The 144179-nt window shown below is 46.1% G+C and overlaps 2 protein-coding genes across 8 annotated transcripts; one reads left to right on the plus strand and one right to left on the minus strand.

Annotated features, from left to right (window-relative positions):
- Positions 1-37505: 37505 nt before the first annotated feature.
- SLC44A3 (solute carrier family 44 member 3) lies at positions 37506-109694 on the plus strand. Of its 5 annotated transcripts, none has more exons than XM_040998694.1 (15): positions 37506-37532; positions 37957-38064; positions 42234-42376; positions 44384-44520; positions 45379-45472; positions 53622-53782; positions 55433-55522; positions 56638-56762; positions 58986-59172; positions 71100-71265; positions 79428-79584; positions 82136-82222; positions 104310-104447; positions 108160-108396; positions 109333-109694. In XM_040998694.1, exons 1-15 carry the CDS (start codon positions 37506-37508, stop codon positions 109453-109455), a joined length of 1980 nt encoding a protein of 659 aa, XP_040854628.1. In that variant the 3' UTR covers positions 109456-109694. The 5 variants fall into 5 exon arrangements, with proteins under 5 accessions (XP_040854628.1, XP_040854627.1, XP_040854630.1 ...); XM_040998693.1 differs by having other exon boundaries at positions 82139-82222; XM_040998696.1 differs by having other exon boundaries at positions 44384-44422; positions 45377-45472; positions 82139-82222.
- Positions 109695-111903: 2209 nt separating this feature from the next.
- Positions 111904-142615, minus strand: CNN3 (calponin 3). Of its 3 annotated transcripts, XM_040998897.1 has the most exons (7): positions 142303-142581; positions 118633-118754; positions 118366-118432; positions 116599-116736; positions 116149-116265; positions 114418-114564; positions 111904-112778 (listed from the first exon to the last, which is right to left on the minus strand). In XM_040998897.1, exons 1-7 carry the CDS (start codon positions 142357-142359, stop codon positions 112437-112439), a joined length of 990 nt encoding a protein of 329 aa, XP_040854831.1. In that variant the 5' UTR covers positions 142360-142581; the 3' UTR covers positions 111904-112436. The 3 variants fall into 3 exon arrangements, with proteins under 3 accessions (XP_040854831.1, XP_040854833.1, XP_040854832.1); XM_040998899.1 differs by lacking the exon at positions 116599-116736 and having other exon boundaries at positions 142303-142615; XM_040998898.1 differs by lacking the exon at positions 116149-116265 and having other exon boundaries at positions 142303-142554.
- Between the last annotated feature and the right edge of the window lie 1564 nt (positions 142616-144179).

Raw genomic sequence — 144179 nt, forward strand, 5'->3', positions numbered from 1 at the left:
TAAGAGAAACAAAGAATTGCCATCCTGTAGCTAACACCCCAAATGCCCACCAAGGCTAGGGCTTGACTCAGGTGTAAACTGGGAGCTAGGAACTCCATTCAGGACTTCCACTTGGGTGGCAGGGACCCAATCACTTGCACTCTCCCTGCTGCTTCCTGGAGATCACATTAGCAGGAAGCTGGATTCAGGAGCCAAAGCTGGGCATCAAATCCAGGCACCCTTCAGTGTTAGATGCAGGTATCCCAACTATCAGCTTAATTCCAAGGTCAAACAACCACCCCTACTAATCTACAAAGGAATAGATGAGTGAATTTTGAATCCCAAGTCAATAAGACCAACATACAGAAATTCTTATCTCAAAGTGTTGAACTCAAGTTTTCTGAACAGTCCCCAAAGTCAAGATCTTTGGGTTTTCTTAAAAAAAAAAATTATCAAAGGGCCAGCACTGTGGCTTAGCAAGTTAAGCTACATCCTGCAACTCTGGCACCCCACAGGAAGACCAGCTCCACTCCTGGCTACCTCACTTCCAGTCCAGCACTCTGCTAAGCCTCCTGAAAAAGCAGCACAAGACTGCCTGATGGTTTTGATTGTTTGGGCCTGGCCACCCACATGGGAGACCTGGATGGAGTTGCAGGTTCCTGGATTCTGTCTGACCCAGCCCTGACTGCTGCAGGCACCTTGAGAGCGAATGAACGGAGGGAAGAGCTATTTCTCCCTCTCTCTGTAACTCCGTTTTTCAAACAAATAAACAAGCTTTTAAGAAAAAAAAGTTATCAAGAGCTTGTTTCAATTAGTTCTTGGCTATTTTTGTCTGTGGACACAGACTTTGAATATGATAAATGAATTAAAGAGCAAATGTTTGAACACATTCTGAGATTTAATAAGTCTCATAATTTTATTTTATAAGAATTAAGTGTTGCTCATCTAAAGTAACACTCTACAGACTTTTCAAGAAATCTCTTTATATCAACAAATATTTAGGTCTATAATATTTGATTCTTTCTTTTGCAATTTTATGTCCTTTGGAGTCCTTATGTTGCCTATTTGGTTGTTTTCACTAAGTAATAAAATATTAGTTAAAATGTATTTAATCACAAGATCTTACATTTAAGAGGGCCATTAGTGACCACTTAGTACAGCATCCTGCTCAACTCAGGAACCTGCTTTTGTTTTCTCTTCAATAACTTATGCTATGGGAAACTCACTGACTCCAGTGGATAGTGACTGGTTGTTTGCCTGTTTGAAAGACAGAGTTAGAGAGAGGGGGGTAAACAGAGAAAAGAGAGAGAGACACAAAGATAAAAGAGGTCTTCCATTCACCGATTTACTCCCCAGATGGTCTCAACTGCCAGGACTGGGGGCCAGACTGAAGCCAGGAATCTGGGACTCAATTCAGGTCTCCCATGCACATGGCAGAGACACAAGCACTAGGATGATCACTGCAGTTTTACAATAACAGGGAGCTGGATCAGCAGCAGAGCAGGTGGAACTTGCACTAGCTCCTGTATGCTGTGCCACCATCTCAGGCCTAACTTACTATGCCACAGTACTGACACTCCCTGGCTTACTGTTTTTTTTACATTTATTTATTTAGTTATTAAGTTATTTATTTTTTTTCTTTGTTTTTAAAAGGCATAGTTACAGAGAGGACGAGAGACACAAAGAAGGAGAAAGAGATTCTCCGTCCATTAATTCACTTCCCAAATGGCCACAACAGCCAGAGCTGAGCAGTCTGAAGCCAGGAAATTCTGCCAGGGCTCCATGTGAGTGCAGGATCCCAAGGACCTGAGCATTCTTTGCTTCTTTGCCCAGGACATAAACAGAGAGCTGCATCAGAAGTAGAGCAGCTATGAGAGAAATTGGTGCCCATAAGGTTTGCTGGAGATAAAAGTGAGGTTTTAGTCTACTATGCCACAATGCTGCCCCAACACCTTGATTTACCCCTACAAAATGTTATCTAAATCATATCCAAAATATATGATGATTTCATTTTGCTTACATTTGTGCTCCTAATCCCCAGTTCAGAAACAATGTTCTGTGAACAGGGAAGTTTGAATTTACTCATACATTCGATATATAGCTTGACTCTCTACATGGAGGGGAGGGAAGCCCTGAAGATACAGCAGGGGGAAAGAAAACTAAGGACTCTGGCCCTGGAAGCATTTTCATTCTAGCTGGAATGAATCGTCAGTTTCCCTTTCCTATTTTAATCTTAGACACATCATCAGTGGGCAGAAGGGGAGCAGCCGGTGGAGCAGGTTGAGAAATATATAGGGATTTCTTACACATTCCTGGAAATTTCTCAGCATAAGACTAGACTTCCTGACAGGCTTGGCTAACGAATGTTTTGCGTCAGTATTGTCTGAATAATAAATAAATGTAGGGACCAACACTGTGGCAAAGCAAGCTAAGCCATTGCTTATGATATTGGGGTCCCACACTGGGGTGCCAGTTCCTATCCAGGTTCCTGTTAACGCCCCTGGGAGGACCAAAGATGGCACTGGTACTTGAACCCCTGGGAATGCAGGATGGAATTCCGGGCTCCTGGCTTCAGCCTGGCTCAGACCTGGCTGCTGCAAGCATTTGGGAAGTAAACTAGCAGACGGAAGATCAATATCTTACTTCCTGTTGCCCCTGTACATTGCTCTGCCTTTCAGATAAACAGAGAGTATTTTTAAAAATAGAAGAAAAGTAACACTATTTAATTTATAAAGCTGTTGGTGAAAGACATCTAATATAAAGTATTTACATATATTTGTCACTATAAATTTAGAAATACATAGGAGCATGTACACAGGCATATATTATACAAGGATTCTTCAAAAAGCTCATGAAAAACATATTACATGAAAAATAATCACGGGGGCAGATGCATCAATTCAGTGGCCAAATCCTCGCCTAGCACATGCCGGGATCCCATTGGCCACTGGTTCGTGTCCTGACTGCTCCCCTTCCCATCCAGCTCCCTGCTGTGGACTAGAAAGCAGTAGAGGAGAGCCTAAAGCCTTGGGATCCTGACCTTAGTGGGAGATGTAGAAGAATCTCCTAGCTCCTAGCTTCAAATCAGTGCAGTTCTGGCAGTTGCAGCCACTTGAACCAGTGGAAGGAAAACCTTTTTCTGTCTCTCCTTCTCTCTGCATATCTGACTTTCCAATACAATAAATAAAATCTTTTTTAAAAGACACATGGATTTTATGTTTTGCATCTCCCATCCACTGATTCATTTCCCAAATGCCTGCAAAAGTTGGGGTTGGACCAGGGCTGGAGCTAGGAATCAGGAAGTTGATCCTGGTCTCCCATGTGACTGGCAGGAGCCTTCACACCTGTCACCAGGGTCTGCATTAGCAAAACGTTGGAGCCCTAGGCAGAAATTTTAAAAAGGCATTCCCAAAAGGGACATGGATGGACATTTTAACTGCTCAGCCATACCATTGCTCCCAAACTTATCTTTTAATTTCATTTTCTCATTAACCTTATGTATACACATATTTATAACATACAAATACACCCACCTAATTAAAAATGAAAGGATAGTTTTTTAAAGATTTCTTTTATCTTTGTTTGATAGGTCAAGTCAGACAGAAGGAGAAACAGAAAGAACGAGAAAGACCTTCCATCCATTGGTTCACTCCACAAAAAGGCTACAAATACTGGAGCTAAACAGATATGAAATCAGGAGCCAGGAAATTCTTCTGGGTCTCCCAAGAGAGTGCAGAGGCCCAACAACTTGAACCATCCTTTGCTGCTTTCCCAGGCCATAACCACGGAGCTGGGTCAGATGGGTGACAGCCAGGATTCAAACTACGCCATGTGGTTAGCCTCAAGAACTGCGACCCTTAGCTGTGGTGAATAGCACTGTTAGCACTGTGCCTTGCACCAGGTAAGGACAAAATGAATAATCGTTACCACATTCAACAACCTTATTGATATGACAGATCTTAAGGTTGCAGAGGTTTTTATCAGGAAAAAAAAAGTTCTTGTTGTGAGGCAGGTTCCCAACCCGCCAGAACACAATGTACTAAGTGTTACAAATGAGCTAGAAACAAAGTTATGCAAACAAAGGACTGGGAAGAATGGTTGTGGCCTCCCAGAAGAAATGGTGCTTTCATTTGTGCGTTGAATAAGAAGTGTTTTTACCAACAGCGATGGGGAGAATAAGGTAAGGCGTTCCAAGCAGAGGCGATATCAAAACAAAGGTGTGGGAGGACAAAGGAGCAAGGCGAGTGAGACAGCTGTGCGTGGCATAGCCCCATCTTCTCCAGCACACTGCAGAGGCTCCACTATCTTCTGCCTTCTGCTGCTCGGAGAACACAAACAGAGCTGCTGAGCTGCTACAGAGATCCCCAAGGTAAGCCTGCACAGGACCCTAGTCACCCGGGAGTGGGAGGAGGAGGCTGGGGGTGCACGCCCTCAGCCACCCAAGATGCCTCATCCTCAGAGGGACAGGCAGAGCTGCCAAGGAGATAAGAAGGGAGCGATAAGAGAAGCCATCACTCCCCCAAAACCTGGACCAGCCTTCCAGCAGAGCCTTTGGGAATCCACCCAGGGCTCTGAGACAGAAACAGTGCAGCCAGCCAAGCAAGCTGAAGCAAGTCCTCCCACCCGCCTTCACCACAGCCGATGCTATTGATTTTGGATGTGGGCCGAACCCACAACGCACATGCAGGATGTATCACCAGATGATTAGTCAAAAAGCTTGCAATGCTAACCAACTTCCAAAAGACCAGCCAGTGGCAAGGACGTGAGCAGAGGAATAGTATCTAGACCTGGAGAAATTCTACTATGCTTTCTACAGGAGGTGGTCCAAGATGGTCTGGAGAAATACGTGCATCTTGTGATCCCATCTTTCTACAACCTTTTTTTTTTTTAGCAGATTTATTTATTGGAATTGAAAAGGTAGATTTGTAAAGAGGAGATTCTGAGATTTCATTCACTGGTTCACCCCGAAACAGTCACAACAGCCAAAGCTAAGACAATCTGAAGCCAGGAGCCTCCTCCAGGTTTCCCACATAGGTTCAGGCTCCCAAGGCTTTGGACCATTCTTGACTGCTTTCCCAGGTCTTAAGCAGAGAGCTGGTTGAGAAGTGCAGCAGCTGGAACCTGAACTGGCACCCATATGGGAATCCCAGCACATCAGCCCCTCCACAATCTTTTTGATGTTTCCTTACATTTAGAGAAAGTGAGTGTCCTGGAAATGCAGAAAAATCTTTTCCTCTAACTTCAGCAACTTGGGTAGCTCATCACCTCTACAGAGTCATATCCTGAAATTCTTTTTTTTAAGATTTATATATTTTTATTGGAAAGTCAGATATACAGAGAGGAAGATCTCCTGTGTATTGATTCACTCCCCAAGTGGCCACAATGACTTAGAGCTGAGCCGATCCAAAGTCAGGAACCTGGAGCTTTTCTAGTTTCCCACGCGGGTGCAGGGTCCCAAGGCCTTGGGCCGTCCTTGACTGCTTTCCCAGGCCACAGGCAGGGAGCTGGATGGGAAGCAGGGCTGCCCGGAGACAAACTTGTGCCCATATGGGATCCTGGGACGTGCAAGGCAAGGACTTTAGCCACTGTGCTACCATGCTAGGCCCATATCCTGATATTCTAAACCATGTTAATTATCCTTGAATTTCTCTCAAACCTTTATTCAAACCCAAACTTCCAAAAGTTCATGTGAAGGGATTTGTGCCAGGCATCCATGCTAGATTCATGAGGTCGGAAGCAAGGGAACAGTATATTTAAGGAATGCCAAGGTAGGAAATAGAGATTCTTAGGAGCTGGGAAGGAGGTGGCAAGATGTTGGAGAAGAATTCTTCAGGGGTTACAGTCTCACTAGAGATCCCGAGAAGGACTCAGTTCTGAGGGGAACATCGAGAATTATCACTCGGCCACCTGGGCCAGCAGGTACCTAGAAGGTAATTAAAGACCATCTACAACTGGAGAGATGCTCTTAAGGCCTTGGCAAATAAAACCCTGAGACAAGACAGAATTCTCAAAATAACTGGACTAGAATTTCTTACAATTTTCCAATAAAACAGGGATTTGCAGGAGCCTTCTTCAGCAGAAGAACGAATCTTTCAATCCCCCAGTAAGGAGATTAACCTTGCATTGCCTAAGGATGCTGGAACAGACTGCCCGGGTGGGTGTCAAAGACACCTGTGCTACCTCTCAGCAGGACACAAACCTGCCACCTCTCTTTGTTTCTATGTCCACAAGACTCAAGTCTGAGAAAGACCCAAAAAATGAAAAGTGTGACTCAAAGGAAATAAATAACTTCTCCAAATTCTACAGAGACCTGAAAAGTGTATGTAGGAATAGACATCAGGGTGTGGAGTGATGGTGGTGGAAGGAACATTAAGTTGAGCCAAGCCCAATCTGTTGCTACAGCCCCATCTAAGTGGAGATTTGGGAGTTCACGTATCATCCCGTGTTCATGCTCTGACTGGTGGAGTGAGGCCTGTTCTGGTAGGAAGACTAAAAAGAAGGTGCTAGAACAGCTTCTACCCAGGAAAACAGACAGTTAAAAGCAGTGTTCCACTCCTGGAGGGCTGCCAGAGAATAGCACCACCACCAAGGACTGGAAGAATGGGGAGGGATGGTTCCTATAATATTCGGTTTACCTATTTGGCCTGTGTAGAAAACAGATCTTAGAGAATGACTGGATTATGTAGTAAATATAACCAGGTGCTCACTCCATTGCAGCCATTCGGGGAGTGAACCAGCACATGGAAGACCACTATCTGTCTTTCTCTCTCTGTGTGTGTTACTCTTTCAAGTAAATAAATCTGAGTTTTAAAAAATAGAGAAATTCATAGTTCAAATTATACCTAATGGTTACAAACTAAAATTTTCTCACTAAGAATAGACAAGAACATTTCCTCTGGCTGCCCCTTTTGACATTGTACTAGAAGTCCAACCTAATAATTATGACAAAAATATCAAACAAAATATCTACTGACTGGAAAGGAAAAATTGAAACTGACTTTGTTAATGACATGATTATCTATGTAGAAAATCAACAATCAATTAAAAATATAGAGCTAATACAGAATTTTAAGGAACAATCACACTGCACCCAGACACAGGTAGGAAAAAAAAATAACTTAAATATTTGTCCCTCCTACCTTCCTCCATGTTTCAACCCTCCCCACCCTAACTGGAGGCACACATGGCTGTGCATTCATCTCAACTATGGAAACAGTATTTAAAACAAAAAAAAATCAAAACAGAATTTTTTTTTAAAATTAGCAATAATAAAATTAAGAATGCAGTTTACAAATGGGCCAAAGACTTGAACAGATACCTCAACAGGGAAGATATGCAGATAGCAGGTAAGTACATAGAAATAGACTCACATTTTATGTCATTAGAGACTTGCTAATTAAAAGCTACATCTCTATTAAAATACCCAAAAGCTAAAACACAAATAACAGTAAATCTGATGATTATGTCAAGCAAGAAGTCCACTTCGCTACAGACAGAAGCACAAGGCAGCAGGGCCACTTTGGAAGATGAGCTGACTGTTTTAGTTTCTTTGGGTTTTTTTTTCTTTAAACAAAACCTGAGCAGCTGTTATCATATGATCCAGCAACCACATTCCTTTGTATTTACCCAAAGAAAATGAGAACTTGTGTTCACACAAAAGCCTGCACAGTGTTATTCATAATTGCCAAAACTTGGATGCACCCAAGATGACCTTCCATAAATGACTGAATAAATAAACTCTGCTACTGCCAGACGATGGAATCCGATCTAGAATTAAAAGGACATGGCCTAACAAGTCATAAAACGATCCAGAGAAACTTCAGACGTACATATTACTAAGGGAAAGAAGCCAATTTGAAACAGCAATATATTCCAATTAAGTGATAATCTGGAAAACATAAAACTATGAAAAAAGATGAAAATACTATGAAAAGATAAAAACCAGACTTGGGTGGCATGAGGGGAGGAGGAATTAATACAGTGTTCAGAACAGCTGGAACTATTTTGCATGATCCTTCAGTGATGGCTGTTGCATGCATTTGTCAAGACCCACAGGCAGAAGCACAGCAGGTGAACCTAACGTATCATATGGATTCAAGGTGAGGAGTAGACACACTGAGTGCCACACATTCATCACTTTGGTACTGGATGTTGATGGTAGAGGAAGCTGTGCATAGATGGGGCAGGGGACATGTGCAAATTCTCTATTTTCTGCTCAATTCTGCTGTGAACCTAAAACTTCCCTAAATAAGTGAAGTTGACTAAGTTTTTTATAAAATAAGTTCAGGGCCCCTTCCATTTTAGTAAAATTTATGGTGTAAAATGGCATGGGGTCTGTTGAGATACCCTCTCTAGGATGAAGGCGGAGTTGTATGTGGCCTCTTGTGCAGTATAATGCCTGGTGAGCCTCTTTGGATGCTTCAGGTAGCATGTCCTATGGGCCTGCTACCATGGCCCGTTTAACAAGGTACCTGAAAAGCTGCCAGTTTTGAATAGGGCTCAAAATGAGAAGCCTGTGTGACAGATTCAGGTCACCATGCAGGCTTCTCTGTTCCTTGATCATATGATCCAGCAGATGCAGTGGTACTGTGTCAGTGAAAGAGGAAATGTTATTTGCATCCTTTAGAAGCCCTTAGAGGTGAATCACAGCACAGGCTCAGAATTCCAGAGCACTGCTCCACCATCATCAACTGGGTGCTGCTTAAACCAAAAAGTTATAAAGTTGATGAAGCACAGTAGCACTGTACCATCAAATGGAAGAGGCATCTATGTGCTGAACCTGGAGGCACAGTAAGTGGGTCAAGTGCCCACGGACCCTAATTGTGCTGTGGTACTTTCTCTGCCAGTTCATACCTACGACTCAGAGGTACCATCTATGATCAAATGTCTAAGGTTAAGAAAACTCAGGTCTGGTTTAAAGATGGTTGTATATGGCATGCCGGTACCACCCCAAACTAAGCAACGATAGCGCTAGAACACCTTACTGGGGCATCCCCAAGGGACAGTGTGGTAAAGACATATCCTCTCGCTGGCAGAAACTCAAGCACATTTGATCATTTGTGTATTTGAAAGCGTGGCCAGACTACAATTATAAGCTAATTTATGGGTTACAGTTCACAAATGGCTATAGAGGATAAAAATGGCTGGAGGGGACAATATTTTGTTCTTATAAATTAGACAATGTAGATAAAATTTGCCAGTGTAGCAGACAATACTTCTGCCATCTGCAAACTTAGGGAACACGTAATGTTCTGTTGTGACATTCTACACAGCCATGTTTCTGATCAAACAACTAAATGAGCAAATGAGATAAAAAGATGAATCCAAGTTCATTAATGTTACTAGTCTTCTCCACCATGTTGAAGCAGCTGTGGTAGGATGGTGGAATGATATTAAAATTCACAGTGGCAGCTAGGTGATAATATCTTGCAAGAACCACTTTCTGTGAAATATGAAGAAATTACTACATTTGTACAGATTTATTTATTTTTATTGGAAAGTCAAATACATAGAAAGAGGAGGAGAGATAGAGAGGAAGATCTTCTGTCTGATGGTTCACTCCCCAAGTGGCCGCAATGGCTAGTGCTGAGCCGATCCCAAGCCAGGAGCCAGGAGTTCTTCTGGATCTCCCACATGAGTTACAAGGTACCAAGGCCTTGAGCTGTCCTTGATTGCTTTCCCAGGCCACAAGTAGGGAGCTAGATGGGAAGCGGGTCTGCTGGGATTAGAACCAGAGCCCATATGGAATGCAGCACATTTAAGGGAAGGACTTTTGCTGCTAGGCCACTATGCCAATCCCAGAAATTACTGTATTTTAAAAGATTTATCTATTATGATTGGGAAGTCAGATTTACAGAGAGAAGGGAGACAAAGAGAAAGATCTTCCATCTACTGGTTCACTCCCCAAGAGGCTGCAACAGCTGGAGCTGAGCTGATCTGAAGCCAGGAACCAGGAGCTGCTTCTAGGTCTTCCGTGCAGGTGCAGGATCGCAAGGCTTTGGGCCATCCTCCACTGGTTTCCCAGGCCAAAGGCAGGGAGTTGGATGGGAAGTGGAGTAGCTGGAAAATGAACTGGCACCCGTATGGGATCCTGGGGCATGTGCAAAGCAAGAATTTTAGGCACTGAGCCATCACACCTGGCTCAGAAATAATTCCATTTAACTGGAATCATTGGACTCTTCATGTCTCTGAATCAGCAGGCTTTGGTAATCAATACTAATATCAACAGGAGATTGGACTACTGCTACAAAATGATGTCTCTAGAATATAGAATATCCTTTTCTATATTTTTAATTAACAAAAAGAGATTTCATGTGGTTCCCAGATGCAATCTAAGTATATAATGACACTTTCATTGTTTCCTCCATCCTTTATTTCCATTCCTTAAGGCATCTCTTAGAGCTACTATACCCTGTAATTAAAGTTGTTAACTAACTATAGCAACCCAATTCAAGCAGAACTGTCCTGTAGAAGTTTTTTTAAAAGGTGAGTATGAAAACTTTATGCAAACAAATAGACAACCTAAGTGAAGTGGACAATATTCTTCTAAAAGTTTTTCTGAAACACTCAAGAAAAAGAAGAAAATCTGAGGAAAGCTGTATCAAATGAGAATATTAAATTCATAATTTAAAATAATCTCACCCAAAAAAAGCAAACATACTGATAACTTTACTGTTGAATTCTACTTTACTGTTGAATGCTACTAAGAATTTAATGAAGAAGCAAAACCATTCCCGTACAAAGTATTTCACTAAATGAAGGGGGAAGGGTCCATTTCAAACTCAGTAACCCAGTATTAGCCTGGTAATGAAATCTAAACATGAAAAAAAAATCTATGAATCAATACCTATTGCGAGTACAACAAATGCAAAACTTAAAACAAGAAAACAAAGCAAACCCAAAAACAAATATTTTAAATAATAATAATAATAACCATCATCAAGTGGGATTTAATCCCAGAAATGTAATATTGGATTAATGTTCAAAATTCAATATATGTAATACACTATACATGAAAGCCTATTGTAATCATCTCACAGATGAAAAACTGACAAAATGTAGTATTTATTCATGCTCCTTAAAAACTTGCAAACTAAGAATACAAGAAGCCACTCCCTCCTCCTAACATGCAGCATCTATGAAAACTCTTGACTGACATTATATTTAGTGGTGAAAGATGCATTACTTTCCTCCTAAAACTGGGACTAACACAAGATGCTTGATTTCCCCATTTCTATTCAACATTGTACAGGAGCTTCTAGCCAATACCATAGGTGATCTTAAGAAACTAACGGCACACATAGCAGGGAGAAAAGGGCAAAACATTAATTGGACAACCACACCAGCCAAGTGACAACAGCAAATGTCTGGACAAATGGAGACTCTGAGGTGAACTATGTCAGCCAATAGATCTTGGAAGGATCTCCTTATCGTTGGATCAGCGAGATCGACAGCATCTCAGAAGCATCAAAATCACTTACACAGATTCCCCGGAGCATGCTCCACATCGGGGACCCTGGGTTAACACCGGGTGGCCATTCTCCATCCCTGGCCCTGGGGCCGTTGGGAAGCTGGGTGCAGCTTCTCCTCCTCTCCCCTCTTCCCCGATACAGGAAGAAGGAAAAGAAAATTTGAAAACAATGGTCTCACCCACTTTCCCCTAACCCTTCATCCTTCCCACCCTGATTAACTATGTAAACATTATCAAAAATTATAATAAAAAAAAAGACATCAAAGACACAAACTTGGGGAAAAAGTTAAACTATCCTTTTGTGTGGATAACATACTCTTACAGATAAAAAATTTTGCAAAATCTGCAAAAACTCACAAGCTCTAATAAGCAAAATTGAGAGGATCACAGGACAAAAGTGTCTCTTTTAGTAGCAACTTGTTCTTAAGTTTATATGAAAATTCACAGGAGAGAAAATAATAACAACAAAAAGAAAACAAGAAGAAAAACTAAACAAAAAGAAGAAAACTGCAGCACTTATATAAAACTATAAAACTATTTCAATCAACATAGGGTGCTGACATATACATTGAAAAAACAGACTAGAATCCAGAAATAAATTTTCAAACTTACAGGAAATTGCTTTGGAGTAAAATAACAAAGCAATCAGAGGAGAAATAATAGTCTTCAACAAATTGGATGGGAAAAATTACATATTCGTATGCAAAAATTAATAGATGCTTTCCTCACATCATACACAGCTCAACATGAATCATAAACTAAAATGCAAATCCTAAATAGGAAGTCTTTGAGTAAACAAAACATTGCTCTATATGACACCAAAAATAAGAGTCATAAAAGAAAAAAAGCATGAAAAAGGACTTTATCAAAATGATACTTCATTTTTCAAAAGACACCATAAGAAAAATTTTAAAACAAATCACACAGTAGCAAAAAATATTTGAAATTACATATCTGACAAAAGGACTTGTACTAAAAACTCTTACAAATAAATAACCAATGAAGGTAACCAATCCAATAAGAATAGTCAAAACAACATAAATAAATATTTAACAGAAAAGATACACATATGACTAATAGGCAAAGGAAAAAACTTCTCAACAATAATGATTACTAGGGAAATGCAAACTAGTATTACAGTAAAATACCTCATCCGTTAGAATGACCATAACGAAAAGGCCTATCTCTACCAAGTCAAGGATTTCTGCCGAGAAAGTAAAATAGCATGGAGACTTTGAAAAAAAAAAAATTTTTTTTGCAGTTTTTCAAAATGTTGAGAGCAATTCCAATCCTAGATATCTATCCGTAAGAAATGAAAATATAAAGTCCACGCAAAAGCTCATATGCAAATGTTCACAGCAGTCTTGTTGGCCCCAAACTGGAAACAACATTAAATGTCCATCAGCCAGAGATTAAATAAATATACTGTGATTTAGTTATATAATTGGAATGACTACTCAGCAACCGAAAGGAACAAACTGCTGGTATACACAACATGAAAAACCCAGAACATTTCAGAAGTAAAAGATGTCATACACCAAGGGTGCAGATTGCTTGATTAGACTTACATGAAATTTCTAGAAAAGGCTGACATGACAGGGCTTGAGGTGGGGCTGAAAACACACTGCGAAGACACCAAGGAGATTCCAGAAGGCGATAGAAGGACACTACATCTGGACTATAGCCATAAATTCACTAAAAACTGTCAAACTACACAGCTAAAACAGATGAGCCGGATGGCATGTTAATTACACCTCTATAAAGTTGCTTCTTAAAAATGGAGCTAACGCTTGGCCTGCTTGAGTTTCCAGTCTTACATTTACTTCTGTTTCTATGGGAATTAGTTTGAACAAAAGGTGGCGACCTGCCTTCATCATTCTATAACTCATCTGAAAGCACAGAAGGTCTGGGGTTGCTCTGGATTCCCTGCTTTGAAGCCTTGGCCGTCTTGCTTTTACTCCTTCACCCAGGGAGGGGCTCAGTTGTGGGTCAGAACTCCAGAGGCCACAACTTCAACGCTGCTCACTGCTCTGTCCCTCAAGCACCAGTTTTCTTTCAAATCCGCAGCAATGACTATTTGGGGCTAAACTCACTGCATTAGAAAGACGGAAACCCCATTTCAAGGCTTCTAGTTTTTGACTAAGTTTATTCTCATGAACATATAGATATGAAATGATTTCTCTACAAGGTCATTTTCCAAACTTATGCTGTGACTTTTCTAGATCCCAAGCTGTCCAAATCTGAGTTCTGGAATCTTATAACCCCAGGTAAGCCTAACTGGCCCACTTGGCCACACTTTGGAAACTTTATCTTTCTTTATACCTGAAAGTTTTGTGAATGTTTTTTTTTAAAAAAGATTTATTTTTATTATTTTTTCATTGGAAAGGCGGATATACAGAGAGGAGAGACAGAGAGGAAGATCTTCCGTCCCATGATTCACTCCCCAAGTGAGCGCAACGGGCCGATACTATGCCAATCCGAAGCCAGGAGCCTCTTCCGGGTCTCCCACGCGGGTGCAGGATCCCAAAGCTTTGGGCTGTCCTCGACTGCTTTCCCAGGCCACAGGCAGGGAGCTGGAAGGGAAGCGGGGCTGCCGGGATTAGAACCGGCGCCCATATGGGATCCCGGGCGTGCAAGGTGAGGACCTTTAACCACTTGCGCCACCGCGCCGGGCCCAAGTTTTGTGAATGTTTTAAAAGACACTAGTTTTTTATTTTTGTAAAACATATAACCCAAATCAAATTATACATTTGATCTGTAAGTCTATACATTTCAACTTGTTTCAGTTGTTAATGAAATTATCACTCCAAATAATAGGTAAAATATGAAGCAAACTGAACCTACAAGCTCATGTAATGAAATTCAGGCTAACAGCCACACACAAGTGTGAGAAGTGTTAGTTGGCCCTATTTTGGAATAGGGGATCCATGCTTCTATTTACAACTGGCAGGCAGCGTATGTCAGAACGATGGTCATTTCTCCAATGGAAATCATTATGATAATTTCTTTAAAACTTGTCATCCTTTTTTTCCCCCAATTTGTTTCAGACACTACACGACTTTTCCCAACTCCAATCAGCTGTGTTCCCAATAAAGAAGTTTTCACCACGAAGTTTATTTTAAAGTGTCTCTCTGAGATTCTGGGTAGCTAGAAAATTGTCTTGCAGGAAAAACTTATCAGACCTGGCGGAGCACAAAGTCCTAGAATGAGAGCGGCAGCCAGCAGCTCACCCAGCAGTCAGCTCTGCGGTGTTCCTGGTGCTCACCTAACAAAGTGTAGGATGCCTTGGTGCAGTCCAGAATGCTGTAATTTAGTTCTCTTGTCTATTTCATTTAGCCATGTTAATAATACAGAGCAGAGAATACATTCTGGCTGTTTTTAAGCCAGATTATTATATGTCTAAATCTGGAGAAAAACACCCCAAAAAGAAAGTGTAAATGTCATGAAACCAAGCAGCATAAAGAGAAAGCTCTAGGCTCCCTCCAGGGTCCTGAGTTCACTGCTCCCTGACCCCTCATTTCATTTCAGGGACTTCAATGCCACAGCAGAGGTCACCTCTCCCCCAAGGAGGCCGCCCGAGCACGCCAGGTCTGCTCTTTCTGTTCCTGATTTAGTCATTATTTTTCTAAGACCATGAAAGGCTCTTCCTCTCCCAGACCTGGTGCATTTAAATTGGAAGTCATGACACAGGATATAAAGGAATTCCCAAGGCCCTGTACATGCTACCTTCCCAAGGCCCTATTCATGCAACCTTCCCAAGGCCCTGATGCCACCTTCCCAAGGCCCTGATGCCACCTTCCCAAGGTCCTGTACATGCCACCTTCCCAAGGCCCTGATGCCACCTTCCCAAGGCCCTGATGCCACCTCCCCAAGACCCTGTACATGCCACCTCCCCAAGGCCCTGTACATGCCACCTTCAGGTCTTCTATTCAGCAGTTTCACGTATCACAGAACAGCACGTACAAATTACGTAATAAAGCAATTCACAAACCTTCCAAACAAAGAACTTCACATGGTTATCTGCTGTAAGCATCGATCTTGCCAAACAGTTCTTACTCACCAGCAGCGGGGGCCTTGCTTTCTTTCTAAAAATAGATCTTTCCATAAAAAAAAATCATGTAGTGTTTCAATCTGAGGTAAAACTACAAAAGAAGCTATTTTTAATCCTCCAGTTAGTCACCTTTTTATTCCAGTGAAGCCAACCATGTAGTTTATAAAAGGGGAGGGGGGGAAGAGGAACCCAGACAAATATCCGGCAGTTCGATGTTCCTTTTCCTTTGGTTTACATTTCTGAAATGCCTTTTCCTATTGCATTAAACCGTTTTCTGTAACCAATCACATCCAACTGTTGTTGTCGGCTTGTAGAAGGCAGTGACAATGAATTCGTGCCTCAAAACTGAAAGCAAATTCCATTTTTAAAGCAATCCTATTACTTAAATACTGAGCACTCTGCTCTGAGACCTTTTCTCTCCAGCGCTTCTGTCCCAGGCTCCACATTGAAAGACAGTGCTGTGCGCAAAAGAGGGTTTATCTGTCATGAGAAAGATTCAACTGCTGAGATCTGTAGTGGTCAGGCTCCCCATCTGTCAAAGTGGGGACAATGGCATCTCCCTCATCAGGTGAGGGATTAAGTCAGATGAGACTCAGATGTTTAGCATCTCACCTGTTATGCAAGGTACTTACAGTATGAGATTAGCACAGAGTATCCTCCCTGCTAAATGAACACAGGTTGAGAAAGGAGTGGCTGGGAACAGAACAAGAAGGAGGAATGTAAGGACACTAGCAGGAGCAGGTGGTTGCCTCTGGCAGCCCGTCTGCCTGTGGGGATCCCAGACAAGTATGACAGCATTTGATGGCACATCTGTTCACTCTGATGACTGAATTCAGTCACTTGGAAGGTCAGTATTGGGACCTTATTTTCCCATGGTGAGATGAAGTACTAAGATGTCGAAGTGTCCCAAGGTAAAGTCAGATAGGAAAGGCTAGTCCATCAGCACCAAACAAGGAATCCAAATGGCAATTTCTTTTTATTCCCATTATATATTTTTCTTCATTTTCTTTAAAAGGGAGAGAAGCAGTGAGAGATTGAGATCTCCTCTCTGATGGTTTACTCCCCAGATGGCTACAATTGCTGGGGCTGAACCAGGCTGAGGTCAGGAAGTAGGAACTCCATCTGGGTCTCCATACAGGCTTCAGGGACCCAACTACTGGGACTACCTGCTCTTTTCCAGGGTGCACTTTAGCAGGAAGTTGCAATTACGAGTGAAGCCAGAACTCAAACCTGGACACTCTGATACGATATGCAGCTGTCCTAAGCAGGAATGTTACTGCTCTGTTAAGTACCCACCCCATCAATTTCTTAAAAAAGAAGAAGAAGAAAGAAAAGGCTTACCCATGAGTTTAGGGAAAATATAAAATACTTATGCTAATACTATAAGTAGTTAAAAATTACATAAGATCTGGGAAGCGAGATGAACCAGTGAAAACAAAACGTTTTTACATAAAATAACTTAAATTTCAACTACAAACTTTTAAACTAAGACTGCTCTAGAGCTTATCAGCCAGTATTATCACTTTGCTTCCCTTACTGTATCTTTTTCTAAATAATGAAATCAAAAATTACTGCATTTCTGGGGAAGCTGTTAGCAGACCTAGCTAGCGAGAGGACTCCCTCTACCCAGTCCCAACAGAGTTCCCTGGCACGATGACTTGACACAGACTAAAAGAAACCCAAGAAGGAGGTCAGCAAACCATTGAGTACAAGTTGCAAAGCACCCAGCGTTTCACTCTTTTGTGATTTGGAGTGGGGGGATGGACAATCCAAAAGTTTGAGGACCCTCGCCCTGGAGTTCCAGACCAGAGAGGGTGCCACAGTCAGCTTCCTGGAGCACAATGGTTATCAACCTAATGCTGCAGAGCAGGCATTCGCTGTCTCCTTCAACCCCATGAAAAGCATCATGGAATCATGCTGCAACCGTCATCCAGGAGAGAAAGGAAGGATGGACGATGAGCAGGAACAGACAAAGGAAGGATGAAGAGGATTTGTGCCGTTCCTAAGTGCCAGAAGCTCTTTTCTCAGACGAAGCAGAGAAGCAGTGCCTGGACCTGGGAGCTTTGCCTGCCCGCTATTCCAGCCTAACCTGATGACCCTCACTCAGGCAATGCACTGCGGGGCGGCTGTGGCTGGAACAAGCTATCCCTTCCCTTCGAGATACGCGGTCAATGTTTCCATTTCTGAACACACTCACAGTCCCATTTGTGGTAGGACTGTCATTGGGAGTTTCTTCATTACATTTCCATTCCTGGAAGCCACTCTCGGTTCCCTTGTGATTGGTTCCCACATGACGAATAGGATGTTTTTCAGGGTGATTGTAAATCTAGCACAATTGGACGAGAAGCTTGAGGATTTCCAAAGCATGACAGATGGGCTTTGATTCACAGCTGTCCTCAAAAATGATGCCCTGACACACATCACATGTAGCATGTATGTAGCGTGCAAACACCTCATCGACGTCATGTTTTTCTGACCATACTGTGCCGCTGCCTCACTTCCTGCCATCACGAACAGGATGTGACCCAACCGGGTGAAGTGGTCCCTTGTTTTCCCGCTTTCCTGCTCTCAAAACCCGACGACTTCATCATTGACCTCCGATGAGTATGGACAACCGGAGGAAAATCCACACTCCAACAATCAGAGCCTCTGAGCCCCCGCTGGTTGTAGTTTGTCGGAAATGACAGGTAGTCAGTCTCTTCTGGAGGAGATAAGCAAAGGTGAAGGGCCGATGAAAGCTGAACAGCTGCTCCCTCTTCTGGCTGGATCCATAACTGTTTGCCTCCATCTCCACCCAAACAACGATGCTGTAGGGTGAGCACCTGACCCTGGAGGAGAAGCTAACGGGGGGCCTGGGCTGCTGACAGCCCACCCAGCACACTCCTGCCCCCTTACCAGACACTCAGCTGCACCACCTGAGACGCGGCGTGTTAACAGAAGCATGACAGGTTAGGTTACTGGTTCAAGATCAAAACTTTTCCTATTCCAGTACTAATCTAAGGCTGTCAGGGAACAGTAAACCGGAGACAATTACCAGCAATAGCCAATTAGCAGAATAAAGGATATGCCCAATCATCTCCAACTGTTCCCTCAGCCCCTCCTACAATTTCTTGAGCCCTTTTGGGAATTAATTCACATCTCTCACTTGGCCAAGGCTGAAGGCAGACCACACTGCCCTCTTTGCTGCTCCAGGGTGGTGCTGAGCCCTCACACTGACAGATACATGGCAAAGGAGTGAAAGCAGAAGAGGAAAGGCAGGGAGGAATGGGCTGGTCCAGGCTTAGGACCGAAGTCTTAGCAGCCAGTGCACAGGCTGGTGACTTACTATCCAAACCACCCATCTGACCCCAAACTGGCTTGAGCCAATAAGAGGTGTATTTTTCTGGAAAAACAAACAAACAAACAAAAAACAGCTTCCAGCCATTCAAGAAAGCTCTGGCTTACCACAAAGCACACTGTTGTTCATTGTGTCCAGGCAGAAGAGGCGTGGCAGAGTTGGGAAAAGGTAGGAGGCAGCTAGGAGCCGAACTGAGCCATACCTGAAATTGTAGGTCCTGAGCACCAGTAAGGATTCAGCAGGCAGAGGAGGCCCACCTGCCAGCAGCTGAACAGCCCTCTGATTCTACTCATGAAAATCTAAACTATGCTCTGTGTGTCTTTAGCCACAAAAATAAGACCCAAATAAACATTGGATTTTAGAACATGTGAAATCAAACTTAAAACCCTGTTTGATCTCCATACTCAGCCATGATGTTTTATCAGGTGAATCTGCTAATTTTTTTTTTGCGAGATGTTCAAGAGGAAAACAAAATCTGGATAAAAGAGCTTCCAACTTTTCTTGCTGTTTTTATATTAAATATAGTACAACTTGTTAGAAATGAACCATGCAGGGACTGGAATTGCATTGCAACGGGTTACACTGCTGCCTGCGACACCAACATCCTGTGTGAGCGATAATTAGAGTCCCAGCTTCTCCACTTCCAACCCAGCTCCCTGCTTATGACCTGGGAAAGCAGCAGAGGTGGACAGCCCCTGGGATCTCGCACCCACGTGGAAGACTCGAAAGAAGCTCCTGGCTTTGGATTGGCTCAGCTCCGGCTGTGCAGCCATTTGGGGAGTGAACCAGCAGATGGGGGATTCTCTCCCTCTTTTTCTCTGTAAATCTGCCTCTAAAATAAGAAGTATATATTAAGGAACTTAATTTTAATTAGAGCGATCCTTAGAAGTAACAGGTGCTTAATAATCAGAACTCTTACGGTAGAATAGGATGTTTTAGAAAGATCATCATAATCTGTTTAATTAAATGCCTTTCAATAAGTGTTTAAATAAATCTTAAAGATGTGTCAAACTAACCATATTCACTTCTAAATAAATGTTGATCTATTTACTTTCAGTACTTGAAAGGCACAGCAACAAAAAGGGAGAAAGAGACCTTTTATTCACTAGTTTATTTTCCAAATTCCTGCACCAGCCAGGCCAAAACTAGGAGTCTAGACCTCCCAGGTGGCTAGCAGGGAACCAAGCAGTCGAGTTGTCCTCTGCCATGTCCCAGAATGCATTAGCAGGAAGCAAGCTCAGAAGCACAGCAGAGGGGTGTCAGACCAGGTACTCCTAGGGCCAGCACTGCAGCACAGTGGATTAAAGCCCCCTCTGCAATGTCAATACAGCATTCGGAGCACCCACCCCAGTTCTAAACATTGTGCTTCCCCCCCAGCTTCCCGTGAATGCACCTAGAAAAGCAGCAGAAGACTCCTGCACCCACATGGGAGACCCAGATGGACGTCCTGGCTCCTGTCTTCAGCCTGGCCCGGACCTGGTTGTTCTAGCCACTTGGGGAATGAAGCAGCAGATGCAAGATGCTATTTCTCTCTTACTCTCCCACTCAAATAAATAAAAATTTAAAGCCAGGAAAAAAAAAAAACAGGGAATTTCAAGAAGCAGCTGAAATCACTGTGCCACAATGCTTACTGCAAAGTATTTTTTTAAAGATTTATTTTTTATTGAAAAGTCAAATATGCAAAGAGAAGGAGAGACAGAGAGGAAGATCTCCTGTCCATTGATTCACTTCCCAAGCACCCACAATGGCTGGAGCTGTGCCAGTCCAAAGCCAGGAGCCAGGAGCCTCTTCCAGGTCTCCCACGTAGGTACAGGGTCCCAAGGCTTTGGGCCATCCTCGACTGCTTTGCTAGACCACAGGCAGGGAGTTGGATGAGAAGCAGGGCCACAGGGAAACAAACTGGCACCCATATGGGATCTTAGCATGTTCGTTTGAGTCAAGGACTTTCGCTTCTAGGCTACTGTATTATTTTTTTTAAATAAAATAACAATTTAGAAGTGTCATGAAGAACAGTATCATGGAAATCTCCAAGTTACTACAGCCATCAACAGCATCTGGTCAACGTTCATCATAAAGTTTGAGACCTGGACCCATCTCTTGGAGTTATTTAGTTCAGCAATTAATGAAAGAATTTTTTTTTTTAATTCTCATTCACACTGAAGTTCTGGAAATCATAAACTTCAGCCTATATTCTACAAAAATAAAAATTTCCAAAATACCCAGGCTCTCCAGTGATTAAAGAAGGGTGAAGCAGTAACTTCTCATTAACAAGTACTAAAATTAACAAGTACTAAAATACAAGCTAAAAATATGACAAGTGCTAAAAAATATGCTAATATCCAAACATTAACATAATGTTTGTTTTCAGTGAGTTATTGCTTATTCACGGACCATGAATTTAACTTGAAATCTATATGGTATTAAAGAAAGTTGGAAAAGGGAAAGGAAGGAAGAAGACAATAAAGAGCTCACTGACTAGCCAGGAAAATGCTCAACTGGATTTCTGTTGTGTGTGTACGTGTGGAGTGGATCACTACACAGAATGTGTGTCTTGCAGAGGGTCAAAGTGCAAAGCATTTGAGAAACATTCTAGAATGTGCAAAAAGAAAAAAAAGCAACATCAGGAAAGCACTTTCCTCCTGCTCCTGATGGGAATATAGTTGGTCACACAGGCATATCTTTTCTGAGAATTTAAAGAAATAATCTCTCAAGTGCACCGAGACATATAAAAATGTTCATTTCTTTGCTGTTTACAGTAGTGAAAAATTTTTAAAAAGTACAGCCGTGTGACTTACAGTTAATGTCTAGGCATCAATGCAATGCAATAATGAAAAACACTGTGGAGTTGCCTCTGTTGATTGCAATGAGATTCATACACATTAAAAAGCAAAGTCCCACTTTGGTAGCGATTGATGTATACCTATATATAAATCTGTTGTTGTGGAGAAGAAAGGTTCAAATTCACAGCCCTGGGATCCATTGCCCTGGGCTCCCAGGCCCTGGCTCAGCCACACCCAGCAGCACAATGTTGGTCAAGAAATGGAACTTCACCACGTAGTCATTATTCCTACTGCAGCAGACTGTTCCAGAACTGAGCTGGCTTAACAACATTCCCCGGTCAGTGCCTCACTTAGAAGGCCTCCGGAAGCATTATCTCTACCCATGTCAGAGACAGAATCAGAGATTTTGCCTGATAAATCTTATCAATGGCCATTCCCCAGGTACTGGGATTACTGCGGCATCTCATCGCTCCCTCTTCCCACTCTTTTGCATGTTAAAAAATTTGTAATCAGAAAATGAAAAGACAGCATAAACATTGAAAACATACCATAGGGTTCTAAGATATCTCTAATGATTTTAGGTTTAAAAATGAATAAGTAACACAGAAATGGCAGTGAACGTGTTATTGGCTATTTTTTAGTTCCTGAAAGACTCAAGGTGGGAGGGTTCTCTGCCCTATCAGGCAGTGAGCTGCATGCTGGCATTCCACTTGTGTGATTTGGGAATTTCTGTGACTTCTGCGACTGGTACAGACCCCCCTTCTCCCCCAGCTGCTTTCTCTCACTTTATCAGTCCAAGTGAGCCCACTGACACAAGCCTGCATTAAGCACTCCTATTGTACCCACCACAGAGCTACCCTCTAGTCCGACATCACATGGTTGTCTTTCCCACCAAGTGATAATGACATCTGTCCACAGGAAACAAACCAGAGTGAGCTGTGTGTTTATCCTTGAGTTACCGACAGGCACCTTAAATAGCCCTGTGTGTGAGTGGGGAAATTCATTATGAAGGACAATGGGGAATTACAGAAATGCATGGAAAAAGGATTTCAAAATATCCATTGTTCCTGTTCCTCCACTCAAACACATTATTAGCATGTTCATATATTTCCTCAGCCTTCTTCTTTCTGAAGTTATGTTGGGTAGCAGGGATCCACGTGTTTGAGCCATCATTTCTTGCCTCCCAGAGTGCTCATTAACAGGGTAGCCCGGTGTCAAACCAGGCACTCCGATGTTGTGGAATGCACGCTTACCAAGCAGTGGCTGAATCCAATGCACCACAATATTGGCCACAGGTGAATAACCATTCAGATTGCTTGAAAGTTTTATCTTTTATAAATAGAACTATAAAAATTATGCACATAGATTTGTTTCAGCTTTTTGCATATGTAAAATTTCACAACAGGGGCCAGTACCAGACCGAGGCTCCATCTACAGCACCAGCATCCCACATGAGTGCTGGTCCGTGTCCCAGAGGCTCCACTTCCAATTCGGCTCCCTGCTCATGACTTGGGAAAGCAGTGGAGGACGGTCCCAGGCCTTAGGACCCTGTACCCACTTGGGAGACCTGGAAGAAGCTCCTAATTCCTGGTTTAGGATTAGTTCAGCCACAGATATTGTGGCCGTTCAGGAAGTGAACCAGTGGATGGAAGATTTTCCTTTCCCTCTCTTCACATAAAAATAAAAATATTTACAAAATTTTTTACAATGGAATTTCTGTGTTAAAAGTCAAGAATAGTCCAAGTCTCAAGACAAGATTAGGATTGACCCCCATTATACAATTACCTCCTCTGCTGGAGTTGTTACGATAAATTAGCATAACTCTTTCAGAAAGCACTGGAAATATGGAATTATTTATATGCAGTCTCATTCCTAAAAGATTTGAAGCTATTTATGAAAACAAACATGGCTAAATCATTTTTAAGTCCAAAAATTAGGAAGAAAGGGGAAAATAAGAGAAGTAATTTCCATTTCTTGCGTACAGTTTATCACTACTGTGTGGGTCCTCACCATAGCTGAATTCCACTCCCACAGCTCAGAGATATGTATTATCATGGACATTGGATAAATTAAAAAGGAACTGAGGTGTGGAAAGTTAGTGATTTAACCAATTAAAAAAAAAGCAAAGGGCAGAGCAGATATTTAAAAATCCAGCATTTCTGTTGCTACTATATAATAACGTGGGACTTCACAGCCGAGTACATGCCCTGCAGACATTAACAGGCTGAGTGAATAAGCTGGCCTTGTTTGCCACAGTCCGTGAAGAAGAACACAGGAAAATGTGAATATTCACGGTGCCCATGAGACAAATGTATATCAATTTCTTTTTTTCTAAGATGCATTCATTTTTATTGGAAAGGCAAATTTACAGAGGGAAGGAGAGCCAGAGAGAAAGATCCTCCACCTGCTGGTTCACTCCCCAAATAGTCACAATGATCCAGGGGGAGGTTCCTGGCTGTCCCACTTGGGGACTGGGTCCTGAGGCTTTGGGTCATCATCTGCTGCTTTCCCAGGCCATAAGCAAAAAGCTGGATGGGGAGTGGAGCAACCAGAATATGACTGGGCACCCATATGGGATACAGTGCTTGCAGATGGAGGGAGGATTAGCCAATTGAGCCATTGCACCAGCCCCAGCAATTTCTTCTAAGTATGAACATACTTATTACACAGAATCTCTCCAATGTTGGGATAGTTTTATTTTCAAAGATGTGTGTTCAGATATTTATATTGGTTCTATCTCTATTATTTCAATTTATAATTTATTATTTTATTTTTAAATTTCCAAGTGTTTGTTCATTCCTGATTATCTTGCTTTGTGCATTGGCACTGTTTTTTTTTGTCCTTTATCCACTTTTCTTTCACCTATAACTTTGGTACAAAATACCAAATTTGGTACATGGTAAAGCTTTTTAGAACAAGCAATACAACATTCTTAGAAAATACTTGCAGTAAAATCTCTCATTTGATTTGGATTCAGGTAGTTTTACAGCAATTTATTACACTACTGGCATGTCCACTTCCTTAGCTAGGCTGCGATAGCTGTGTAACCACAGGCCCTTCTCTTTAGCTCCTCTTAAGATACGCGCTGGTGACAGCTAAGAATGTCTCCCTGATTGAGCTCTGAAACACTGGAGCCTGTTCCCTTGGCTAGATGTGTTTTGGTGCCCATCGTCAGCCTTCCTCTATACCCCCTTCCTGCCTCAAGGAATCACTGTTCTACCATCAGATCAACCTTTCTTCCCAACGTCCACAGATCACACAGTACTTTTGCCTTTCTGCTGCTGGCTTATTTCAGTCAACATAATAGTGTCCACCATTCCATTCTTTTTGCTGCAAATTCCAAACTTCATTCTTCTGTAGGGTAGAATAACATCTTATATAAAATAAATATTTCCTGTTTTCTTTATCCTTTCAGCCATGCATGGATATCTAGGTTGGTTTCCTATCTTGCTAATTGTGAAGGGTGTTCCAGTAATTAGGGGATACAGGCATCTCCTTAATGTTATGGTTGCATTTCCTCTGGATTATCCCCAACAGGAGGATAGCTAAGTGGTGTGGGAAATCTAGTTCTAATGGCTGTGCTACTGGCCTTCCCACCAACAGTGGGAAGGAATTTCTCGTATGCCTAACATGCAGCGTCTTCAGGCCATTGGCTGCTTCATGCAGCTGTATATACCCACTCGAGGTCACAGCTCTATTATCTGTGCTGACCATGGTAGCGCTCCCTTGGGGAATAACTTCCCTTTGAACTTGGCTTGTACAAGCCCGAATATAAACAGAAAAATGCTAAGACTATTTCACCAAATTTCTGCTGCTCCGGACATGGTTTAAAATTGCAAGAAGCCTATGGATTGATTTGGAAAAAGATTTCATCCTAACAAAAATACCTTTCTCCTGTCAACCGGCCACCTGTTGATTTTGGCGTTGCTTGCCTTTCTCCTGAAACTCTGTGTTTTAGTTCTTCCCATCTGGTCCCCGCTTCTCTTGCCCCTCCACGGTTTCATTTTACAACCTTATATTTTCTTAGGGAAGAGACATAAACATTTATTCACAGTGGGTTAAGAATCTGGAATCACTTCGGATTGAATTAAACAACTGGCTGAAGACATAGAATCACAGTTTTCAACCTGGAGGAGGCAAGTTCTCCATTACATTTGTTTCATCTAGTTAATGACGTAGGTCTATTAATAAGATGCAAACCTTAGTTCTGGATGCCACATCTTCCATCCAGGGGGTGCTCTCTGAGCTCAGAACATGGGACGCTATAACAAGTATTTGTTGAATAAATAAACTTCATTTTAAGTGTTGAAATAGTGTTTTGCTAATTTGCCAGGGCTGCCAAAAGAAACAAACAAAACACAGACTAGGTGGCTTGCATAGCAGAAATTCCTTCCTCATAGTTCTGGAAGCCCGGCATCTGAGATGAAGGTGTCAGTGGGAGTGGGGTCTGCCCACTGGTGAATGGCATCATCTCGCCCGGTCCCTCTCTGATTGTGACTGGGGCCAAATACCCACTTCTCCCAACTTACACCAGGGTGCATTCTGAGGACCCCATGTTTAATTACTTACATCTTCAAAGGCCCTGCCTTAAGCCACAGTTGCATTCCAAAAACGTGCAGTGAGAGGGTTACAGCTTCAACATGCTTCCGCCCGAAACAATGTGGCCATTTTAAAAGATGAGGTTCTCTGGACTCCCACTCCCCAACGGAGAGTTCTCATCGTCGGACTATTGCCCAGGACGCAGACGGACAGCTCCAGCCCTATCCTCGGCCACGCCCGCTCCGACACGGAGGTTGGAACTCCAGCAGGTGGAGAGAGAGTGCCCTACAGCTTGCTTCTTCTGTCTGCTCACAAGTCACGTATCATTCAGGTGTCCCCAAAAGGAAATAAAATAACCACGAAGCATTCCAGAAACGAAATAAAATAACCAGGAACACATCAGAGTTAGTGCTCTCCGCACGCATTCAGACACATGGAGAGCAGATGACGGAGTCTTACTTGGAGAGATGGGCCCAGGAACCTCCAGCCGACTAGGGGGTTCTGCCCTGGGAGCCTCTCGGTTGGGGACCACAGCCGTTGGGTGGTCACCAAGCATGGGGCTTGTTCCAAACCCCTTGGGAGCCAACTAGCTAAGTCACTGCCAAGGACAGGCACATCCTTCCCTCTCCTAACAGATGGGTCTGTCTCGTGTATCATTGTTTAAAAATTACGTAACATTATTGAATCTGTTTGGGGCCAAGTTCTGTGGCAGGAATAAAATAACAATCCAGTGAATTTTGTTTTAAAGCTAAGGGCCACTGAGGCCTCCAGCAGAGGAATACTTCCCCAAGCAAGGTCACACAATGGTTAGGTGTCCAAGCCTCGCTTCAAAGCCAAGTGCGCCCTACCCCAGGGTTCCAGTGAATTCTACACAATTAAATAAGGCATCTTTAAAACTTCTGCAGGATCCAGCTCCCTATTTGTGGCCTGATAAGGCAGTAGAGGATGTCTCAAGGCCTTGGGATCCTGCACCCACGTGGGGGACCAGGAAGAGGCTCCTGGCTCCCGGCTTTGGAAGAACTTGCCAGTGCATTTGAAAGCTCAGGAACTTAACTTATTCCACGTGATGCTCAGCTTTAAATGTTCTCCATTCTAATAAAAAAAAAAAAAATTAAGAACTAGCAAGCAGGCCCAGTACGATAGCCTTGCAGCTAAATCCTTGCCTTGGATCTGCCCATACGGGCACCGGTTCATGTTCCATATCCCATCCAGCTCCCTGCTTGTGGCTTGGGAAAGCAGTCAAAGGATGGCCCAAAGGCTTGGGACTCTGCACCTATGTGGGAGACCCAGAAGAAACTCCAGGCTCCTGGCTTTGGATTGGCTCAGCTCCAGCAGTTCGGAACACTTGAGGAGTGAACCCGTGCATTGAAGCTCTTTCTCTCAGTCTCTTCTCTCTGTAAATCTACCTTTCAGTCAATCAATTAATCAATCAATGTTTTTTAAAAAGACTAGTAAGCAACAACTAACTTCAATAACAGATTTTTGGATAGAATAAAACAGTAAAGTAAATATCAATGTCTAGCTTAATGTATCTAAGAGCTTTTGAAATATGAAAATAATGCAAATAATGCAAAGATTGAACCAACTAAAAAAGGCGTAATTTACAGCTGATTGGACAACACAGCCACTAGCCTACAGTGCCACCTACTGGACAGATGTGATAACTACAATAGCCCTTAGAGTTGGGGATTTGCCCAGGTATCCAACAAAGTGAGTGCCCGCACCTCGTTTAAGGCATGGATACAGAAAAAGGGAGCATCTGAGAACAAGTCTTAAAATAATGTGAGAAACAGAAAGAATTGGGTAGAGGAAACAAAGCAGAACAGGAAGAAGATATCATCCCTATGATTAACATTTACATCTTCTTATGTGCCAAGATTTTTGAATATTTATCTCCAATCTATTTCATTAACCTTTTCCAAACAATCTGCTTTTGTTTCTATGGAGCCTCTCTATCACATTTTTATGCTCTGTTTTACTGACCTCTGCTCGTCTGTGCTTTTGGCTCTCACACATTTGCATTGGACTTGGTGTTCACACTTGTACCTGGTGATTTCCAGAGCCGGAAGGACAGTACACCAGTGGGGAAACAGAGAGGTGTCCTGCAGAACAGCTTGACTTCCTGGCGTGCTAGTCTCCATTGCACAGTTCATCTATGAGAAACATGTATATACTTGTCCACCTATACATTTGTTTTATATTTATATTTTTTTAAAGATTTATTTTTATTATGTTTTTATTGGAAAGGCGGATATACAGAGAGGAGAGACAGAAAGGAAGATCTTCCGTCCGATTATATTTTTGTATGAATGTTACCTTACATCAGAGACAACGTATGACATTGTCCTTTGGGGATTGGCTTATTTCACTGAGCATAATGGTGTCTGCTTGGGACCATTTTGTTGCAGATAAGAGGGTTTCCTTCTCCGTGATAACGCAGCACTCCATGGAGTAGACGTACCACAGCTTCTCCGTCTGTTGACGGGCATCTGGGTTGCTCCCATGTCTTCCCCATCTTCACTAGCATCTATGGTGCTGCTATAAATATAGAGTTTCATGACACTTTCTCATGTGCAGATTTCACGTCATTTGGATGTAATCCCAGGAGTGAGATAGCTAGGTCACATGGTAGATCAGTTTTCAATTGTCTTAGCACTGTCCGTACTGACTTCCATAGCGGCTGCGCTAGCCTATGATCTCACCAGCAGTGAAGCAGAGTACCTTTTTACCCACACCCTCTACCCAGCCTCCTCAAAATGTTTCTCACCAGCACAGACAGTTGTTACACACACACACACTGTGGTCAAATCTCTACTATAATGCTGAGCATTGTCACATTCTAAAGGAATGGAGTCTAGAGTTTCGCATATATCTAACCCCTGTTCTAGCAGCGAACATTTAGAGGTCTGCCACTGCTCAGAACGCATGAGAGGGGCTAAGAGAGAGACCCTAGGACCATGAAGAACTCATTCTAAGGGCTTCCCTCATGTTTTATGATGGGAATTCAGATGGAGAGGTGGGGGACTGGTGTAGCCATTGAGACCCTGAATAGGATGCCCACATTGGAGGGCCTGTGTCCAAGCCCCAGCTCCACTCCATTACAAAGTCTGCCTTCCTGCTATTGCACACCTGGGAATGCGCCAGGTGAGGACTCAGGAAATTGGTCTCCACTTGGAACTGTGGAATTCCTGGCTTCTGACCTCCGAGACTTCAGCTTAGCTCAGCCCTGGCTGCTGGAAGCATTTGAGGGAATAAACCAGTGGATGAAAAACCTCTTTCTCTCTCTCTCCTTCTCCTCCACCCCACCCCCCGCCTTTCCCTCTTTCTCTCTCTTTCTCTCTCTCCTTCTCTCCCCCCTTCTCTCTCTCTTCTCTGCTTCTCTGTGATGATTTAATTATGCATTTGAAAGACAGAGTTACTAAGAGAGGAGGAGAGATCAGACCTTTGATCTGGTGGTTCACTCCCCAAATGGTCACCATGGCTAGGGCTGTGCTGAGTTGAAGCCGGGAGCCAAGAACTTCCTCTGGGTTTCCCACATAAGGGCACAGAAGCCAGTTATTCTGTGTTTGAATTGGAGAAGCAGGAACATGCACCGACACCATATGGGTTGCCAGCACTGCAGACAGTAGTTTAACATGCCTGCCCTTGTCTCGCTGTCTCAACTATCTTTCTCTGCCTTTCAAGTTAAAAATCAGTAGCTTTTTAAGGGGGATTCACACAGATAGAAGAAAGTGGTTTATTTTATGTGTGTATGCATGCATGTATTTAAAATACAGAGTGTCGGAGAGAGGGGGAGAAAGAGACAGATATTCCATCCACTGGCCATAGCAACTGGGACTTGTCCTTGCTGAAGCCAGGAGCTCAGAACTCCATCTGGGTCTCCCCCACAGATTGGAGGGGCCCAAACACTTGTGCCATGATCCACTGCCTTTCCAAGTACATGAGCAGGAGCTGGTTCAGAAGCAGCACAGCCAGGAATAAATAAACCATTAAACCAGAGCTCCAACATAGGATGCTGGTATGGCAAGCAGTGGCTTAACCAATGGCACCACAACCAGGTTGAACAAAACTGTTTCTGAAGTCTAACATGGACATGAAGGTCAAGTGCCCCTGCAGGAGGTGCCTTAGAGATGGGGACAAATACTTGAGAAAGAAAGTAGTCTTAAGGTCATCCGTAGGAGGGCTCTGTCCCACACAAACGCAGAAGACGGGAACAGAGGCATGCTGAGCTTAAAAACAGCTCCCCTCTCTAAGTGAATATGGTGGGACAGAAGAATGCCCACATACCAGACCAATCAGTCAGGCCCTGGCAGCTCACACATATTGGCCTCTATAGAAGGTAGAGACTCAATAACTGGACTGCTAAGATTCAGACAGACTATGATTAAGTCTGCAAAGAAACAATCTGAACTTTTAAAAATATATATATTTATTTTTGTTGGAAAGGCATATCCACAGAGAGAAGGAGAGATAAAGAGAAAGAGGTCTTCTATCTGCTATCTCCCTAAATGGTTACATTGGCTGGAACTGAGCTGATCTGAAGCCAGCAGCAGGGGGTTCTTCCGGGTCTCTCACATGGATGCAGGCTCCCAAAGCTTTGGAGCATCATCCTCTTCCTTTCCAGGCCACAAGGAAGGAGCTGGATAGGATGTGGAACAACTCGGATATGAACCAGAGGCCATATTGGATCCTGGCACTTGCAAGATGAGGATTTAGCTAGTTGAGCCATCATGCTGGGCCCAGAAACAAACTGGATTTTAACCTAAACATGAAAGAAACCGACGTGGAATAAGAAGGTTCCAGATGATGCTACTATTCACAACACTATTTTTTCAAACATCCCCTAAGGATTAACTAAGTTATCTTACCCAAAGAGCGATGCTCAAAGGGTCGAGTGTATGGGAACCCGGATGGGTGATCTATGGCTCTAATGTATTGAGTGGCCGACTGCTCCAGAAAGTGGGTTTTTCTCTGGTGAGTTATTGCTCTAGAAAGAGGAAACTCATAAGTAAATAATGAATATATTTGGGACAGCCTCTGAATTCACAAATGACAAGGTCTTTTTTTTTTTTTCTTTGTTGGTTTGATTCTCAATTTGATTCTGGAATCAAGTCGATGCTGACCTCACATGCTGACTTCAAAATTGACCAGGCAATCTTTGCTCATTCTTTGTTTCTGTAGAAACTGGCATGTTATAAGAATTCACAGTTTCGTAGAAGCTAAGTTCCTCAAAAGCCTGCAGACACAGGTCAGGGTCATGAGGACAGGGAAGATATTTGCTAAAATTTCAAAATTCTCCACATTCACTGGCCTACTCAAGATCATACTTTCTTCTTTCACCGAGCTTTATATATTTTCCAGGAACTTACCCATTTTGTCCAGGTTTACATAACCCTTAGTTAATTCCTCTATCATGATCAGTTTTGTTTTGAGTTTTCCCCCCCCCTTTTTTTTTTTGATCAATCTTGCCCAAGTTTATCCTTATGAATCTTTTCCATAGAACTGGCTTTGTTTTATTCTCTTTTGTTTTTCCTTTGTTGCCGCGCTTTCTGCCCATATCTTCTCTCATTCTTTCTTGCTTCATTTCAACGTTTTCCATCTTCTGAGAGGAACACTTGGCGCCTTCATTTTTAATCGGTTTCCTGAAAGTTGTGTGGAACTCCAAGTGTCCATCTGGCTGGCACGTTAACCTTGTCTTGTGGCATTTTCATTAATGTGTGATTCTAAATATTTTTTGGTTTCCTTCAAGATTCATGTGGTTTCTGTCTTAATAAAACACTGTTTACAAATATACTAAGTTTAGGCCTTTTTTCCCCCCTATTCTGCTACATGCATTATTTACTATACACAGCAAACTACCAAAACTATAATCATTTTCCAACACTGCACATCTAATATCTGGCAGTTTCTGGCGTGTGGGAGTCCAGCCAGAGCCCAGCTGGGTTCTCGGTGTCCTCACCTCCAGTCAGGACACGTTCTCCTCTGAAGACTGGACTAAACACTACTCTGCTGCCAAGCTCTTCCACAGAACCCACTCCCTCGCGGTACAGCCCCGAGCACTCCCATTTTGGTGGCTGTCGGGCAATGGCTACAAGCAGTGTAGTGAGGCAGCCCAGAGATATTCTGACATCTGGTAAACCTGCATCTTCCAGAGCCGCGTATGATACTGTTATCACAGGAGTGGCATCCTGTCTCCTTTGCTGTGATCTGCTGCCTGGGTCCTCAGGACACTTCAGGGAACTAGAACTTCCAGGAGATATCTTATAATATGAAAAATGTTATGGGGTGGGCATCTGATGCCATCCTCCTGATGCCTCTTGAGTTGTCTGGCTTCCAGATCAAAGTACCTGGTGTGAGTCCCAGCTCCTCTGTTCCCTTCCAAATCTGCTTTCTGTTCATGCATTCCCTAGGAGGCAGTAAGTATATAACGGCTCATTACTTGGATCCCTGTCACTTACCCGCATAGGAGACTGAAGTTGAATGCTGAGCTCCTGAATTTGAACTGGGCCACTCAGGGCTATCATGGGCATTTTGGGAGAGAGCCAGTGGATAGAAAATCCTGCAAATAAAATGAAAAAAAAAAAGTACATGAATTTAAAGAGCTTTATATGTGAAGAACTGGCTCACACAGTTACCGAGGTTGGCAAAGCCAAAATCTGCAGAATTGTTGCTCTACTCCAAGTCCACAGACCAGAAGCTGCTAGAAAAGCACAAAGCACTAAGTTCAAGTGCTGTGGACAGGAAATGGCTGTGGCACCAAGAACCCATGTGCGACTTGTCCCTGTTGGGAGGCCATTAGCAAAAGGACTCTGCTGGTAGAGAGCCGGTCTTTGTTCCATGCAGGTCTTCCACTGGATGGATGAGGCCCATATCCTCCTCTGTTGTAACAGCTGCTCTGTTTAGGGGCAGTGTGGTATGGTGGCTTGGAGTGTGGGCTCTTGCTACAGACTGCTGGGCTTAGGTCTCAGTTCTGCCATGTTCTAGCAAGTTACTTAACTTCAATCTCCTCACTTACAAACCAATGATGCTAATAAGAGTATATCCATCCCCTACTTAGTTCCAACTTTGGCTCGCCACCATCTCTTGCAATGACCATCAGGGTCACTTCAGAGCCACCCCTCCTCAAAAAAAAGAAATAGACCAGATAGACAGAGACCAATAAAGAAAGCTTAGAACAGACAGGAAACAGTCAACTTGGACTCCCATATACCTTACTAGGTAGGACGCAAAGGTTAGTTATTCCTCACTAAGGTATCGAAAATTTCTCTGCATACCCCTCCTAAAACTGTTCTGCTCCTCAGTTGTTAATATATGGCATGTTTGAGTTATAAGCCTGTTTGGACTAGCCTAAAATTCATGAAGTTCAGAAGAAATCATGCTTGAACACTACAAGCTGCTAAATATAAAAATGGAAATAGACATGAGACAGCTGAATAGTTCCCTATAGCCATTTTAAAGTGTATAGCAGCCCATGTGCATAAACTAAAATTGAAATGTCAATGAAGCAGTCAAAGGATGTGGTTAAGAACTTGCATTTTCTAACATATTGGCCACTCAATACCATGTCAATTAACTTCATGATGTTGTAAATTTCCATGTTTCTCCCTGTTGTTGAAGTTGTGTTGTGGCTTTTCATTGGAGGGGATGATATTCTGCCAAGTCTACTTTCAGACCAGGGATGGTCTCCCAATGAAACTGTTGGATTTATCTGGACAATAAGATGCTGGATTTTCCACATGGTCCATGTCTGCAATGGAGGAATAATGACTGGAGAGAACTGTAATACCGCAGCAATATCGAGGAATTCAGTATGGGGGGAGGGCTTCTTGGAGGGGTTGGGGGATCCCAAAGCCTATGAAACTGTGTCAAAATGAAATTTAAATAAAGAGTATATCCATCTCATAAGGGAATCGTGAGCATTTAAAAGAAGCACTCATACGGGCATCCCAAATACAGTAAGTGCTCTGGGAATGTAAATTACTAAACTTTATTTCTGTTATCAGATTGTGGACATTTTCATCACTACACTTTCTTTTATTCATTTTTCCTCTTTGTTCTAGCCTGTCATCAGATAGATATGAGCCTGAATAGAAATTAATCTGCATCTCGACTCATCCAAAAAGTCTCAATGAAAATAGGGTCTGGGCCTGGCGCAAGTATAGTGGTTGAGGTCCTCGCCTTGCACCCACTGGGATCTCATACGGTCGCCGGTTTTAATCCTGGCAGCCCTGCTTCCCATCCAGCTCCGTGCTTATGGACTGGGAAAGCAGTCGAGAATGGCCCAGGCCTTGGGACTCTGCACCCGTGTGGGAGACCCGGAAGAGCTCCTGGCTCCGGATGGGGGCACCGGCCACTGTGGTCACTTGGGGAGTGATCTTCTTCTCTGTCTCTCCTCCTCTCTGTATATCCACCTTTCCAATAAAGATAAATAAATCTTTTTTAAAAAATAGGGTCAGCTGCACCCAAGAACTGACTAAGATGTACCTGTGCTATACGCTCACCTTCCCCAGAACGTCACCTTGCTGACTTCCGTCACCGAGCACACCTTCGAAACCCCCAGGCTGCTGCGGTTCCCTCTGCAAGTGGAACAGCATGAACCTATTGTAGGTTACGCAGCTGCTCACCCATTTCTGGACATTTGAGCAACTATGACTGAAGTTCCTCATCTTCTTTCTATGACAACTCATTCGGCCTAAATGTTTCTCCATTTTTATTACAAATATTGTATTGTTACCTGAATGTGTTTTCCTTATTTTTTTTAAAGACTTATTTATTTATTGGAAAGTGAGATATACAGAGAGGAGGAGAGACAGAGAGGAAGAAAACCGATGGTTCATTCCCCAAGTGAGCACAACGGCCGAAGCTATGCCGGTCCGAAGCCAGGATCCAGGAACTTCTTCTGGGTCTCCCACACGGGTGCAGGGTCCCAAGACTTTTGGCCATCCTTGACTGTTTTCCCAGGCCAGAAGCATGGGAAGTGGAGTTGCCAGATTAGAACCGGCACCCATATTGGATCCCAGCGCATCCAGGGCAAGGACTTTAGCCACTAGGCCACGCCGCCAGGCCCTGTATTCCTTATTTGATTAGTCTCTCCAAGAATGTTATCCAAGTATTTCATAAAATATTCTCATTACATCCTTATACTCCAGTGATTATCTTGCAAAGAAATTATAGATTCAAGCTTATTGCTCATTATTATGTCTTCTCTCGTATGTGAAAGTTAATATTGAGTGCAAAAAATAAATGGAGGTCATACTATATGGTATATAGTTATATTGTCTTCACTGAATTATATCATTATGTAATAATATGCCTATGTTTCCTCACATTATGATCATTCTCATGAATACCACATAATGTGTTATTAATAATCCTGGTTTAAAAAAAAAAAACAATGGCCTAAAAGCTAAATCCTCACTATCAACACAGTCCAAACACATTATATGGAAAATTCCAGAACTAAATAATTCATAACTTCTAAATCGCTCTCTGTTCTGAGGCACGTGGTCAGGTCTGTGCCACCTGAAGAGGTGAATTTTCTCTCTGTGCAACACATCCAGGCTGGGCAATCCTAAGTAACCACCTCGGTGATCAGATCTACTTTCTGGGTATCCCAGTCCTGGCCTGCACGTAACTCCAGCGTTACATAAACCACCCCAAAGCACAAGATGGGATGCTGGCAATTCAGATTTTCCAAAGAGAAACCATTGATTGCTTCCTTCGAGTGGAAAAAAAAAAGAATGAACGTTCTCAGTAAGGAAAGAAAATGCTCATGCACTGCGAGGGCACTGTGCTGCAGCCGTGCATCTCAGATGACAGAAACAAGACAAGAGTCGTGGTAGTTTTGCTGTCAGATCTCAGTCTGCAGAAATGACAGGCACAGTGGGCGGGGTAAGTGCTTAGCTAGGATGAAGACAATCAATTTGTGGATGGAAGTCATGTTGAGACAATGTGCAACTTGTTATCAATGACCTGTTTGATCAGTTATTGTTCATTTTTTTTACTGTACGCTAATCTACAAACTTGACTTTATCATAGGTATGTGTTTAGCCAGGGTTAAAAAAAAATACATAGTATAAAAGGGATTCGGAATGAAGATTTTCAAGCATCCATGGGGTCTTGGGATATACCCTGCACAGATAAACAGACTACTGTATTCAGTCCACTACTCACCCCTAATATTTGTATTTATTTTAGTTTCATATTTTGTCCTGGTCCATCCTGCCAACACCAGTCCTCGTTTTCTTAAATGTGTAGGTATTTATTACACCTGCTTAAAATCGCAGTTCTTCTCTTCGTTTCTATGGTGTGTTCACTTGGGGTCCTGTAATAGTCGTTACACTCCTCAGACACCCAGATCCTGGACCATCCTCGCAGGTAAATGCGCTTCCGGAGGGTGGCGAAGAGCTCCGGTTGTCTGCGGAACCTGAGAGCCACCCACCGTCTGTCCCTCGAGCGTTCCGAGCCCCAGACTGTGAAAGTGGACGGGGAGCCGGGGGATCTGCAGTTACCCCCATGCATGCCCAGCTCTTTGGCTGTAGTCCCATTGCGCCTGAAGACTGCCCCACAGTGGCAGCGTGGGCTTGCCCCAGTTTCAATGACGCAGTTGGCAATGGTGAGAGCTGAGAGCCTTGGGCAATGCTTTCATCTCACCCTTTCCCACATGTGCACCGTGGTCTTCCCGCTCCTCGTGGCGGTTCCCAGAACTCCCAGGGTACACCACCCGGGAGGGAGCCAGCGGCCTCCTTGGTGGAGAGGGCAGAAGAGCTTCAGAGAGGCCTCCTGGACAGAGTCTCGGCTCAAAGCCTGCCTGTGCCTCAGTTCCCGCCTCCCTCAGGGGTCGCAGTGGTGTCTGCCTTGGTGACTGTTTAGAAGCGCTCAGAAGGCGGTGGGCACACGCCCAGTGCCACCTGCCTGTCATCTGTACGGAATGTACCTGTCTGGGTCCCCGCCCGCAGGAGCCATCCGGGAGACTTTGCTCTTCCTGCTTCCAGCTCAGCTCCAGCGAGGGCCCGCGCTGGGCCGGCTCTGCCCGGCGCTGCCCGATGGCGTCGCGGAAATGGACGGAGCCGCGGCCGTGCAGGTGCTTGAGGCCGGAGGGTAGGGTCCCACACTTCTCCCCGTCCCGACTTCCCTGTCAGGCTTTCTCCGACCCTGCGGGCTGCAGAGGCCGTGCAGGTGGCGAAGGCGCAGCCGCCTCCCGAGCCGCGCGTAAAGGTGGCCGTGGGGCGGCGCTGCGCCCGGCCCGCCCCCTCTCGCCCGGCCGGGTCCGGTGCGCCCACTGCGGCCGCCGAGTCTCCACGCAGGGCAGGCGGTGCCCGCGGCTGCCAGGCCCCAGCCGAGCGCGCCATGCAGTGCCTGGGCGCCGAGTACCGGGTAAGTGTCCCACAGCGGCGGCTTTCGGGGGACACAGGAGGGGGAAAGGGTGGGCTCCTCCCTGCACACCCCTGCCCGGCCCAGATACTGCTGTTTCCTCTCTGTGTGCGTTTTTCCGGGCCGCCTTGCCCTGGCGACACCTGGGTCAGGTGTTGGAGCAGAGGTGAGGGAGACACTGGCCGAGGGCCACTAATTTAGGGCCGCCTGCAGGTGCATCTCCAGGTAATTTTTTGCCGGGTGGAGACTTAAAATTTAAGCTGCGCACAGCAAGTGCTTCAAGGGCTCCGAAAGCTTCACGTTAAAAAAAAAAAAAATAGAAAAGTTATATGTGAAAGATTTTCTGGCAGGTTTAGGGTTCGGTTTCTGGTTTGGAATCCGCCTGGCTTTTTAACCTCTTTTGCCCTCCTCTTCTCTTTTCTGGAAGGTTTCTGCAGAAGAAACGCCCAGGCCAAGAGAATGGCGACCCCAGATTTATAGGAAGTGCACGGATAAGATGTGGTTGTTCCTGTTCTTTCTGTTTTGGGCTGGCTTGGTAAGTGTGAGTCTTGGCAGGGAGGAGGCCGCTGGGGGAGGGGCCCGCTGGGATAGCCGGGCACCCTCTTGTAACCTGCCTAAGTTTTGTGCTGCTTCGAGGTGTTTGCCAGGAACCCAAGAAAACAATCCCACAGACAGACCTTGTTCTCTGGAGTTCTTTCCCCACTTCCTAGGTCCTGGAGAAGCTCCTGAGGGCTAAGGCCTCAGGAGTAACCCATTAGGACCTGGCAGTGGGATGATTCTTTAGGAGGGCCCCAGCATCAACTCTTGTTACCCTAGCTCCCAAAGACCCCTGCCACACCTGCAGATCGAATATTCCACAAGCCTGTGCTATCTGCTAACAGGAAAATCCCAGGGTGAGCCTAGAAATGAATGGCTTTGGCTTTAGTGCTCTTGGCATGCTGTTTCAGAGTTGAATCAAGAAGTGGTGGGCTTCCCTTCCCACTCAGGGCTCCTGACCTGTGCAGCTGTTGGTGGGCCACAGCAGGCAGTTCCTGGGCAGTCCTGGAAAAGTCTTTCAGGAGCTAAGTTTCCACACTTTTGCCCTTCTTTTTGAGTTGGAGGCAACTGCTGGAAAAGTCTCATTAAACTTGTTCCCCGAGGCCAAGTTGCTGAAATCAAGCCTGCCAGGTTGATGCCTGCTATTGGCTGCGTGGTAAATGATTAATTTCCAGAGCCTGATAATAAATACCAGATAGTCTTTACCTTTGTTGAAAAGAATTCCGTTTGAACAAGGCCCTTAAACATGAGGTGTGTTCCTCTTCCCAAGTGAGAAAGCTATTTGTTCCCATGTTGACTTTCTGGACTGGTTTCCTCTGAACACACTTGGCTACAGGTGCAACGGATGGAAGGTTGGGCCTGGAAGGCTGACTGTGTGTGTGTGTGTGTGTGTGTGTGTGTGTGTGTGTGTGTGTGTGTGTTGCACTAAAGTTGTGGAACTTCCCTCTAGAAGTTGAAAAAGACAGTACACCTCAATCGTCTTCTGCTTCCCTTGCCCATGGGAGTTGGGTGTTCTATCTGAGTCTGCTGTTCCATGAGCACAAGAAGCCAGGGTCCTGCCTAGTGCCTGGTAGCTTTGACCTCGCTGTGGTAACACTATTAGATAGTCTCTCCCAGCGACTCAGCAGTTCGAATCTAGCATCTCACTACCAAACTCTCCACCCATCCAAAGAAGAGAGCTGCAGATGGCCCATCACAGTGAGCAGAATTATAAGCCAGCCTAGAGGTGGCTTGGAGCTGGAAACAGCTTGAACATGCTCAAGTTCTTTTTCCTGTATTCAGTCTTCATTATCAGAGCCCTTTCTTAGCTGACTGGCTTTTAGATTCTTCCACTACATATTAGCCACAGATAGGCATTTCTGACAGAGCAAGAGCTTTGTCTGCATCCTCTGTTTAGCTCCTGGATGGACTTCCCGAAAAGTTTTGAACTGGCCAGTATTATGCTGAGGGCATTCCCATGAGTTAGGGCAAAACAAAGGAGGTTTGGGGGAAGGATCCAGAATTAGCAAACAGAGGTGCTCTTTTCAGATAGAGTACCAGTTTGTGTATATGTGTATGTATAAAAATAAAAGTGGCTACATTTGCATATAAGACAAAGCCTGGACCATCTCTGCCTCTATTTGCCTCTCCTGTGTCTTCTCCTACCTTGCTCTTTCCAATTCATCTTCCATTTCCTGGATCTCTCCCTTCTTGGTGACCCCACTAGCCCAGTGTGCACACCTGCTGTGTCTTTTGTGGGATTGCACATGCATGTTTAAACTTGCATCAATAGCACTTTTAAGTTTATGGCAGGGATTTAGGAATACCAAAATCTTACCCCACTCTATCCCACCCTACCCACATGCCCCCCCTTAAAAATTTTTCATTTCTCCCCATAAGCTTTCCAAGGGACACATCACATAAATAATGACGGTACCTGGAAAGGAACACTTCCTTACTGGATCTCTGGTGAGCAAGGCAGAAGTGTGCCATCCCTGTTCTCACCTGAAGTCCAAGTGCAATCAGGACCTCACTGCATTCCTCCTGGAGGAGACAGGAGGCAAGCATGTCAAGGCTGGGCCTGCTTACAATGCCACCCTTCTGGGCACATGAAGGGTCACACTACATCCTCAGCCTTTAAGCAGAGGGTCCCAGTCCACCAGTAAAGGTGACCCATTCATGCTGGAATCCAACCAGTTAGACCCCACGGGAGCTTGAGAAGCGAGCAGCAGCAGGCAGGCTCCTGTGCCCTAGCTCTGCTCAGCTTCCAGCTGGAGTTCAGGGACTAGATGCCATCCATCCTTGTGTTCCCAGCAGCTGCGTCTCTGGCACACACTGAATACTTCAAGAAAGTTAGTCGTGACTGCAGAGAATCTTGAACATATTTGACCTTGGGACACTACCTGGAACATACATGTCAGTACCATGTACCATTGAATGATATAGTACATTATCCTTCATATAAGCTTGTTAGTATCAAGTGCTGAGTGGTATTGTACATATTGCATGTTAAAAAACTTAAACTAGAGTTTTACTTATTTATATTGGAAAACTTATAACACTAGGATGTGGGAAGATAGATATTCAGTTTTGATAGAGCGTCCACTGATGCAGATTAATACAATAGTTCTTTTGAATAAATGTTATGCATTCACCATGAAATCAGATAAATTGATTGTAGATTGTTAGATATACTTGTCCAACAAAACCCCTGAAGTTTTTTTAATTGAATGTTTTAATCATTTATTCCAAAACACTATTTTCCATCTTGTTGGGAACAGTATCTTGTTATAGTTCAGCTGTGTTAACCCTGAGTCCCCTAAAAGTCACACAAAAGGGCTCGGCATTTGGCACAGCAATTACAACACCACTTAGCACACCCCCATTTCATATCAGAGTGCCTGGCTATGAGTCCCGGCTCCATTTGGAACCCAGCTTCCTGCTAATGTGCCTTCTGAACGGTGGCAGGTGTTGGCTCTAATGGCTGCATCCTTGCCACCCATGTGGGAAACCTCAAATGGGCTCCCAGCTCCTGGCTTGGTTCTGACTCAGCACCAACTGTAATGGGCATTTGGAGAGTCTACCCGCAGAAGTTGGGTTTGTCTCCCTATTTCTCTCTCTGTCTCTGTGCCATTCAGTTCATGATCATTTTTTTTTTTTATGACAGAAGGTAAAACAACTCGGGGGGGGGGGGATTAGCCTAGTCCTTATGCACGTAAATTAACTAGGAACCTCAGGAAAAACAGATTGAAGTATCCTGATAGGTCAACAAGAAAGGTGCGGGAGGGAGGCACGATGGTGCAACTGATCCTCCACCTGCAAGCTTTGGCATCCCATATGGGCACCAGTTCTAGTCCCAGCTACTCCACTTCCTATCCAGCTCCCTGCTTGTCAGCCTGTGTAAGCAGTAGAAGATAGTTCAAAGCCTTGGGATCCTACGCTCACATGGGAGACCCAGAACAAGTTCCTGGCTTTGGATTGGCTGAGCTGTTGATTTGGGCCCACCTGGGGAGTGAAGCAGTGGGAGAAGGATCTTTCAGTGTCTGTCCTGCTCTCTGTAAATCTGCCTTTTCAATAAAAGTTAGGGCCCGGCGCGGTGGCGCAAGTGGTTAAAGGTCCTCGCCTTGCACGCCCGGGATCCCATATGGGCACCGGTTCTAATCCCGGCAGCCCCGCTTCCCTTCCAGCTCCCTGCCTGTGGCCTGGGAAAGCAGTCGAGGACGGCCCAAAGCTTTGGGAACCTGCACCCGCGTGGGAGACCCGGAAGAGGCTCCTGGTTTCAGATCGGCATAGTATCTGCCCGTTGCGCTCACTTGGGGAGTGAATCATCGGACGGAAGATCTTCCTCTCTGTCTCTCCTCTCTGTATATCCGCCTTTCCAATAAAAAAATAATAAAAAATAAATCTTTAAAAAAAATAAATAAAATAAAAAAATAAAAGTTAATTTTTTTTAATATTCTTTTTTAAAGAAAGAAGGTCAGAATCTTTGCATTATGTTTCCCACACCCCTCCACTCCCAGTGTACTAGAACATGTCATCCAGTAGCTGGATCCAGGTGGTGTGAGTTGTGAGGGGCACTGGACATGCTGTGGTCCTGGAGAGTTGGGTTTGCCTGGCTCCGTCGTGTGCCGGTGTCTGTGGGAGCATGGGGCTGTGGCCAGGCCCTCACGTTCCCTCAACTTTCACTAGATGTTCCTCACGGGGTACTCGGTGGTGGCTGGCGCCGCAGGAAGACTACTGTTCGGCTACGACAGCTTTGGCAACGTGTGTGGCAAGAAGAACTCCCCAGTGGAAGGGGCTCCTCTCTCAGGACAGGACATGACCCTGAAAAAGTAAGTCCCAACCTGTCGTGAGGCTGCATTTCAGAACTTTGAGTAGATCAGTCATTGAGAGGTGGAAATGGTTCTCACATTCAAAACTATCAGCCTGTCTCACGGAAAGGCAGGTCATGGGCACCAGTGAGGATGCAGGCTTAAAAATTAGGTGGATTGGGCCTCAGCTCCTTTTTTCACCATGTGAGCCCATTTGCCATCTTTCTAAGCTTGTTGTTGCACCCATCTCGGAGAGTTGTTTTGAGGATCCAGGGAGACACTGTAGAGCTAAGCCATGTTCAGTGTTACCACTGTTATCCTCAGGGTACAGAACCTGGGTTCCCAGGGGGATGTGTGAACCCTGCATGCTCTGTAGCCATGTGTCTCTGCATGGAGATAGTGGAGACCTGACCGGCACTACCGAGGACCTGTGTCCCACTGCTTCCGGGACTGCACTGTCAGCGGGGACAGGCACTGTGTTATCCAATGCTACCCTCCCTGCAGGAGTCAGAGTTGGCCGAATTCCCCTGCTGCAATTCCCTTTGGAGGTGACCACCATATAACAACTTTTGAGACTCCAAGCAACCCCAAAGAAGGAAACTCTAAGGGTCTGAGGAGACTCAGAGTAGAACTTTGGAGTTACCAAAAGCAAATCTCAGATCCAGGCTCTTGTCCTCTACACAGAGGCCTTGATGCAGTATCTGGGCATGGATTGCCTGGATTGGCTCAGTTTCTCCCTCTGTTCACAGTGCAGTACTGAAAAATGGCCATTCCTCTTTGAAGACAAAGTACTGCATTCCTCTTAATACCTAAAAAGTGGCAGCCACCCAAGTGTCCATGGAGAGGTGAATGTGTAAGCAAGACATGGTACACACAAACCATGAGGTAGCATTCACCTAAAAAGGCAGCAATTTTGGGCACCTGTTGCAGCCGTGAAAGCAACATGCTAAATGCAATGCACCTGTCTGCAAAAGATAACTTGTATAATTCCACTCTCATGAAGCATCCACATTTGCCACTCACAGGAAAAGTAGAAAGCAGAATGGTGGTTGGTAGGCCTGAGGGAAAGGGGGTTGGAATGTTAGGGAAGTAAGTGCAGAGTTTCAGTTTTACAAGATGAAAAGTGTTGTGTGGTGTGGTGGTCATAGCACAGTGGGAATGTGCTTAATGCCACTGAACTGTTCAGTAGAAATGATTGAAGATGGTAAATGTCATGCGTATCTTCACACAACCTTAAAACTCAAGCCAAGTGCATGTTTATCAAATGCCCAGGAAATCCACTTCCTTGCACCACCACCCTCTCTTCCATCTCCAGTTGGGGGCCAAGTAGTGCCCAGGTTCCTGCACAGAGAGCAGTGTACTAGGCTTTCCTGTGATCTCAGCAGTTCACATAACATCAGGCAAGGGTCCAAGAACCATCCCCACCAGAACTTAACTCATGAGTGGCAGTAACCAGCTTTGCTCTTGGGCCACCTCACCCAGTGCTGTGGCTGGCTGGCTGCAGACAGGGTCCCTTGAGTAATCTGGCAAGGACATCCGACTGCAAGGAGGACCAGCGTTTCCTTCCCAGCTTGGCCCCTCCTAGCTGATCATCATTTCCTGTGTTCTGCTCTTCCCCAGCGATGTGCATTTGGGCACCTGGGACTCAGATACACTTTGCAGGGATTCCATTGAGCAGTGTCTGTACTGGGTCAGAGCTAGCAGTCCAAAGCAGTCTGACTAATCCCTTCTCTTCCTTGGCAACCTCCTAAGGTGTCTCCCTAGAGTTACCCTCCCAAAAATGCTGAATCTGGAGAAGGGATATTTTGATAGGTCATGAGTGTGGTTTGCACACACAATCTGTGCAATTCCATACGTGAGGCCCACTTGACATCAAACATGTTCAAGTTTACTGAAGCACTTGGCTGGCAGAGTCTGCCTTGATAATTTCCTCGTCTGCTGGCATACAAATACATTGCTAAAGCCCACAGTTAAACTCACCAAGGGCCAAGGCTCTAAGATGCTCTCTGGGCTCATCTGTCTCCTCAGACACGTGTTCTTTATGAATTCATGCACCCAGGCACTCAAAGATGAGAAGCCCGGACCCACTGCCCTTTGCGTATCCAGCTGTCCAGAAGAGCAACTCAACACCCTGGAAGAAGTCCAGCTCTTCGCCAACACCACTGGTAGGCTCCCAGAGGCTGCCCCTGCCCAGCGCCATCCCCAGAACATGGGCTTCATGGGGTAACCTGTGGGGACCTCGATGAGATATCTTACCCTGGCCCTGCTTCCTCTGGATATCACCAGTCCTTACTATGGTACAAAGGCCGTAGACGCTTTCTCTTGAGCTTTTTCACTTGCAGTCAGGCCCATCAAGGTTTCTTTGAGGCCTATGCTGCTCCAGCTGAACTATCTGGGTCTTATATAGGCAGCACAGGGTATACAACGGGCATATATGGCCCAGAGTCTGATTCAGACAGAGACCAAAGGGCTTCGTGCACCAGGCATGGCTGGTCCTAGAGAGGCCCCTGTAGCCTTCTGGTTGGACTGCTAGCCGGTGGCTGCTATCACTGACCAATGGCATAGTCCTAAGTTATACATTTGTGTAACTCAGGAAGCTTGGTCTGGGTGTGCTACTCAGATTTACCTTATAAGGATTACACTAACAAAGTGGAGAACAAAGAAACTTGAGGCAACCCACTGTAAATATTATCTGAGTAATGGCATGGCAAATTTTAAAAAAATTATTTGCAAAGTCATTTCTCTACGAGATACAGATAACCTTTACATCATCTCAGGGCCAATTATTGAACTTTTAAGTTAGAATTTGGGGTTTTAGGAAGAAAAAGAAACTCTGACTCAAGCTTGGGTTGTGAGCATCTATCTGTTGGTAGTTAGGTCACCTGTTTCTAAATATGGGGTGGGAGGGTGTGTTCTGTCTCCTTCTCCATTTGGTAAAATAACTGTGCTTTCCTTACCTGCTCTGCTGGAATATGCTGAAATGATACAGAGGCATGGTACAGTCCGTGTGTCTTCCTTCCCAGGGTCCTTCCTCTGCATCTACAGTTTGAATCCCTACAACTACACCGAGAGTCCGAATGCCCACTCATTGTGCCCCAAGCTGCCAGTTCCACCAAGGTAAACATGCCCATGCTTTTTTGCTTGTTCATCAATAGATTTTATTGGGTACTTGATGTAAGTCTGTTAGTCTTCCAAGCAGTGTAGGGGAATCCTGTCTGTTGGGAATTTATAGTCTATAGAAGGCTGAGAATAAACAAAGAGGAACTGCTTACAGTGTACATAGTGGAAAACAGATTAGTAACCAGACTGAATGAGAGGAAAACTTAGCCAAGCAAAAAGATGTATGTAGACTTCAACTAACAACAGATTTAGCAAAACGGACATGAATGATCAGATGATTGATTTTGTAAATTAGTTGATATAATTTTTCTCTTCTTCAAATGTTTAGTACAAAGTAGAAATTAGTTATTGTAGCGTTTTCTTTGAAAGCAGGCACTGTTCTTTCTCATAGCTCTATATTTCTCCATAGAAACATACCTGGGTGGGCAAGTCAGGTACCTCCCTTTCTTTTCCACGAAGACAGAGAATGCAGCTCCTTACCAACATTATTCTTGGGAATCTTCTCGCAGGTTCTTACTTATCTCTATCAATTCATGTACTGCCTGGTGCATGGAAGGCACCGTATGCGTCTTTGTGAAGTGAGCTCACAGTGACAAAGTGGTGATTGCCAAGGTGAATGGCTCACCCTCGCACCCTTGAGAAAACTGAGGGGAAATACACAGGAAGTGTTCATGGCCAGCTCTGGTGTCTGAGTTGCAGTAAAGGAGGGCTTGCATTGATTTCCCATTGTCATGCTTTTCAGAAATTTAAGGATATATATAATAAGTGAGAGCTTTGTGCAAAAAAAATATTATTTCTTATACCAATGAACAGTTAAATAAAGCAAGGTATTGGGCCAGCCATCTGGGACAGCCTACATTTAATGCAGCCTCAGTTAATAAAAAGTGCAGTTAAGTGTATTATGTCATAACCACAGTACACAAAGGCATAGTAAGTATATAACATAACCCCAGTGCACATGTACCTTCGGCCTGGCCAATAGCCTCTCCGGGTTCAACCAAGCTTGGAGCGGGGCTATAAATGTCCCCTCCCTGTGTCCTCAGGCCACCACCTTTCCAGTCTCAGAAGCAAGCCCTGGCCCTTTCTATCCTTCAGTGCACAGCTTTCCCTACACTCACTTTTCAAGTGAAGACCAAACTGCTGGTTGACCGGCCTTTCTTGGACAATGCGGGGGAGCTCTAAATAGCCTTAAGGGTTCCATTTCCTTTTCCTACACAAGCAAGTGCTTGTTGAAGTTGGAAATTATCATATTTATCGTGAAAGAGCTCTGCCAAGATTAAAAGACTGGAAAACATGAGAAGCGTGGCTAGATGGCCAAAGGACATTTTCTAAATACCGCTTTTATTTAACTCACCTGTTTTCCTCTTCCTGTCGGTCATATGAGGTATAGCATGCCCTTTTAGACCAGCAACCTAAGTGTCTGCACGCAAAAATACAAGCTTTCAAGAGCAGTGAGAAAGTAACAAAGAAAGTAACAGGCAGGCAGATCTGTTTCCCTTTGATGGTCAGCATAATATTGTATTTGGAGTTCCTTATTTACTTAAATTTTAAGACATCTTGAATTCTCTCCCGCCAGTAAACTTTATATCTAGCCTCCCATATAAGTGCTCATGCATGTCACTGTGTTACTTACTTAGGTGAACATGCAGGGAGTTCTCCAGGTTACTCACTGCAATGTTAGAAAAGTTTGTTAATGGGAAAAACATTAGAAGTGAAGGAAAATCTCAGGCTATGATCTAAAGAAACACCCATGCGGGGCTGCTATTCTAGTATGGTGGGTTAAGCTGCCACTTAACAATTCTGGCATCCCGTATCAGCCTGCTGATTTGAGTCCTGGCTGCTCTACTTCCAGTCTAGCTCCTCACAATTGCTTGCACCTGGGAGAGCAGTACAAGTTGGTTGAAGCGCTTGAGCCCCTGCCACCACTGGGAACATGAATGAAGTTCCTGGTTTCTAGTTTCAGCCTGGCCCAACCCCAACCATTGTGGCCATTTGAAGTGTAAACCAGTGAATGGAAGATCTCTCTTTCTCTGTGTGTGTGTGTGTGTGTGTGTGTGTGTGTGTGTGTGTGTGTGTGTGTGTGTGTGTGCGCTTGTGAGTGTGTTCTCTGTATCTGACTCTCTGCCCTTCAAATAAATAAAAATAAGGAATTATAGTAAATAGATTTTTAAATATATATAAATAAATAAAAATAAGGAAAAGTGAATGCCCCAGTGAATGAAGCATCTAGGCAGACACCTGATGTGGGTGACCTAAGCTTTATGTGCTTCTTGGTGTCTCCCTCCAAAATAAGAAGGGCCATTTTTCATCAGCGCAGGATTACCAAATGCCTACAAAACACCAGTGTTGTCAAAATCAAGGTCTTGGGAAAAGCAAATGACCTTAAATATCTATCTGATCTTATTTCTCAAAAACACTGAAGCAAGTTCACATAACATTCACTTTCAGAACAATCCAAACTTGTTAGGTTAAGAATCTGTTTAGTAATAGAAAGAAAAAAGAAATTAGAGAGTTTGGTAATTGGAAAGCAGGAGGTAGAATTGCTACTCAGCAAATGGTCTTCCCTCTCTAAAAGGCCACCGTGGCTGAAGCTGGGCTAGTACAAAGATAGGAGCTTGGAGCTTCCTCTTGGTCTCCTGCATGGGTGCAGGGGCCCAAGGACTTGGCTTATCCTCTGCTACTTTCCTAGGCACATTAGCAGGGAGCTGGATCAAAAGTGGAGCAGCCAGGACTCAAACTAGGCCTACATGGGCTGCTGGTGTCCTAGGCAGCAGCTTTACATGCTGTGACACAATGCTACAAATCTGGACTTTTCTTTTAAACCTCATGCTATACGTAAAAGTTAATATGAGGTGAATCTTAACCCTAACTATTAAAGTTCTAGAAGAAAATGCACTCACACACATATACACATACAAACATATATGTGTGTGTGTATACATACATATTGCTGAAACCCAGAATATGTTTTAGATAGATAGATAGATAGATATACACACACATATGTATTTATCTAAAAGAATCTGTTTAAACCAAGGATAGCAAGATTTTGGTGAAAGATCAGGTAAGCAAATATCTCAGACTTTGTGAGGCATTGTGGGTTATATGCGCTCCGTGTGACTGTAGTGCAGAGGCAAACATGGAAAATGGGGAAAGGGCTTTATGTGTCCCTGGCATGCTTTATGACAAAAACAGGCAGTGTTCAAATTTAGCTGTCTCTTGGTTTCAATCAATAAAAGACAAATAGCCCCCACAGAACCAGGCAACAGACTTAAACACGACTTAGAAGAAGATGTGCAAACAGCCAGTAGGTGTGTGACAATAGACTCACATCAAAGAAGTTCAAATGAAAGCTAGAGAGCAGACACATCTCCTAGAAGGACTTACAGTGTTTCTTTCAGTTCTGATAACATTTTCCTTTTTTTTTTTCTTCAGAATGAGTCACAGAATAATTTATAAATAGATACCCGGTACTGGTGAGGATGTGCAACAACTAGATTTCTCATGTATCACTGGTACAAGTGTACCAGATAATGTAGTATGGGAAAAATTGGTAGTTCTGTATAAAGTTTAGCATAAACTTACCATACCACCCTGTGAACCCACTTGTAGGTATTAATCCCAAACGAACGAAAAATGTCCATCCATAGATTATGATATATATGTACAAATATTTATAGCAACTGAATTTAAAAGACCCCAAACGGAAACAGCTCAAATGACAAAAAACAGGAACGCAAATAAGCAAATTATGGCATAATTATTTCATGGAATGACAGTCATCGGAAGGATGCCATGGCTACACGAAAGAAAAGGGGCTCTAAAGCATGCATCTCCAGGGACTCGGTTTCAGTGGGATCATGCGAGAGTCAAAAGTATTGTAGCAGCAGAAATCGGGTCGGCAGTGCCTGGAAAGGGATGGTGCCAGATTGGAAGGTGCTCTGAGGGGATGTCATGGAGAGCTGGAAATGCTCCCCATCCAGAGAGGAACACGGCAAAAGTGGCTCTCTGGATGCTTTTTAAAATCTGTGCCTGTCACTTTATGCAAATTGCACCTCATTAAAAATCAGAGAAATCTCTTCCTCTCTTTCTCTTCTCCTCTCTGTATATCTACATTTCCAATAAAAAAAAATTAAGAATTAGTTAATTTTTTTTTTAAAAAAAAAGGGCCCAGCATAGCGGCCTAGTGGCTAAAGTCCTCACCTTGAATGCGCCCGGGATCCCATGTAGGCACCAGTTCTAATCCCAGCAGCCCCACTTCCCATCCAGCTCCCTGCTTGTGGCCTGGGAAAGCAGTCGAGGATGGCCCAAAGCCTTGGGATCTTGCACCATGTGGGAGACCCAGCAGAGCTACTCTGGGCTCTGGCTTCAGATCAACACAGCTCCGCCGTTGCGGTCACATGGAGATCTTCCTCTCATTCTCTCCTCCTCTCTGTATATCTGCCTTTCCAATTAAAAAAAAAAAATCAGAGCAATCCCTTGCAGGCTGCTATGAACAGAGCTACAAGGTATACTAATATTCTCTCAAGCCAACTAAAGAGCAGTATGCCTAAAGAGAAAAACTATATGTGTGCTTTATGTTTGTATATAGGCATAAATGGATAGATGAATGCATTTTGGGTGTAACAATTAAACAAGAGCAAAAGATCAGAAATCAACTTTATTTTTGTTTCTCTCATCTGTTTATGTATATCCAGTGGGGGCTAGTTCCTTATCTGCCCCTGCAGAAAAACAGGCAAGCAGCCAAGACTTCTCTGATCTTGTGTATGTTAAATTGAAAAGATGCTTTTGATTCCAACATTAGAATGTTCAACCCAACATGATCGATTTCTAATGGAAGGGAAGGGACAGACTTCTTCCCCTCCCCAGCTAGGACCAAAAGCATGTGAGGCTCGGGTCCCCAGGGGTTTGTGATCACCTGCCCTTCTCTCTCTGGACTTGCCCCATGCTTCCTTCCCCAGCATGCAGCAGCAAAGAGAAAAGGAGAGAGGGCACCAGCTTTCTCTGGGCATGGGAGAGGTTGTGGCCAGTGCTTCCTCTCAAGGGCATTGTTTTGGGGTCTTCAGGGCTCTCTTGCTGCAATGTACTTCACATGCAACTGTCCTTCCTAAACATGGTCAACCACATTCTGCAAATATTAAGTAGAAAATAGCACCATTGAACAATGCTAAATCGTGGACCATGATGAAATCTTTGATTGTGGTATAATGTTCAAATATTGTATTTATTGTTACTCTCTTATGGAGTCACTTTTATAAATTAAGCTTCATTGTAAGTATGTATGGGTGGGGGGGGGGAAGCATAGTCTTTATAGGGTTCCATACTTCCTGTAGTGGCCGCCATCACCCCTGGGGTCCTTGGTGCATACCCCCTGTGCGTCAGGAGGATGTTGTACTCCAGGACATCTCAATTCTGACTGGCCATTTGGGAGGCCCTCAAGCAACCACTTTAGGTTCTCTTAGAATCTCCACAGCATTCCGTGCGACTGTGATGGGTCTGAGCAACAAGACCCCATGCTGGGACCCTTGCACATGTGGTCCACATCTGGACCTCAGGAGCCACAGGGCAGGCAGTCAGCTGCCTAGCTGCAGCTATCCACTCTGTGCCCACACTCCCCGTCAGGTTGCTCAGGGGGGCTCAGAACACAACCCCTGCGGTTCCCTGAGCTCTCTGAGTTCCCCCTGTCACCTCTCTCATCAGAGCTAGGAGTAGCACACTCCACCCCTCTTAGGAACAAGAGGGACAAGGATAGAGTCACATGAGTTCTCTAAAATAAATAAAAAACTTTTCAGAATTGCCTCTGCTCATATCAATGCCCAACATAGTGAACTTTATGCAAATAAAAAAGATCTCAGAGAGCCTGACAGAAGAAAATGTCATGATTGCCTCACAGAAAGGGGCAGAGAGAAAAGGAGCTCACTCACCAACAGCTTTGCAACAGGACATGGAAAGCTAAAAACAGAAAGAATTATGTGTAAACACTGCTCTGGGTGCTAAGTCTGTACTCAACAGGGGTATGGTTAGCCATTCAGAAAATGCGTGGGAGGGTTGACTGTAAGAGGCCCTGGAGCCAGTGAGCCCCCCAGTAGCAATGAGCGCAATGAGCAGTGTCAATTTCTGCTCTCAAAGGGCTCCTTAGAGAAATGGTTGAGCCTAGAGCTTGGATCAAGAAAATAAGAGCTTGGATCAAGAAAATATCCGCTAGCCTGGCGTTACCTTGGAGAGCCAGAAAGCAGAGAGGTGTAGCCTGTCAGGAAGACGCAGCGGAGGGTGAGGATGGCAAGTGAAAGACCTCCAAGTGGCCAAACATGAAACAATTTGAGCAACAGGAAAAAAAAAGATTGAATTAAATTTTAAACCAAAAATGAATAAGATGCCTGCAAGTTTATACTAATATAAATCAATGAGGAAATAAATGAGGGGAAAGAATTATATACTTCCTACTGGAGCTTTTCAAATAATATGGAGAGCTATTACTCCTTCTGAGAGTTGGAGTTTAATTTCATTTCCCTTGAGCATGAGCCAGGCACCGGGACTCACAAAGAAATGAATACAGAAAGAGAACACCACTCCCCAGGCAGCCTGTGTCCGGGCATGCAAGTCAACCTCACCAGCAGTGTCACACTGTCATTCCCTGATGTGATTCTATGAGGGGGGCACTCCATCTCTGTGACAGTTTTTCTGAAAACCCATCATTTGCAGTTTAAGGATAAAGAAAAAATAGGGGAGATTCTACAAATAGAGGACAATTTACAAAAATGTGTGGTCATGAGAATCAGGGAGAAGTTAAGGAATTCTCTCAGACAAAAGAGGAACCCTGACAATCCAGTGCAGTGTGCTACCTTGGAGTGGCTCCTGGAACAACAAAAAAAAGCTATTAGACATAATACAATGTGAACAAAGGCTCCAGAGTTTAGTTAATAGTACAGTTCTAATGTTAAGTCTTAATCTTCATTTATGTAGTATATCTATGTGAGAAGTTAACCTTAGGGGTAGGGATTCACAGCAACTCTATCATCTTTGCAATTTTGCAATGTTTAAAATGCTTCTAAACTTAAACCCATGTTTACTTGAAAGGGAGATTGTTAGAGAAATGAGAGACAAAGACAGCTAGATCTTCCATCCGCCAATTCACTTCTTCCACTGCCTTCCCAGGCATATTGGCAGGAAGCTGGGTTGGAAGTGGATTCGGGGAAACTTGAACTGGTGCTCTTATGGAATGCTGTCATCATAGGCAGTAGCCTAACCAACTGAACTACAACACTATTGCCATTTGCAACAATATGGATGAACCTGGAGAGTGTGATACTAAGTTCAGTAAGACAAACATAGGGACCAGTATTGTGGCACAACAGGTTACACTGTTTCCTGTGAGAGAACTGGTTCAGCTCCCAGCTGATTTACCTGGGAAGACAGCAGAAAATGGCCCAAGGTCTTGGGACCTGCCATACTCATAGGGACCCAGCTGGAGTGGTTTCAGCCAGGTTTTGCCTTAACTATTAAAGCTATTTGGAGACTACCAGTGGATGGAAGATCTCTCTTTCTGTATTTGTCTCTTTTCCCATCCCACTCTGTAAGTCTGCCTTTCAAATGTGGAAATGAATCTGCAAGGACAAATCCTTGCATGATCGCATTGTATGTGAAATCCAGAAAAATTGAATTTATAGAAACAAATGTTGGGGCCACTTGGGGGATGGCAGATGTCAGTCAAAACAGTATAGATTTCAGTTATATGGGGTAAGAAACTCTAGAGATATAATATATAACATGGTGATTATAGTTAATAATTTTCACTGGTAATTGAAATTCACAAAGCAAGTAGGGTAAGTGTTCTCACTAATAAAAATAGCAACTATGTAAGGTGATGCATATGTTAATTAGTTTGACTGAAGTAATTATTTCATAATTTGTGTACCAAGACATCACTTTGGACACCTTAAACATTCAGTTTTTTGTTTTAAAATGTGACTCCCTGAGTTTAGGTGTTTCATGGACAGTTGTCCATCCAAAGCACCAGCTAAGGACCAGTTTGCAAGCAAGGATTCATTGATACAAATCCTGGGCATTCTTGGTTGTTCAAGATTTTAAGGAAACATCTTTTCTTTTTTTCTTAAAGATAAGTAACGAACCTGTCTCTTGTTTTTAGCAAGCCCTTTCCCTTGTTCAACCGGTGCATCCCTCAAACACCTGAGTGCTATTCCCTGTTCGCATCTGTTCTGATCAATGATGTCGACACCCTGCAGCAAATTCTGAGTGGGATCATGTCGGGAAGAGACACCATCCTCGGCCTTTGTATCCTCTCATTAGGTAATTTTTTTCCTTCTATCTTAGTTGCTATTTATGGAATGCCTGAGTTTCTAATATTCATCTACATGAGACAGTGAAAATTAGTTTCTCTGCTTAAACACAAAACTTCATATGTATTTTTTTCTGAAAGCTTTCTGTATTTTAGTTTCAACTTGGGGAGGGAGCAATAGGAATGGGAAAAGACCAGCTGCTTCTGTGTGCCAAGAAGCCTTACAGGTGGGGATAACAGGTGCAGTACCTAATCCACTGGTCAGGTTCCAGTGTCTGGTCCTTAGCTCTGTGTCAGGGGTGAATGTGCAAGTTGGATGACCCTGTTAGGAGCTGGCCAGGAGAGGCACAACCCCCAGGGAGAATGGAAACCATGTTTTCTGAGCAGTGTGCCCTCTCTGCATAGAGGTGCTGGTGAGCCAGGGCTGAGGACGGGGTGTCCAGGCAGGGGCCAGCTACTTATTGGAGCACAGCTTCAATGGAGCTGAGACCTGCCTCCTGTCAGCATTTTTGAGAGCAGCTACTCACCTTGGTACTTTAGCTTCCCATCTTTTATGCTTGCATTTGCTGAGCTCTGTGAAGAATCAGCACTGAATGGGTCAGGACACTCTACCACTCATTTTAGACAATGCTGTTAGCCTTGGATCTCCCCCGTTTCCTGTGGCAGCTCCTCCCTCAACTTCTTGTTTGAAAGAAACTTCTGGGTTAGGCATTAACGTGTTTCTAGAACTTTAGAAAATCGGTATTCTATAATATCATTACAAGGATGACCGGTTCCTGAAAGCCTGGGGATGTTAATGACTCACAGCTCTGTAACTTCTAGACTTCTTATGTAGACTGAGAATGACTTTAGATAGCTTATCTGGGATGCTGTGATTCCAAGAAGCTGGCAGGGAGACCAGCCATTCATGGGATCTTCAAGAATTTCAAGGAAAAATATGCATCATAAACTATGCATGGTTTTGTACCAAAAGATACTTGCCCTTTAACTCAGTTCTTCCACAAGCTTTCTGAAAATCTGAAAGTAGAGACAGAGCAGAGGCCCAAGACCAGATCGGTCTGATTCTGTAATTTATATTATTAACCATGGCACAGAAATATCCATGTATAATCTTGATTTCATGTTTCAAAACAAAATGCTTATAAATTGACTGAAATATTGAGGAAAAAGTCATAAGCCTAAAAGGCCAATTGGAAAATGAAATGGTCGCTAACTTTATGATTAGAACTGGACATTTTCCATTTTAAAGGCATTCTTCTTTCGGATTTAGCAAGAGTATCTGAGAATATCTACAGTTAGAACTTTACGTAAGTATGAAATTCAAAAACTTCAGCATGAAAAAATTTAAAATCTTACACTTGGTCTTACAAGAGAAAAAAAAAGAGCTCTGAGTATTTGGAAATGATACTTAATTTTTCCATTGGAAAGGAGTGCTGTCACTGTGAGAAGCTGCCTTACTGTAGTGCTTGACCTTGCCTGATCCCTTCAGGATCCAGAGTGTTATCTGGCTATTTTCATTTGGAGTCTGGTAGGTGGCCCCAAATGTTGGGAGACTAGCTAAAACCCTCAGCCCTCTGCAGTACTTGCTCATTATCATCTCACCATCTTTACCCTTTCCTCTGTTGTTGTTGAGCTATATAAATTTCCCTTGTTTTTTCCAGCCTTGTCTTTGGCCATGATGGTCACCTTCCGGTTCATCACAACCCTTCTGGTTCATATTTTCATCTCGTTGGTTATTTTGGGAATGTTGTGTAAGTATCATAACTGATATCTTTTGATGAATTGAAAAGCCTTCCCTTGAGTACACAACTTAGAATTTGGTAATTTTTTAATGACTTGGGGTCTTAGGGATTGTCTAGCCCAGCCCTAGCATTTCACATCTGAGAAAACCCGGACCCCTAAACAACAGGAGCTTCTGACATCTCAGACATGACCCAAGGCAATGCTTGGCCTGCTGCTCCTTCTGCTGTGGTGCTTGGCCCTGGCAGGAGCCTGCCCACTGAGTGGTCCTGAGACAGGATCATATCCAGTCTTCCAATGTCTGTTGGAAGCATTTGAAGAATTTCTTCTGTGAAGAGAGACATAGATCAGTGCAGGAGAAGGGTATTGGAGACTGTGTGCTGCATCTGTCCTTTACCTCTGGGCTTTGGATTGTGAGTCTCACCAAAGGTTGTTTGGAAAGGTCTGTGGAGTAGGAACATGTGAGGGGCTCGAAGCATAGCAATTTACCAGCTGCTTTGGCATGGTACTATTATGACTGCACTGATTCATTCATTCGATTAGGCAGCTCTGCCCCCCAGCAGCTGGGTGCCCTGGAGCCCCATGAGGGCGGCCAGGCATGGTGTCTCCTGAAGGATGTTCTCCATCTGGACTAGTAGACATCTGTGACCTTCCCATAGTAACAAGGACATGGCATAGTGAGTGTTTGTACTGAAAGCTGTTTACAGGGACAGTGTCTTCAGGAGGAGCCTCTCATGTACTTATTCCCACAGGTCCAACCAAACCAACCTGGCTTTGTAGGTGAGCAGCCAGTACCTAAATCCCACAGGAATGTGTGGTGAAAATTTTAGACTTTGGACGCTCCCGTGGTCACACACACACACACACACACACACACACACACACAACCTGTGGGCTAGACTCCTGTGGTTCTGGGTCTTTCTGAGACAGACAGAGGTCCTAAGGCTAGCACATCCTCCACGGGCTGCCCCGGCTCTGCCCAGCCAGCCCTGCAGAGGGCAGCTGACAGCAGTGCAGTTCAGGGCCATTAGACCCTGTCTGGGCACAGCTGCCTGCTCTCCAGCAGGGATCAGACTCCTACCAGGCAGCTTCTCAGGGCCGCGTTCTAGTTGTGTGTGTTTTACAGTTGTCTGCGGCGTCTTGTGGTGGCTCTACTACGACTACACCAGCGGCCTCAGCATAGAGCTCGACACGGAGAGGGAGAACATGGAGTGTGTGTTGGGGTTCGCTATTGTGTCCACTGTCCTCACGGTAAGAAGCCTCATGCCAACGGGGCACCCAGTTGCCAGCCTAGACTCTGAAATCCAAGTCACTGAACCCTTGCCAGACTCAATGAACATTTGTTTTTCCTTCATGTCAGAGTGTGTGGGTCCATGACTCCATGCCCTCTCTGCATTTGAGATATTTAGGAATCAGTCAGAATCTCCAAAGGAGGAATAAAAAGGGGGCTTTGGTCTGGTTGATGGCCACTGTCATCCCAGTGCCACCTGAGGTGGAGGGATAAGTTTAGGAGTGTCTGATTTCCTGTTTGGGAGGAAGCCACCCCTTCCAGCCAATGGCTGCCTGGCACTCTCCAGAGCTCACAGAGCCCTTTGTTTCCAAACCTGCTGGCCTGTGGGGTTATTTTGGTTCTCAGAGAACCTGCCACGTCCTCAGAGCACCTGCTTATTGAAAACAGGCAGAGACTGCAGGAACTGGTTGTTGGCCACTGTGACCCAGTAAAGTCCTTTTGGCTAGGTCGGGGATTGGGTTCAGGTGACTGCTGGTCATCAGGGCTGGAGAGTGGCCCTACTGGGCACTCCATAGACAAATGACACCAGGAGCTTTCCCCAAGCTCAGCAAGTCTCTCAGCCACGGCTGGTTTTCTCTCCCTGGAGAAGTGCTTCAGTTCCCGGATGTTGGGGTCTCTCCTCTTCACTGGTAAGGGAAGTGCTAGGTGAGGCCGTGGGAGAGGGAGTTGCTTTCACCCATGTCCATTAGAACCCCATAGTGACTGGTGGGGAGGGCAGGATGCAGCCACGCCCTCAGGGGCAGAGTGAGCCAGCTCCACTCTCAACTTTAGAGCCCCAGATTCTTGGGCATCACCACTCTCACCCAGCTCCTACTGTGTACAGGGCTATGCACTTGGCAATGCAGCCAGCCAGCCATAAAACACGAGATAGCCCATGTCCCATGATAAGATGAAGGGCTACAGGGTGCTGTGGCATGTATGATGGGGGCCCAGCCCTTGCAGGTTGTGCTTCACCACTCACTGTGTAAGCCTGAGACATGCCTGGGCCTCCTCATCTGTGCACTGTGAATGCTATCTCCAGGTTGTCTATGGGGGTGTGGCCTCCCTCTCTCAAGGGGCATATCCATCATGGAAGCTCAAAGGTAACCCAAAGTGGGTGGGGCGAGGTCCTAATGCCCCCCGCAGGGCAGAGCCTGGTGCTCTGCTGGAGAACTCAGCAGGTTGTACAGCAAAGGGGAGGCCATGCCCTGGGAAGCCATTGGGGGTCCAGCTTTAGATCCCCACTAGCCAGCCTTGCTCCTCCTCCCACAAGGCATTGTACAGCTCAGGAACAAGCCCATCGGAAAAGAAAGCCAAGTGCAGTCACCCTTGTCCAGCTTTGGCCTCCAAGGGGAAGGAGGTGATGAGCCACTCTTTTCCTTTTCCCTCACTGCCCTTCCCTAGAGCAGAGGGAAAAGGGGGTCACCTGCCTTGCCTCTAATCTCTTCTTGTTCATCTCAACTTGTACCTCTCTGCCTTCCCATGTTACAACCCAGCAGTGACTCAGATAGCCTCAGTTAGTGGGGCTTGAATTGCAGAGAGACCCCTGCCCACTACCAGGACCAGCTGGGCAGAGTCTATGCCTGAGGTCCCCACAACTGCCTTACAGGCCAACTAGAGGACACTTTTCTAGAAGATGAGAGCCACCTGTGGACACTCTCTAAGCAGTTTCAACATAGCCTCCAGCAGCAACAGGTGCATTGGGGTGACTCACCCCAGGGCATCAGCTAGGAGGACAAGTGGAAATTCAGCTCCCTAAAGCTGCTCAGCCCAGAAGTGCCAGAGTCTGGTCCTGACCTCTGCTGCCTGCTTGCCTCGTCCAGGCAGCCTCGTCCCAGTCCAGGTGACACTGATCTCTGTCAAGATTGGGGGAAGCAGTGGATGAGAGGTGACCCATCCCTTCTAATGGGCGTCCTTGCAGAGTGTCCTGAAGTGTCATTCTCACTTTGTTCTCTTGCTGTCTGGAAACATCAGGAGTCTTTAAGGCAGGACCCCGTGTTGCCCATTCTACCTGTAAGCCAGGGCACAAGGGGCCAGCACACAACAGGGGCTCAAGGAAGGGTTTGCACATTGCTGTGTCCAATTGCAACAGAAGTGGAGAGCTTCTTCGCAGAGCTGTTGGCAGGGATGCAAGATAGTGGGATTTGTTTTGCCCTGTACCTGACATTCTGTTACCTTGAATCATGTGTCGCTTCTCTCACCAGGCCGTGCTGCTCACCCTGATTTTGGTGCTCAGGAAGAGAATAGGGCTGACAGTTGAGATTTTCCAAGTCACGCATAAAGCCATCCGCAGCACTCCGTTCCTGTTCTGGCAGCCACTGTGGACATTTGCCATCCTCATGTTCTTCTGGGTCCTCTGGGTGGCTGTGCTGCTGAGCCTGGGAACTGCAGGTAAGGGACTAGACAGGTCTGACATCTTGGAGCTGTTTCCAGAAGCCATCACCATTTCTGTAAGCACCACAGCCCCCGTGCAGCCCAAGGTATCTGATAACAGTGATGGAGCTGGGGCTCGGTTGGTTGGGCTTGGGAGAGGCCCAGGGGATGAGGGAAAGGAGTGGGAAATACATTTCCCTCTTTTATATGGACTTTAAATAAAGAAGGCTAGCTTGTGTTTCATGAGAGAATAGGTTCATAAAGGACTGAAAGCTTTAGGGAAAAGTATAAGACTCATATGAACAAAGAATATTTATCAAATGTCTCCAAGTTTAATTTCCTCCAAGGGAATTGGCCAGCCCCTATCAAGTCAGTAGGCGATAAAAGAAGGCAAAAAAGACTGTGTTTTAAAGTTTGTTGTGCCTAGCAGGCTCAGCTGAAGTTTAAAGCAAGTGCAAGTAGCAGTTCACATTGCTTTTATCCCAAAACTAAAAGTGATACTATATGCTATGTCCTCCTGTTACATCCAAACTGTGGCTCCCCACCAAAGGTATGCCTCAGGGCATGCAATGGTGCCTTGCTGAAACACAAACCCCTGGGTCCTATTCTCTTCTGAGATTCTGATTCACATGATTTGGGATGGAATGCATGTGTACATGTGTATGCCACCTCAAACCATGTGAATCTATATGTATATCCAGTTCTACAACACTGCCATTCTTAAGTGCTGACTTGTAAGGAGCTTGATGCCAGCATGTCTCATCGCACTGCTTCCTTCACTGATAACCACAGCAGCTAGCTGAGTGCTGTGTCGCTCTGCCTCTGGCCAAGCTCCCGATCACAGCACACATACTTGTGTCACAACGTGAGGCCATGTGGGCTGGCAGCCACAGAGAGCCTGAGGACGGGCAGCTGGAAGGTGGGCTTCCTTTTGAGAGCACCACTCTTGGTCTTCAACACCTCTTCTTGATCTGCTCAGCCTCAGATTCACACTCAGATGTGAACACAAATGAGCAAGTTACTTTCTGAGACTGTCTCACCACAGCAGGTGTCAGAGCCACAAAGTGAATGATGTGCTTTAACAGTTGGGTCAAGTGTGTTTTGTCCCTAAATGGCTCTGCTTTGATGTAAGAGCTGCTATGCAGCAGCTTCTTGGGCCCAGTTCCTTTCCATCTCTGCTGGAGTGGTCTAATGGCTCACTGTCATGGCCAGCAGGCTCCCCAGAAGTGGCAGACCTCGGAAGCCCTGATTCCTAAGTGCAGAGTGCCCTAGAGGCAGTCTGTTCTGCAGAGGGAGTCTGGAAGCTTACCAAGGACCTGTGGTGAACTTCTGGTCATTGTCAAGGAAGCAGCCTTGTCTAAACAGATACATCCTGTCATCAGTCAGCACGATGTTGTTTTCTGGGAGTGAATGAAAACTCAGAAGAACTCAGAAGCACTGATTTCTCTCTCCAGTAGATGAAATCCATCAGGAAGAGAGCCGTGCTAGCCTAACCAAGGACCCAGGAACCTTTTTTCTTGTTCCGTATCTTCCATCATTTGCATCCACTTTGTGGTTGAAACAGGCACTCCTGCTCCGACTACTATGTGTTTTTTCTCAGGATAGTGACGGGGGAAAGCCGAGTGACCCTTTCTGCAGGTCGCAGGCAGCACTTCCCACTCGCCTCATTGGCCAAATCCTAATTCCATAGCACAAGTATATGCACAGAAAGGCAGGAGATGTGATTCCCCTGGGAGCAGCCATGCACAGTTCAAACCCAAGAGAAAAGGGAGGCAGATGTGTCCACTAGAGCGACACTGGGCAGCCTTCCTCAGGCTTGCTCCCTTCCTGTCCACTCAGTCCCAGTCGCAAAGGAGGACCATGGCCTTGGCACGAGAAGGGATCGTGTTGAAGCTTCCTGCATATCAGCTGTGCACTGGGCATTTGTCACATCCTCCCCTCTAAGCATCACATTCCCCTTGTGGTTTATGCACTATTGTGTTCAAGTTACAAGGAACAAGGCAGGGGTTCTTCATAAGTCGGTTGGTGGACTTCATTTAACTAGAGCTAGGAGTGCAATGAGTCCCTCGTTCAAAGCAAATACATAAACACTAGATCTTCTCGGGTTTTTCTATTCAAGATGAAGCACCATTGAAGGCTATAGGAACTGCCTTCCTCATGCAGGCGTTGGCCATGGAGTGACCACAGTGTGCAGCTGCTGGGCAACATGGCAGCCAGAGCCAGTGGGAGTGCAGTGTGGCAGGAGGTGCCAGGGGTCAGAGCACTGGGAAGTGGCTCGGAGGGATGTGCAGAGCTATTGGCCCTAGAAAATTGTCCAGCAGTACGTGAAATCTTAGAAAGCAGAGTATAGGATCATGGTCTACAGGGTCTGAGTGGCCCGACCCCAGGCTGTTATTAGCTGTGGATCTGGATGAAGTGGGCTATGTCTGTGAACAGTACCCGGCAGGGCCCATCTGTCCTTCCTTTAATTCACAGTATTTGGTGAGCACTGAAGGGAGGAGGCGCTGGGTGAGGCACTAGAGAAAGAAAGATGGAGAACAGGACCCCAGTGGTCTCTGCTCCCCATACTGCAAATCGAGCAGATAGACTGACCACTGGACCTGCTCACAGTAAGCATTGATGAACATGATGACGGGAAAGTGCGGCGAGCCCCAAGAGCAGCAGGACTGTCCCGCTACCTCGGTTGTGTCTGTCAGGGAAGGCTTCTCCCAGGATGAGCTCCCTATTCATCTGTTTTCTGTTGATAGAACAAAATACCCCGGGCTGGGCCATTTAAAATGAACACAGGTTGATTTAGCTCACAGCTTTGGAGGCTGAAAGTGCAAGCAGCAGTCCCTGCCGGCTCTGGGAAGGACCTCACGGCAGCTGGCATCATATGGGAGTGCAGGCATGAGCATCCCATGGGCATGCAGGAAGCCCAGGGCGGGGGGAGGCATCAGGCTAGCCTCAAACAGCCATCTTTCCAGAACAAACCAGTGTCGCGTTAGAACTAGCTGTATCCCTGCAGAATGCCAGCAGCCCAGTTCCTAATCACCTCCTACTGTGCTCTACTTCTTAAGGAGCCCCCTGCCTCCCAGCATCTCCACGCTGGAGACCGAGTGGCCACCAGATGGACCTTTGGGAGACAAGGCACTTTGCAACCCTGGCAGGCTGGAAATCAGTAGAAGGGGATTCTGGGAAAAGAGAACTAGGGGGTGGGGCCAGGGAGAGAGACATTCTCACCTCCCTGGCTCCGTGGATTCCCCCTATTTGGGCCTGCGTTGGGCTCATGGCCTACAGAGCCATGAGCTGCCTTAGCTGCTGGGATTGGGACCAGGACAGTCAAGGAGGCCAGGAGCTTGTACTTTGGGTCTGAAGGAAATGTGGTGTTAGGGATCCTGTGCCAAGAGTGACCATTCTCCATCACCAGAAGGAGCAAGACGGCAAGGGTGAGAGGCACAGGAGGCCACACAGGGAACGGGGCCCATGAGCTAGGGTCAGCAACTTCAGGGCACAGGGTCGCTGTTCCCCTCCCCGCTCAGGTCGGGCATCAGACAGGCCATCACAGCCACATGACTCTCCTGCCACTCGCTGTGAGCTGACCCAGGTGCACAGAACCCCTTTTGTCTCCCAGAGTCTGTCCACGTGGTGCCAGAGCGGCCCATGGGCAGGTCAGCAGCCACAGCCCGCAGATCTGCGGAAGGTGCCCCAGCTGCACTCCCGGGAGGCTGTCTGTGCACCCTGCACAGAGCATGCGCGACTCACTTCACGTCCCTTCCAACAGCTGCATGAGCGCAAGGTCTGTCTTCAGTCTGGGGACTGCTTTTGCGGAAGGGTTTCCAAAGTAGGCACAGAAAAAGCTGAGAGGATCATATTTGGCCAGGTGAACTATTTCTCTCGTAACCCTCAATCTGTCAACTCGCTGACATACTCTGGCTTGTTAGGGACTTACTCCAACAAAACAGAACAAACAAGTCCAGTCTGGGACAGGTGGAAAGTGCAGTTACCCTGGCGGTCCAGCAGGTGCCGCTCGTGGGTTGGAAGGAGCCAGGATGATCTGTTCACTCCGGGTTGCCGGGTTATGACGGTTTAGTAGCCAGAAGTCTATGCAATGAAAAAAAATGTAATAAAGAAATGCAGGGAGCGTTCCCTCTAGCTGCGAGATGCGGTTAGAAGAGGTAGATGCACAGTGTGTACGTTTGATAGGCAAAGGCCCAGGCTTGGTAAGCAGACAGCGGAGGAGACCCGGAGTCCAGGCTAGCTCTGGTTCCGTGGATGCTAAGCCTCCCTGCCTGCTTCCTTTTGCCACTGTGGTAATGGGAAATGGAATGAAACCCCCTCACAAGGATGAACTAACTCGCACCAAACAATGTTTAGTACCAGCTGCAGCCTGTGGTTCATTCTGAGCTCTTCCTGACATATTTTGAGAAGACAGTTTAAAAGGACATTGTCCATTTTTCTAGATTTTTTTAAGAGGATTACAAGATAATCGAAGTTATTTCACAAAAGCCTGCTAGTGACCACACCCTGCCCCAGGAGGAGAGTGAAGGGAGACTGCACGGGAGAGACTGGGAGCAGCTGCTGCTTTCCAGGCGTTTAGGGTCAGTCTGGTAGGTGAAAGGAAGGGACAGTGCCATCTGCATTTCTGTGCCATTGCTCCCGCTGTGGTCTCCTTCCAGAAGCACCTTCCCAACTCCCATCCCAGCTCTGTGTCCCACACTGCTTCACAAGTTACTCGTTCTCCAAGATCTGATTCAGGAGTGAGATTTCTACTTGAGAAGCAGAGAGAAACCCAGAGAGTGCTCTGGTCCACTGGCCCACTCCGCAGGTGCCAGCAGCTTGACCCAGGTCTCCTACGTGAGTGGCCAGGGCCCAGCTTTGGGGGCCATCACTGCTGCCCCGCCCCCTCAGGTGGGCCATGAGCAGGAAGTGGGAATCATGACCTGAAGTGGAACGTCAGACCCAGGCATTCCAGTGTGGGACATGGGCATCCTAACCAGCGGTGGGCCGGATGCCTGCCCCTGAAACATGGTGCTTTGGGCCAAATTTGTTTTCTATTTCTGAGGTGCACTTGGGTAGGTCGGCCCTGCAGGATTGTGTGTGTGCTCCATTCTTGGAGCAGGCGTGTATTCCATGCTCACTTGGTGTGGCGTGCTGGGCTTGCTGAGTGCCCTGGGTGCTCAAGATACAGTGCTGAGTAAAATCCGGGCCCTGTGCTCCACTTCCCTTACATGTTAGTGAGTGGCGACAGAAGTGATGTGTAAGTGTATGTCCCTGGGGACAAGCGCCATGAAGAACAATAAAGCAAGCCTGTCATCATGCCACAAGAATCAGAGCCCCTGGAGGCGGGGGCTGGTTGTTTCCACCCTGTGCCTCCTGGCTCAGCAAGCCACACCCTAGGAGCGCCAGTTGCACAGGCTTGGGGAAGGAATCCACACCAGTGAAGGAGAGGTGTGCGTGGGGGGAACCGACCAAGCTGTGGTCTGTCTGTGGGTGCATTTTTACCTCTTTATCCCTAAGCCTCATTCCTCCAGGGCAGAAACCTGTCCCACTGGGAGACTCAGACACCATGGCAGGGGGTGGGGGAGGAGAGTGCCGTCTTGGAGGGCCAACAGATCCTGTGACCTGTCAGCTGACAGGGACCCAAGGAAACACACGGAATGTGCTAGAAAGTCGAACCCCTTCACGTTGGGCCTGCTTCCTGCGGGAAGTCATCTTAACCAGCTGGCCTGGCTGCCTTAAGGAACTGCCAGTGGTGATAACGTATTACCTTAGCCGTCCAGTCCGCCTTGCTGATAACACTCCGGGTTCCCAGCAGCCATGTGGTGCCTCTGCTCCAGGCGGCTTGGGTGCTGCTGAGAAAGAACTCAGCTAAGCTGCCTGTAGATCTCTGATGGGGTTTATCACCCATTCACCCAACAAATGTTTATCTGACATTTATTGCGTACCAGACCCTGTCAGATGCGAGACATGAAGCTTTTTCTGTTTGGGAAGGTGGAGAGAGACAGAAGAAATCAGGGAACTCGGTGGTAGTGTGAAAGTTAATAAGTGGAGAAAAATAAAGCAGAGATACATACTAGGAAATGCATGGGGCAGCATTGTTTTTTTGTTTTTAAGATTTATTTATTTTTATTGGAAAGTTGGATTTACAGAGAGGAGAGCAGAAAGATCTTCCATTCACTGGTTCACTCGCCAGATGGCCACACTGGCTGGAGCTAAGCCGATCCAAAACCAGGAACCAGGAGGTCCTTCCTGGTCTCCCGCACAGATGCAGGGTCCCAAGGCGTTGGGCCATCCTCTACTGCTTTCCCAGGCCACAGGCAGGGAGCTGGAAGGGAATCCGAACAGCCAGGATATGAACCAGTGCTCGTATGAGATCCAGGCAAGGCAAGGATTGAGCCACTGAGCCATCGCACCAGGCCCAGGAGTGCAGTTTTAAGCTGGGTGATGAGGGCCTCATTGATAAGGTGATACCTGGCCAAAAGTTTGAAGATGAGGGCTGATGCCTGAGGCAAGGGGACATAAACATCACGGGTAGAGGGATTGGCAAGAAAGCCTTGCCAACTGAGCAGAGTGGTGTGGGAGGGCATGGGGTCAAGATCCCAGGGCTTACTGGCCTTCAGAGGAACTTTGAATCCTCATCTGCTGTGGGGAGTCTTATCAGGATTTTAAACGGAACAGAAACATGACCTGACTTCCGGCTTAATCACAGTGGTCAGGGAGCAAATGGTTGTAGTGACCCCGAATAGGGTCATCATGGTGAAGTGGTGTGACTGGTCGTGTCTACTGTGAGGTTGTGGGGTCTCTTGTTAGAGGAGGTGACAGTAGATTCTGAGGTTTGCTGTCCTGAGCAACTGCAACATGATGACAATCAGCTGAGGCAAGGCATAAAGTTGAATTGAGTTTTAGGGGTAGACTGGAACCTGAGGTTTTGGCCGTGTTCATTGAGATACCTTGTAGACATCCATTGGGTAGTGAGGTGTGAGTCTGAAGTTGAGAACGGGGCACAGTCCAAACTACAGGTGTACATGTAGGAAGTTAATGCATCTGAATAGTAATTTGAAACCACAGGTGGAGGATGAATGTGGATAGTGAGAAGGGAAGAAATCCAAAGCTGGTGCATTGAGGCACGTAGGTGTCCAGATGCCCTGGAGAAAAGGAAGTACCAGCAAAGGAGATAGACAGAAAGTGGGCCCGGGAAGGAGGAGGAAGAGCCTGGTGTGCTGGATTCAAGGGAGTTTAGGTCATCCCGTGTGTCAAATGCTGCGGAGTCTAGCAAGATCTAAGGGCTAGCCACTGTGTGTAGAAAGCTGGAGGGGAAGCAGACCAGTTTTGGAGAAGAGGTGAGATTGACAGCTGGAGCAGATAAACACCTGCACCTGCCTTGGCGTGCCTGGATCTGATGCTCAACGCCAACCTCCAGCTTCCTGCACGTGGGCAACTTTGGAGTCAGCAGGTGACAGTTCGCACCCGTGGGTCAGACCCAGTCTCCTGGCTTCAGCCAGCCCAGCCAAGCTCAGCTCTGGATGTTGTAGGTTATTTTGGCGTAAATCAGTAAAGGAGAATTCTCTTTCCTTGTCTGTCCACCTTCAAATAAATAGGTAGAAAATCCTTTTTGTAAAAGCAATCAAATTTAAAACTGGGCAGGGGCATATGTGTGGCACAGCAGTTAATATGCCAGTTGGAGTCAAGTTCCTATTCCACATGAGAGCCAGCATCTTGCTCTGGGTACCATGGGAGGTGGCACGTGGTGGCTTACCTGATCAGATCCCTGTCACTCATATGAGACTGAATTTCTGGCTTTAGTTTCACTCATGCCTGGCTGGGACAAGCATTTAGCGAGTAAGCTAGCAACTCTATGACTCTCTTTCTCTGCGTGTGTATCTGTGTATTTGTTTCTCTTCTTCCCTCCCTCTTCTAGCTGTCTGTATCTCTCTCTGTCCCGGCATTTCAAATAAAGGCACTTTAAAAAATTTTAAAGTAACAAGATATTTTAAAAAGTAAAAGTTTGCAGTTTGCTGAAGTTGGGACAGTACAGTGATAACCATCACGACGTACATGATGGTCAAAGCCAGACCTGCAGCCACCACCCCAGGGTCGTCCCGTCTACGTTAAAAGTTCCACGGGGAATGTGTGGCCCAGATCGTTTATGGCACGTACCAAAGCTGAGCCTGGAGCCAAGCTGAGAGCCCTTACAACCACCAGTGCCAGAGGGCCATTTAATTTGGTCTGTATCAACAGTCTGATTCCTTTTGACACCCGTTAGCTACCCTTCGTGATAGCTGCAGCCCTGTCCTGCATGGCAACAAAGCAAAGGGTGGTTTCAGAGGGTGATCTTGCACGCACTGACACAACCGTCCAGGAGAGGGCAGTCGTGTCCCTAAGCATGTCTGCCCCACCCACCCTGCGGGTCTGCACACATGGACTCCAGGCTGAATTTCGTTTCATGGTTCCTCCCCATCCCCCCACCCCCCATTCCCGAAGCTGGAGTTCCTGATTCCTGTAGGTGATTTGCAGGAAGCAATAATTCTTAAACAGCAGTTTTGCCCTCAGGTGGCACCTGTCAGGATCTGGAGGCATTTGGGACCATCGTAAATGGGGAGGGGAAGGAAGCCTGAGGGTAGAAGCGAGGCCTGCTGCTTAACACAGCCCCACCCCCACAGAGAAGCATCTGGTCCAAACTGCCCATCCCAGCGTCGTGTGGGGGAAACACGGCCATAGGGAGACATCTATCAACAGCCTGGAAAAATTGTCTTGAACAAATAGAAAACTTTAAAACTTTTATTTATTGGAAAGGCAGTGACAGACATGTCCATCACAGCCAGAGTGGGTCCCACAGGAGCACCAGGGGCCTGCCTCCCTGGGGCCACTGCCTACTGCCTTCCGGCATGCGTATTAACAGGAAGCCAGAATCCCAAACACAGACACTCCAATATCGGGTGTGGGTTCCCAGGCAGATCTTCACTGCTGCGCCAAACAGCTGCTCTGGAGATGGTTTTGATAAAGACAATCCAAAGCAGCTCTGCAGAATCAAAGCTAACAGGTTTTGTTCTTTAGTGGTGGGGGAGGGGGCGAAGGTTTTAAGGTCTGTGTTGGTCTTGACTCAGCACCTCACCTGCTCTGCTTGCTGCCTATGACCACCAGGGTGTGCAGCTGAGGTATGTGGGACTGTGTGGTAGACAACACAGGGCATCCTTAGGGACATGACACATACACCCAGACAACACAGGACATCCTTAGGGACGTGACTGACACACATACACCCAAATAACACAGGGCATCCTTAGGGACGTCACACACACACACACACACACACCCAGACAACACAGGACAGCCTTAGGGACGTGACTGACACACATACACCCAGACAACACAGGGCATCCTTAGGGGATGTCACACACACACACACACACCCTGCCCGGTAGTCTCCACAGCCTGTGTCCTAGCCGTGGGATTTTCTGGAGGAAATACTGCTCCTGCCCTGTGGAGATGTTCCCTGACCTGTGTGGTACTGTAAACTTGCTCTTGCAAAGCCATACGAATGGGCTCTGGAGGAGGAAGCGTGCGTTCTCCCCCTAAGCGGGAAAGCCACGGCACCAGCATCCCCATTGTGAGGGGCTGCCCAGCTACTCTGGGAATGTTTCAGCAGAAGCATGTGTATTCATCCCTGCCTTACTGAAGTAGAGATGGCTTTCAAGCCCAGGCCAGCCCCTTGTTCAATCACCTGTTACTCTTTCTTTAAAATAAGTCAAGCTGGTTTACTTTTTAAACGAATTTGTTATTTGGCAGGGGCAGTTGCGGAGAGAGGAAGAAAGGTCTTCCACCTGCTGGTTCATTCTCCAAGTGGCTATAATGGCTGGGGCTGACCAGGCCATAGCCAGGGGCCAGGAACTTTTTCCAGGTCACCTACATGGGTGCAGGGACCCAAACACCAGGACCATCTTCTGATACATTCCCAGGAGTCTCGGCAAGGAGCTGGATCAGAAGTGGAGTAGCCAGCATCCATTTGGATTCCGGCACTGCAGGCGACAGCCCGACTCAGTACACCACAGTGCTGTCCCCACCACCACCCCGCTCTTTCCGACAGCATGGCTTTTGTTCAGCAGGACAGAACGTATAAGCAAAGAAGATGAGCCTTCATCGGTGGGACCAAGTTTGGTCTATAGCGTAAGGATCCTGGCACCTTAACCTTGTGCACAGATCCTATTGTGAACGTCTCAAACAAACGCTCATAATGAACCCAGAGACAATTTATACCTACTGTAGGAAACAGGAAGCCATCTTTAAACCTTATTCAGGTTGTAGCCGTCACCAACGTCAAGGGCCTGTCTTCTCCCTTGCAGTAGTTTATTGACAATCCTCAAGGCACAGGGGAGAGGGCTTGGATGCAGGAGGCAAGTCACTGTATGGGACTCATGCATTTTGTGTTGGAGTGTGTCGGTTCAGATTCTACCTTCACCTCCACTTCCGGCTCCCTGCTAATGTGTTTCCTGGGAGGCGAGCCTGATGGCTCCATGCTTGGAACTCTGCTACCCGGTGGGACACCCAGGTTACCTTCCCATCTTCTGGCTTCAGCCTGGCCCAGCCCTACCCGAGCAGGTGTTTAGTAAGTGACCCATGAGATGGAAGATCTTTATCCATCTCTGTGTCTCTGCCTGAAGTGAGTGTAAATAAAAAACTTCCTGTAAAAAAATCAAACTCAGGCCCAGCATGATAGCTCACTTGACTGAAAATTGACTAAAAATGCCTTAAAGCACTGGGATCCCACAGGGGCGTTGGTTTTGTGTCCCAGCTGCTCTACTTCCCATCCAGCTCTCTGTTTGTGGCCTGGGAAAGCAATTGAGGATGGCCCAAAGCCTTGGGACCCTGTGCCCATGTGGAAGAACCGGAAGAAGCTCCTAGCTCCTGACTTTGGAGTGGCTCAGTTCCAGCTGTTGCAGTCACTTGGAGAGTGAACCAAAAGATGGAAGATCCTTGTCTCTGTCTCTTCTTCTCTCTGTAAATCTGCTTTTCCAGTAAAAATAAATAAATCCTAAAAAAAAAGAAAAGTTGACTATAGTGGGAGGACATCTGAAAATCAAACGCCGGATGACTAACCAGTCTCGGCAGAGCTGCTGCTCCTCAGTGAGGGCAAGCCAGGCGGGCGTGGCCGTGAGAGTGGCACAGCCCTGTCAGAGCGGCTTTCCCTGCCTGTGCTCCTGCCATGGAATCATCACCGTCACCATTAGCGCTCAGGGAGCGATGTTCTGCACTAGGCCCCTCTCCCATGCGCATTCTGTCATCTCATTCCATTCCCAAGCGACTGCCAGCAAGGAGGACCTAAAAGGCCAGGTGACACGTTCTGGGAAGGGGTTAGGTGAGATTTGAAACTAAGAAGTTATACAAGTGCTCAAAGAGTTTGCTTTTGACGTGAAATCTGAACAAAATCCTATGAGAAAGAGATGATCCTTTTGGTGATGTATTCTCCATAACACAGTCCTTCCTAATGGCTTTATAAAATCTTTTTATTTTCTTTTAAGTATTGTTTATATAGTTAAGAGGAATACACTCCTATGTGGGGCTCCGAGTCTTTCTCATGGCTTTGTAGGGTTTCATCAGTGTAGTGAGTTCAGTCAGCTTCGCAAACCACAGGTTTGGGGGTCAGCCTCATCCTTCTGCCAGTCCGAAGCAGTGAGACTTCACCAACGTGCCTTGACCCTTGCCAACCTCGGGTTGCACATCTAGAAAGTGGGGTGAAAATTGGAGCACTTAAGAAGTTCCTGCGCGTTGTCGGCCCAGCAGTCACTATAATGACTGTCATGCCACATCTTGAATGTGTGTTACCAATCTTTAGTTTTTGCTTTGAGGACAATGGAGCTGGTAAATGCCATTGAGGGGTTCAGCCTTTTTACATCTGGCTTTCATGTTGTGCTAAAGGCCAAGTGTGAAGAAAGTGATGGAAAGCATGCTTGTGTTTGAAACTTTAGGGACTGCCCAGGTTACTGAAGGTGGCCGGGTGGACTACGAGCCCCTGGCAGGCATCCGGCTCATGTGGTGGTACCACCTGGTGGGCCTCCTCTGGACAAGTGAGTTCATCCTGGCATGCCAGCAGATGACCATCGCGGGAGCCGTGGTCACTTCTTACTTCAACAGGTGAGTTTGGCATTTCCGCTGTTTCGGATTGCTTTGTGTGGTACTTGAGTGTAACCTTTGACTTGATCCTTTAAGGAGATTGATACGAATCAAAGATTAAATTATGATTTAGGCTGGGTGATCATTTGGTGGTAAGAAGAAAAGTCCCACCTCCAGTTTGTCCCACTTCCAAGAGAATGAAGAAGTCAAAGAGGGAAGTGGTCATGTTGTTTGGAATGGAGACACACCTGAAAGAAAAGGCCGAATTCTCTGAGACGTGTTCAGTCCTCTTAACGTCAGAGTTGAAAAAACAAACAAGCAAGCGAATCCTGGCCTTTTTGGCATATTCCTCAGTATGTTGTGTGAGACTCTTGTCCAGAGTAAAATCAGGAGAATGTTTTAAATCATGAAGATATTCTGTGCTACTATAAAATATGCTCCATGTCTATATAGCTAAGCACTAGTGAATCAATGACCTACTGCTGTGTTCATACTCCATTACCTCATGGAAGTGAGCACATGCATGCACACACACACACACACACACACACACAACGCACACCCTTTGCTTCTTCTGCATGAGACTCACCACCTCCACCAACAAGCCTACCAGGACCAGGGCAATGACAGGGTTGGCCTTGAGACAGGAAGCTGACTCCCCGCAGGGCAGGTCATCCGCTTGGTCCAAATGAATAGATAAACAGGAGTTTTCATGGGGTGAGACAGTCAGTCCGTGATGATTCATGCTTGGGAGCAGTTACCCCTGGCCATCAAGGGCACGGTAGGAGTTTCACATAGTCCTGCTGTGTGAAGGCCTGGTCCTTAGAGACCCTGGCAATCCACCAAGCAACTCTTACCCTTGGCATTGAGGACCTCAAGGCTGTGGGAAATGGAAGATGCACTTTTGCTTGCTCCTGAGAAGGGAAGCAAAAATTCCTCTCCCCCAATGGGCCAGCAGGTAGAGTGTGTTTAAGGTATTTTCTTAGAATCACAACTGAAATATTTTCAATGGGGATATTTGGTTTGGAGTTCCCAAGAAGCATATGCATTTTTAAATTTTTTTTTAAATTTTATTCATTTATTTAAGAGATTTCTTCTTTTTTTAATTCGTAAGGCAGATTTACAAAGAAGGAGAGAAAGAACTTCCATCCGCTGGTTCACTCCTCAAGTGACCCCAAACTGCCAGAGCTGAGCCGATCCAAAGCCAGGAACCAGGAGCTCCTTCCTGGTCTCCCACACAGATGCAGGGTCCCAAGGATTTGGGTCATCCTCTAATGCTTTCCCAGGTCACAGGCAAGGAGCTGGATGGGAAGTGGAACAGCCAGGGTACAAACATGCCCCTATGGGATGCTGATGCTTGTAAAGGGAGGATTACCAACTGAGCCATCACACCGACTAGAAGCACATTCATGCATATGCATTTATCTCATAATTCCTTCTCATGTCTGAAACATACTCCTCTCATCCCCATCCCCCAAGTCACTAAAGGATGAAAAAGGAAGCATGCACTAGAGTGGTGATAGCCGCATCGGCGAGAGGTAAGAAGCTTGAGGCCAGGGGAAGAGCTGGCCGGAGGATGTCAGCTGAAGGCTTGGCCAACCCTGGAGGCCTGCCTGTGTCGGCTGCATGCAGTGGCACAAGGTTGCTCTGGAGCCACCAAATCCCAGCAAGACCCAGAAATTCAAGGAACAAATAAACTTCCAAGAGTAAGTTTAACACCCACCCCCTCCTCCTTTTCTCCCTTCTCCTCCTACACAACGGAGGATGGGAACTTTGCTCTCCCTTGACCTGTAAGCCAGGACAGGGTCTGGACTTGGGGTGCATGACCCAGCAGGGGCAAGGGCCAGACTGTGTGCTGAGTCCAGAGGACCCTGCTGCTAACTCACATTGTGTAGCTCAGCGCTGGGGGCAGAGAGGCCTTAGCTAGAGACCAGAGACTTCCCCACTGAGGACGCTGCCTGAGCCAAAGCAGAGACCTACAGATACTGTCCTGCGGAGACCCTCAAAGAAACAAGCTCCCCCTGAACAGCAGAGTGAGGCCCAGTGAGCAGCAAGCAGCCCACTCATCCAGGGCTTCCACGTCACCCTGTAGCCCTCACTCTGAAGCTGGGACTGGAAACTTTTGACTATGAAGCATGTAAAGAAGGGAGAGGTCAAAATGGGCAACTAAAGCAAAAGGAATTGGGAAAACAGACACGGTGCAGGATACTGAACAAAACCATACACAATTTACAATAACAAAATAAAAGCATACTGCATGAAGAATTAGTGCATGTAAATTAAGACTCTACTCCCCCCAAAAGAATGAGAGAGCCAGAAAAACACATTAAGAATTAAAGCTATGATTGTAGGAGTGAATTTTGTATTAAACTTTAAATATATGAAGTTGAACATTGCTGGAAGCTCAAACAAAAAGAGATTTTAAAAAACAAAACAGAAAGAACACAAAAAGGATAAATTTAGGAAATTCAACTTCTGACTAACATGAGTTCCAGAAATAACAGGAAAAATGTTGTTGTTATTAAACAGAGAGAATTATCATAGAAAATTTCCCAGGGTTGTAGAACAGGAATAAAGGGAAGATTCCAGAAGCTTCTTGAAGGAGAGAAAAAAAAAATTGTAAAGGGTCAGGAACCAGAATAGGATGTGAGCTTGAACAGCAGCAGCTCTCAGAAGGGAGGCAGCCAAGCAAGGCTGGCACAGTTCTGGTTAAAGATGCTTCCAGTGTAAGATTTTAAATCTTTTCCTAATGCCAATCAAGGAGAAAGAAGAGTCACATTCAGACATACACAGTACTCTGAAAATCTCACTCTCTACAGCCCGTCTAGGAAGAATGTTCCCCACTGAAACTCGTCAGGAAGCCAGAGAGGAAAATCTGAGTTTCAGAAAGTAGGTGGCAGCCCAGGCGTGAGAGAAGGGAATTCCTAAAGAGGTAGCTGTGCAGCAGGTGCAAGAAGCAATGAGTGCCAGGAGCGATGACACCTTGAAGAGACAAAGAAATAGAGAATAGACTGAACGGGCTCGAATGGGTTGAGAAGAGTTTGACACCTTAGTGAACATGTGGGGATGCCCACAGAAAATCAAGTGGGGAAGTGGGGAATAATTATCAGCACCAGAAAGAAAAAAAAAGGAACGTTGCACAGGAAAGGAAAGAGTTGCTTGGATTAGGTGTGAATATTTTTCACCATGCACATTACTTTTGTACTGATGATGTAAATACCAAGCATCAATGAAAATTTTGACTTTAATTATATTGGGAGAAGGGAGGATGGGTGAATGAGTGTGTGGAGGAGGGAAGTGGTTTTGATGGTATAGAAAAAGCAAACCCAAATCTTCCATAGTTAAGAGACCTGTCTGAAACTGAAAAATTAAGACATAGCCCTAAGAACATGTAACTGTGCAGTGTGGAGTAAGTTCCAGAAAAAACCGCTTAGATAGACTCCTCAGGGAGAGAGAATTAAGGATGGAGGGAAAAAAAAAACTGCTCAATTTTTCTATTAAGCCTGGGCTTAAGAAAAGAGAGAGCAAGGTTTATTTATTTGTTTGACAGACAGAGCTACAGAGATAGAGATCTTCCAAATGTCAATTCACTCCCCAACTGGCCACAACAGTTAGGAGTGTGCCAGGTGGAAGCCAAGAGCCAGGAGCTTCATCCGGGTCTTCCACATGGGTTAAGTCTGGCATTTGAAAATACTTTGTCTACTTCTTTGATCTTAAAAATAATTTAAAATAAAGCCCATGGATATTTTTAGCATGAATATTTCATTTTTTTTTATCAAGTTCTGCTTTCTTTTTGGCTTCCTGTGTAAATTTGAAACCTCGGGTTTTTTCTTATCTCAAAGTTCACAATTCTTTAATACCATGTCCTCTCTAGCACACGGGATGAGGGTGAATTATAGCCAGAAAGCATTTGTCTTTGTCATTCACCTAAGCTCAGAAAGGGCTGGAGAGCTTGTCTACAGGCTGTCCAAGTGCCAGGCTATGGGCAGCCTGCAAAATGTACCTTTTAGAGCCATTTGCTTGAAGGGCCGTTGTCAACTGAGTGCCATCAGGGGTGCTGTTAGGCGAGTGGGAAGAAGGAACTACAGCCATTTAACTCATAGAAGGGACACTTGAGGCATGACTTCATCGTCATTTTCAAATACACAAAAGATGGATTCCAGCTGTTCTGGATCTGCTAAGGAGGAAGAGAGGAAGCAGCTTCATAGCAGAGCCAAAGCAAGGGATTTGGATGGAGACGAATGCATTTCCCCACCTGAACAAGAGTTCCGCAGACAGCAAAAGAGCCCTGTTCTTTACACCATAGATAAGTCCCATTATCTCTAGGATTGGCAGAGATGAACTTTACAACTCCCCTGCCCCATCATGCAGAGATTTTACTGAGAGAAAATCAAGAAAGGGACATGGCCTTTGAAGGGTCCTGGAAGTTCTCCCTGACTCTCGCCCAGCTACACATTGGAGGCCACCAGCCTGTGCAGCCAGGCTTGGTTCAAAATCCTCATTGCCAAAACTCAATAGTGCCAGGAGAGTTGTTTCCTGAACATTAGGCTGGTTCTAACTGGAGCCAAAGCTTGTTCCTCTACCCTGAAATTGCCTGCTCTGCTTTATGCTGTGTTGTCCAAGGGCACTGAAAGTTACAAAATAGTACCCATGTACCATGGCCAAAGGTATAATCAAACCTGAATAGGTGGACCATTAAACCCTTGTCTGATAACTTAGGCCAATGAGGTTGGCATTCTGAGGATCTGGCTGCATTGCACAGCATCAGGCATTATCACAGTCAGGCGGCCCCAACTCTCAGAAGAAAGGGGATTGAGTTTTTTGAGTATGTCCTGGAGTCAGCTGAGCCTTTAACATTGCCTGAGTCTGCCTTCCTGCCACTGCCTCCCCCCCGGGGCAGGTGGATGTGGCCCAGTTGGATGGAGATCTGTCCTCCTAACTCCCAGGAGACCCTTGAATATGTCTGACTGCCAGCCTTCCAACAGACTCATCAGTGATTTGTTCAATACTGCAATGCCAGCCCCTAGACTAAATTTCAGAATACAGTGACATACAGAGACAAGTAGTGTTTTGCACCTCACTGGCTACAACCCTGTTCCTACAGGTGGATGTTGCTGGTGGGTGGGGGACAGAGCTGAGGGCACCAGTCGCTTTGTAGCAGGCAAGGGGTAACAGGATGATGTTGCCTGGGAGTGTTTGAAAGAACTGAGAAGATGGTACTTGAAGGGTCTTCCACTTATTTAGCTTTGGCTTGGATTGAAAGGGCCTTTGTTTGAAGTTCCCTTGTTCTTCAGCTTCTAGAATCTCTGCATCTTCTTTCAGACAAGCCTTGCTGAGCCTGGAGTCATAACCAGGATGTGTTACACACTGGTGAAGTTGAGGCCACACTCCCATGCATCCCCCTGACATGGTTCATCTCATCACAGTGCAACCATTTTGGAAAGTGGGTGCTGGATCCCATCCTCAGTAGCTGGAATTGAAATCCCCAAGACCTCTCTCCATGGGGGCCCATGAGTCATTGATTCCCCTGACAAGCTCTCTTGAGCACCATAAGAGGTTCTAAGGTGCATTAATCTCCACAGTGGAAAAGCTGATTATTATTTTTTCCTCCAAAAAGAAAACAAAAAGAGATGAGGAAAAGGAAAACTGTGTCCGATTTTCCTGGCCTACACTCCTCTAGCTGACCAGTTTCAGACGACTCTTTGTCTGCTGTGGACTCTCTGGCTTCCTATTTTGAACACACTTGGGAGTGGGTTGAAACTTGTATCACCCTTTCTGGGGACAGCAGGTCTGCAGTTCTTTGGCTCCCAATACCACTTCCACTTTCTCATCTTCCTCCTAGCTGATTTCAGGAACAGCAGGATGCAGCCCTTGCCAACTCGTGAAACATTTCTGGCCGTATTCCCTTTCCCTCCCTCTAAACCTAGGCTGTTGTCAAACTCTTGAGTCATAGTGACTTATTAGCAACCAGAGCAAGTGGTAGAAAAATCCATTATGCAGAAACCAAGCTTTACTTGGAATCTTTGAAGTCCCTTCTGGGAAAGGGCCTCATTGTCGAGGACTGGCATCAGCAGGGACTGCAAGGGTCACCCAAGGGTCGCACCAGCTCTCCTTTGCTCCTCTTCCTCCCTTGCTTTATCCATCAGGTCTTGGGTAAGGCAAAGGTTGTGCCAATTCTGTCCCTTTTTACTTTTTTTCCCTCCGGCCTGTGAAACTAACTTGTACACATTTTTGAGAGCTGCGTCATGACAAATCCTGTAAATGATTCACACTGAAGTGACCTTTACAGGGCAGCAGAGAAATCAGCTGGGTTTCAGGAGCCTGGAGCTGTACAGAGGCCAAAACACACCGGCTTTCTGTCTCTCCCCTCCGAGCCTGAGCTCACGTTACCGCTCTGGCCGCTGAGCCTGGGCACGTGATCTGGTGATGATGTTAATCATCGAGCTAACACCAGCAATATTTACATGTGCTCCTGTGTAGCTTAAGCCTTGGACATTGCGGTCTAACTCAATGTCTAAAATTGAACTCAAGGTTGGTTGAAGGTATTCTAAAGAGTGAACTTGGTTTAACTCCTTAGTGTTCATATGTACATCCTTTTTTCTGTCCTATATTTGCATCCTTGAATACCACTGAAAGTAATTAAATTATTCTGAGATAATAATTTAAACTTAGCCATGAAGGTGCATAAAACTATTGCCAACTGTATCATTGCTTTGTAAATTGCTAGTACATGATAATATTAGTAAATTGTTAGTGGAGTAGATATTTGGTGCATAAGACCTCAAGTCAAAACGCCTTTTTTATTGGAAAGGCAGATTCAGAAAGAAGGAATGGGAGAGATCATCCATTCGGTGGCTCATTACTCAAACGGGCCAGAGCATTAGCTTAACCTGATGTCAAGAGTGCCTCTTTCCAGTTCCCACTGCTCCACTTCTAATCCAGTTTCTTGCCAATGTGCACCCTGGCCTCGAGTTACCTGAGTCCCTGCCACCACAGGAGACCTAGACAGAGGTCTGGGCTCCTGGCTTTAGCCTCACTCAGCCTGGATTGTTGCAGGTATTTGGAGAGTGAACAAATGGGTGGAAGATCTCTCTTCCTCACTCGCTCACTCACTCACTCCCTGCCTTGCAAACAAGGTAAACATAAATCAATAAAAATTAGGAACAAGGGGGCCCAACACAATGTCTTAATTGGCTAATCCTCCAAGTGCTGCCGGTTTGTGTCCCAGCTGCTCCACTTCCCATCTAACTCCCTACTTGTGGCCTGGGGAAACAGAGGAGGATGACCCAAAGCCTTGGGACCCTGCACCCATGTGCAAGATCTAGAAGAAGTTTCTGGCTTCTGGCTGCTAGGCTCAGATTGGCTCAACTCCGGCTGAGGCAACCACTTGAGGAATAAACCAGCAGATGGAAGATCTTTCTCTGTCTCTCTTCTCTCTGTAGATCTGCCTTTCTAATCAAAATAAAGAAATCTTTTAAAAACAAAGGCCCCGGACCCTGACGGCTCAGTGCTGCCTGGACCCTCCCTCCAGGCTGTGGCCACATGGCCCCAGGTCTGGCACGCAGACCTCATGCAGGGCTCCCTACTGCCCTGGAGACAAGTTGCTGGCTCGGTGACCACACACGTGGGCTCTCAACGGTGAAAAGAAAAAGAAAGAAAGAAAGAAAGAAAGAAAGAAAGAAACAAAGAAAGAAACAAAGAAAGAAACAAAGAAACAAAGAAAGAAAGAAAGAAAGAAAGAAAGGAAAAGAGGACAGGGAGACACTGACACAATGCTAGAATAAGCTAAGCCTCTGCCTGCATTGTCAGCATCCCATGTTCCATATGGATGCCAAAGTGAGTCCTGGCTGCGCCACTTCCCATCCAGCTCCCTGCTTATGATCTGGGAAAGCAACACAGAATTGCTCAAGTCCTTGGATGCCTTCACCCACATTGGAGATATGGAAGAAGGTTCTGGCTTCAGACGTGCCCAGCTCCAGCCATTGTGGCCACCTGGGGAATAACCCAGTAGATGAACAATCTCTCTCTTTCTCTCCTCTCTGTGAATCTACCTCTCAAGTAAAATAAATATATCTTTAAAAAATTAAAAACAAGAAAACTGTTAGCAAATCAACAATTTTCATATAGGTTTTTGGTTGCCTTTTAAATAGTGCTCTTAAAACAATTCTTTTTCCAATTCTCAGAAACAAAAATGAGCCTCCCGATCATCCGATCCTCTCATCTCTCTCCATTCTTTTCTGCTACCACCAAGGGACAGTCGTCAAAGGGTCGTTTTTAATCACTGCGCTAAGGATTCCAAGAACCATTGTCCTGTGCATTTCCAACACGCTGAAAGAGAAGGTAAGGCAGTGCCTGCTCTGTAATCCCATTGGCTGTTTGGGTGGCATAAAAAGTTCATGATGCAAAAATAAAGTAAGCGCTAGGGCAGGAGGGTTCCTGTGGTGGTGGACATGCACCCTCAGGTCCTACCCATCACCCGCAAAGCTGCTCCCAGCCCATGCTTTGTTTCTGGTCTGGTGGTAGGGGTGGCATGGAGTGGGGGTGGTTCTGAGTTCATTGGTTTTCCTTTCTATTTAAACGCAGAACGAATGGCATGGATGCATACAGTGAAATTGAAGTAAGCTTCTGTGGACAATTTTTTTTCTTTGAAGTATGAACATAGGAGTTCGTTTATGTGCTCCTGTTGAAGTGGTGAAATACCCCTTTTTTGTGTTTCCCAGAAAGTACCACGGGAAGTTTCTTGTGTTGATGAAGAAGAAGGGAAGAGATACAGGGAGAGAGCATGAGTGTGCTTGCACACACATTCACACTTGAAAGTGAGAAATGGGCAAGTTGACCTACATCCCAGCTTGAAGGACAGAAAACTGTAGTGCTTTTGTGTTTCAGTTTTTCTCCTCCCTGGTTTTTATTTCCATGCACATTTGGTTATGAATGCCAGTGGAAACCAGAACACCAGGAAAACAGCTGTTCTCATGGTATTTCTAAGCCTGCCAAACAAGGGAAGATTGGACTTCACCCAGCTTTCCTATTCTCACTCTGTTCATTGCCCCCTTCCTCACCGCCAGGTTTTGTAGACTTAGTCTGTCTCACAAACCTACTTGCTCCCAACTTCTGGAGCATAGCCATGTTTCCTTTGTACTTTGGGGAAATTTTATACATAGATTCATGGTATACTTTCCAATGATTTTTGTTGGGTCATTTAAGCAGAAATCTGAATTATTGATCTTTTCAAATATGTAATCAGTTGGGAAGAACTGATTGAATGTCATTTAAAATGATTTGGCTTCCTTATCTTGAAATGCATTCCCAGCCATTCTGATCAGAATGCATTCTAATCACAGAATATTTTCTTGTATTCCTGATAACATCATGCCTACCATTTGGTGACTTGAAGAGCTATTGCCAGTCAGGACAAATGTAGCTCTTCTGTTTTTCACTCTTTGAAATTAGCTATTCAATTTTAGGAAATTTAAAGGAAGATTTCTTGAAAAACACAGAGGCTTTTCATTTTAAAGGTTTAAGCTTGTGTGTGTGTGTATGTGTGTGTGTGTGTGTATATATATATAAGAAAGGGGAAGAGATTCAGGGACATTTCCAAAAGTTTGTGTACATAGAATTATACATGATATGTTTATCTCAGTACAAGAGCACTTTTGAAATCCCTGTGCTGTTTTCATGTGACATATTGTTCATGAACATGTTGAAACCCCTTCCCGTATATACATCAGCAATGGAGAATCATCACCCACTAAGCAGCCAGGGGCTTGCCACCTCTCCTAAGGTTGAGGACTTTAACCTCTCCGGGAAACAGCTTTACATAGATCTGAAAGAGACCCAGGGTCTAGAGGGACTAGACCCAGGGTCCCTCTGGCAGAGGTCCGTAAGGTTATTTATTACTCCTCAGATGCCCAATGTCCATGATGTCACCGTTGGGAAAATGTGTCCTTTCTGGAGTTAAGGAGAAGTGTCCTCAGCACCCTTGCAGCCTGGGGCTGTGCCTACAGTTTAAACATTTCACACAGCCGCTGCCTTGTAATCTTTGCTGCGTTGAAGAGGCTCATTCAGAGCCACTGTGGTGCTGACAAGTCTAGATCAAGTTTCATCCAATTGAATTAACAATGGGACAAGAAAATGTCCATATAAGGCTGTGTTATTCTTGGGGTCCTCATCTTTAAGCTATTTTAGGATTGTTTGGAGGGATTTCTTTTTTTCTTTTTTTTTCACTGCTGATGGTGGGTAGGTTGTGGTCCTTCGCCCTGCCCCTAAGCGTTTTCTGGAACTATTATTCATCCTTCAGTTATGCACAAATTCAAGTTATATTTCAAAGGACTGAATTTATCCCTTGAAATATAATCCTGACAGTCTCACTGTAGGATTTATTTCTCCAAATATGAGGCTTGATTTATTTATGTGAACATATAAACAGGATCTACAATGTATTATTTGTTTGGGGTTTGGAGTTGTGTGTTTTGTTTTGTTTTCCACCTCTGGGATGTGAATATTTCTTGAATTTAAGCTTTGAGTTGAAAAAGCCAACTGTGCCATTAATGGGACTTAGGGGCAGCTGATGAGAGGTTTTTTGGGGAAAGCCAGAACTGGAGGCCTGATTTCCCTTTGCCATTGAATGTGAGCTAATCGTTGGCCATTTCTGCTGAGGGTAAGAGCAGCCATACAGGAAGGCACACAAGAGGGGAACTTGGCGGTTAGTAGCAGTGCTAATAATTACCAGTCACATGTATGAGGCAGAAGCTCTCTTACAGGGTGAGATTGCTCCCATATCCCGGAGTGTGTGAGTCCAAGCAGGGCACAAAGGGACTCGGAAATTGCTGCTGCTCACATCTGCCCTCTGTTGTATCTCCTCTCTGTTCCTGTGGTTGCAACCTGGGCCCAGCAGCACAGCATATGTGCGAAGTGCAAGTTCAAATGTGGCCACCGCTGTTTCCAGTACCTTGACAAACACCTGTGCCAGCTCAACCAGGTAGGTCCCCTGCCATCTGCCCCACAGAGGGCTCCAACTAGCAAATCATGTAACTATTTTAGGCTTTTGGGCCATCCAGACTCTCACACAGTCACTTACCTCTGCCATCAAAGTACACAAAGCAGCCACAGACAAAACAGAAACAAATAAACAGGACTGTGTTCATGGATGCTGATGTCTGAATTGCATGTGATATTCAGATGTCAAGGAATAGTTTTTGTCTTCCTGACAAATTGCCCAACCATCTGAAATCATAAAAATCACTTTTGGTCTCAGTGGGTGGAAAGCAGGTGGGCGTGTAGATCTGGCCCCCAGGGCAACGTTTGTTAGTCTTTCCTACAGACCGTAAGAGCTAGTCTTCAGATTCTCCAAGAGATATATTCTCTTTTCAGAAGTAATAGGGGGAAGGAATCTTTCAAAACCCAGCATAATAAATACATATCAACTAAGAACTAATTTTCAGTGTCTTCTCTAAGAGCTATAATTTTCTTGAGCTAGGGAAAGAATTGCCTCCCTAATTTTTATATATTTCACTGAGCTTTTCCTTTCAAGCTATAAATATTCCTTTTCAAATGATTAAAATTATATACTACAATTGTTTGCATTTCAGATGTTTTTTGTTCTTTCCCCACGTCTTTCAAATTGATGGAAATTTAAATATATGTTTTATTTTTCAGTAGATCACTTTGGGAAATTTTAATAGTCCCTTGGCCAAACTTACACCAAACAGTATTTTTTGTAAGCCAACAGATTGTTTTGTAACTTCAGAGTTCACAGAAATCTCTCTTCTTATTATTTTCCCTCTTCCTAATAAGTATACCATTGTACGTAAAGGGACTAATTACACCACTGATCTTCATTGTCTTAGAAGTGGCATTTAGAATGCCTTTCATTATTCATAGAGAAGTGTGGTCTTTTACAGTAAAGCTTTATTTTTAGGGCTCTGCTTAGAAATCTTGGAGCACATTCTGGATTGTATTTTTGATTTTTTGTATTGGTACAAGTCAGCATGTATAAAACACAATAAAATATAGCATCCTTCAAAATATTGAGTAATATAGTAAGTAAGCCAAGCTCTATGAATATACTTATCACATCAGATCATGCTCTGTCTTTTTAAAGCTGCGTATATAAATCCAGGGACCTGCTTAGTTCATAAACATTTTGAAATGTATTACAAAAACTCTGAAGCATTATGCATACATAAAAAGTCAAGGCAAAGATGCATAGACTGGAAAGTCAAAAGCGGTGGAAACATTGACATACAAATAGTAGGCCCCAAGGTAGCATTGCCTTCCTTGCCAACTATATAATGAAATTCAGGTTCTGGCTGTGTTCCTCGTTCACTCCAGTTTCCAACCCACCCCATGGAAGCCTTGAGGCTTTTTGTGGATTCTGCAGGGACCACCATATCTGGATGGGGGAGATGGGTAGGCAGAAGGAGATTGGGTAGTCTCTGACCTAATACCACCCCTCTCTGTCCTGCCTTTCCAGCAGAACAGCTCGCTCTTATGTGAAGTAAGGTAGGAATCCACTGAAGGTTCCATGTGAAGGCAGTAGCCTGCTGTTGAAAGCACTTTGAAAATCACTCTCTGCTATCATTCGCATTTTTGAGTTCTCTGCCCTCTTTCTAAAGGACATGCTTGGTACCTTCTGAAATTCCACTGCCTTTTATTAAACTAGTTCTGTACCTTTGGGAGTTTCCAAGTTCCTAAGTGGGATAGTGATGAATCCTTATAACAGATAGACTAGAGGGTAATTGTTCTTGGATCACACAAAGTCTAAGCTAGCATTGACCCAGTCAGTGGTGCATGCTGGGATAGGTCTTTGGAATTCTAATTTGGGGCCTGTGCACTAGACTGTGGCCAGAACAGCTGTCACAGTCTTGACCTTGGGATGAGCCCTATACAACTGGGCAGCACCAGCTGATGTGGGCACTGCTGGCAGGTTTAAGATTTAGGAGACTGAGAAAGAAAGAAGAAAGAATGGAAAGATATATTTTTCAAAAAGAACTGGGATGAATATCAATGAAGAAGGTAGGGTCACATGTGGTATAAATCCACTCTGGGAAAGTAGATCAAGATTTTTGAAGAATAAAGATGATGACTGGATAGTGGTGATCACAACTTTTGTTGACCTCATTTGCCTGGAACAAAGGAAAGCGAGCTTGAGAACTTCCATCAGCCTTCAGAGACATTTCTGGGCATCGGGATGGGTTACTAGGGGAAGCTTTGGCGTCTCTGTCTCTAGAAACCAGAATTTAAAGGACTGAGACCTATTTTATTTAACTTGCTTTGTAAAACAGGAGCTGGCAAAAGCTACAGGGGAATGACATCCATTTGTTACCATCAAAACCCAGATGCGCTTCTGTATTTAACATCAAGGAGCTGGTTGTGTTTTACCAGCGCTTTTAAAAAGCTTCATCCATCTTCACTAAGTCCCAGGAGGGAGGCAGGTGGCAGGGAGGAGGGAAGAGGGAGGCAAGGAGGAGGGAGGCAGGTGGCAGGTGGCAGGGAGGAGGGAGGCAGGTGGCAGGGAGGAGGGAGGCAAATGGCAGGGAGGAGGGTGGCAGGTGGCAGGGAGGAGGGAGGCAGGTGGCAGGGAGAAGGGAGGCAGGGAGGAGGGATGCAGGTGGCAGGGAGGAGGGAGGCAAATGGCAGGGAGGAGGGTGGCAGGTGGCAGGGAGGAGGGAGGCAGGTGGCAGGGAGGAGGTAGGCAGGGAGGAGGGAGGCAGGTGGCAGGGAGGAGGGAGGCAGTTGGCAGGGAGGAGGGAAGCAGGTGGCAGGGAGGAGGGTGGCAGGTGCACTTTGTCGACACCTAGCCTAAGCTGTCCAATAACTCAGTGGCAGATTGAGTTACTTTCGTTTGGGAATAAAACCCCAAATCTCATCATTTCTCAAGTGTTTGTCCCTCTGTATTGAAAATACCAAGTGTACGCATACCTAAAAAAATGAGTATTCACCTCACAGATTGATGTATCCAAGAATCGTTTATTTTTTAGCTGTATGAAAACCATTTGTGCTTGACCATAGCAGGGGGAGAGACAGTGGTGACCCAGAGTCAATATGAGCGTATGTCTGAACCTCAAAGCATTGAAAAACTAGTCTGGGGTCATGGGAAACACTAAAAGACAAATGCATGAGATGTTTTATGTGACAGTATAGAAAAAATACATGTGCAAGTGGTGGAAGGAGGGCTGTGGAAGTTCATAAAAGGAATACTTGTAATTGGGGGCCCTCATTTGACTTGCTATTGGAAATTTCATAGAAGTTTGACCTGAATATAGCACCTCAGCTGGCCTCACCATTCACTGTAGGCATCGGCACTTAGCTGTGTTGCCAGTTCTGTGCTAAGCAGTTTTCCTGGGTTCTACCAGTTGTTAGACTTTAAGGCCCTTTGGGATAGCAACTCCAGGTTACAGATAAGAAAGCTGAGACACAGAGAAGGCACAGCATTAATGGAAGAGCTAGGCTTTGAACCCAGGTCTGTTTGGCCTCTGGATGCATTTTTTAAATAGCTGCAGAAGGACTCATGATTACCATCTGGGGTTGTTCTCTTCCAGACCATTCCAAGTCAGAGTCTGGACAAGATACTTTGCTAGCAGAAGAAGTCTCATTATGTGGCAGATTTTTCTGTGGGAAGACAAGAAAGGGAGCGAGTTATGGGAGGCAGTGAATGATGAACATGGAACTCCCTGGGTCAGGCTAAGGCTGTACCCGGGCTCCTCAGACAGCTCAGTGGTTACAGCTTCCAGCTGTCCATTGCTGAGCTCAGAGATCTTCAGGTGAGGAGACCCCACCGCATCCCCTCTCAGTACTTCCCAGGGACCTGGCTGAGAAGCCCCCATGGGAGTGAGCAGGCTAATCGCTGGGCAACAGTGGCATGCCTTGCCATGTTCTGTGTGGTACTCACATGCAGCTCCTCATGGACATGTCCCCCTAAGTGCACATGTCTTGTCCCTTATGGACACGTGCGCACACACACACACACACACACAGACACACACACACACAGGTCCCAGTTCCACTGGTGGTTTTAGATCAGTGCTCTCTGAGGTGTAGCCCACTGTGGCTTCACACGGGTCAAGTGCTGTGGTGTGGTCCACAGCGCTCATCCTAATGGTCCCAAATGGATCTGAATATTCCAGAAAAATTCTTTCCAACTTGTACCAGCAAATTACAGATTTCCACAGAATTTCGTATTTGAGTATCATGGGAAGTGCTTTACTGATCAGCAAACTAGGTAGTACATTATTAAAAGTTCATTAAAATGTGTGTTTTCTTTAAGATTTATTTTATTTTTTTATTGGAAAGTCAGATTCACAGATAAAATGAAAGATCATCCATACTTTTTTTCCTTATTTAAGATCCTGCATCTGTTAGTTTACTCCCTAAGTGGCTACAACAGCTGGAGCTGAGCCAATCTGAAGGCAGAAGCCAGGAGATTCATCTGGGTCTCCCATAGGGGTGCAAGGACCCAAGGGCTTGGGCCATCCTCCTCTGCTTTCCCAGGCCACAAGCAGAGAACTGGATGGGAAATTGAGCATCTGGAATACAAACTGGCACTCATATGGGATCCCAGCCCATGCAAAGCAAGGATTTTAGTTACTAGGCTATTGCGCCAGGCCCAAAATGTGTTCCTTTCTAACCCACACTGGTGCTTTACTTAGTTTGTTGAAGATTTAAATCCCATTAGTCCAGTCAGGTGATGCCTGGCTACCTGCAGAGTGCCTGGGCAGAGATGGGAGCTGCCTGGGTAGTCAGCTATCTTAATGAACATTTTGCTTCTGGTCATCGTTTGGGTCCTGTTCAACTGGCTATGATATCTCTTGCACCTTGCCTTCCTCTTCAGTCTTTAGGTCTTTCCATGGAAGCGGGAGCAGGTGCAGAAGTGAGCTGAGGATTGATGTTAAAGGAGCTTGAGAACCACTCTTTGTATTCCAGATTCCTGGGAGAAGCCCCTGGGCAGAGGAGACTCCTTAGTCCAGTCTGGTTCTTCCCTCATTACTTACCCTGAGTAAGCTTCTGCAAAGTGAGGAATTTGGTTGAAATGGCCCCAAAGGTTGTTGTGCAGCTGTCTGAATCTTGCAGTATCCGGGCCAGAGCTGGGGCATGGGGGTGCCTCTTTTCTCCTTCACATGAGACATGGAGTAGGAACGGGAGTAGACTGTTTTCCTGCTGTGTATCTAAATGACAGGATCATTTTTTTTCATGCTGTTGCTCATTTATGGCAAAGACTCAACCAGTAACCACAGAGATGAGCAATGTTCCCCGCTGCTCTGATTCTCGCCTCCACAATCTTATAGAACAGTCTGAAAATGTGAGTGGAACAAGCAGAGCCGTGGATCTGTGTCCACTTGCTGTGATCTTCCCTGTTGAGCTGCTGTGTGGTGAGAAATACAGTAGCAGGCAGTGCTGTTCTGGTAAAGGCCAGGCTCATGCCCATCCTTAGCAGGAGGAGAGTGCCGTAGCAGCCGATGGTTTTCACATGCAGTGACCACACAGTGAGACTGATGCTGGCTGTCCTGGCAGTGGGGACAGGAGGAGCTACAGAGTGTAGTGCAGCCTAATCTCCCTTCTTCCTGCTGCCTTCATCCTTTACATCTGTCTACACTGGTACTTCAATATAAATGCACCCAGTGCCACCTCTTTACATTTGCTCAGCAAGACCGGCAGCCTCCTGTCTTTCTGATGACCCAATACCCTGGTCAGAAAGGTCCCAGCTAATTTGGCAGTCTGAGCCCAGAAAACCTTGTTGTCTCTTGGTAAACAGACACCTCTCTACCCCTCTCGCACTCACAGTGCTCCCTCTCCAACCTATCCTGCCTGCCAGTACTTCTTTTCCATGAGCATAAGATCAGCCTGTATCCTAAAGCCTTTTTGGCTGACTTGACCTTGTAATATTTCAAAGCCTCCTCTTTCCCCTACTCCTTGCAGTAAGCTGTGTTTCAATGGTTCTTTTCCTCACGGTCCATCAGTGGCAAAAGCATTCGGTGACTTTCATGTCAGGTTCTGGTTCATTCCAAGCCAACTGGCAGGTCTCCCGTGACTCTTCTCAGAGCAGTCTCTCTCTCCCTCTCTCTTTCTCTCTCTCACACACACACCACATAAGCAGCTCATGAATGTTGTACAATTTCTCCCTAACTAGATTCTAAAAATGATGGTAGAGGACTTGAAGAAGCTCTTCTTTAGTATCCAGCCTGGCCATAAAGGGTGATGTCATCCCAGAACAGCCATTCTTCTCACAACAGCAGCAGCTCTGCGTCCTGTCACCCATGGATTAAGCATGCTGGGGCAACCAGCTGATGGTGAGGGTTCTCGAGAGATGCCTCTTGGGTGCCTGTTTAGAAAGAAACTTGCATGTGTGTCAATAGGAGAGTTTGCATTAAGGTTTCTGTATAAACAATGATAATCCCCACACCCAGCTGTTCCATGGCAAATGCTATGATCCCAGCTTCTTGAAATAGAAAGGAATGGAGGCACCTATGTTTCAGAGGCCCCAGACTGTCTGAGAGAAAGCAAACTGAATCTTGTGTCTTAGTGCCTGGTGCAGAAGCTGCCAGGCATTTGGCCATGGCTTTGTGTGGCTCTCTCAGGCACAGCCTCTCTGGAGCCTAGCTCCCACCTGCTGCAGGCATGCTGCAGAGGTCAGCTCCCAGGAGGGGGAGGTCCTTATGCCTTCTACTCCAAGTGGGCCTGAGCAGTCCTTGTCAGTCCTTTGGGGCAAGGCCCAGGGAGCAGCTGTCATCTTATATTAGAGTACAGTCCTTCTGGGTTTGGAATTTTATTTTCTGAGAGGTGCAAATCAGTGTTTGATGAATTAATGATTGCATCACCATAGAAAAAAGGAAAGAAATTTTAACAAGGGCACTGGGAACTCCCCAGGAAGGCAGCTGGGTATTCAGCAGCGTTAATCGGCCTGATTTTATAAAGTATGCAGCTCCTTAAGACGAGAATAGCTACCATTTTTCGGGCACTTACTTTGTGCCAGCTGCTGTGCTTGCTTATATACCTTAACCACCAATAGCCTCACAAATCTGCTCTTCCTTGCAAAGTTCTGAGTGACTGAGACTATGCCAGTGAACATTAAAAATATCACCTTAAATGCCAAATTAACCAAATGGAAAATGCACCACAGCAACAATTGTAGGCAATAAGCTGGTTAATATTTCACTCCCTGACTGTAAAAGACTAACCCAGACCCAGTCAACAAGTGGGACTAATGCAGGCCAAACTTTCTGGAGCTGAGGAGGTGTGTGCTGGGTGACAAATGAGCTCCAAAACAGAGTGAAGAAGAGGTTGGGTCCGCTTGGATTCTGCTCCTCCTTCAAACTCATTCAGTCTCTGAAGTGTGTCCCCTCCTCTGGGAACCAGTGAGAAGTATTACCTGCCCTAGCAGAGGCCTCTGGCCATGGATAGCCAAAGTCAGCAGAATGAAGATCACCACCATACCAGGACTCAAACCACTCTTCGCCAATGAGTCAGGGTGTTTCTTCCATGGGCTGGGAACTCAGAACACAGAACATTAGAGAACATGGGGCACGTGCCGCTCTTGAAGCAAATCTGGGGTCCAGCATTTTGAATGGCTCAATCAGGGATGCACAATGAGCAGGGCTCTTTATTATTGCCCACTTATATCTGCTGTGACTTCTCTTCTCCTGCCCTTCTGAGTGCCACTGAAAAACGAGGACAGATAAATGTGTCACATCACACAGTGTGTTGTCAAGAGGTATCCTGGCCTATCCTGTGAGCAGAACTCCGTGTATATCTCCTCCATCCCTTGGGCAGCATGAAAGACATGCTCACAGGAGCAGAGGGCCAGGAACACTGGGGCCCTGAGAAGGTCAAGCTTTCACTGTTTATTCATGGAACCAAATCCTCCAGGTGTGGCCCCACCCTACCACACCTCCCCTGCACTCCTCACATTTCAGCCATTCCGCTCTTCCAGAAGATAGCAACCCTGATCTTTGCAGAGCTACTTCTCCCCTTTGGTTCTGGGTCCATTTTGCCAAACATGAGAGTGAGAAAAGTGAGGCAGACAACTCTGGGTTTAAATTGTAGTTCCTGGACTCACCCCTCTTTTAGCCTCTCTCTCTTTGACCTCAAAAAGTTCATAATAATTTACTGATTAATTCAGTAAATATTAGAGATCTAAAGGGTATGAAAGAATCTCTTTCCCAGGGTTGTGCCTGCATGTATAGAGATACTCACTGAATCAAAGAATGTGTCTTTTTTTTTTTTTAATCAGCCCACCAAGTGTAGCAGCACCTGGTTATAACCTGTAGCACTTGGTACGAAGGTGAGTTCATGTTGAGATTCAGCACCTGCTCAGTTAGGGATGTGTTCACACTGGAGGAAGGGAACTTTCCTTTCAAGAATAACTTTCTCTTCCCTGTCCCACCTCCAGCTAGCACCACTGCAGTAGTCATTTATTGGGGAAGTAAGGGGAAGGGAGGGTTGGATGATGAGAGCTGTCCTTCTGGTCCCTGGAATCCAGAAAATAATGTCCACATTTCACCCAACAGAAATGGTGATGATGTGAGAAAACCTGGTCCTCAAATCTAGACCGGGAGATAAAGGATGAATGAAACGTGAAGACTGCAAAACTGCCCACGCCTTCCCAGAAAGTGGGCTTCCGAGCCTGTTTGGATGAGGGCACGGCCCTCACTCTGTTCTCCACTATTTGTCAGCACACCAGAGCAGTCCTGTCAGCTGCCTAGCAAAGGCACTGGGACTGTTTCCAACAACATGGGTTTAAAAAGTCACTTCCAAGGAACTGCCATTTGCTTCATGGGAGACTCTTTCATGAACCTCAGCTCTCTGGCAAACATGAACCAGCCCATTTATGTTGCTTGTAACCTCTTGTCGTGACATGTTCCAGGTACACTAGAAGTAGGCTGAGGAAGACAGCCCATGTTTTTCGCTTTGGTCTACGGAAAACACCTTTGCAGTCAGCCAAAAGCAACTTTCCTACAAGTAGGGAAGCAGGGGAGATGTGAAAAGTTTGCTCTGAATGGGAGTGTTTAGATGTGAGTATGTGATGGCTGCGGATTCACTCCCTCATGTCTTGTTCCCATCTAAAGGCTGGTGTCTCAGGTGGGCAGCATGCTTGCCTGGTAACTGAGGCTGGGTCAGGCCACCACCTGTGAAAACAGCTAGGGTGCGGTTGGGTATTGCACGCTGTTCAAAACACGAGGGAGAATGCTCACAATTCAAGTTATTAACATTCCCCCAAGTGCTTAAGAAATGTAAAGATTATAGTTTAGTTTCAACATTCCCCTAAATTCATTTAGTGTAGGAAATGAAATTAAACCATGAGGCAGCTCCTACCACAAATCTAATCTTCCTGTTGATAAAGAGCAGGTTTGCTCCCGTCATTTCTCTTTGGTTCTTCTTCTGGAACACAGCTGTTTTCAGAGAATTCTGCCTGCCCATCTTCAAGCCTGCATCTACCCCACCTCCCTTCCACACCCTTTAAAGACACTTTCCGTGGGCGCATCCCTCAGTTATTGTTCTCCAGTATTCTTTTTCTTAGACAAGGAGAATTGTTGGAGAAGGAAGTGATTGTCGGTCAGAGACTAGAAAATGCACTCATGAAAACAAGAAGGAAGCGTGAGTCATGGCAATTGAGGGAGTAAAAAGCTACTTCAGTTTAACAGTCACCAAATCTTGTTGTATTACAAGCTGGGATCTGATGATGCTGTCTTCTTTGAATGTCCTCCCCATGGCTGTGAATCTCAGCCACAAACTCAGATGTGCAGAGGTACTGTGTTGTGTTTCTCAACCCCATTATTTTAAGTTGAGCTCCTTCCTGTTGAACTGGTATAAAACTTAATCTGCTATTCTTGGATCCTCATTCCGTGGAGTGGTGGGACGTGTCAGGGGTTCCCAGGAACTTGCACTTGAGACATCCACTTTCCCATCCTTGTAGGTTCTGTAAGCTCTTCTTTAAAAGCAGGGATCTTTTGCAAGGCTGGCAGTAAGTGACCATCTACCTTAGTCTTGTAAAAGCCTCATGTCTCTAGAACATCCTTACTCCTGGACGAACCAGGACCTATGAGCAGTCATGGAAGGGTCTTGCTACTTCTCCATGCTCTGCTACAGACAGCAGACATAAGTCCTAGGCCCACAGACCTCTCTTTCTCACTTTCCCACCCAATACTTAGAAAAAAGCCTGGTACACCTTACCTGTTACTCCAAGAATTTGCTTTCTGTTAGGGTTCCCTACCTTCACCTTTTGCACTAGAGAGTAAGGTCTTAGAAATCAAAGCCTGTAGTAAGAGTTGCAAACTAAATGTTGTCATACTCTCACTCTCCACCTGACACATCTGTGGGGATGAATACTTAGCCTGAGTCCTGCTGGAACAGGGAATGCACAGAGCAGAAAAAGGAGAACTTCCACAAGAAAAAAGAATATAAAGGAAACCATATATATTAGCAGCAGCTGGTCTGTCTTCCTTCTTTAGTTTTCCCTTCCAAGACACTTGAGAAACAAATTCTATGAAAAGAAGGAGCGGAAGCAATTGAAAGAATTTTGGTTCAGTGGCTTTCTTATGTAGGTGGGGCTAAAAAGTTCCTCAAAGTTTTGGGAAGTATATCCAGGCTTAGCTTGCCAGGTGGTTTTGTCTGCCTCCTCCTGCTGCTTTTTACAGAATGCCTCAGTTGGCATTGGGTGGGGTAAAGGGCATTTGCCAGACTTGCATTCCTCCAAGGAATGAGACAGCTGAGACGAAATGACTTCACCAGGTTGCACCTCAGTGGGGGTGGAGAAGAGCTCCTGGCTATGCATCTTGCCTCCTTCAAAGCAACAATAAAGAAACTTCCTGGAGTTTAAAGAACATAAAGGTACAGAGCTGACTTTTCTCACCAGAGCTGCCCTAATCACACCTTGAACGACTACAAAGGAAGCAGTGCTCTGAGCGGAAACACCAGTGCAGAGGAGAGGCTAACCTGGGAGAGAGCCAGTGGCCTTGTGAAGTTCAGAAACGAAGCGTCTGTCGTTCCAAAGGCACAGTAGTTAAGACAGTGATACTGACAGAAGCACAATACATACTAGAAAGGTGTGTGGATCACTGGAACAGAAGAGAGCACCCAGACATGAACCCTGGAATATATGCAATGAAGATTTTCAACAAAGATGCCTCGACAATGCAGTTGGAGAAAGATTGTCTCTTCAACTGATGTCTTGGGGAAAATGGATATCCAGACGTAAAAGAATGAAATTGGATGTATATAACATACTGTGAGTAAGAATTAACTCAAAATGAATTAAAGACCTAAAAGCCATTAAGACTCCTAGAAGAAAACATAAGGAGAAAGTGTCAGAACATTGAATATAGCAATGATTTCGTGAATTTGATACCAAAAGTACAGGAAATAAATTAAAAATGGACAAAGGGGACTTTGTCAAGCTTTGAAACTTCACATCCAAGAAAGTGATAGTAGGGTGAAAAGTCATCCTCTGGAATGGGAGAAAATAATTGCAAATTGCATACTATAAGGGGTTAATATCCAGAATACATAAAGAACTTGTTCAACTCAACAACAACAAAAAGCCCAAATGACTCAGTTAAAAAATGGGTAAAAAACTTGACAGAGATTTCAACAAAGAAACCATACAGATGGCTAATAAACACTTGAACGGATACTTGGCATCATGAATCATTAGGGAGAGGCAAACCAAAACAAGACAATTATCACCTCATACCCATCAGGCTCTCTGCTGCCTCAACAACAGTAAATAGCAAGTGCTGGTGGGGACATGGAGAAGTTGGAACCTTGTGCACCACTGTTAATGACAATGTAAAATGGTGTAAGCATTAGAGACAGCACGATCACAGTCGCTCGAAATCCTAAAACTTAAATTGCCAGATGATTTAGCACCACCATTCCTGGTCTATAGCTCCCAAAAATTCCGAGTAGGATTACAATGAATATTCACACACTTACATTCCTCATAGCATCATTCACATAGCAAAGAGGTAGAAGCAACCCAAGCTATTCACTGATGTGAGAATGGCTGCAGGAAACATGGTGTGTACATCCAATGGAATAGATAGCCTTTACAATAGAAGAAATTGGCTACACTAGCATGTAGATGAACCTCAAGGAGTTTAGGCTAAATTAAGTTGGTCACAAAAGGACAAAAATTGTATGATGCCATCATATGAAATATCCGAAGTATTCCAAATGATAGCAGCAGATGGTAGGATGGTGGTTACCAACAGTTAGGGGGCAGGGAAGAGGAAGCAGCATCAGAGGGTTCAGAGTTAGAGTGTTGCAAGGTGAAGGAGTTGTAGAGAACCTTTACACCAGAGTGTAAACATGCAACACTGCTGCTGAGCTCTACCTGTGAGATTTTGGCTAAGATGGTAAGCTTAATGTTACATGCTTTTTTTTTTTTTCAAGATTTACGGGCCCGGCGCAGTGGCGCAAGTGGTTAAGTCCTCGCCTTGCACGCCCGGGATCCCATATGGGCACCGGTTCTAATCCCGGCAGCCCCGCTTCCCTTCCAGCTCCCTGCCTGTAGCCCGGGAAAGCAGCAGAGGACGGCCCAAAGCTTTGGGACCCTGCACCCGCGTGGGAGACCCGGAAGAGGCTCCTGGTTTCGGATCGGCATAGAATCGGCCATTGCGCTCACTTGGGGAGTGAATCATCGGATGGAAGATCTTCCTTTCTGTCTCTCCTCTCTGTATATCCGCCTTTCCAATAAAAAAATAATAAAAATAAATCTTTAAAAAAAAAGATTTACTTATTTTTATTGGAAAGTCAGATTTACAGAGAGAAGGAAAGACAGAGAGAGAGAGATTTTCCATCCCCTGGTTCACTCCCCAAGTGGCTGCAACGACTAGAGCTGAGCCAATCTGAAGCCAGGAGCTTTTTCTCAGTCTCCACATGGGCACAGGGGCCCAAAGCTTTGGGGCCATCCTGTACTGCATTTCCAGGCCACAAGCAGGGAGCTGGAAGGGAAGTGGAGCAGCTGGGTAAGAACTGGCACCCATATGGGATCCCGGCATATGTAAGGTGAGGACTTTAGCCACTAGGCTACTGTGCCAGGCCCAAATGTTGCATGTCTTTTAATCACCATAAAAACAGAAATAAGGGCAATCTGCTACTGTGAATGTCTTTGAAGAACATATAATTTTTCTCATGAGAGTGTTTCACTGCAAGGTGGACCGAGCTATGGTATACCTTGTATACTCACTCCTGACAACCAGTGCCCTTTTAGATGTTTGATATTCTCTTAACTAAACCAATCTTTGAAATCTATAAATATCTGTCATTTATTATTGAGTCTGTACAATATCTCAGACACTCTGACAAACATTTGCACACACCTTCAAAGTTTATCCTCTCAAGTATTCTGTGCAGTAGGCAGTGCTCATTTTCTGCGGCTGAAACAGAATACATGACACTGGATATATAAAGGAAGGGAGGTTGGCTTAGTTTCTGGAGGCTGACATCCCACACAGGGCAGCCACATCTGGTGTGGGCCTCGTGCTATGATGGAACATCACCGTGCAATGGCAGAAGGGGCATGCAGCAGAGAGAGCAGGAGCCAAGGAAACCTGGCTTGCTTTCATAACTCTGCTCTCACAAGAACCAATCTAGCTCCACAAGAAGGCATTAATCCCTCTTAACCAGCTGATTGAAGGCCCTGCTCACCAACAGCCCCTCGACGGCAGTCAAATGTCAGCCATGGAGGGAGCAAGCTGTACTCCGGTGCAGCTGACAGCGTCCACTGTCCACCTTTGGAGAAGAGATGAACTTTGTTCCTGCACATGAACATGCAAGAGAATGTGACTCAACTTGCCTCCCAGCCTGGGGGAGGGGGGTCCTCGGAGTCGTATCAATTGGATGGGAAACAGCTGATAGGTGGAAAAGCTGGCAAGGCAAATAGCTTGTGTGGGGGGAGAAGGGATTGGCAAGCCAGCCTGGAGTCATTGTGTACTAAGTCCCTCTCTTAACAAATCCAGGATTTAAAAAGATTATGCTCAGGCCCTCTGTTAGAGTACAAAACAAGAAACTTTCAGGATAGAAATGGGGAAAGAAAAGAGGTTTTTAAGTTTGCAGCCTTGGGGAATACCCATTTAAGGGACAGCCGGAGCTTCTCTCATTGTCTTAGCAGCAAATAGAAACCCATTGCACAAATAATAAGACTGAAACCAGGGGCTGGAGAGCTTACAAGCATGACAATACTAAAACCACGTGGCCATCTCTGTGACTCCCAAAGCCACAGGCTTACCAGTTTCATCGTGCTTCCTGAAGCTCCTTTTCAAAGGTCGAGATGGAGGAAGGTAGTGGTCCTGGCTAACCAGGGCCACGTCTCTGTTCAATCTTTCTAATGAAACCTGGAGCGAGCACCAGCACAGGCCTTGCCCATCCTCTGCATTTCCTGTTTTCATAGGTCCACAGTTTAATTGGGCCTTCCAGAAGACCAGACCTGCCTCTGGCTTGCTCATTTCCTGCACTGATTATGCGTGGGTCCAGCAAGATAAATGGACAGAATAGCGCTCTGTGGCTGGGAACTAGGTAACACTTCCCCCATAGTCCTGAATCCCAGACCTGCCTGGTTCTTAGAACCCCGCGGTGGCTGTGGTGTGCTTTCATTGCGGAGTGTGGAGCTTTGCTAGCAGATCCGTGAAGAGTCAAGTTCATCAAGAAGCAGATAGCTAGTTGAGCTTTTTCTAGGTTTGTGGGAGAACAGGGTCTGTCTCACGCACTGAACATCTGACTCATGCCCATCGTCATCCCTTCCATCTGGTCAGTTAACCTTTTGAATATGGCCATTTCCTCTTCAGGAAAATGAATGGGTTTTTCCAAGGGATGTCTGAGATATCATTAAATCTTAACATTCTACTAAAGAAACAAAGTGATGCAATCAATTGGCTGTGAGATTTTTATGAAGGAATTGGACTTGGCCTGCCAAAGGCATCTTCTTTTGCTCAACATTTAGTCAGAGACAATGGAGCTCAAGAAGTGGAGACAGCCTCTGCAGGTGACACAGAGGCGGTGGCAGTCACTTGATAAGGAAGGTGTCAGGTACCACGGCAAGCCTGGCTAGCCCCATCTTAGGAACCAGGCCTGCTCACGTGAAAGGGTCTGCAAATGTTTGAATCTTTGATAAAGTTGGACGAGTAATGAAATTCAGTAAGATTAGGAGGCAGAAGAAAGCTCAAAAGGACTCATCAGCAACACTGCAGAATGTACTCCACACTTAAAAAAGAAAAAAGAATCCTCTAGCCTCAATGTTTTTCATGGGGTTTCAGAAAGGTATTTCAGAAAGCTCATGGGAAGGTCCAATTCTGAAATTCAAATATTTCTTCAGTTTCAGTTTCAGTTTCTTTGGTGGCAAATTAGCATTTGTGCCTTTATATAAATACCACATGGAGTGCTTGAGCTCGGTTCTCCCTTTCTCACATTTGTCTGTCCACCCTGCGTCCTTCTGTCTGACGGGCATAGAGGAGTGATGCTGTTGGGTGATGCCCTGAGGCTGCTGTTGAGCAATGATGATTTCAGAGGGATGGGCAAAGACTTGAGTTTCTCACTTTCTTCTTTTTCTCTTTCCCTGTGATTTGATTCCATGAACGTAATAAAGCTGTGATCCTAAAAAATGAAGCCAAAAGCCCAGTGCATTGAAAGAGAGCGAGGGAAACAGCTCTGCCTTTGCCTTCTCCAGCTCGCCATCCCCCCTCCCGATCAGACTCCAGGCGGGGACTGGCATGCTTCCCCATTCGCCAACTCACTGGACTTTTGTTTGTAACCTGGCGACCAGTGGATTCCTGATGGGATCTGAACGGTGAACACAGGCTCTGGGAGGCCCGGAGGCTGTTTGTGTTTGTGATCGAAATAGAGCTCTGGATGGAACCAGTTTGGGGCGGTTCCTGCAAGCTTGGCTATAAGTCCGAGGCTGGACTCCTGGTTGTGCGGGGCGGTGGTGTGTCTGGACTCAGATTTCACTGTGTTTCTTTTTATCCTGGGGAAAATAGGAGCACCAGTGTGCCTTGTTCATCATTCGGTTTCTCAAGTTTGTTTTTCTGATTCTTGCCTGATTTTGAGTTAAATAAATATCAGAACTCTGTTAAAAAGCATTCCTGAAATAAAGTAGACTATTCACGGCCAGGTTTTTGGCAAATACACTCTCCCTCTCCCCCTCCCCACAGAGGGAAACTGTTTATTTTTCGAAGAGTCAACAGTGAGTCAGGTTCATGCTCCTGCCAGCAGCAGAAACCACTGCCTGAGCCAGGGGACCCAAGCCACCCTCCACGGATGGTCACAGGGAACAGAACTGTGCAAGGTTTGGGGCTGGACTGAAGGAGCCCCAGGATACTCCTCCCTTGAAAAAGCTGTGAGATACGCCCTGGGATCATTCTCAAAAGGAATTAAAGAGGTGTGCTGCAAGTTAGCTTGAATGCCTTTCATTTCCCTTCAGTAATTAGAGTCTTGGGAAATGGGAATATTCAGACCCATGGGATTGGATTAGTGCCAGGCTGTGGTGAGAAAAAGAGAAGAAAAAAGGTGATGATGACACGGACGTGAGGGGGCATGGTCCAGGATGATGCCCTCCACAAACACAGGGTCTCCCCGCCTCTGGCAGACACCCTGCCCAAGTCAGGCAGTGGGCACCTAGAAGGGGACAGGGCTTTATAGAGGCTTCTCCCCAGCCCCCGCAAGGCTGTGGAGGCTACAGGGATTGGAGCCCCACAGCATCCCCTTGAACCATCTGGCCATATTCTTGGCTCTTGTCCACGGAGCATCTCAGGACAGTGTCACTTTATTACTTTGAACCTTCCGGAAGGAAAAGCACCAATTGCAGTGTCAAGTACATGTTTTCCTGCAGATGGACCTGAGTGAAATCAGAGCTGTTTCATGTAAAGAGTGATGCAACACAGGTCATGGGTGTGGGACCCGGGCATGCCTCTTAGCCTCCCTGCGCCGCCTCACTAGGTTGGGGTTGTGAAGAGGGTGCAATGAGTGGATGTTTCAGAGAGGGCACACAGAGCCTGGCATGTGGTAAGCCCTCGGGGCACATTGGCCACTGTTATTTGTTGCCATTGTTTATTTACATGGAAGTTGCATGCCTGCCTACTAACCGCAGAACAAAACCCAAAAAGGTTGCACATAACAAACTGTGAGGCTGCTGTTGGGCCTGGGCACAGACATTTGGGAGAGTGTCATAAGGCATCTCCTGAGGACCCAGGGTGGAGGGATGTAGTGGTGAGGGTGGGGATGGGGACCAACGTACCTGGAAATATTTGTGTTTCCCCCTCAAAAAAGGTCTCCCTTTCTTGGGGCCTGGGGCCTGGCTTTTGACCACTGATGGGGTCCATGTGTGACTGCCTGTGTGCTATGGACGTGTGGTCACACAGTAGTTATGCCCCGCTCCAGCACAGCCCTGTAGGCGTCGTGGAGGTCCTTGGGGGTACCCCAAAGCTCAGGTGGGACAGAGCCTTGGGTGGTCCAGAGCTTTGTAGCTTGGTGGAAGATGGTGATGAGCCTGAACTGTGTCTGGACAGTGTGGGAGAGTTTCTGAAAGCAGAGGCTATAAAGCCTGAGACTCTCCACCTTCCTGTCATCTGCCTCGATCCTCAGCATGGCTGTTCAGCCACATCTGGCAGGGTCCACGTCAAGATTCCTCAGACCTGTTCCCAAAGCACTCCTTTGCACAGGTGACAGCTCAAATCCCAGCTCTACAAGGTCCTCCCTACCCACCGCCCCCGTGCTCCCTCAGCCCCTGCACCACAGCTTGTTGCTCCCTGTGATGTTTGTGCTGTGTTAGCATCTGTGGTTCATCCCCACACGACTGCCACTGATGCTCTTCCCTCCCATTCCCAAACTACCCAGAAGACAGAGGGAGACATCAAGAGGTCCTTCATCTGTTAGTTCACTCCTCAAATGGCCACAATGGCTGAGGCTGGGGCTGGGCTGGACCAGGCTGACGCCAAGAGCCTGGAAATCCAGCTGGGTCCCCATGTGAGTGACAGGGGCCAAGTACTTGGACCAGTATCCACTGGTTTCCTAGGCACATTTGCAGGGAGCTGGATCAGAAGTGGAGCAGCCAGGACCAGAACCACCAATCAAGTATAGGATACAGGTGTCATGCATAGTCATTTGACTCCTGAACTACAACTCCAGCCCATAGCCAGAGTCCTTGATCTAAAACAAGGGAGTGAGAATTTGTACTAAGGCGTGAAATGCCACCATGGCCACTGTGGATCCTTGCTTGTATGCAGTTTGTGTTTTTATTGCTTTAACTTCAAGTCACATTTGCTTTGTGACACTTAAGAGATGTGTATGCTAAACTTTTTGTCTGCCATTAAATTAAAAGCTACTTCTGGCTTGCTTCAAGATGAGACTCCGGGATGTCCTGATTCACTTTCACAGCCAACAGAGCATGCTTCCTAATTCATCTTAGAGTCAGTCCTTCCTTACATTGAGCTCTGCAGACGCCCCTCGCGTAGTGACCCGGGAAGACACACATGCTCAGTGCAAGAACTTGGAATGGTGAAGAGTTAGTGCAGTCCATCTTCCAGCTGCCTGACAGGAGGCAGCTTCTCCTCAGGACAAGTATAACTTAGCTAATGCTGAAACCGCAGAAACATTCACTCCCCATCCTGTACCTTCAGCGACCCTTCCCTCCTCCACCTATTCATCCCGACATTAATTCTAGGTCTCTGCCTTGCGCTCAGGGTTGGATCTCGTGGTAAATGCTGCTGCCTAGTAACTGCAGGAAGGCATCTGTAATTTCCCTGTCAGAGTGGTTTTGATGCCCTCTTGCAGTGGGGCACGAATCATTAAAGAAAAGATAAATGGTTATGGCTCCCCCAAAAACTGCAGTTAGCGCATGCATGAAAAAGTCCCATTTTCACCTTTAATCCTCTTAGCCATGGAGCGAAATCGATTTTTATTGCTTATGCGCAAGGGGCTGAATTGATTATGAGACTGCGAGCTTCCAGAAAAAGAAGCCCTCATAAAACTACATCCTTTCCTCCCCCTCCCTCAACCTCGCATCTGACTCAGCTCAAAAGTATCCTCCGAAGCTTGATTCAAAGTCAGGCAAGTGATGAGCTGCTGACAGAGCCCCAAATGCAAAGAGAGGGGGCCCAGAGGCCAAGTGGCACCTGATGGGAGCAGACCTCCCTGTGACCAGGATGTGGTGGAGAGGCAGCCCCACCCTCCCAGGCCCTTGTGAGAGTAACTGAGGTTTTGGGCCAAGCAGCGTGGTCCTTTCCACACTGCCTGGGGCATTTGCAGAGTGGCTTCTGTGTTCCCAGTTGTAAAGGAGATCATCTTTGTTGAGGTCTGGATGACAGTGGCCGCCCTGGGCTGCTCAGTGTCTGTGTGCCGGGCGCATCGCTTCAAAGGCTTTATGGAGGGTGTGCTCTTTAACCCTCTTAACATGACCTTGGCAGTAGTTGCTACGACTCGCTTTATAGATGAGAAAATTGAGGTCTCGGGGAGGTGAAGTCGTTTGTCCAAGACCAACAGCTAGACAATAGTAGAACCAGGCTGTGAACTCAGAGTCTGGCTATAGAGCCAGTGTGTCCTTCAGCCACCACACTTTCAGATCGCACCTGTTCTCATGAAAATTCATAGTGTAAAGCTGCCCTGATTCACCAGGGCCCGGGCCAGTGCTTTTGATCTGGGTTTCCAATCTGTGAAATAACAATTAGGTTTCTTTGTCCTCCAGATGTGTCTTGAAGGATTAATAAATTGGTCTTCAGGGTTTGGAGAGTCTTAGATGGTTGAAGATGTTAGTTAACTAAAAGGAGCGAATGTGGTTCCACACAAATCCCCACACAGAAGCAGTTTCTTTCTCCGACAGCTGGTTGTGAGCTTAAAAACAAATTTCACATATATCCGGTGTAAGTCAGAAACCTGATATTCTTTGTGGAGTACTATGAAGGCCTTTTGTACAGGGACTTAATCGGACCTCTGACCACAAATTCCCCTTTGAACAAATAGGGCGCCTGTGAGGCAGGACGGTCCCTAGCCTCCTGTCTTTGAAGCCAACCACTGCTCTCTGGTTGGCTCGGGAGGAGGGCATCAGTGAGGGCCAGGCCCTGCATCCCGTGCTTGCCACACTTGACCACACCCTCTTTTTACTCTGATTATGACGTGTCTCTCCAGGGGAAGAATGATACCAGAAGAACCCAAACTGGTTTGCTTATGGTATTTATTAAAATATTTAATTGAAAAGCAGATTTACTGAGAGAAGGCAAGACAGAGAGAGAAATTCTTCCACTAACTGGTTCATTCCCCAAATGGCCCCAATGGCTGAAGCTGTGCCGATCTGAAGTCAGGAACCAGGAACCTCTTCCTGGGTCTCCCATGTGCATGCAGGGGCCCAAGAACTTGGGCCATCCTTCATGCCTTTCCCAGGCCATAAGCAAAGAGCTGGATCAGAACAGGAGCAGCAAGGACACAAACTGGTGCCCATTTAGGATGTTGGCACCACAGGATGGAGGATTAGCCTACTGAGCCATGACACTGGCCCCACTTACGATATTATATATCATGAAATGAAAAATTTGATCCTCTGCCCACACCAAAATGAATAACAACCCAAGTAGGTAGCATCCCTGTGCATTTCACCAGCACAATTATACATCCTTTATTGTACACTGAAATGCAAATAGCATTTTTAAGAAGATTTACTTATTTATCTGAAAGACACAGAGGGAGAGAGACTCTGACCCTCGATGGCTGCAGTGCCCAGGGCGAGGTGAGGCCGAAGCCAGGAGAAAGGAGCTTCCTCCAGGTCTCTGACATGGGTCGTAGGGTCCCAGACACTGTGACCATGTTCCACTGTTTTATACAGGCAGAGTAGGACAGGAAGTGGAGCAGCTGGAATGTGGATGGGCGTGTGTCGCAGACTGGACGCTGGTGCTGCAGACGGAGGCTTTCCTTCCACACCACAAATAACATTTTAAAAGATGTCAAGAGAAATAGAGCTACAGGGTCTTGAACTGATATAGTCCTAAGGGGAAGGTATTTTAGAAAAAGATTCTCATGTGAACATAAACACACACTATATTATATTCTCTCTGACTTAATCTTATTTCTGGAAATTTATCCTTAAGAAATTATTACAAATAAGGAAACTCAGATAGTAATTGCAAATATAACACTTTTGCAAAAACTGTAATAGCAAAATATTTGGAATTCATGTTTCACACACACGCCTGACAGATGCATATTAGTTTAAAAAATTGTAAAGCTATGCAGCAACATGAAATTACTATGGGGAGAATGATGTCAGATGTATAGTCAGGTACGGTTGCACAGTTTACATTGTCCACTTGGCACTTTCGGAGTTTTTGTTCTGTTTCTTTCCTACTCTGCGCCTTCCTTTCTCATGTCATCATGTGTGTTCCTGACGGACTGCGCCGCTTCCCTTGTCTCCTTCACACCGTAACAGTACTTTCCTGACCTTGGGTCACCTGTGCACTGTTTCCATGAGTATTTTTTATCAGCTGAAGGTCATTGTCTGTGGGGCGCCATCATTCCTTAGCCTGAGAGAAGCCCTGTTGACTTCGATGGTCCCAGTTGGGCAGCACTTCTTCACACCACTTTCCTGGAACGGTGGCTGAGTTTGAGTTGGGTAGGAATCCTGAGTTTGTGTGGGAAGCTCGGTTCTTCAACAAGGGCCTGAGCATTGCTGTTCTCCCTGAAGGGTTAAAGTCCAGCCCCCAAATCTTAAGCCTTTACTGTTTACATGCCCCTTGCACCTTTGGGTTTAGCTCTCACAAATCAACAGAGGCTGCTTCCTTTCCTGCCCTCAAACTCTGCTGTGCCTTAAAAAGAGAATGTATGCTTTACTCATCATTTCCATATGTTTGAGGTGGAGATTTCAAGCCACCATAATGACTAGGTGTACTTATTTATCTTTTCCATCCACTGCAACTGTATGGAAAAATATATATGCATATAACAGAGGCTGGAAGGACTTGGGAGACATTCTGATTTGTTTTGGTAGAAATAGTGGATTTATAGCAACTGTCACCCTCCATTATACAATCATACCGTCTTATCTTGAAAAAACTTATTTGGCTTATCCTTGTTTAAACTCTTGTCTTTTGTTTCAGAATGCATATACCACAACTGCCATCAATGGAACAGATTTTTGTACATCAGCAAAAGATGCATTCCAAATCTTGTCTAAGAATTCAAGTCATTTGACATCTATTAACTGCTTTGGAAACTTCGTAATTTTTCTAGGCAAGGTGAGATGTCTTGATTAAACAAATAAGGAACCTGGGATTCAAACAACTGAAGCCATGGGATCATGAAGTTGTAAGGGAACTGACGTGTCCTGAGCATGTTCCCTATAGTATCCAGTCGGTGCTGTTTTGTAACTCTCTTAGTACTCAGTCCCGCAGGCTAGCCCTAGTTTGTGCATGATGAAATTAAAGCTAACTTGTCCAGGATCCCACCATCAATAGAGCCAGTGTTGATTCTAGTCTGGGATCAATTCTCTCTGCCATTCTGACCCCACCTTTTCGTGGCTGAAGTGAAAATAGAACATCAGAAAATGAGTTTGGTAATTTTAGTCATAAAAATCTATGGAAATAGGGACTGGCACTGTGGCACAACAGGTTAGGTCACCAGCTGCTAATGTGAGCACTGGTTTAAATCCCAACTGCACCGCTTCCAGTCCAGCTCCTTGCTAGTGTGTCTGGGAAGGGAATGGGAATGACCCAAGTCTGGGAATGACCCAAGTGCCTGGGCCCCTGAATGAAGTGGAAGACCTGGCTGGGGTTCCTGGCTCCTGCCTTCAGGCTGGCCCAGTTCCTGCTGCTGTGGCCACTTGGAGAGTGACCCAGTGGTTAGAAGGGTACACGTTCTCTCTCTCTTACTCCACCTTTCAAATGAATAAATGTATAAATATATCCTTCAACCCAATGACACTTGTACTTCATGATATTAGGCCCTTAAGTAAGTATGTTACTGCCATACTGACTCATACTTCTCAAACGTCAAGGGATTTTTTTGGTTGTTTGTTTATAAAAATTTGTTTATTTATTTGAGTTAGAGAGAGAGGTAGAGATACAGAGACATAGCTCTTTCATCAACTGGTTCACTCCCCTGATGGCTGCAACTGCTGAGTTGGGCATCAGGAACTTCTAGGTCTCCCACATGGGTAGCAGGGGCCCAAACATTTGAGCAATCTTATGCTGCTTTCCCTAGGCCATTAACAAGCTACTGGATCACAAGTAGAGCAGCAAAGACATGACCAGTCACCATTATGGGAGGTGTGGGTGGCAGCTTCACTCACAATGCCACAACACTGGCGCCCCTAAATTCAGGTTTTTATCTGTAGATACTCATATTCTTGTGGCTAAATGGGCCCAACTGGAAACTATAATGCTAAGGGATACGAGCGAATCCCAAAAGGTTAGATACCACGTTTGCCTTGATTTAACCTGTAATTTTTGTTTGGTTGTTTGTTATTTTTTGAACCTGTCTCAACCCAGATGTTTTGAAGAATTGAACTTGCATTATTTTTAACATATTGTTTACTCAATACTATGTCAATTAATTCCATAATGTTGTATATTGATGCTGAGGTTTTGTTGGGGCTTTTAACTGACCGGAACTTTACTCTGTTAGCTCTACCTTCAGAACAGAGAAGGTCTCCCCAAGAGGCCACTGAACTTATCTGGACAATAAGATGCTGGACTTTATACTAGGTATATGCTTGCAATGAAGGAATCTCAAATGAACTTGAACTGTGGTTATGCAGCAAGGTGGAGGAATCCACTATGGGGAGAAGGGTGTGGGAGGGGTGGGGGGAATCCCCAGTGCCTATAAAACTGTATCACATAATACAATGTTAATAACAAAAAAAACCCACAAAAAATAAAATAAAATAATCTAATTAAAAAAAAGATACTCATATTCTATCCAGGATTAGGGGAAAAGGACTGAAACACTGATGAAATGGTCCCCCAACCCCTGCCCTGGCGCACATCTAATGATGTTTCAAGCTAGAAGGTTCTTTATGCCATGCCCCAGCATCTGTGTAATTTTTACCACCTGACTTTGTACATTTATGTGTCAAACCCACTTGACTACCCACGCCATGACCTTTCCACATGTTCTCTGTATTCCAAGCTAAGCTTCCTTGCTGCGTTCAGCCATTTCATTTCAGTGCTCAGAAGTGAACCAATAGCTGTGATGTGACCAGTGTCAAATTTTGGCACTCCATTCCTCATTTCAGTGTGCTGTTTCTGTGGTAGTTGGTGTATGCTTCCGGTACAATAGTATCATTGTCAGTGGGCCTGATCTCACAGGTGTATAATTACACATACATTTATGGTTCAGCTGGACCCCCAAGTGTTTCATGTGACAGTAGCCATATGAGTACAAAAATAACCATGCCTTTCAAAGTTACCAGAATAATATAGCTTGTAGTTGTACTTAAATAGATACTAGGTAAAGGCAGTTGGCCTAGCAGTGCTGATACAAGGCCTGCATCTATACCAGAGTGCTTAATTCAAATTCCAGGTCCAACTTCTCTTAACTTCCTGCTAATGCACTCTGAGAAGCAACAGGCTCACGTAGCTGGGTTCCTGCCACCTGTGTGGGAGACCTGGCTTGAGTTTGCAACTCCCAGGTTAGGTTGGCTCAGTCCCAGCTGTTACGGGAGTGAACTAGCAGAGGAGTTTTCAGAGGAGTTTCCCCGCCTTATTTATTTTTTAAAGGTGTACTTATTTTTATTGGGAAAACAGGTTTACAGAGAGGAGAAAGATATTCCATTTGCTGGCTCACATTCCTAAATGTCTACAGTTGTTAGAGCCGAGTCAATCTGAAGCCAGGAGCGAGGAGCTTCCTTGGGGTCTCCCACATGGGTGCAGGGTCCCAGGGTTTTGGACCATCCTCAGCCTGCTTTCCCAGGCCACAAGCAGGAAGCTGGATGCAGATGACATTTTCTAAACATTTTCCAAAAAACTTTGGAATGAGATTTTATCTTTAGAATAAACTGATCTATTATTTAATACTTTCTGATATTTCCCTTAGGGAACCTTTAACAGCTAATGAGATTTTAATGATTTTTCGCAATAGCCAGTGATTCTTTGATCTCTTGAATGAAACAGAATTCAGAGTTCCCCAATCATCATCATTCAGAGGCTAAGCGAACCCACGGTGGACTCCATCTCATCTCTTAAAATAATAGGTACCTGTGGCTTGTACTCAGAGGCCTGGGATACAGTAACCAGATAGAGAGCAAGAGCTTCCTGTGTATCCTATGATTTTCCCACACGAACCCTGGAAAGCCCCTTCATTTTCACCCCCAAGGTGAAAGTAACTACTTATTTAGCTACATTAAGCCCACTGGGTAGATAGCTGGCATGTGAAACAGTGCTATTTATTAATACATGTTTTTAAAAATAAAAATGCTTATTGGAATGTGAAGTGAAAAATGGAATCAAGAGCCCAGCATGGTGGCTTAGTGGCTAAAGTCCTCGCCTTGAACATGCCTGGATCCCACATGGGCACCGGTTCTAATCTTGGCAATCCTGCTTCCCATCCATCCAGCTCCCTGCTTGTGGCCTGGGAAAGCAGTCAAGGACGGCCCAAAGCCTTGGGAGCCTGCACCTGTGTGGGAGACCTGGAGGAAATTCCAGGCTCTGGCTTCCGATTGGCTCAGCACTGGCTGTGACAGTCACTTGGGGAGTGAAATCATCGGATGGAAGATCTTCCTCTTTCTCTTCTCTTCTCTGTTATCTGACTTTGCAATTAAAAAAAAAAAGGAATCAAAATGTAAACACAAAAACGAGAGGAAAGGACATGCCCCCTTCCCACCCACCTTCTTTTTCTTTGATTTTCCTTTTCTGTCAATATCACACACTCAGACTTATGTATGTATGTGGAATTATTGTAACTGAAAAGCCATCTTTGCTAAAATATTTCCAACAAACTCTTTTTGGGCAGGTGTTGGTGGTGTGTTTCACCGTCTTTGGCGGGCTCATGGCCTTCAACTATGACCGTGCGCTGCAGGTGTGGGCAATCCCTCTCTTATTGGTGGCCTTTTTTGCCTACTTAGTGGCTCACAGTTTTTTATCCGTGTTTGACACTGTGTTGGATGCACTTTTCCTGTGTTTCACTGTTGACCTGGAGACAAATGATGGATCGTCAGAGAAGCCCTACTTTATGGACCAAGATTTGTGGGTGAGCAAACATCTCATTTCCTTTGCAGTCTCTGCCCCACAATCCTAGAGACAGCTTCATGGACCCAGGTCCTTCAGGCCTGTGGACTTCTGCTGCCTCATGGCCTGGTTGTGGCATGTGTGCAGCTTGCCCAGTTGGGATGAATTCTCAGGAGGAGCAGTGCTGACCCTGTAGGAAAAGGGGCTGCACACAGGAGGAGTCCAGGGTGGCCTTTTGGTCCTAATGGTTTGCTCTGGCCTTCTGGGTGGTCCAGAAGTTCCTAGAACATGACTGAACATGCACACATGTCCCCTGCAGTATATTTTGGGGAGAGTACACATGCCGAGTTGATGCCCTTCCGCAGCAGCATCCACAGGTCTGCAGTGCTCAGGCTCTGTCGCCACCAGTGCAGGCAGAACCACACCCTTCCCAGAGTCTGCCTCATGGCTTCTATCTGCAAATAGCAGGCAGCTGTCTCCAACAGTTGTGCCTGTTTGCCTTATCCTGTGTGGACAGGGACATCTTAACAGCTGAATGATGCCTCCCTGCTTGGTTCTTAGATATTTTAGTTCTGCTGCCAAAATATTTAGGTAGTAAAGCCCTCTTTGCTTGAAATAGAGTACGTTCCACTTGAGCAGGTACTGAAGTTTAACACACACTCCTTTTGTTGAAAATCATGTATGCATATCCTTCTCCACATCAACCATGAGGACACCATGTCTACTTTTGTCTTTTGACTTATTTATAGGTAGCTGAAGAAAAGTATTTCACATTCTCTGAGATAAAAATCCATTTGAAATTTATCCCCACCACCCAAAATGCTTCATGTCAAGAGGAGGATCTTTCCTGAGGATTCATTCAATTCCTGAAATCATATTGACTAATATGGAGTAAATGGCTACCAACAGGACAGATTCCTAACACTGGATCTAACTTATTTTTGTGTTTTTTCCCCAGAACTTCGTGAAGAAGACCAATGAGTTCAACAATGTGAGGGCAGAGAGAGATGAGAACTCAGTAAAGAACGAAGGAGGAACAGAACTCCGGCCGATGGTGAACAGGTGCCAGGCAGATGTGTGAGCTTGAAGAGATGACCTCCTCCACAGAGCCATTACAGACCACCAGGTCCAACAGACCCTATTCCTCTGTTGTCTTTGTTGTTACTGTTGGCTTTCTTCCAACAGGACAGCCTTTTATGGACCAAATGGGATGGAAACACTAAACCACCGGTGTGTGCATCAATTTAAAAAGCACAGTATGTAAAAAAAAATCTCATGTTCTGAGGCAAATAATAAATAAACCTTTGGTGTGAGAAGTTTCTAAAACTTTTTCTTAAATTATTTGCTTCAAAGGCAGAGTTAATATAGAGAGGGATAGGCAGGGAGCTAAATTCACCTATCTGCTGGTTCACTTTCCAAATGGCCAACAGCAGCCATGGCTGGGCCAGAATGTAGTCAGGATCCAGGAGCTTCATTTAGGTCTCCCTTATTGGTGTAGAGACCCAAGCACCTGAGCCATCTTCCAGATTTGCCAGGTGCATTACCAAGGAGCTGGATTGCAAGTGGAGAGCTGAGACTTCAACTGGTGCCCAAATGAGATGCCAGTGTCATAGGCAATGGCTTAACCCACCTTACCCCAACACGAGCCCCTAAAACCTTTGTTTTTAAAGTCTTGTTAACAGAAATCCCGGAGCTTTTACTTTCATGCAAGGTAGAAATTCTCCTTACTCACCCAGTCCTAGAAATATGCTGAGTATATTAGCTTTTCAATATATGATTCCTAGATTGAGTGAAAATAAAAACTAAAAGTTTAAACTCAAACTGGGACCACTCTCAGACGTGGGCACATGGAAGAGACAGTTTAGCTAGATCTGACTTAGCTGGTTAAAATCCAGGGCCAGGGGCCAAGGCTGAGGCCCAGTTGGTTAAGACCAGAAATACCCACAATACAAGCACCTTACGTAAGTGCTGCTTCACTTCTTGGGTGCTGCATTTCCAATCCAGGTCCCCGCTAATGCACTGGAAAAGCAGCAGCACATGGCTCAAGTGACTGGCTCCCTGCCACTCTCATGGGAGATGGGTGTGAAGTTCCCAGCTCCAAGCTATGGCCTGCCTCAGCTCCAGCCACTGTGGCCATTTGAGGAGTAAACGAGGGGATGGAAAAATCTCTCTGTAACTCTGCTTCTCTTGGAAAACAACAAAACCGCCAGAGGCCCTCTTGGCAAGTACAACATGCCACAAAAATGGTTTCCAGCCATAGCCCCACCTGAGAATTCCCCAGGGGAAGGTTTTTGAAAATGCTTACCCCATGATATCATTTTCAAAGACTCAGGGGAAGGGGGAACTTTTCCTTTTTAAAGCTTTAAGTAACTAGGAGCATTTTCTTCATTGACTGGCACCCTCATTTGTCACATGGGAAGGTAAGATTGCTCACCCAACAGGAGGACCACTCTGACTTCTTAACCTCTTGACCAAAGAGGACAGGAAGCCAACTAGCAGCCCAGGTCTACATTCAATACAAATGACATTTTTCTTCAAAAGCACCATTAAGTTAGCTGAGTGATCACAATCTCCCAATCTCCCTTAGCGATTTACAGAGAAGTTTCTCAGAAACAGTAAACCAGTCATGTGGAATGATGACCAAATATATTTTTGACTCCTGTAGGCTCATTAAGTCCAGCTTGTATCCTCAGCAAACCAGGCATGCCCCAGGCCCAAGCCCAATACAGCCCATCCTATCCGAATGATGGCTAGACTGAGACAGTGTCAAGTAGCTGTGGGTACCAGTGCATTACACTACCTCACTTAGATATGGTTCAACCTCTCATGATTGAAGGTTTCACTTTAATCATAAGCCCCAGCATATTATGAAACAGTGCACACTAGTTTTTGATCCAGTCTGTTTCTTACTCATACTGACCCCAGAAAAGGAATATAAAATCCCCAACTCCTGACTCCCACACATATTCCTCAAGGTGACTGAGAGATCTCCTCCCCTCCAAGTTGAATCTAAGATGCATCTGGGGCAGCCAAGTTAGGGAGAAATAAAAGCAAGAGTCAGATCCTGGCTTGGGTCCTAGCTGGCATTTGCTAGGCAAGTCTTTTCATTTATCTAATCATCCACCTTTAAACATGGACTGTAGTTTTGTACAGACAAAATCAAATAATGCTGAAGAATCTTAAAGCAATATACCTGGGAAAGGATTTCTTAAAAAAAAAATCTAACTATGTGGAAGCTAGTCAACCAAAAAATGACAAGTCTGAGGTTCATATGAATGTTCAAAAAAAATATTTATTTATAAAAAATACAATGGGATAAGTTTATGCTGAGAAATGCAGCAATAAATACAGTTGAAGAAAACAGAGCAACTCTATATTGATACATTGGCACAGAAAGGAAGAGCATGCACCGCCCAGACCTGGAAGTGTGCAGGCCCCTTCCGCACATGCTCCTTCGCACGGGCTCCTTCAGCAATACCGTTCCCAAAAGATCTTGTCAGCATAGGTGCGAGAATGAGTACACATATTATCACAGGTGCACACTGATCAGGACTTTATTTAAAAATTAACAAACAATACTGTAGAAACATTGATATGTAAATTCCTAAAATGCTGCATATCTTAGATTTAGTTGGCAAAAACCACGATTAGCAACAAGCATGAGTTTAGTCTTCCATGTAGAAACCAGATATACTGAACTATCAAAAAAAAAACCACCCTATTGTTTGAAAATACCAATTTTAAGTAGAAGATTGTAAAAATGCATAGATCTTTAATAAAAGAATTGGCTGTACAAGAGTATTCCCCTTTCACAGTATTCCTTTTTACTTCATGTTCGAGTTACTGGTTATGCTGTAGTATTTAACTGTTACAGCACTAAAAGGCAACTATTGAGGGAAGAGGCAGAGAAAGGAAAAAGGAATGTACGTAAGGCAATTTTTCTTTTTTAGGTATAATAAGCATAATAGTGTTTTAGGAAGACGAGATAAAAATTACTCAAGGCTAGCTTGGTTCTCACTGAATAGGAACAATGGACTAAATCTTGGGCTCCTCTGTGTCACTCTAGTAATCAATGCCCTGGTCCCCATACTGGTACTCCCTGGGGTAATCATCCTGGTACTCGCCATGATACTCATCGGGGTACTCTGCCTGGGAATCGCTATCACTGATTTCCGACCCGTTGGTCCCTGTCCCTTGACTTCCATTGTGAATGGCAGGCTCTGTCGGGGCGGCACAGTATTTGGGATCATATACTTGCCGCCCAAGCCCGTACACACTCATTCCTTTCTGGGAAGCAACTTTGTTGGTCCCCATCTGTAGCGAGATCGTTGAGTTGTCCACTGGCTGTAATGTTAGCTTCTGATCATAGATGTCTCTCCTGGTTCCTGGGGCCAACATCCCCGCCTGGCATCAGAACATAATGTGGAAGTTAGCAGCTTTACATGCATTCTTGTAACGATTTTCTAGACTATGAAACTCAATTTGAATGTGTGGATACAATACAGGAACGTTCAGGTGGCTCAGCAGTTATGAAGCTAGTTTACCAAAATATCCAGGCACTGAGTCACTTTTATGAAATGATATTCACTGGTTTCCAGCTAGGTCATACTCCCCTTCAAGTCCTTGTTCTGCTGTAAAACTGGTCTATGGCCCCAAGCAAGCTGACTTTTAGTTTTAAGTATCTCACAGACCTAGTAGAGACAATCCTCCTTCCTCTGGATCTGAGAGAGGATCATGCATAAAGAACGTAAACATTGGAGCGGGTGCTGGAGCACAGCTGGTTGAGGCCTTGTACAGGGATGTGTGCATCACACAGCACAGTACTGGACAGAGTCCAGGCTGCTCTGCTCCCAGTCCAGCTTCCTGCTAATGCATCCTGGGAGGCAGCCTGGTGGGCCCTGCCAACTATATGGGAGACCCAGAGGAATTTTCTTGCAGGTTTTTGGGGAGTGAACCAGCAAATAGAAAATTCTCTCTCTCCATTTCAAATTGAAGAAAATCACATTTGCCTTAAAAGGAGGAATGTAAAAATAATGCATGATGTGGGCACAGCTGACAGCCTCATCTGAATACCCACCATGACCACAAATGTAGATTGCCCATTTGAAAAGCCTGGTTTATCACATTCAACCAAAACAATGCTAAGCAAACCTTAGAGACCCTAGTCTTCGCAAAAGGCCTTGAGACATGCCAGGTGCCACCTCAGAGCACCTATGCTAGGACCAGGCTTCGGCTACCTGGCCTGCCTTCTCCACTAGGTCTGAGACACACACCCAGACCTAAAGGGCAGAAACATAAACCTGAGCAGCACCTGTGAGAGCAGGCCACATTCCAGCAACAGTGAACAGCAAACCTCAATCCCCTGCCCACCTTTTGCTAGACTATGAGCCTCAACTGCTCTCAAATGGCTGTGGGATCCTCTGCCTGGGTGCTAGCAGCTCACCTGTATGTGGTGAAGACATATTTCTATGTGATGTGTGCTAGTACAGCTCGGAAAACCAGAGGGCATTTTCCATCTCCTGATTAAGAACTACATGCTGTTATTTTAAAACTATTTAACTGTCATTTAGTAGGAATCAGGACCCATTAACTCCCATTAAGCCAATTCCTATTAAGTTCTAATTAAATAGTTATTTGCAGAACACCAGAATGTTCTTTACCTAGTAATATAAAAGGGGATCCATTTAAAACAAGACACCATTACCACTACCACCACCAAAAGCCAACGTTTAAATGCGAAAATCCTTGGCTGGATTTTGGAGCAAGAACACTGTAACAAACCACATTTGCACTTTCTGGTTGGGGAGCAAGGCCAATTGTTCCGACTGCCTAAAACACTATGAGCTATTGCAAACTTGTGTACTGTTGAAAAGGTTAATTTTCTTCTTTCTTCAACACAGCTCCACTCATTAAGAAATATAATATAAATATACCACACAAAAGAATATCTACTTTCAACTTTTAGGCTAATCATAAGGTAAATGCTAACTTAAAAATAGCCCTTTTGTACTCTTGGTTGTAAACATGAAAAGGTATCACTTACCTGGCTGGCTCCTTTGTTGGTGCCCATCTGCAGACTAATTGTGGTCTGATCAAAAGGCTTGTCAGTTTGCATTTTGGGATCATAAAGATGCCTTCTGGTTCCATAAGCTGTCATTCCTGCCTGGCTGGCACACTTGTTGGTTCCCATCTTTCAAGTTGAAAAATAAGATTAATTAGCACTAATCATAGGAAGTCAATAAAATATACAACCCCAACCAAACTTTTTGTGTTATGAAGAACATGGAAGTGCAACTGATCAGTTCCGAAGCTAAGGCTTAAGTCAACCAGACTGTTTTCTCTGCTTTTAGAGATTTCAAGTACTAACTGTAAAATTCCCACTCCCCCCGCCCTCCGCCAAATCACTGAATCTGCAATCTGATAGCTAATTCACCACACATGAAGTGACACCCATGAACACAAGCCACTATGACAGTGGCAGAACTCTGAGCCATCTATCTCCACGCTCCTCTGTCCCCTTCACACTGCTGCGCCACTTCAGTTACTTTAGGGGAGGAGCATCTTGAGCAGGACAACACACCTTCTACTCCAAACTTTTTATATAAGGCCAAATATTTTATCTAGATTTGGAGGAGATTCTTGGTTTCAAAATCATCATTTTCTTGGGGGAAAGAACCCTACTTTACTCTGCTACTCCTCACACCAATGGACAGAGTGAAAGAGAGAGGCAGAATGAAGAATCTGAACCCAACTTAGGTCAGAAAACAACTAACTTCTCCATCAAGAGCAACAGCTTCAGGACCAACCAGCACAGACTATTGCTGGTCCCCTTTTAGTTAAAGAGATGACCTATTAGGAGAAATCTCTACTGCTGAAAGTAAAATCTGTTCAATGAAGAAGATTCAGAAAATACACACAAGCAAAAAGAAAAACGGAAACCATCATTCTGAGCCCCCCACCCAGGTACTGAAAGTCAGCCAGCAATTGTGAAGGTTCCCCTCCCCTTTTCACTGGTCTGTAGCCACACATATCTGCACAAACATCTACAGGGCTAAAAATACGTACATTGTTAAAAACAATCACACCTACCACAGTATTGTGTAACTTTTCTTTCCTTAACTGATCTTTTTTCAAACTCCAGTGTATCATTGTTACAAGTTTCTTCCCAGGAGTTATAATTTAGCCAACTAACTATGGTTTGGAAATTGAGGTCTTTAATTTCTCACCATGGATACAGTTTTGTGCCATCTGAAAATAAACTCGGCTCACATAGTGAGTCAAACAAGGGCAAGGTACCATGTAGGTGACAGTCCGGCCCACAGTGCTGAGGGCATTTAGCAATGCTGCTCTTGCGACACTGTCCCAGAGAACAATGTGAATGGGGGGAAAACATTTCAATTATTTAAGGAGAATTAAACTGACACATTTTGGCAGCATTTGCAGGCCACATCATGCTTTCTATGGTAAATAAAAGACTTTACCATTAAGGTCTTGAGAAACTGCTTCATTTTGTCAACAATATTTAGGAAGTCACAAAGTGCACTTTCTTAAATTAGAAAAAGACACTGTGATTAGAAAAATGATTATCATTTCCTAGACAACTGTCAAATGGAGTTTCTTCCAAAACCCATCATTGCCTCATAGGTTGTAAAGCATAGAGCCATGCCCAAATATAGCTCCTTAACGTACTCTTTATGTAGGAGAGACTTAACAGTTTACACAACAAAAATTAGTGATATTCAATGAGGGACTGAGCCAGCATCACATGACTTACCTGCAAACCAATTACACTCTGGCCAGCTTTTAGTTTTCCTTCATCAAAGCGTCTTGTTTGTTTTTCTGCATACTTAACTCCAATGTCAATGGTTGTATGGAAACCTTTTGTTTTAGCCTAGGTGGAAACACACAGACTAACTGAACAGTCACTTCCACGCATATTCCATAAAGAGTTTTACAGAAGGAATAGCAAAGTCTAACTGTATGTCCACCGGATGAGGACCTCATCAGGAAAACCCAGACAAGAGTTAGGCTACTCACAGAGGCACTGTCACCTGTGAAGGGGAGTGGCCTAGTTCTACCACCTAGCACAAGGCAGCAGCCTTTTCCCAAAGCTAACAAATTCAGCAGAGACAGGCCTCCCCACACTGGCTCTCAAACCCCAGGGCAATGATGCAATTTGTCACCGAGTATATTTTTAATCAGCCATTAAAAGACATATACGTACCAGACCGGCCAGAGCCACCAACGTAGTCTGAACCTGGGTCATGTTTCCGTTCTCGAAAAGATCATTGGCTTCAAATATGTCATGTGGCTTCATACCATAAGCCTGGATAGCTTTAATAAAGTTGCCAATATTCTCCAACTACATAGAAAAAGGTTCACATAGCATTTTTAGAGTTAAACATTGACTTTGGTCATATCTATGAATTATACTCTTTCAGGATTGAACTGTAAGATGCTGGACAGAAAGCTAACTTGGCAAAGATTCACAACCAGATATACACCAAGCATAGTCTCTGAATGCAAAAAAAAAAAAAGTTTATCTCAATGTGGCTCAAAACAATTTTATGTAGTTACACATCATTAGTTCTTTCAGGAAAACATCTTCCTTATACATTTTTAAGAATTCTACATCAGAGCTATGCAGTTCTGGAATTTTCTTTTATTTATCTGTAAGGCAGAGCAAACAAGAGAGATGCAGTGAGAGTTCCAATTCATTGGTTCACTGTTCACATGCCCACAATGGCTGGGGCCAAGGCCAAGGTCAGGATTAGGTGCTGAGAATTCAATCCTGTGAGTGTTAAGTATCATTTATTTAGTCATCACCAATACCTCCCAGCCAAGAATCAAATTCAGATACTCTGATGTCATCACTACTAGGCTAAACAACTGATCTCAGTTGTAGAATTTTCTTAGTCAAACCACATTCATCACAAACAGAATAAAAATTCTTGTGCTTTATTCTTATCTCAAATTAAATTTGTGGGAGGTGGACATTTTGCACAGTGGTTAAGATTCTCCTCGGGACGCTCCTGTCCCATACAGAAATGCCTGGATTTGAGCCCTGGCTCTGCTCCCGCTTCTAGCTTCCTGTTAATGGGTACCCTGGGAGATAGCAAGGGATGCTCCAAGCAGCTGAGTTCCTGACTCCCACACAGCAGACTCAGAGTGAGTTCCTGGTTTCTGCTCTCTCCTGGCACAGCTCTAACTGCTGTGGATATTTAGAAAGTGAGTCAGCAGACCAGGGATCACTGTTTTTCCAACTTTGTACCCTCAAAAAATTTTTAGAGATTGCAGATATTAAAGCCTTATCTTTTTGTTTATCTTACATTTACTTAAGACCAAATGAATGGCTAACTTGAACAAATCACAAATATTTGTGAGCATTTCTGATACTTTGTCCTAAAACCAAACATAAGCTATTATATTGTTTTACTTTTTCCTCTTGATGATCCTTAAAGTCTAGATTACATTACTGCTTGTACACTGCGTCAAACCCTCTCTGAAAGTAGATACATTAAATATAGGAAAACTGGAGTTTAGCCCAGGAGTTAAGACACCTGCATGCCACTTAGAGTGGTTTGATTCTCGGCTCTGCTCCCGACTCCAGCTTCCTGCTAACCTGGACCGAGGAAGGAGTGATGATGATTCAAATAACTGGGTTCCTGTGAACCGCGTAGGAGACCTGGATTAAGTTCCCGGCTCCTGGCTCTGGCCCAGCCCAGTACAGCTCCTAAGCACAAGTGGAGTGAACCAATAGATGGAAACTTTCTCTTCAATCAATCCATAAAGCAAATCTTCTAAGCTAAATATGTGCTGATAATCAAATTGTTCAACATAGGTAGTTTTGGAAAAAAAAACTGAGAAAACCTATATAGAGTAATGTATATAAATTCCTGCTAAAAAAATTCTTTCAAAACAGCAAAAAACTTCAAGATTTCAGGGCAGAAAAAATTAACCAGCTAGAACTGGAGGCTGGCTTGGCCATTACCTGAGGCCAGTTTAATGAGGACTCATTGACCTTCTTCACCGATCCTGGCTGCAGCTTGTTGATGAGTCTGTGAAGGAAAAGCAGCGAGAAACTGCATTTAGTGGCCACACAGAAACAAGCACTGCAACAGTTAGTTCCTTTAACAGCAGTAAAAGAAAGCATTCCATACATTTACAGAATACCGAGGCTCAACACCCTGGATGGGGAAGGGAGGCCAGAGGCCAGGGGAAAGGATGGGCACACGTGGACCCCGGGGCCTCCACTCACTCGCAGAGGATGATGCCATCCTTCAGGCCCAGCTGGAAGTTGGTGCCAATGCTCATGCCCGTCACCTCTTCAATCCAGTTGCGAAGGTCTTCTTCCGCCTGGTGATCATACTTGGAAGCAATCTGAAACGCAAGTCATCCAATGATCTCACTGCTGGCTCACAACTGCTCCAGTTTCATTCATTCTCCCTTGAGCTCACAGAGCTCCCTGGAAAACTCCCTGGAAAACTCAACCAACCAGCTTCAGTAAGAATTTTTAGCAGCAGGGAGATAAGCTGGGACTCAGGAGAAAAATATTCACGGAGAACAGATTCCCATTCATGACGCACAGGAAGTGACAAGGCCTGAGGAGTAGATTACAATCACCTTATCCCAGAGAAACAGTGAGGATTCTGACATACCCAACTATTTTACATAGTATTTCATCTGGCCAAGTCCTAGCACTCCAATAGCTTATTGCCTGGAAAGTTTCAATGTTTGCCTTCTTTTCATCTAAATACATACCACAAACTACCCTCACATACACACTTTCTGCAGTACCATCTGTACTCACAGTACAACATGGCGACACCATTTATTTAGTCTCTACCCCATGACATTCCTTACAGGAAGGAAAAACATAGTCCACTTTTAGATCTTTAGCACGCAGCATTCTACCTGAAAACCACTGAATAGATTTTTTAAAAAATTGTTTTTACCTGCAGAATTCAATAGCAAAGGCAACTTAACGTAAGTGCCATGCCATCAAACATGCCAAAACAGGTTTTAAAAGCCCTTTGCATGATAAGACCACAGACATCATTGAAATTTAACATGGCCTCAATGGCCAGGCCTGGCCCAGGAGCTTCATCCTGGTCTTGCACATGGGTGCAAGAACGAAAGCACCCGGGCTATCTTCAGCTGCTATCCCAGGTGCATTATCAGAGAGCTAGATCAAAAGCAGAAAAGGTCAAACTCCAACTGAAGCCCACAGGGGAATGTGGGTGTTGGAGGCAGCGGCTTGACTTGCTACACCATGACACCAGCCCTAACAGAGCGTCTGCAAAAAAGAAACTCCATGCTTCATTGACTAAATTCTCCCTGGTTTTCTAGTACTAAGGTCAACTATCACGAAGAGCAGAGCCAGAAAGAACCATGCTTGATCTGGCTTCATATGTAGCACAGGTGAAAGTGCCAATGCCTGGGAGACAGATTACAAGCAAGGAAGACAACTGTGGCACTGCTGGAAATGACAATGACCAACACAGATGTCTGCTCTCTGGCCAGTGCTGCAGCATAGCCGATTAAACACACACACACACAACAACCTCTGCCATTTGTGATATCAACATCCCATACAGGCACTGGTTCATGTCCTAGCTGTTGCACTTTCAATCAGGCTCCCTACTAATGTCCTGGAAAAGGCAGTAGAACATGACCCAATGTTTGGGTTCCTGCCAACCAAACGAAATGCTTGGCTTCAATCTGGCTCAGCCCTGGCCATTGTGGCCATCAGGGGAAGTGACCTAGCGGATGGAAGGTCTCTCTGTAACTCCTGGTGTGTTGAATCTCAGTCCAGCCCAGTCACAGGACAAACAAGCACCATGGTGCAGAATGCCCAAGGTTCCTAGGCTAGAGTGCAGGGCTGAGGGCTGCATTCAGGTCCTTGCCAAGAGACAGCCACGAATCAGCAGCATTGAGACACACATGCAAAAGGCTGGCTGGCTGACCGTTCAATCCCCTGAGAGCAAAATCCAACCCTGTCACAACTGACTACTGTTTCATTTCATGTCAGTGCACAGCCATGACAGCCTCTTCTATTATCTTAGGTGCGGAAAAGATACCCCATTTCCCAGTCAGGAGGTGGAAAAGTGTACACTCTGTCCTGCATTTACAGGTTCTCTGCACACCTGTGTCTCCACATATGCCCTGGAACTTAATGAGACCACCTCATATACTCCCACCCCACACTAATAGGTGAGGCCTCTGCCCTGAGCAGTTCTCAACCCCCTGCATCCCTCCCACCCCACCTCCCAACATGAGCCATGGCTCTACGCCTTCAACAGAACAGAACTCAAGCTGTAGATCCACTTCATGGGATCACCAGAGGAAATCCCAACAGTTCACATTTTCAGGTTCAGAGGAGTAGTGCTATGCAGTATTTCAGGGATCAATGTGGTGTGCCCCTGGTTTGTAAAACTCAGCTTCAGACTCAGTGTAAAGATACTTAGTGTGTGATAATTCTGGTCCCTTGTATTCCTACTCCCTGGCAAACGCGTGTTGATTTCTATTTCCTGCCAGTTTTGGGTCCTGTGAGCATGTGGACTGGGGAATGGTAAACGAGGAGATGGTAGTGTGGGAAAATTCTGCCACAGGGACACACCTTGCCCTGGTAAGCGGGCAAGCAGCCACTCATCCTATACACCTGCAGTCACTGTCCCTGCTAAGTATATCTCCTCTACCAGGGCAAACAAGTCTGTTTACCTCTGGCACCCACACTCGCAGACAAACCCGAGTCTTGATTATATTTCCACAGTGGAGTGCTGCACCTAGGTGGCTAGAAAAAGACACTTTGTAAATTGGAGGTGGAGATGAGGTGGGGTTGAAGGAGGCACTTAAAGAAGGAAAGTGTGAGATGGGCTCCTAAGCATTACCTGTTGGAAGCAAATTCTAATTTTGGGCTGAATGGTTTTCAAAAGGGAAGGGATTAAGTAGAAAACGCATCTCAGTAAATCTTAAGAAATACATAGTGTGCCAGCAGTGAGCTAGAGTGAGCCAAGTTCTGTCTTAGCTTCAGTCAGGTCCAACCCGACCGTGAGCTCTTGGGGATCTCATCCAGCTTCTGATCCAACAATTCCTGTCTATACAATGGGAAGGCTGAATTTGAGGAATGCGGGTCCCTTCCCTCCCTACTCTGCCCTGTCTATGTAATTTTGTCAACCATCAAACTTGGCCAGAAGAGTATCTCTTTATTCCGTCAAATGCAGATGGAGGGGTTGGGGAATTTTGCAGGATGATGATTGTAATTCTCACACCAAATGAAAACAACTATTATTTAACCTGAAAAATACAAAATTGTGTCCAGCAAGCCTCAAACCACAAAGTGATTACAGCCCAACTTGAAATATCTTAGTTCCCAGGGAAAAACTTTCATCTGGTTCTCCTCAAAGAATCAAGGAAATAGAAAAGTCAAGCACTGCAGTCAGATGAAACTGGGATGACCAGTTATGGGTTGAGATTCTAGACAGGCAGCTCTGTCCCCTGAGACCAACAACAGCACATATGCCCAACTCAAAGGCCCACTTGATCAGTTTGTGTCCTGGTTGCTCCACTTCCCTCCCATCCAGCTATATGCTTGTAGTCTAAGAAAGCAGTGGAGGATGGCCCAGAGCTTTGGGACCCTGTACCCAACATGGGAGACCTGGAGGAAGCACCTGATTTCAGTTCAGTACAGCTCCAGCCACTGCTGCCATTTGTGGAGTGAACCTTTTTCTCTATAAATTGCCTTTAATAAATATGTATAAATCTTTTAAAAAAAAAGTAACAAGAGTCTTTCTACCTAAAAACTATTCATATTTGTCTAATAAGTGAGCCTTCTGCAGTCCACTTGGCTACATAGGGTTGGTTACCTTTTAATGTCAAGAGAATCTGAACATCAGACAGAAAAAGTAAATACTTCCTCCCTCACAACAAAAGATGGGTAGCTTAAAAAAAACCATGTGCTCTGACATCTCAGGAAAATTTCCTGCGGCCCGCTTAAACACCACTCCTCTGTATTGTTTCTAAGTTTTTAATTCTTATTTGACCTTCCCAAATTAATTCCAAAGATGTTTTATTTGTTCAGTCACACAGCAGCCCCTTTCTTTATATACTCATCCTTCCCTTCTTAAGAGGTGCCTCGCCCACTTTTCTCACTTCAGGGAGCAGCCAGGCTGCTCACACCTGCTTGAGGCTCACGCTACTTCCAGACACAACCAACGGACAGACCAAGAATAAAGCCTTCTTGGGGACCAAATGTGGCTGACCATCCTCCCTGCCATTCAGGTCGTGGCTTGTTCTGCTCTAGGGCCTCTGCCAGGCTGTACTGCTGCGGAGACAGCTCAGATGCCTGGGGGCTCAGCGCTCTGGCTCAGGGAGAGGGCATGCTTGCAGGCACTCTTCACTTCAGATGAAGCCAACACTGTCCAGCGCTGTGACTTTTCTTCACTCTCCATGTTCAGAGTCCTAATATTGTCAAAACCAAAAATCAAACAACATAGACATGCACAGAGTCTGCATTCAAGAAAGATGCTGTCCCTAAAATAGGAGGGAACTGGTTCTTGTGATAGTGGGAAAAAAAATTAGATACTTCAAAGTCTTAACAATGCTCTAAACTCAATCCCAGTCAACATCATCTTGTTGCTTTGTGCTAAATCTAGTGGGGGCTGGGAAGCAATTAGGAGAAATGTCTAGAATTACTCCGAGGGAAGGCAGTAAGCAAAACAGGGTTGAGAAACATTGAGATAACACAAAACCAGCACGTCTCTCTTCACTCCTCTCCTCACGACCACACTCCCTCGGGAAGCTGACTCTGCCTTCAGCCAGTTCTCTATCCGTGGGCGTCAGGGTTCATGCTATGTAAGACAGACCTGGGGAGATCCCCTTAAAAACACAGCCCCGCGGGCCTGTCTTCTTCACAGGAAAGGGAGACACTAGATCAGATAAAAGCTGTAGCTTGCCAAATGCTGAGGTCTGAGAAATTCCCTCTCAGGATCCTCCGAAGGGGAGGGCGAGCTTCCAAACCAGCCCAACAACTGACCCGAAAGCACAACTCCTGCACTGTTGGTGCACTTCTTGCTGAAAGCAGGCGGCATGCGGCCAAGGTGCGACTCCGGAACAAGACAGGGCACACCTGGCGGCAGGCAGCTACATGCAGCCACAAAGTTGGCCCTATCAGAGGGCTGGGGTTCCAGTCCCTGCTCAACTCCAACGTGGAGCTTTCAGCTAAAGGGCACCCTGGGAGGCAGCAGGTGCAAATGGCTCAAGGACTTGAGTCCCTGTCACCCCTGTAGGAGACCTGAACAGAGTGTCTAACTCCCAGTTTTAGCCTGGCCCAGCCCTGGTTCTTTTGGGTCTTTGGGGGAGTGAATCAGCAAATGAAAGATCTCTATTTCTTGGACCTGACGGCGTGGCCTAGCGGCTAAAGTCCTCGCCTTGAACACGTCGCCATCCCATATGGGCGCCGGTTCTAATCCCAATAGCCCCACTTCCCATCCTGCTTGTGGCCTGGGAAAGCAGTCCAGGACGGCCCAAAGCCTTGGGATCCTGCACCCGGAAGAGGTTCCTGGTTCCCGGCTTCGGATCGGCGCAGCACCGGCTGGCCGTTGCGGTCACTTGGGGAGTGAATCATCGGACGGAAGATCTTCCTCTCTGTCTCTCCTCCTCTCTATATATCTGACTTTGCAATAAAAATATCTAAATCTTAGAAAAAAAAATCTCTATTTCTGCTTTTCATACAGAATGAAATTTTTTTTAAAAAAATTTTGATTGTCTGATGATCCCCCCTGCTTACTCTGAAGCACATTTTCAGATCTATTGGAGCCAGTGCAGGCTGTGTGTCACACATGCTCTCAGCAGCCAGCAGCAGACAGGCTCAGTCACTGTCTCCGCTGCCTACAACAGAATCTACTCCCAATCCCTGCTCTGTCCCAGCTCCTCAGGCTCCCCGCCCACAGCCGTGCTGATAACCCGGTATCACAATCCAGTTCCTCATTGGCTTCTCTTTCAAGTCTTTTCTGTTTTACGAGCTAACACCTCCCATTTTTGTCTTCTATTCAAAGCACTGATACATAACCAGCTGCAGTTCAAAGACAGAGTCCCTTTCCTAAAAGCTTGCTTTCCAACAGAAAGAGACAATAAGGTGTATAAAAGATGCTTGAGCAAAGGGGCCTGGTGCGGTGGCCTAGTGGCTAAATCCTCATCCTGCACATGTACCAGCATCCCATATGGGCACGTGGCCTGGAAAAGCAGTGGACGATGGCCCAGTGCTTTGGGACCCTGCACCTGTGTAGGAGACCCAGAAGAAGCACCTGGCTCCTGGCTTTGGATTGGTTCAAGTGCTAGCCATTGTGACCAGTTGGGGAGTGAACCAGAGGAGAAAATGTACTTCTATCTCTGCTTTTCTCTGTAAATCTGCCTTTCGAATGAAAATAAGTAAAAAAATATGCTTGAGCAAAGAGAAATATCTATCTACCCCCCCTCCACACACACACAGAGCAGCGCACTGAAAACAGCAGTTTTAAAACTGGAACCATTTTCATCTCAAATATCAAGAAACTTCCTCCCTTTCATTGTCACTTGTCACACTGTCAATCCCTCATACAGAGACATACAAAATGTAATATAATGTAAATACCCTTGTAAATTTCTTAAAGACCCTTGCTAGAGACGTAACAGACTCATTTTCACATGTTTTGAAGTTGATCCTCAGAACACTGCTCCTGCAATGCCGTGAGACCTGGCAACATGGTGGAATGCATGCCACCCCATTTCTCGTGAGAGGGTCTCTTTCCTTCCCTTCCAGAGGTAAACAGGATCACAGCTATCTTTGATTCCTGTCAGAATCAACATCCTCCATTTGCACCCACTTGAATACAGAGCAAAAGGCTTTCTCATAGCCAAAGCCCACAGCACTCTCATCTCAGTCTCCACCACGCAGAAGCTTGCTCCAGGCGCTGGTCCTCACCATGGCCACTCACTTCAGTTCCCATCTTGACACCCAGGCCTTTCTGCCTCCCTGGCTTTGCTCAAACTCATCTCTACTTGCATCCCAAATTCTCATACTTTCTCAGATCGATGTTGATGAACAGAAGAAATAACCACTTAAAAAAAAAAAGCATTTTTATATCTAGTGGAGGGCTAGAGTGGGAAACCTGGAGAAAAATCATTTCATACTTGGGACAATGATGTCAGTCTAGAATGCATGCCCTCTCAAGGTCACCAGAGAAATCTAAGACACTTTACGATGGTGCACTTGCCTAAGACACTGGAAAACTGTAGTGCAACAAGCCAAATCTAGGAGCATCTTAAAGTCAGGTCCTTGGGCTGGTGCTGCGGCACAATGAGTAAAAGCCACTGCTTGTGATGCCAGCATGCCACATGAACACTGCTCCACTGCTGATCCAGCTCCCTGCTAGTGCACCTGGACAAGCAGAAGATGCCCCAAATGTGTGGGCACCTGCCACCCATGTGGGAGACTGAGATCAACATGCTCCCAGCTCCTGGCTTCAGCCGCCACGCCATTCTGACCGAAGGTCTCCTTCTCTGTAACTTCCGCTTTTCAAATAAACAACTATTTTTTAAAAAGAAAGTGCGTCTCTCTGAGAGGCACACTCCAATCTTCAGATCAAGGTATCAGCTTGTGACATCAGCCCAGTGTTTTCCTTCCAAACAGGAACAGTCAGAAATAAAGACACCATGACTCTGTGTATAAATACTGCGAAATCAACAAGAAACAGCTTTATAAACACCTACAAAGTCGGCCCAGTGAAGAGTAAATCATATAACAAATAGCAGGGGAAATTCAAAAAACCTGAATGTCCATTTTGTCTTTTCTGTCTAGAAAAATACCATTCACTCTATAAAGATTAGAACACAGAGAGTTAACAGTAGATTCTAAAAGGTCATATTTAAACTAAGCTGGAATTAAATATAGGGACTGGATTCCCAGAAGTAACAATTAACGACAGCTCAGTGTCACCAAAATTCTGGCCAACAGTAGCAACATAAACCTAAAGTTAGGCCTGCTCTTCCCCCACCCCCATCTCCAAAGCAAGGGTTTCTCCAACACTGGCTGAAAAGCCTGGCTGTCCCCCTACATGGAGACTAGCAGGGAGGCTGTGCAGTCCTGTTGGGGAGTGACGGCAGTTACTACCAGCAGCCCCTATGGGTGCAGTCAGGCAGGTACATGAACACCATCCCCAGCCCCTCTCTGACGACAGGACGGGCTCTTGTCCAATATTCCCCTAGAGCCTACCTGGAGTGTAACAGAGACTCCAGAAAGGATTTTTCACGCAATATCAGGAGAGGGGAAAAGGCCTCGGACCAGGAGGGACATCTGCATTTGAATGCTGCTGGTTTCCAGGGTTGTCAAAGCTCCTTGATCTGCCAAGCTGGTAATCTTAGATGGATCGCTAGGGACAGACCTGCTTCGCTTCTGGATAAGGGCCTTTTTGTCTCTGCTGCCCGCTAGGCACAGTCTGGAAACCCTAGCAGTTGGGGCGTGGTCAGCAGGAGCACCTAGCCAACATGCTGATCCATGTCAAGGTCAGAGAAGGGGGCACCCACGTGCGCCTCAAAGCCCAGATATAGATCTCTTTTCTACTATTTGTGTACTTCATGATTGGGAAACTTGACCCAGTACATTTAGGAAACTCAAAGAGGCTGGGAATCAGAAAGATTTCACTTAGTTTAACAAACACATGACTCACAGCATATCTAAAACTCTGCCCCCAAAGTTCTAGACCTGGTGATGCTGACTCAGTGAGTTGGGTAAATTAAAATTTTTAAGCCCCTACCTTAAAAAGCTAATGCTGTCTGGGGTTTCCACAGTTACAAGATTTTAACATGTTATCGCTCGTCTTATTTGTTTGAATCACAAAAGCATCATGCGGTAGCCAAGAAAAGCATTGGGCATTACTTACAGGAAATGGTTATGAAAGGAATATGTGAGCTACAAAAGTTTAGGTCCATCATCATCTTCCTAATTTATGGAGAGGGGAAAAAAACTAACCTGCCAAAACCAGGATCAGAATCTGTCCATACATGGAGGTGTCTTGTCCACCTCACTGATCATATTGCTCAGTTAATGTAGCAAGGGAATTAATTAGCAAGCCCACCCTACCTGGTAGGTTAAACCATGCCTGTGGCTTTACTATGATCAACCCTGAGTGGCACATTCTGGAAGGGAACACTGACAAATTGACACCAGTTTCCAGAAGGAGTAAGCTGTGTAGTTTGAACAACCAACCAGAAAACCCTTCAGCAGTCTGAGAAACTGGCTAGCCAGCAGTGGCTATGAATGAGCTAGAAGGAACACTAAGGACTTCAGGGAAACAAGCTAGCTACCAGCTAACTATGTAGATGGAAGTCATGTAGCAGAGGCAGCCAATAACTGCCATATAGACGACAGATGGAGGGTAAGTACATCTAAGTGACAGGCAGATGGACTTAAAGAAAATGGAATGGAAAAATACCACGTGACAGCCAACAAATGCACAGGTGTGAGAACGACCCCCAACAATGCCTGCTGGAGAACACTCTGTCACTCAAAGGGATCCACTGTGTTTTAGATTTTACAGATCGATAGAGATTTTATTCAAAGAGGATCTCAGCTGAAGTCCCACAGGAGAAACCAACAGAGACATTGCACATGCAGTGGTTTGGTCTTACCACTGGACTGTCTCGGATCCACCACACTCCTGTGTTTGCTTGTCTCTGCAACACCGGCAGCCCTGGGAGGGGAGGTGGGTGCATGGGCAGCCCTGGGAGGGGAGTGGATGCATGGACAGCCCTGGGAGGCTGTCTTGCCTTGTTCTACAAATACCAGGGTGGCATTACAGGGTGTAGCTCCGAATGGATGCCAGAGAGTGTACCCCAGCCCCCAACCCCACTCTTTACTCGGTTCCCATCACAGGGCAAGTCTCAGTCAAGGAGGCCACCCTCACTGTCCTCAAAGTCGCAAAGGAACTGTCTCTGCCAGATCACTGACCGTGGCCATCCTCTGCCCCAACCGTGAAACTGAGAGCAAACACCATCCTGCTCCCCTGCCATGCCATAGGCTCCTGAAGGGACAAGGCTGCAGAGGAGGCCAGGGGAAACAGAATCAGGCAGCTTGGAGACACCTGGAACTGCCCAGCAGGGTCCAGAGCAAGACTGCAGTTAGCCAATGCTCTTTTCTTGTGTCCTACAGTGGAGTCGCCCATGTAAGAGCAAGGACTTCATTCAATACCAGCTACCAACCAAATGTACATATACTGTTTTTTGTTTTTTGTTCTTTTTTTTAATCTGAAAGGCAGAGTCACAGAAAGGAGAGGCACAGGGAGAGATCTTCTACCTACTCATTCACTCCCCAAATGGCCACAATTGCCAGAGTTGAGCCAATCCAAAGCCAGGAATCTGCTTTTGGCCTCCCATGTGGGTGCAGGTGCCCAAAGACCTGGACCATTCTCCACTGACCTCCCAGGACCATATGTAGGGAGCTGGACTAGAAGTGGAACAGCCAGGGCACAAACTGGAAACTATATGGTATGCTGGTGCTGTAGGCAGAGGCTTAACCTACCACACCACAGTGCAGGCTCCAACTAGATACCTACTTTTTTTTTTTTTTAAGGCATAAAGGTGGTTTATTCAGGTTAGCCTAGGTCTGCCAGCCACCTCCCCCAGCCCAGCAGGGCGGAAAAAGAGCAGGAAGGCAAAAAAGGGGTGAAGTTGAATAGTACAAGGACAATTCCATATAATTACACAGTCATGATTGGTCAGTTTTAACTGTTAACTTTCAAAAGGATCAAGTAGGAAGGCTTCTATCGGTGGGCTTGAAGCAAGCAACTTCCAAAAGGTACAAACTGATGGGCTATAGGGCAGTGAATTTTATCAAACACCAGGGACCTCCTTCCTGGGGAGTGGTCTGCCTATGTGACCTGCCAGGTGTCCTGCCAGGAGACACCTACTTTTAAATGTGGAATAGATGCTGCCTAGTGAGAGTACACTTAATTCTTACAGATGCATTAACTTTTCAAGACAGCACCATTATCTCCCCTAATGAAAATCAGATGATAAGAAATCCCCATTAGGCAATAAGAGAGAAATCCCTCATTTTCTCCTTTAAAACAATTTATATTCTGTCCTCGTGAAGTGGCATCCAAAACACACACAATGCTTTCTGGGATCCCAAATAAACTTTTGGTTCATTTTCCCCCTATAGGGAAGTGTGAAAAGAGATGAAGTCAGGGTCAAGGTTCCAATACCTGCACTGCCACCAAGTCCTGCACAATGGCCCCAAGGACAGGCTGGAGGCACACCACAATTCAATTGCTTTATGTGCCAAGACAAAGAAATAACCAGTTCTAAAATTCAGAGTCCCTTGGCTTTTTATTGTTGCTTGCTTACTTTTTGCAAAAAAAAAAAAAAGAATCAGTTTGAATGCAGTCCTGAAGCCACTCAAGTGGATCCTGGCATTAGGTCACTGGGCACCTTGGCGTGGCCAGTCAGGTAGCCCCACATGTCCTCTGGCTATGATGTGATCCGAGCACATGAGGGAGTGCGGCAGCACCGCACCTCCCACCAGAAGGCCACCCGATACAATGGTCTCCTGGTGACCCTGTCGTGAAGGGCACAAGCCAAAGAAACCCGTCGTGTTTGAACCACCATCTCTCCCCATCCCATATCAAGGGTCCAAGGCATGGGAAGAGTCAGAGCCCAGCTGCCAAGCAGCCTTAGCAGGACTCAGCAAGAAGGAGCTGAATCAACAGTGTATTCCACACACAGGCCTGAGCCTGAGCCACCCATCTCCACTCCTGCCATCAGAATCAGACACCATCAGACATCAGCGGCTCACGGATGACAAGAGGAGGAGCAAGCCCACACGAGAAGAGGAACAACGCTGACAAGGGGAAGGGCAATGGCGGCCTGGGTGCATCAGCAGTGTTTTCCCAGAGCACTTCCTTCTGCCTTCAGAGCTTGGCCCCTTTGACAGCTGACCCTTCCCCCTCTGCGCTTTGCTCCCACTTTCTATCTGGGCAGAAATTTTCCTTTCATTGGTCCATCCGTGGGCACAGCCTACCCCACCTGGGCTGAAACAATCAAACCTTTGATGAAAGCTGCACCGAGCCTCAAATGCTGTCCTGCTTCTCTTTCATGTCGTGCCAAGCCTCTCCATTTCTCCACTCGGCACTCCCTCCCACCCTCTGGGAATTGGCTCCACTGAAGATGATCTCCAAGAGGCCCCAGTGAGCTCTCCATGGCCAAGGCCAGCGCCCGCCCTGGCCCTCCTCCTGTCCTGGCCTCTCAGCAGTTCTCCCCTGGAGGCCCCTCCACTCTCCGTTCCCCTCCCCCTACCCCCGTGTCCCTGTGAAGAACACTCACCCGGCACTCCTTGCTCCAAACTCTGGCCCTCCTCCTTTCCTTGAACGACAGCGATTCTACCTAAGCTCAGGCCTCAATTGAACATGGCAGTGAACTTGGTGAGGGTGGGGATGCGAGGCCCACCATGCATCCAGTTTCCTCTGCCGTGAACGAGGGCACTCACAATAGGTGTAATGAGTCTCATACCTCATGGGGAGTTCACAAGAGCCAACCTTATCCTTTCCACTCTGCTTGACTGACCAACCCTTATTCACAATACCAGAAAGACTACCTCCTTCAAATGCAATATATCATGGAAACAAACCACATGATGTTAATAGCCATTGTGATAAGCGAGCACTGTAATGCTACTAGGCTTTCTGTTTAAAAGTACTGCTTCTGTTAGCAAATAATTTATGAAAGAGATGCCCTCCTTTCCCTTATGCCCCAACTTCACCTACTGCCAACTCCCACATGGGTCTGTAGGGGCCAGAGATAGAGAAGGGATCACAGATGGCTGCCACTCATGAAAAGAACTAAAACAAGTGCCTCCCTCCAATGAAGCTATTTTGACCAAGTTTTGATCTTTATTTTAACATCAATGACAGATCTCTGGCATTGGCATTGTGGCTCAACAAGTTAAACGGTGATTTGTGATGCCGGCAGCCTCCTATAGCTGCTGGTTCAAATCCCAACTGCTCTACTTCTCATCCAGCTCATTGCTAATACACCTGGGAAAGCACTGAAGATGACCCAAGTACTTGGGCCACTCCATCCACATGAGACTTGGATGGAGTGCCAGGCTCCTGGTCTCAGCCTGGCCCAACTTCAGCCTCTGCAAACATCTGGTGAATGAACCAGTAGAGGGAATATCTCTGTGTTGTTTCATAGATGTTTGATAAAACCAAACAAAAGCAATTCTATATCACTAGTAGTATAAACTGACTTTTTAAAGACAGCAATTGGCAATATCTAATTCATCCTTAAGCATTAAATCGGTTATGCATTTTTCCACACAAGTAATTTTTTAAAAATCTAATATTGGAGTAGTAAGTAGCACAAATCCACACAATGCTTAAAATCTCTTCTCTAAAATGAATAAATGGGTCCAGGACAATGGCTAAACCCTCAAATTGCACAAGCCAGGATCCCATATGGGTGCTGGTTCATGTCCTGGTTGCTCCACTTCCCATCCAGCTCCTGCCTGTGGCCTGGGAAAGCAGTAGAGGATGGCCCAAAGCCTTGGGACCCTGCATCCATATGGGAGACCTGAAAGCAGCTCCTGGCTCTTGGCTTCAGACTGACTTGGCTCCAGCAGCTGTTGTGGACACTTGGGGAGTAAACCAGCAGGCAAAAGATCTTCCCTCTGTCTCTCCTTTTCTCCGTAAATCTTTTTAATAAACAAATTTTAAATATATATGTGTGTGTATGTATGTATGAAGTAGCTGAACAAATATTCATTTGTACAATGTGTTCAGATACATACTGGATTTCCTGGATTCACTGCCCAGTTCCCTACCAAAGCAAACCCTGGAAGGCAACAGGTGATGGCTCAAATTACTGACATCCTGTCATATTGCTTCCTATCCCAGAACAGCAAAATTTGGAGGACTGAAGCAGCAGATGGAAACTCTGTCTCTCTGTGTAGTGTGGTGTGGTGTGGTGAGGTGAGGTGACAGGGGTTGGGGAAGAGGGAGAGAAGGAGAGAGGGAGAGACGGAGGGAGGGAGGGAGGGAGAGAGAGAGAGAAAGAGAGAGAAAGGCTGCTCTGTTGAGCAAGGGCCAATGCAGAGATGACTTGTCTGGAGGCTGTGGGCTCAGCTGGGGTTTGGACCCAGATGAGGCTCTCAAGTGGAAATCTTTACACCCCTCTAACGTTCTCCAGCCCCCTGCTGAGACAGAACTGGGTCCACTGCACAGTCTGCAGCACAGCACCTGTCCCACCTGCCTGAAGAGACTCACAGATGGCAGAAGGCAGGGCAAGGGCTTGGGCTCTGGCTCAGGAAAAAGTCCTTCTAATTCATCCAGTCCTTCTAGTACATCCAGGCAGAGCCTCGACCAGCAGTGCTGCTGCTGTGTTAGAGACGTCTTGGATGCAAGCCACCTACCCCAGTCCCCGGGGAATCTCCAGGATCCAAGGGCGTGGACGGCACAGTTCAAAAGTTCATCACAAGATACCTGGCAGAGATGGCTCACATCACAGTTTTAAGTCTTCCCCAGCCTCATGGCCTCTGCCTCATGTTTGCCCTGCCATATGCAGACATGCAGGCTTTGGAAGATGCTGCGGGGAAGGCTGTGGGCAGCAGTTCTTTTGTTAAATGGAGGACAGAACACTCACCACCAAAAAAAAAAGAAAACCAGAAAATTGGCTGGCCACATGCAGGCCTGAATGCATGACTCTGGGAGGTGGGATATACAGGACCTATTTTATATGGAACATCTTATGTATATGCTGGAGAAATGGAAGGAGAATCCAGAAGCCAGTGTTCAGCCTGGGGCCTTTAACCCCATGAGGACCGGGAGGAGTACCCGAGGACTCCAGCTCAGCAGCTAAGCAAGGGCCAGGGATTTCACCCTATGCAGCTGAATGTATGTGGAGCTTCTATACTCAATTAGAAAGATAATATGATTGCTGGTGCTATTTCTGCATTCAAAGTGGAATCACATGGAGGCATTAGGCCAGAGCACGCTAGTAACGAGCTGCACACCATGTTGATTATGTTCGCTCCTATTCCCTCTGGTGTGAATGGGGCGGGATGGGGGTGTGTGTAAAGCACAGCCCCGACCCAGCTGCAGGACTTGTGCAGCACTAAGGAAAACCTGGAAGCTGGCATAGGAACAAAGATCTGTGTCCAGATACAGGGAACGCAGCAAGGCAAAAGTGACGCAAACACCCCAACCCACCCGGTTCAGCTACTCCAGACAGGGTCCCCTGGAGCGTTCTTGCTCAGAAACAACACTTTCAAGCACAAAGAGCCTGCTCTGCTCTGCATTCAGACCCCAACTCCCACTGCCCTTGTTCGTCCAACAGTCACACCTGCACCCTTCCCTGGAGGGGGTGTGGAGGCAGAGGAGTTCCCTTCCCACCTTGTGCAACATTTAGCCACTTAGCTTATGCACTACACACACACACACACACACTTTAGAAAACACTAAACACTCCAGTCCCAGCCCTGGCTGGGTGGTGGCCTAGTGGCTAAGATCCTTGCCTTACATGCCAGGGATTCCCTATAGGTGCTGGTTTGTGTCCCAGCTGCTCCACTTCCCATCCAGCTCCCGGCCTGTGGCCTAGGAAAGCATTAGAGGATGGCCCAAACCCTTGGGACCCTGCACCCATGTGGGAGACCTAGAAGGAGCTCCTGGCTTCAGATTGGCTCAGCTCCAGCCATTGTGGCTACTTGGGGAGTGAACCAGCGGATGGAGGAGCTTTCCGTCTCTCCTTCACTCTGTAAATCCAACTTTCCAATAAAAATAAATTAATCTTTAAAAAAGATTTGCAACTTGAAGGTCTACACAAGCCGCATCTGAAGCCAAGGACCAGAAGACTTCCTTTGTTTCATAGAAACTAATCTCTTATGAAAAAAGGCAGACAAGCACCCGGAACACAAGGCGAGTGGCTCCACAGTGACATCGTCGGCCACGAGGGCCATGCAGAACGAGACCCGACATTTTCTTCACTGAGGAACTGTACTTCAGGCCAGCATGAGGAGGCTTCTCGGGTGAAGCTGCCCACGAGGGCTTGGTGGCATGGCCCCTGTCTGCTGCCAAGAGCCTTGTCATGTTCAGATTTTGGTCAACTTCCAGAAGACAAGGTTCAGATCACAGGAACAAACCTCCCCAGCAGAGAACCAGCAAAGAGATTGGAACAGCTGCCAACACTTACATAACACGTACCTTGGTTCCAGGCACCATCTTAAACTTTGCATGGATGATCCTGCCTGTCTTGTTTTGTGCAACAGCCTCATAAGGGTGTTTACCAACCTGCTCTCATTCCAAAGATGAAACACAGAGCAGCTCAGCCTCCTGCCTAAAGCCCACAGTGAGATAGTGAAAAATCAGGGTTCTAACCCGATCTCCACATTCGTAACCAGTAAGTGGTTCATTTTCATGGACCACAATCTTGCTTGACTAAAAGGTCTTCAGGTCTACAAGGGTTCACAGTCATTCTTATGTCACACAACGTAAAATAAGTCACACCCTTGCAAGACATGTTTTTATTTTTCATGAGAGACCTAACGTTTTTCATGCCAGTCCCTGGCAAAGGCTAGGATTAGCCCTGGGTTCTTGAAATCCTTGACAAAAACCAGAGCATACAAGAACACACGGATCAGGTTTAAGAGACCATGTGTGGCAATGGGTTCATCAATGCACATGGTAAATGCTAGGAGAGGTTAGCACCTGGGAAAAAATGGAATTGGCCAACAACATCCAAGAATAGGCTTTTTCCAGCCACTATGTGGTCACACTGAGTAAAAAGACAATGCATTTCCTCTCTCTCCTAATACAATACTAATAACAAGTGGAAAAACCAAAGACACACAGCGATGCTTTTTACATGCAAACAGATAATATTCATTGTGGCTTATGATATCCTGTGAAATATGGGAATGAAAAACACTAAGCCTCATATGTCACCTGGAAAGCAAACAGGAGAAGGGGCAGGAAAGGCCTGCATCTCCGGATGACGGCAGCATTGCCAGTATCTTCAATGTCAGGCTTACTGTTTAACAAGGGTGCTAAAAGCTGTAGGTTGCAGCTGGCACTGGCCTCTAGTGGGGTAAGCCTCTGCCTGTGGCACCAGTGACCCATGTGCACACCAGTTTAAGTCCTGGCCGGTCCACTTCCAATCCAACTCCCTACTGATAGCCTGGGAAGACAGCAGAGGATGGCCCAAGGTCTTGGGTTGATACTCATGGGAAGAGGTCCAGAAGAGGCTTCGGGCTCCCAGTTTTGGACCAACCCAACTCTGGCCATTCAGGTCATTTGGGTAGGGAACCAGAGGATGGAAGACAGCTCTCCATCTCCTCCTCTCTCTGTAACTCTGCCTTCCAAATAAAAATTCAATAAGTGCTTAAAAAAAAAGGCTATAGGTTAACGTGACACTAAACCTTACATGACATGATCAGTCGAGAACAGGAGGTAGGCATGTGGGAGAAACCATACTGCTGGTCCCTTGCAGGAACAAGGACCCTGACCTGGCAGAACACACACTCTCTGGTCATCTCCTGGGAGATGCTAGCATCGGACACAGCTTTGTAGAGAGAACTCGGTCACTGCCTCCTAATCTAGAACTGTACAAAGAGCAAGCAGTGGTCCTTCAGCTAGAACCCCGAAATTAGCAGCAAAAGAGAAATTATCTTAGTGACAATTCTGAAAACCTTCATTAAAAAAAATCAGCACAACCTTCAAAAATATCACACTGATGCTACAGAATTCCCTTATGTAGATGAACAAGATCAATTTCCAATTTCCAGTGATAATCAAATCTATTCATGGATAAATTCAACAAAACAACAGAAATACATTGAGCATAAACTATGTACCAAGTCATATTCTCAAATACGCTTGGTCCTGCTAGCATCCCATATGATGGATTTTTTTTTTTTTTACTGGAAAGGCGGATATACAGAGAGGAAGATCTTCCGTCCGATGATTCACTCCCCAAGTGAGCGCAACGGCCAATGCTGCGCCGATCCGAAACCAGGAGCCTCTTCCGGGTCTCCCATGCGGGTGCAGGGTCCCAAAGCTTTGGGCCGTCCTAGACTGCTTTCCTGCGCCACAGGCAGGAAGCTGGAAGGGAAGCGGGGCTGCTGGGATTAGAACCGGCACCCATATGGGATCCCGGGCGTGCAAGGCGAGGACCTTAACCACTTGCGCCACCGCGCCGGGCCCATGATGGAATTTTGAGTCTCAGCTGCTCCACTTCTGATCCAGCTCCCTGCTAATGTGCTTGGGAAAGCAGAAGAGGGCTCAAGTAGTTGAGGCCCTGTCACCCATGCAGGAGATCTGGACAGATTTCCAGGTTCAGCCCTGGTCATAGTATCCACCTACGGAGTGAACCAGTGGAGAGAAGATCTGTTTTTCCTTCCCTCTCTAAATTTCCCTTTTGAATAAATCAATCAGTTCTTGAAAGAAAATCACACATCACTGGGGTGGGTGTTGGCCTAGCAGTTAAGAAACCAGGATTGGGGCTACGGTTGTGGAATAGCCAGTTAAACTGCTGCCTGTGGTGTTCAGCATCCCATAGGAACACTGGTTTGAATTCCAGCTGCTCTACTTTGACCCAGCTGCTTGCTGATGCACCTGGGAAAGCAGCAGCAGATGGCCAAGGACTTGTACCCCAGCACCCATGTGGGAGACATAGACGGGGTTCCAGGCTCCTGCTTCAGCCTGGCTTAGTCCTTGTCACTGTAGCCATTTTGGCAAAAAATGAGTGGATGGAAGCACCCTCTGTCTCTGTACGTATCTATGCGTCTACTCTCCTTTTCTCTCTGCAATTTTGCTTTACAAATAAACAGATAAATATACCTTTTAAGAAAAAAAAAAAAACATCCCAGGTGCCCATGTTCCAGTTGGGAGTATGTGGGTCAGATACAACCCTGGATCCTGACTCCAGTCTCCTGGCAATGCAGATCCTGGAGAGCTGCAGTGATGCCTCAAAAACTTGGGCTTCTGCCACTCGCCTAGAGACCTGGTTTGTGCTGCAGGCACTTGGGACGTGAAACAGCAAATGGGAATTCCCAGTTTTTTTCTCTTTTGCAAACAACAATTTTTAAAAATTTTTTAAATCATGAAATATAACAGTAGATCATACATCACTTAATCTCTAATGAAAAGAAACAGTTTGGGGGCCAAGTATGGTGGCCGAATGGCTAGGGTCCTTGCCTTGAATGCACCAGGATCCCGTATAGGTGCTGGTTCTAGTCCCGGGTGCCCCGCTTCCCATCCAGCTCCCTGCTTGTGGCCTGGGAAAGCAATAGAGGACAGCCCAAAGCCTTGGGACCCTGTGCCACATGGAAGGCCTGGAGGAGGCTCCTGGTTCCTGGCTTCAGGTCGGCTCAGTTCTGGCCAGTGCAGTCACTTGGGGAGTGAATCATCAGTTGGAAGATCTTTCTCTCTATCTCCTCCTCTCTGTGTATCGGACTTTGCACTAAAAATACATAAATCTTAAAAAAAAAAAAAGAAACAGCTTTTAACTGAAAATATCTAGTTCTATACTTCAGTGTTAAAACAAAAAGCAGGGCTGTACTGTGGTGTAGTGAGCAAAGCCATCATTTGCAACACCAGTATCCCAGCTGGGCACTAGCTGGAGTTCAGCTGCTCCGGTGACAATCTAGCTCCCTGCCAACATGCCTGGGAAAGCAGAATATGGCCTCTGTACCTACTTAGGAGACCAGCAGAAGCTCCTGGCTTCCACCTGGGCTCAGCCATGGCTTTGCAGCCATTTGGAAAGCAAACTAGCAGATGGAAGACCCCCCCCTTCCCAACTCTGACTTTCAAAGACTTAACTACCTCAAAGCTAAAGTCATCCACATGTATTTGTTAAGATCCCAGTACTGCAGCAGCAGATGTGGCAGTCTACCATGAGGCAGAATTCAGAGCAGAAGCCACAGTGGGTAACTCTGATTAGGGTACCCTCGTTCACAGGGCAGACAGGCTGTGAGCACCTATGGGTTCCATCAGAGGTTATTCAATTTACTCTTCAGTGTAAATTCAGTGGCTTTAGATTTAAGCAGTTACTCTTTCAAAAATGCTTCTTAGCTGTTTAGGAATACAATTTTTTTTTTTACTTACTTACTTATTTTTCTCGGAAAGGCAGATTTACAGACAGGAGACAGAAAAATCCTCCATCTACTGTTTCACTCCCCAAGTGACCGCAACAACCAGAGATGAGCTGATCTGAAGCCATGAGCCTGGAGCCTCTTTCAGGTTTCCCACACGCAGGTGCAGGTCCCAAGGCTTTGGGCCATCCTCCACTGCTTTCCCAGGCCATAAGCATGGGACTTCAAGTGAAGTGGAGCAGCCAGGACACGAAACAGTGCCACATGGGATCCCGGTAAATGCAAGGTGAGGACTTTAGCCACTAGGCTACCTCACCGGGCCTTGAGGAATACCATTTTTTTTTTTTTTTGCAGGCCAGGAAGTTCCGAAAAGCTACCTTGCCCAATATTAGACATTCCATAGGGACAGAAGACTAAAAATGTACATTCCATGGCTTCCCCTATGGCACTTGCACTTTGAGTCCTGGCTGTTCCTCTTCCAATTTAGCCTCCTGCAAATGTACCTGGGAAGGCAGCAGCAGAGGACCCTAAGTGTTGGGGTCCCTGTACCCATGTCCCTGGATGGAGTGCAGGGTTCCCATCCTGGCAGTTGCAGCCAGTTAGAGAATTAGAGAATGAACCATCCAATGTAATCTCTCAATTTCAAATAAGCAAATACATCAAGGAAGAAAGGCAGGAAGGCAGGGCGGCAGGAAGGAGGGGAGAGGCAGTGTGAATGGAGAAGCTTAGGGAGGGGACAGGTCCCTGCAGCACTGGCCCCCGGCCTGCTTTGTTGCCTGCTCCCTGTTCCAGGAAACTGCTCTGAGTCCCTCATGGTGCTCAGGACACACACTGCTTCCCTTGAGGGCCTGTCCTGCTTTTTCATGGCTTACGAGGCACACAGCTGCTTCCCTTTTCATAGTAGCCCACAAGATGCAATCAAAGGCCTGGTACAACCTGGGAGCCGCAGGTCAGACCCCAGCACTCGGCGTGTTCCCATGTACCACAGACCCATCGCTACCAGCTCCTGCTTTCCCTGGCCCTGTGATGGCTTTTTGTAGACTGCAAATTACTGATCCTTTTGTTCTTATTAAGAAAGAGTGTTGATTCGCCAGGATCAAGGAGTCTTAGTTTCTAGGCTGGTTTCAAACATCTTCCTATCTTCCTGCCTATTTAAAAAAAAAAACTGTATTATCTCAAGCTTTTTCCCCTAGATTTTTCCTGATATATATACCTAACATCAAACACTGTCTAAATCCACTGATGAATGGTTTCCACAGGTGAAGTATAAAGAGACTAAAGGTTTATTAATACAAGTGAGTACACACAGAGGCAAGGAATCACAAATCCAATACATGTACCAACCCTAATTTTCTACTACTAAGAGCTAACAGTCGCCAGGTACTTACATTAAGCCAGAGGCATCTTGGCAACATGGATTTGCAGAGGGAGAGAGTATGTGACTATCACATCCCCATATTTACAGGTTAGGAAACCAGGACAAAGGTGCCAAGCCCAGCATCATGTTGGTAGACAGTGGTAGAGAGGAGGCTGGAGCCCAAAAGCTCCAGACCCAAAGTCCACTCTATGCTGTTTCTCCAAGATGTTCTTTACTTTTTTTAAGTTGGTTAAAAAAGGATTAAGGAAAAAAAAAAGGACACTAAACAACGTATCAATCACATAGTGAGTGAAGAAAAAGCAGGAAGGAATCAAAACCCAGTAAAGTCTAAATTCACATTTCCAACCACCCTCCCCACCCAGTCAGCCCCAAGTTTTCTCCAGGCAATCTCATAGAAAGGCTGAGCAAACATTGATGTTTGACTTCCAAGTCTAGAACAAATTCCAACCAGCATGACATGAATAATCACAATCTCAAGAAGTGACAGGTGGAGAGCAAAAATGGGGGTAGGGTGGGGCAGAAACCAGGATTCATACTAAGGCATTGTTGTCAGGAATTGGAATTCTTCGAATACCCCAGCTTCCTTTGTGACTGTGGGCAGACCACACTCCAGAGACCAGCATCCCCATCTGCAGAGGCAACTGGATAATCCCAGCCTCCTTTCCCACTTCACAGGGCTGCTTGCTCTGCTCTGAATATCAAAGCTTTGCTATGAAAGAATCCCGTATGAAAGGAACATGTAAGAGGTGATTAAAGAACAAGTTAGATGCTTACACAGATGTAAACCCACAGCGTTTACAACTTTCCAAAGGTTCGTGAGCCAGCCTCCGCACCTCCTGTGTCTGCTCAATAAGTAGGAGAAAGCTAGAAGCTGCTCCATACATTAGTCAGCAGCATAAAGGAAAATCAGCAAGGATGTGGCCATCCTAGCAAAGTCGGTGCCTTGAAGGGCAGCCAAAGTTATCAGACACTCATTTACAATGCAAAAGGTAAAAAGACGGCCAGCCAAGAATCACGGGAAGAGTTAGAATTAACCTGCGGGAGCCCGGCCAGGGGTTAGGACAAACTCATTCCTCGCACAGGCTCCTGAGGTTTGCAAACCTCAACCTGGGAAAGGACACAATAAAATTTTGCAACAAAGTTTTCAACTGGCGAGGCGTGGGTTCAACACCGCACACAAACCACCTTTCAGTTCTTGGGGGGCTAGGGGAAGTGCTCCGGGAATCATGTTGATTAACTTAACACATTTGGAAAAGGAAAAGGACTTGAATCTATTTTAGATGCACGGACTGAATCCGACGGCTTTTAGAAGAGCTGCATCTTTCGCCCAGCGGCTCACCCCGCAGTCCCCAGGGACGTGCAGGCTCCGAGCAGGCAGGACGGTGCCATAGGGATCCCGACGGGCCACGACTCCCAGGAGATTAATGGGAATGAAACCCGCAGCAGCCTCCTTTGTGGCGCTCGGACCGGAACAGCACAGAGCAGACAATGAGCGGTCTGTGCGCAGTTCCGCGCCGATTGGCTGGTCTCTCCCCCCTCCAGAAACCCCTGATGTCATGGGCTTGGAATGCAGGGAGGGAGGAAGGAAGGAGAGGATTTGGGGAGGGGGACGCCTCTCATCTCTTTCCCAGGCCGAAAGTCCCAAAGATAAACCCAGCGCATTCCTAACGTTCGATGGAAAAGCGGAGCGTCACCAAACACCAATCACTCCCAACTGCCACCCGACATACAAGCCCTCAACAAAAGCGGCCCATGGCTATGCTGAGACTCGAGTGGGTTGCGAACTTCCCTGGCACGCTGCTTTATTTAGACTCGGGTATCCTCGACGCTAACGCTCCCACCGCGGCGCGCTCGGGCTTTTGTCTGGGACCCCCGCACCGCAGCAGCGATGGCCCTGGGGCGCCGGCATTGGGACGCTGCCCTGGGTTTCCAGGAACAATGAGGAGCCCCACCGAGGCTTAGGCAGCTGCCTAACTCGCCTCCCGGCGCAGCGCAGCTGAAGAGGGAAGCGCCCAGCAGGCCAGGGGTCCCGCGCCAGGACTCGCCGGACACCCGGGCGCACGGGCCGGCCCCGCCTAGAAGCCCACAGCAGTGGGGAGCAGCGAGCGCCCCCTTCCCCGAGGAGCGCGTCGTGCAGCCCGAGAGGCCCGCGCAGCGGAGCTCCGGGCGCCCGGGAACGCACTACCCGCCGCCGCCTAGTCCCAGCCCCCCGGCGCGGGAACAAAGCCAAAAGAGTGCTGGGGAGCCGGCGCCCCGGGCCCCGGGGAGAGGACGCGCCGAGGACGCCCGGCCACCGGCGCACCATCCCGACGCCTCCTTTTCCGCTGGACCCTTCAGGAGGCTGGCAGCACGGCTCAGCTCCGGCTCTAGTCGTCGGGGCTCCCGCCGCCCCGCCGCATCTTGCACCCCTGGCCATCCCCCGAACCCGGGCGTACCTTGTTCTTGACCTCGGCCGAGAGCCCGTAGGAAGGGCCCTTGTTGAAGTGGGTCATGGTGCTTTGGGAGGCTGCGCTGTGTGGGGGGAGATCCCGCAGTCTGTCGCACTCGGCTTCCCCCTCCTGGCCCCGAGGAGTGGCCGCCGCGGAGGGATGCTCGGAGCTCGCTTCTCCGGGCAGCGCGAGGGACGGCCGGACGCGACGGCGGGGCGCGGCCGGTGCCTGGGCGACTCGGTCCCGACTGGGTGCGCAGAGCCTGGCGGTGCGCTCCGGAGCCCCGCTGGCCGCCTCGCTCGCTGCCCGCCCCGCGGCGCCGCACGCTCTGCCCCACCGCCTCCCCGGGGCTGTCGGGGATTGGCCGGCGCGCCGGGCCAATGGGGGGCCGCCGGCTCCCGCCTCTCCGGAGAGGGGGCGGCGCGGCCAATGGCGCGGCGGCGGGCGCGGCGTTTCCCCCGCCCTGCGCGCGGGGCCCGGGTCCCCGCCCCTGCTCACGCCACCCGGGCCCGCGCCGGCCACGCCCCCCTGGACCCGGCCAGCGGCCTGGGCGTCGGCCTCCCGCCCGCGCTTGGGGGCTTCCCGGCAGCGGCGTCTCACGTCCCGTCTCGTCTGCGAGCGCCTGGCGGCGACCGGCTGAGGAAGCCCCCCACCCGGGCTTGACCCGCCGCCTTCTTGCCTGCCCGGGGCGTCCCCGCCGAGGATAGGGCCTCTCCACGCGCTGCTGCGCTTCCACCCTGAGGGTTCACCACCGACACCTGCTGCTCCTCCCTGCCTCACCTGGCGGCCTCTCACACCTGTTCGTTTCGCCTGCATCCCGCTGCCTCCAGACGAAACTTTTTGGCTCAGTTTCTAACTGGTGTGCGCCTCTCAGCCAAGCTTGAGTCCGTCTCTGGATTCGCAGCCCCCTCTCTGTTCATTCTTTGTTAATCCAAAAAATTCCGCTGGTCCCAAACGCCAGATGTCTGTGGCTCTCTCGCGCTGTTTTCTCCTTCATTTTGAAACTGGGACTCTGTGCGGAGATGAGTGAGCATTCTTTAGACAAAACTGGACTCACCATCCTCTCCTGGTTCCGTGTTCGACCATCCTTGCAGTCATGTGCTAGGAGCAGAGAACTTGTGCTGTCACCCACCAGTTCCCCTGTGGCCTGCCCATCCTGCACGGTTGCCGAACCCTGCACCCCTCACTCCACGTTAACACGCTAGAGAGTCTGCTTCAGAGGCGTGAAAGCTCAGAGCCTTGAGCATCCTATCTCATGTCAGCTGCCTCAAGAGCTTCCCTGTCGCCACCACTTTCTGGTCTCCTTTCCAGGTAAGTTTCAATCCCCGAGATCCTAGCGTGAGAGCTTTACTTACCAAACACCAGCTACCTGTCCTGTGTGCCAACCTTTGCTTGAGAACAGGAGCAAAAAAAATCTCACTGTAGCAAAACCACTCCAGGAATGAAATAAGGTCATTTAGAAAGGGAAGGCTAAGGGACCTGCGCTGTGGGCTGATAGAGGTTAGGCTAAGCTTCTGCCATCAGCACCTACATCCTGTATGGGTACCAGTTCGTGTCCCGCCTGCTCCACTTCAATGCAGCTCTCTGCTTATGGCCTGGAAAAGCAGTGGAGGATGACCCAAGTCCTTGAACCCCTGCAGCCACGTGGAAACCATGGCAGAAGCTCCTGGCTTTGGGTTGGCTCACTTCTGGCTCTTGCAGCCATTTGCAGTGTGAACCAGCAGATGGAAGACTCTCCCTTAACCCTGCCTTTCAAGTGAAAGTAAACAATTGTTAAAGAAGAACAGGAAAAAAGGAGGAGGAGAAGAAAAAGAAGGACTTGCATAGAAACCATTGATTTTGCAAAGATTTCCCAGTGACATGGCGGCAGGTGGTGCTTTGAA

The sequence above is a fragment of the Ochotona curzoniae genome, unplaced genomic scaffold (genome assembly GCF_017591425.1).
Source record: "Ochotona curzoniae isolate NIBS_2020 unplaced genomic scaffold, NIBS_Ocur_1.0 scaffold_1037, whole genome shotgun sequence".
NCBI lineage: Eukaryota > Metazoa > Chordata > Mammalia > Lagomorpha > Ochotonidae > Ochotona > Ochotona curzoniae.

Coding starts and splice junctions, on each gene's coding strand:
- CNN3 (XM_040998897.1), bottom strand. CDS start 142,359: ATGACCCACTTCAACAAGGGCCCTTCCTACGGGCTCTCGGCCGAGGTC. Junction 116,266..116,598: donor TGGTGGCTCTGGCCGGTCTG/GTACGTATATGT, acceptor GTTTCCACCTAG/GCTAAAACAAAAGGTTTCCA. Junction 114,565..116,148: donor AGAGTGTAATTGGTTTGCAG/GTAAGTCATGTG, acceptor TCAACTTGAAAG/ATGGGAACCAACAAGTGTGC.
- SLC44A3 (XM_040998694.1), top strand. CDS start 37,506: ATGCAGTGCCTGGGCGCCGAGTACCGG. Junction 44,521..45,378: donor GCTCTTCGCCAACACCACTG/GTAGGCTCCCAG, acceptor CTTCCTTCCCAG/GGTCCTTCCTCTGCATCTAC. Junction 59,173..71,099: donor GCTGAGCCTGGGAACTGCAG/GTAAGGGACTAG, acceptor TTGAAACTTTAG/GGACTGCCCAGGTTACTGAA.